This window comes from Euleptes europaea, chromosome 3, assembly GCF_029931775.1.
Source record: "Euleptes europaea isolate rEulEur1 chromosome 3, rEulEur1.hap1, whole genome shotgun sequence".
Lineage (NCBI taxonomy): Eukaryota > Metazoa > Chordata > Lepidosauria > Squamata > Sphaerodactylidae > Euleptes > Euleptes europaea.
In genome coordinates this window covers 59,755,223-59,899,401 of record NC_079314.1, presented here as the reverse complement: position 1 = coordinate 59,899,401, position 144,179 = coordinate 59,755,223, and the positions used below count along the sequence as shown (strand labels likewise).

Here is a 144,179-nt window from a genome sequence, read left to right as displayed (position 1 = left end):
AAAATTGTCGAAGCTCACTGAATAACATGTCCTCACTCCACAGCAGCAGAGAGAGAACTGAGAGAAGAGTGCTCCTCCTCCACTCCATCACATGCCTATTTCAGCAGGAAGAGCCGTTGGGCTTGGGCACGAGCTGGAGGGGAGGGGGAAAGGCGCTTTTTAAGCAACAGACCTCGCTAGAAGCTTGCTAAATCTTTCTCCGTGGCTGGCCTGCGCAAGCACAGTTCCCATGTGAGACTGCACAGAAACCACAAAGATGAACAGCTACTTGCAGGCTCTCCAGCTTCTCAAAACTACTCAAATGGCCCTGAGCAAATTATACAGGTGTTCTTACTTTGTTTATCAATCAACAATATCACTATTGTTTCCCATAATATATTGTAGGATGACTAACTTGTAGTGGAGCAGCTGCATTTTGTTGTCACTCATTTTATCCTGCACAAAAACAAGATGTTGTACATCAGTCAAAACACTTGGACATTAGAATGAATTAGACAGGAAATGGGGATACCGAGCAACTACCAATAAATTGACAGTAGGTGGGAGAAGGCATTAAACATTTTGGCTGTTCCAGCGTTGGAATTTATGAAAAAATACATAAAGAGTAATTCTTGACCAAACATGATAATTAGGATGTCTCCTCAGTCACCAGTCATTAGTGACTACTGTCCAAAGAAAGCAGACTTCCACATGTCCGTCCTAAATTGGAGGACAGAACAGCAATATGTGAAATAATAACTATAATACTAGAAATGAACAAAGGAAGAATTGGTTCTTCATTGCTTTGGAAGGCATTTTCTCTTGGATTGATCAGGACCTTCCTTGACGCAAGACCCCATAATGGCTAGCATGGATTACAAGAAGTTCATACTGTAGGCTGTAGCTTAATGAGCTACTTGTTTTTGTTGCAGCTTACTTATGGTGACCCTGTAGGGTTTTCAAGGCAAGAGAGGTTCAGATGTAGTTTGCCACTGTCTGCCTCTGTGTCATGACCCTGCCTCCAATCCAAATACTGACCAGGGTCGACCCTGTTTAGCTTTCGAGCTCTGACATGATTGGACTAGCCTGGGCTATCCAGTCAGGGCACTTGGTATATACAACTGTCTTTAAAAATGGATGTAAAAAATAGTAGGCATGTTTACTGGCAACTGTTCTGCAAACATAGAACAACCCAAAACTGACTAAATTGCGGCATTTGATTAGACCAGTCTAGGATTGCCACCTATGTAAATAGGACTGAGGTTTTTAATTTTTTTCCAAGAGAACCATCAGGAAGCAATCTTTGAAACAATCTTGGCCTAAATGCATAATTACTATGATACAAATAGTATGAACAATTCCATTGCACAGCTGTTTGTCAAACAATGTGTATTTAGTGAGATCTGTGGGTTTTGAGTGGGTATGAAGTTGCTGTAATATCCTGTGAGCATCCTTCTCCCCCGCCCACATTGAAATTGTCTATACCAGACAGTCAGAAATGTATCACAATCTTCCTTCTAAAAAGCAAATCATTTGGCACCTATACACAACACCCAAACTCACATCTTTCCCATGTACAGATATACCTCGCTTTATTGCGCTTCACAGTTATTACATTTTTGAGTAAGTCTATCAGCACCATTTTTCCAACAGCATGTGCTCACTTTGTGTCTGTCTCTCAGTCACATTTTGGTAATTCTCACAATATTTCAAACTTTCCCATTTTTATTACAGTACATTGTTGTTTTTTAAGACAACACTATTTCACACTTACTAGACTACAGTATAGTGTAAACATAACTTTTATATGCACTGGGAAACCAAAAAAATTGTGTGACTCTCTATTGCGATATTTGCTTTATTGTGAAATTGAAACTGAACCCACGGTATAAGTTGCCTAATACCGGGTCATACCATGGGCCTATATATTTAACTTCAGCTTCCAGACACTCCTTCAGGAAAAATATCCACTTCTGGCTTAGTTAAGAATTACAGAGCTTGGAGTAACTAGCATATCGATCACAGCCAACTTCATAGCTTTGGATAATCTCATTCACAAGCTTCACATAAATATTAAACAACACTGGGCATGTACACCAATCCTTGTGGTATCCTGTAAAGTAAGTCCCAGGGTGCCTTTAGTTACCTGTGTCCTTTCAGAAACAAAGTACCAAAAGTAGATCTACCTCTAAGACACCCATATGTTCTAGAAGGTTAAAAATGACAACCAGCTCTAAAACTACAATTCTAAGCTGCCAAGAAGTCTAGCAAAATTAACACAGAAGAATACCCCTGGCTACCTCCAGATATAGATAGTCAAGCAGGGTTTCTATAGCCATCTCCAGTTTACGCCCAATCTGAATCCACATTGAAATGAGTCAAGGAAAGAAATATCATTCAGGAGAGCTTGGAGTTTCTGCTACATCAAGCTTGATAATTTTTCCCTCAAGAGAGAAAGGGTTTTTTTTAATAGGTCTGGAATTGGCCTCTTTTGACATGTGCTGGAGGAGGGGTACATTAAATGCATTGGTTTGCTTGGGAGAAGTGAATGCTAGTTTTTTTGTGCACAAGCACAAAGGCTTTTTAAAAAGCTAAGTACACAGGCTGGTGCTGTGTTGAGAAACCTGGGTGGTGTTCATTGATGATTAAACCAGGTCAAAGTAGCTTGGTGCTTTGCTAGGGTGGGAGGCAAACTTTGTTTTTCCAGTTTCCTTTGGGGGGCATAAAACTCCCATCTAGGATTCCATTGTGGGCGTATCATCTTTCCTGGAAGCAGCTCTCTTGCAACAGACTGCTGAGCTGCGGCCCTTCAGATTTAGAACAAAAACCTTCTCACTTGGAAAGATTTCCTTTCCAGGTTGCTTGGCAATACTGAAAGTGTGGGCGGGTGCCTCAACCCTCCCTTCTTCTAAAGTAATGTGATTTGAGCTTCTCCCCCCTCCTCTTTTTTCTTCCAGGCTCTTGGCCTAAGAGAGATGTTTAGTTTTTCAGTGCTCCTACTCTGAATTGTTTTTTTTCCGAGCATGTTTCATTTGACCCCGGCCATTATGGACTTCTAGGTATGTATATTCATGTGTAACACCTCTGCTGAAAAGGGGGACTTCTAACTACAATCCTAAACAGAGTTACATCTTTCTATGTCCAATGACACAGAAAGGGTGTGACTCTATTTATGATTGCATTGTAGGAATGTTAGGATTTATCATCTTAATTATAAGGATTAAGTAGTAGGTGATGTGAAAGAGGTCTATGGAGAGCTGCTGCCAATCAGAGTCTGAGTCTAACTCAGTACATAGAATCACAGAATCATAGAGTTGTAAGGGACCACCAGGGTCATCTAGTCCAACCCAATGCACAATGTAGGAAATTCACAACTACCTCCCCCACAACCCCCAGTGACCCCTACTCAATGCCCAGAAGATGGCCAAGGTGCCATTCCTCTCACAATCTGCGAAAGGTCATAGAATCAGCATTGCTGACAGATGGTCATCTAGCCAGATGGTCACCTAGCCTCTGCTTAAAAACCTCCAGGGAAGTAGAGCTTACCACCTCCCAAGAAAGCCTGTTCCACTGAGGAACCACTCTGACTGTTAGAAAATTCTTCCTAATGTCTAGATAGAAACTCTTTTGATTTAATTTCAACCCGTTGGTTCTGGTCCGACCCTCTGGGGCAACAGAAAACAACTTGGCATCATCCTCTATATGACAGCCCTCCAAGTACTTGAAGATGGTTATCATATCAGTCTTCTCCTCTTCAGGCTAAACATACCCAGCTCCTTCAACCTTTCCTCACAGGACTTGGTCTCCAGACCCCTCATCATCTTTGTTGCCCTCCTCTGGACACGCTCCAGCTTGTCTACATCCTTCTTAAATTGTGGTGCCCAAAACTGAACACAATACTATAGGTGAGGTCTAACCAGAGCAGAGTAAAGCAATACCATCACTTCACGTGATCTGGACACTATACTTCTGTTGATACAGCCCAAGATCACATTTGCCTTTTTAGCTACTGCATCACACTGCTGACTCATGTTCAGTGTTTGGTCTACTAAGACCCCAAGATCCTTTTCGCACACACTACTGCTAAGTCTCCCCCATGCTATAATCATGCATTTGATTTTTCCTACCTAAATGCAGAACTTTACATTTATCTATGTTGAAGTGCATTTTATTAGTTTTAGCCCAATTCTCCAGCCTGAAAAGATCATCCTGTATCCTGGCTCTGTTTTCTACCATATTTGCTACACCTCCCAATTTAGTATCATCTGCAAATTTAATAAGCATCCCCTCTATTCCTTCTTCCAAATCTTTTGTAAAGATCTTGAACAACACAGGGCCCAGGACAGATCCCTGAGGCACTCCACTAGTCACTTCTCTCCAAGTGGATGAGGAACCATTAACAAGCACTCTTTGGGTGCGATCTGTCAACTGTTATGGATCCACTTAACAGTAATAGGATCTAAACCATATTTTCCCAATTTGTCAACAAGAATATTATGTGGAGCCTTATCAAACGCCTTACTGAAGTCAAGATAAACTATGCCCACAGCATTCCCCTAATCCAGCAAGGTAGTAACTTTTCAAAAAAAGGAGATAAGATTAGTCTGACATGACTTGTTCTTAAGAAACCTGTGCTGGCTCTTAGTAATCAGATCCATCCTTTCTAAATGCTCAAGGACTGACTGTTTGATGATTTGCTTAAAAAAATTTCCCAATATAGAAGTCAAGCTAATGGGTCGGTAGTTACCCGCATCGTCCTTTTCCCCCTTCTTTAAGATTGGGGCAACATTTGCCCGCCTCCAATCTTCTGGCACCTCACCTGTTCTCCAAGAATTCTCAAAAATAATGGACAGAGGCTCAGAAATTACATCTGCAGGTTCTTTGAGTACCCTTGGATGCAATTCATCTGGCCCTGAGGACTTTGTTTCATTTAAAGAAACTAGGTATTTGTGCACTACCCCAATGCCAATCCTAGGCTGCAAATCCCTTCCCTCATCATAAGGTAGTTTCATGTGTTCAAGGGTGCTTTGGAAGAATTGTCACATGGGCAAAGAGGACAACTGCCATCCTGCTGTCTCTAAATGGCACTCTTGAATGCTGAAGTGGAATACTTATTTCAAATAAGCACTTAATTTGTTGTTTCTCTTCTATTTTAGCAGCTAACTGCTAAAATCTCAGAGTACCCATTATTCAGAAAAAATGGCACTTGTCTTTCATAAATGTTTCCTTTATGCACGACTGCCACATTTCAGGTAAAAGGTGATCCAGAATGTGAATTTCATGACAGATTGTCCAGTGAAATTACAGGCAGGGAAATTCTCGCCTTCCTGAGCAAGTTGCATATGTAACCACCATAGAGCATGATTTTTCCTTTTTAACCATTAATCAAGCTGCTGCTGAACGTACAGAGTAACAGATTGTAAGCAAGTCGAAGACAGCCTCCCATTCAGAGTACATATGCATATAAAACACTGGCTGTACTATCAAAGGATGATATCAAGCACAGGCAGTTGGGTTACAAACCGTAGTCTCCATTGATGCCACAGGAATCTGGGGTTCATCCATCCATTCCAAGGTTTGGCCCCTGAACCTTTGAGTTTCAAACAGCAGTAGCCCTTAAGCTAACAGCCATTAATTATTTAAAATTATCAGGATTGTGGTATATTTATAGTATAAATTACAACTGAACAGTTTGTCTAGTCTCCCTGCTCCTTAGTTCTGTTTGTTAGTTAGAATGTGAGCTCCCTTGTCATGAAAACAGTTGCTCCTATCCCTGTCTCTTCTTCCTAATAAATGGATGTTGTTTTGAACACATCTGTCTCTGCTAAGAGCAGGAACCTGAGTGAGTACCCTATTCTTGCTCTGCAAGCAAAATGGAACAACAGAAGGATGAGGGTGGGAATCTCTTTCTCCTTAGGATTGTGCCTTTAAATGACAAAGAATTTCACTGAGAACTTTTAGCCCAAAGTCAATAGGGCTGTTGACTAACCCCACTGGGAAAAAAAATTAGTTTCCAGATAGTAGAACTAAACAATATAATGATGAATCTCAGCTGATGGCCTAGAGTTAATTTTCTAATGTGAAAATAATGAAAGAGCTTTTATTTAGTCCCGTTTCAGTTGTTACCTCATCCAGTTTCCCTCCCCACCCGTTTTGAATGGATGTTATTAACTTACCCAGGAGTTAGGAGGCACAATCTTTGTGTCACAGAAATAAGACATTTTTATTACAGAAAAAGGAAGTCAACTGAAGTCAGCCTGTCCCTCAGAGTACATATTAACAAAGAATTAATGATAAAATGCATATAATGAAAGACTTATCTGGAATCTATCCCTCATATGGTATGCGGGACCTCCTCCCCGGCCATCCATAATATTGCACCGTAAGAAGCCAACATTCTGTTTGAAATGAAAGGGGTTGTAAAGGAGCACCCACAGTTAAATGCATCTCATTTTACTAAAGATGAATGTGTAAACCAACCTTGTCAGAAAATGGAAACAACAATACCCGGGAAAGAAGAGTATGTATGGAAACACTGAGTTTAGTCAATAGGTAGAGGTAGGGGAACACACATGTGTGTAATCCAATAATGACTTGAATGGATTGGTTGTGGGTCTATGCTGTCAGTTATATTACTGTACAAATGAAGGCGTGGGGAGGGGGTCTGGATTGACCCAACAGCTGTGCCCTTGATTTTCCTACATTCCTGTTTGTTCTGAAGCCTTCATCCAAATGCATAAAGATTCCTGGGCAAGCTTGACCTTGAAGATGTTGAAATTGGGGGAGTGAAGCCAGCAAATATGAGCCTGATTCTCCTTCTGTGCTTTCATTTACATAGTAATATAAATGTCTGACCAGGGCTTCTGTCAGCTAACTAAAGACAACCCATATAAATTCTCTTTCATTTAAGGAAAAATGTTTTTGTGTTGGACCCAGCTGGTCACAATGGAATATCTGAAACAGTCAGTAGGAAGGCAGGGAGGGGGGAGGGGAACAGAGACATCTGTCTCAAAGGCCACAATCCAATGAGCCCTATTAAATATATAACAAAGGCTCACACATTTTTACTGTTATTTAAATAAATTAAGTCAAGTGGATTAGCTCTTCTTTCCATGTGATGTTCTGAATTATGTAACAGCTATGACATTTCTGCATGAACACATTCCATAACAATATTAACAATTGTGATTTCAGAATTGAGGATAAAGAAAGTCTACACTGAGAAATAAAGCTCTCTTTCTATTAATTAATAGCAAACAGGCATACATTGGTTCTCTCTATTAATACCTTCTTTCAGATCAGTCCCAGTAGGAAATGGAATCATTTCCTTAGCAGAATTAACTCTGTTCTATTATTGCTAATGATGGGGTGATATATTGGGTATTATTAAATTATGCACAGTCATTAATAGGAAAGCAATGCCAAATGAGGAAAAATATATCATAATCATACTCCATTGACTTCACGAACACTGATGTTTTGTTTAGGATATGCCATCTGCATTTTTATACTGATAGATGGAGCAGAGGATGCAGGGTGTGTTAAAACTCATTGTGTGACTGGATGAAAAAAGGCACTTGCTGTGAAACTACAACATGATCATTAGTGAATAAGTGCAGTACAAACTCAAAGTTTGAACAAATATAAGTTGACCTTCTGCAGAGCTGATGCCATCTTTATTTTAAACAGCTGCATCTGAAAGTTAGGGATGTGCAATCAAATCCCAAACCAAAACCATCCTCTAATTTACCTATGTAGAATTTTTCAAAAATTAATGACATGCAGAAATGTGGGGATTTGGTTGCCTCAATGACACCATTTCAGTTTAACAAAGGCACAGGTGTAGGACTGGCGGGAAGACAGAGAAGGTGAGTCAGAAGACAATGTAAAAATGGGCACATTGACCAACCAGCAGAATATACTGATGTTGGATAAGAGACAGGAAGCAGAGAGTAGGAATAAATGTACAGTTCTTGCAATGGGCCCTGACCTGGCTGGCTCAGGCTAGCCCAGTCTCATCAGATCTTGGAAGCTAAGCAGGGTTAACCCTGGATAGTATTCAAATGGGAAACCACCAAGGAATACTAGGGTTGCTGTGCAAAGGAAGGCAATGGCAAACCACCTCTGTTATTCCCTTACTTTGAAAACCCCATAAGGGTCACCATAAGTCAACTATGACTTGAGGGCACTTCATTCACTCACTCTTGCAATGGTGGGAAGTAAGCAGTGGGGATCATACAAGCATCAGTATGAAGGCTGGTGCTATTTAATTTGTTCATAGATGATCTGGAACTGGGGGTGAGCCGTGTCGTGGCTAAGTTTGCAGATGACACAAATTATTGTTGATGGTGAAAAGAGAGCCCATGAAGAGATGTAAGAGATACAGGAAGATCTCCACAAATGGGGTGAGTGGATATGAGTAGGCAACAACATGGCAAATGAAGTTCAGTGTAGGTAGGTATAAGGTTATGCATATAGGCATAGAAAAATCCAAACTTCAAGTATGTACTAATAGGGTCGGAACTTGCTGAGAAGGAAAGAGACCTTGCAGTCACAATGGATAGCTCAATGAAAGTGTCAATCCAGCATGCTGCAGCAGTGAAAAAGGCTAACTCTATGTTAGGAAAGGCATTGAAAATAAAGCAGCCAATATTATAACACCTCTGTATAGAGCTGTGGTGCAGCCTCATTTGGAATATTGTGTGCAGTTCTGTTCACTGTATCTCAAAAAGCACATTGCAGATCTGGAAGAAGTATAGAAGAAGGCAACCAAGATGCCTGGGGGGGGGGGTTTGGAGCACATTTCTTATGAGGAAAGGCTGAAGAGTCTGGGACTTTTCCGTTTAGAAAAGAGACAACTAAGGAGGGGTATGATAGAGGTTGATAAAATTAATCAGTAGGAAAACGTTGCTTTGTGCACTGTGGGGGAGGAGCCCCTTTTCAATCTATTGAAGCTAGAAAACTTTCTCTGTGGTTGGCCTGCACACGCACAGTTTCCAATGTGGGACTGCACAGAGGACCAAAGATGAACATCTTCTCCTTCTTCCAACAAGCTAGAACTCGAAGGCATCCAGTGAAGCTGATGGACAGTAGATTCAGGACAGACAAAAGAGATACTTCTTCACACTACAAGTGATTAAAATGTAGAATTTGCTGCCAGAGGATGTAGTGATGGCCACGAACAAAAACAGCTTTAACAGGGGATTACACAGTTTCATGGAAGATAGACCTGGCTACTAGCCATGGTGCTAAAGGGAAACACCACATTCAGAGTCAGCAAACTACTGAATACTAGTGCCAGGAGGACACATCAGGGGAAGGCCTTGGCTTCTATGCTCTGCTGTTGGACCTCCAGAGCAATTGGTTGACCACTGTGCAAGCAGGACACTGGCCTAGATGGACCACTGGTCTGATTGAGAAAGGCTCTTCGTATATTCTTATGTTTTCACCAAAGAGGACCAAGCAGGACACTGGCCTAGATGGACCACTGGTCTGATTGAGAAAGGCTCTTCGTATATTCTTATGTTTTCACCAAAGAGGACCAAGCAGGACACTGGCCTAGATGGACCACTGGTCTGATTGAGCAAGGCTCTTCGTATATTCTTATGTTTTCACCAAAGAGGACCAAACTGATAGTTTTCTGTGCACTGTATTTCTGTCAATTACTGCAAAAGCTTTCTAGAAACTGCAGCAGTGCTATTTCAAAGAAGAAGAAGAAGAGGAGGAGGAGGAGGAGGAGCTGGTTTTTATATGCTATGACTTGAGGGCACTTCACTTAAGGAAGAATCAAACCAGCTTACAATCACCTTCCCTTCCCCTCCCCACAACAGACACCCTGTGAGGTAGGTGGGGCCAAGAGAGCTGTGACTAGTTTAAGGTTACCCAGCTGGCTTCATGTGCAGGCGTGCAGAAACAAATCCAGTTCACCAGATTAGTGTCCACCACTCATGTGAAGGAGTGGGGAATCAAACCCAGTTCTCCAGATCAGAGTCAAATATTTTCTCTGTGCTTTGCCTTTCTGCCTGCTTCTCAGGCTGCCAAATATCACCCTTGTGCAAATGTTAGCGGCCTGTAATGTGGGGGACTCTCTCACATCTGTTTGAAATTTGGCAGGGAGTTTCCTTTGATGATGCCTACACTCCCTAAGAATGTCTTCCCAACTAGGTAGAAATGAGTTTCTACTGAAACCAAAGGAAATGATTAAAGCATACATTTTTGGAAAATGAACACATGCCATTGCAAAAGTAAAGATAAAATTAAGATTATTTCATAAAAAATGAACTGAACACAAATAAAATTTTGGTACACGTCAATCAACTGCACAAAATGATATAATACTCTTTAGATCATACAACATCAATGAGATTAAATTAATGAAAATCACTTACAAAGTTGGTCTGTCTTAATTGTGAATTGTTCAGTTCCCTTTTTTTTCACCTTGAGGCTAGGAGGATAGATTTCAGCTACATCAGATCACACCCTGTCAGGGATAATAGTCAAAGTAATTATTTATTCTATCCCACCATTAGATACATGAAGCAGGAACATGACTAAATCAGCTTCAAATTATCTGCCGGAGGTTATCATGCATAAGCTTCTCTGTCAAGTAAAGATATGTATCTATGTTTTGTCCTGCACACACACAAGGAATGGAATATTATATATACCATGTGGTTGGTTCAGGACTATCATACATGTAAATGTTTCTGTTGAACATACATGTTCTCGTGCAATTTTCTGGATGAGGCTTGACAGTAGGGCCAATGACAAGCAACCCAAGCCAAGAAAAAGCATAGAAGCCAGACGAAAGCACAGGTCAAAGAAGATGCAATAGTCCATCACCTAAGGAACTAACTTCTACTGATGCTTTGGAAAAGACCCAAAATATAATTTGTAACCTAAGCAAAGGGCTTACACCTCTGCCTGAGAATACTGACCAATATTCTTATTCAGCAGAAAGCAGCTTTGTGTCAACTAAGATGCTTTTCAGAGCAAGGAGAAGAGCTGTATTCTGTTTCCTTTACTATCGTTGCGATGGACCTGCCAGCTATGAGTAGGGAGGATTGGTAAATCTCAGGTTTGGGTTCTGGGCCTGATTTGTTTTTGGATTTTTTGGTAAACCCGGAATAAGCTGAATACCCATACCAGTAAATATGAGTGTTCAGTTTATTACCGGGTTTACTAAAAAATGCAGGTCTATTATACTCTATGGGGATTTTTTCAAAGGTCCTGTGGGGGCATTTTTGGAGGTAGAGCCCCCAAATTTGCAGAGTGGCTGCAAGGGACTCTCCTTAGATGGTCACCGAAGTCTGGAGAACTTTGGGACAGGGGGTCCAAGTCTATGGGCCCACAAAGGGGTAACCCTCATCCTCCAGGCATTTGTGAGCCAATGTGCAAAAAATGTGGGAACAACCACAGAGAAGGCAAAACAATACTACTGTGATTAATGTACAAATGGGGCCATTGAGGCACCTGCCAAAAAAACATAACTGACACTATCATCAACCTTGTAAAGAAACTATCATGTCTAAATAACTTGGTAAGAGTTTACACTTGTGACCACTCATGAGAACCTAATGTTCTGTTAATGTACTATATACATGTCCTTTCCACATTATGGGTTAGATTCCAGGGATCTGTTCCAATAATGCTGACTATCGTTAAGAGCCTCTTGTATCAGGGGAAGGTTGCCCTTCACTGGAGGAAGGCACCGTTAGCAAAATAATGACAGGAATGAGATACAACCCATTTATCAACAACCCAGGAACACTTGACCTAAAATTTGGAGCACTGGGAGGCTGCCATTGAAAAGGAATAGAGGGTTCCCTTCACTCTTAATTTCTCTATTATCTATTTTTTAGATAAAGTAGCTGAATGAACCTTTCTTTCATTGCCTTTGGCTTAGTATCTGAAGGAGAGGGAGCCAAAAGATGTTTAACTGTGGGTCACTAACCCCACGACTGTAATCTCTTTCTTCTTCTTCATCTCATGTTGGATGGAGAAACTTTTAAGTTATGTTAACTCTATGGACACTGATGGTACCTTTCTACAATGTACAGTTAAAGCCAGAGCATAAAGTGAGAAAAGAGCCTAGCTGTAACCCTTAATTCACTGAAACCACAGACTCTAAACCTCCCTATTCACTGGAAAAGGTCCCTGGCAAATCACTCTTGAGAAAGCCTTCTTAAAATCTGGTTAGACTGAGTTGCTAAAGTTTTTATTGTTCGCAGTTCAGCTCCCTCTCCACTGTCTACGAAAGTTATTTTTCTCAATGGAGGGTAATAATAGAAGCATCTTGTAAGTCATGAGTATGAATATTAGTGCAAGCATATGAACAAATTGCAGGGCACAGCCTGCCATTTCACATACTGAAACTGCTTAGGTACATTGTGGACTGTTAGCCTGCGGTAATACAATTGTGTTTTTCCAGTGTCTTTTTTTTTTTTAAGAAGAAGAGTTGGTTTTTATATTCTGCTTTCTCTACCACTAAGGAGTCTCAAAGTGGCTTACAATCACCTTCCCCTCCCCACAACAGACACCTTGTGAGGTTGGTGGGGCTGAGAGAGTTCTGAGAGCTGTGACTAGCCCAAGGTCACCCAGCAGGCTTCATGTGTAGGAGTGGGGAAACCAACCCAGTTCACAAGATTAGAGTTTGCCGCTCATGTGGAAGAGAGGGGAATCAAACCTGGTTCTCCAGATTAGAGTCCACCGCTCTTAACCACTATACCTCTGATTATAACATTATGATCAGTTGAATTTAGATTTCAAAATGGCAGTTGGGAGGCTGTTGCAGTGTAAATAAATAGTATATGCCACAGTGTACAATCTTCAGCAATGGGAGATTTGGACAATGAACTATAGTATAAGAGAAGGGGCAAGTGGGTCCCTATTTTCACCAGTGAAATACTGGAGGGTTATGTTGCAACAAACTAGGGGTTTGTTCATCTGAAATCCAGTACTGTGCAAGTTTATTCAGAAGTCAGTGTGCCTAGAATTGCAGCTTTAGAACAAGTGAAGCAGGCTGCTACTCGCTTCACTCGAAGGATGCCATCTATCTTCCATGGAGTTGCTAAGCAACTGCTTGAGGGAGTAGCAGTCAATGATTCTAATGGAAAAGGCTTTAGCTGGTACCAGAGAGCAAGATATTCAGGAACTTCAAGTGAAGTACACATGAACACATGAAGCTGCCTTATACTGAATCAGACCCTCGGTCCATCAAAGTCAGTGTTGTCTACGCAGACCGGCAGCAGCTCTCCAGGTTCTCAGGTAGAGTAGTTTGTCATATGGCAAATAAGAGAGGTGAGGTTTAACAGATGTGTAAGAGCCTATGGGAGAATGGCTGTGGGGGGAGTATTGATAAAGTGTGCACAGGAAAGGTCCAGAAACAGAGCTGCGTGTTCAGGACTAGGGATGTACAAAATATATATCTATATCTATCTATCTCAGTAAATTTCAGGTTTGGGTACATTGGGCCTGATTTTTTCTTTTTGGTAAACCCAAAATAAGCTGAATACCCCTACTGGCAAATACGGGTATTCGGCTTTATTTCCGGGTTTCCCAAAAAAAATCAGGTCCATTATAGTGTATGGGAAATAAATTTGAAGCTCCTGTGGGAACATTTTTGGAGGTAGAGTTCCCAAATTTTCAGGGTAGCTTCAAGGGACTCTCTTTGCATGAACCTTGACGTTTGGTGAAGATTGGGTCAGGGGATCCAATTTTATGGGGTCCCGAAGGGGTTCCCCCTTCCTCCAGAGTAAAGCATTGTAAACTTTACAATGGTTCTCTATTGAGAAGGGGGTCAACCTCTTCATGACCCCATAAAATTGGACCCCCTGTCCCAAACTTTACCAAACTTTGGGGTTTATGCAAGAAGAGTCCCTTGCAGCTACACTGTGAATTTGGTGACTCTACCTTGAACAATGCCACCCCCCCAGGAGAATTTTAAAGGTATTTACTTTTCATGGTCTGCAATTGCCCCTTCTCTCCAAAGAATTGCGGGAAAACTCAGTTTCCCATGAATGCTTGCAATGGTAACATGGTGAGATTTATACCAGTAATGTGTTGGAGAACTTTGGCCTTCAATAGACTTCCAGAAAAAGCTAATCTTGGATCTTGTCAAATGTGTGTGCAGTCAGATGAAATATTTTCAATGCAAAAATAAAGGATAAAAGATAAGTGTTATAGTAACTTTCTCATAAAAAGAATTAACTGGAGCATTGGGCCAGTATGTCATCATTGATACACTGCTCAAAATTAAATACATGTACATTTGGATCCTAGCCTATGGCTGTCTCCAGGTCCTATTGTGTTTGTGCAAGTCATATGAACAATGATTAAAAATGTTATTCTGCATTATAGTTTGCTACTAACAGTATTGAACAGCGAATCTATTTCTTCTTTATGATTGCCCAGGACAGGTTATTCTGTTTATTGCAAAAGTGATGATAGCCTGACAAGGAGAAAATGATTCTATTATTACCTGCATTCATTATCAATGTGTTCTAGGTACAATTGAAAAGTGCTTAGTTTAACTTCATGGTTTCTGGTTTCCTGGGAAACAGCTTCTAATGTCTCTCTTAGGCCCACTTTTCACGGACAATTTTGATGCTCTCTTGCCGCGGAGCAAAGAAAAAGCTATTTACATTTATTTTTCATGGGCGCGATTTAAATTTATTTTTTCATATCCCCGTCAATCCAGTAGCAGTTTTGGTTTTTCATGGGAACAAAGCACACAGTATTCTAAAACGGTTTGGTCTGTCCCCTCCTGAAAAGCTCATGGTTTATGCCCACCCCCAACTCTGCCCAGTGGATTACCTTGTGCGGTTCACCTCTGTGGACACGGCCCCAGTGCAAAAAAAACCACCAGTCCATCTGGTTTCCTTATATAACTTTGCTATTTACCATGCTCCCCGTTCCCCCCCATACTTGGCCATGCCCCCCTTTCTCAGACTTTGACAGACAGTCATCATTGTGCCCCCCCCCCCAATAGAGCTCCAGCCATCCATTGCCAGGAACTTCCATCCAGATAGAGGAGGGAGACCCAGAGCAGACTGGCTGCTCCTCTTCAGAAGGGTGATGGGAGTTTTGCCTTGGATTTGCTGCTCTCAGGATGCCCCCCTAACACACACTCACAGGATCACACTGGCAGGGAAGGCATGTGTAGGATGGGAGAGAAAGCCGGGCACTCCCTGTCCCAACCTTGGCGCTCGGCAGTGGGACCTCCTGGCAGCTGGGCTGTGGCTGTTTCGCCCTGGCAGACCCAAAGCAGACTGGCCGCCCCTCTTCAGAAGGGTGATGGGAGGGAGCTTTGCTTTGGATTTTCTGCTCTCAGGATACACATTTTCCCCATCCGAATTTTCAAAACTCATCAATAAGCCCCCAAAGAAGAGTTTCGAGAATTTGGCTGGGAAAATGTGCATCTAAAGAGTTGCAAACCCAAGGCAAAACCTTCCATGCATAAATGGCCAAACACTCTCCCTTCCCTTCACAACATGCCGATCTGTCCTGCCTTGGAGGGAGGGTGTCCCCCGGGCTTGAAACTCTCCCAGCCAATCGCCATTCACAGGGGAGGAGAAATTAGCTGACATGGGCAGGGACAATTGGTCCGAACCCAGGAACATTTTTCATGGAGCCAAAAACCGCATAGCAACTACAAAGAACGGACCAACAGAGGTTTGAGAAGACGCAGGGTTGACGCGAATTTTCTGCTAAAATTCGAAGCATTCATGAAAAATAAAAAATTAGCAGCGGGGCAAAACAAAAGTGAAAACGCGCCAAACCTCCGTGGAAAAAATGACCTTAGTGATACTAAAGCTAGCTGATATCAAGGTAGCAATTGTCTCCTTGCTTTAAAAAACAAAACAAACAAACCACTAAGAGATTATTGCTTTCCTTTGTCTTCATCCTTTAGTTGTTTTCAGGTCATTTTTAAGTCTCACAAAAGTGCAAAGGAATACACAGCACATTTTTGCTGTTTTTGATTTATGCCATAATTTTGTGACTTATGTTTACTAGGGTTAATTACCCTGGCTTTGTAGTATGGGTGGTAGTGTCTTAATCCATTCCTGGAAACAGACTATTAGCAGATCTTATTTTAGTCTTAATGTTGTATGTTCTACTGCTTATATAAAAGGACTATTATACATTTCCTAGGAGATGAGAGGAACCCTTAGCCAAATCAACAGACTGAGAAAGCTCCTTGAGTTCAGTAAAGCCCTATAAATCCTGGGTGATATATGTATATTTCTCCAAGATGACAGTTCTCCACCTATTCAACAGATATAGCCTTCTGTGGGTAAAAATGATGGTTATTGACAACCATGTTAATGTGTGCTTTGTAATAGTAGTTTCCCCTGATGAGAAGTCCATTAAAATGCACACACAAAAAACAACTCCCAACACAACCTCACCCAACTCAGCTTTTGTGCATGCTAACTGAGACAGTAGAGAGATAGCTCAATACTGCCCTCCGTACTCATTTCTATTGGTAGCTGACAGTCAATTCTGAAGGCTGATAAAAGAAAAATTATTCAGGAAATTCTATGGATGTCAGGTCAGAGGAGCATAGTCAAGTGCACACTGAGTTCAAAGCCAAGGTATCAAGAGAGTCCAGATACAGCTAGCCAAAACATAATACAAAAGCATGGTCCAAATCCAGTCTGAGTTCAAAGGTAAGCCGAGGATCAGAAACAGGTAAATGGAGTGCAAGAGAATCATCAAAGTCCAGTCTAAAGCCAGGTAACTCATAAGTAGCACAGAGTGAAAACACACATTGTTCCCACATCAACCTTGCTGCTACAATTTGTTTAAATAAGCCTAAGAGGACCCAGCTGTTGCTGGTTCCTCTGACTCAGCAGTCCTTGCTGGAGGGGGCTCATCATCCTCATCGCCATCAGCTGGCAGGGCTCTCAGCTGTGCTTGCAATCTAGCACTTTTTCTAAGCTGGAGGAGGAGGGTTCTGCACCTTTATCATTGCTGCTGCTGGGCCCAGGTGAGTCCTCTGTCCTGGGTGGTTGTAGGCATGAGGCACAGTTATCTGCCTGTGCCTGCTCTGCCTGCTGTGGTTCCTCCCTGTCATTGGCAGCAGTTTCCAGATCTTCTACTCCCGAGGAAGCCTCAACAGACTGATCTCTGGCAGATGCTTCAGCAGGCTGACTCATGACAACAGCTTGTTTGTTGGCCCTCCAGGGCAACTGGTTAGCCATCATGTGAATCAGGATGTTAGACAAGAAGGAGCTCTGGTCTTATCTAGTAGGACACCTCCTATGTTCTCAAACCTCCTCACTCTCTTCTCTTCCTGTCAACCAAAGCCACCTGTCTCCATTTAGGCATCTGATTCTTGTCTACGTGGGACTTGACTATAACAGGAATCCTCTGATTTAAATGGAAATAGTCTTTCTTGCAGACTGCAGTAATTGGTTCTGAACCAAATGGGCCATTCCCCATATTTCAATGCATTAAAAGGGGGAGAAAGTTCATTATAATGGGAGGGGAGATGTTCAGCAAATATATTGGTTTTGATTTCCCTTGCCACATCTGTAGTACACATTTACTATATTACCCAGCGTTACTTAAGTAATTACAGTAAACATTGTGCCAGCCTTAAGATAATAACAAACTGTGTAGGATAAGAAAATGGGTGATTGGGGTCGAAACAGACTATATAAAAACAGAGAACTGATGAATGCAATGCCAATCCTGATCTGGCAAGTCTGGTACATATCCTGTGAGAGATGTGGCCTTGGCAGAGGTATCATCAGCATTTGAGTTGGAAGCTTGTTGTGTTTGCTTGGGAACTACATGTAAAATTCAGAACCCCATAATGTTTTGGATCAGGAAATGAGAATCTGAAACACTCTCTTTTTGGTCCTGCTCTCTCTTTTCCTTGAAGATCAACAGACTGCACATTTTGGGAGGACAATAATACAACCACAATGGGGAAACTTATGCATGAAGATAAACCTAATTAGGAATATACAGATGTCATTGATACATACTTCACAATATTTGCCAGAGATATGGGAAACATAAAAATTTTGCTTGAAGAATGCTGAAACTACTTAGAACAACTCTGGTAAATTAGTGAATACCAAGAACAATTCCCATGGCCACCGTACATGTACAGTGTACTGGAAGATATATTTGTCTAACATCTTTCCTAAAGACCTTTGCTGCGAGAGACACACAGCCCCTTCAGGGGCTTTCTGTTTCTTCACAGATATCCATTTTGTTGCCCATTATTTATACAATTGTTTAAAATTAATGCCCTCCCTCCAGAAGTTAACTGCACAATCCAGATGATTATCACATTTCAGAAATCTGTTAGAAATTAAAGAGACTTCTCACATAGCATAAACTGTGTGGACTCTACTGAAATTAAAACAGGGCTATACTGTTGAAATATAAAATGAAAAAGCTGTCCTCTTAATGTTACCCAAATGCTGTTTTCCAAGATAGTATTTTCAGGAGTCTCTCACAGAGAGAAAGATGTTCTTCATAATATGTCTGACTATTTTATGTATGTCTGAGTACTGCGATGCTTTGAAAAGGAAACTTGAACATCAAACAGGCAAAAGACGCATACCATGCTTTGTGAGTTCGCTGTGAAGTGTTGCCAAAATTACAAGAAAGCAAGGTTTTCGATGACAGGAAACTGTCAGAATATTATAGCCAACTTCATAGCATTTTAGTAGCATGAAGTCCAAAAAGACTCCCCAAACATAAAAAAAAGATTAGCAGAATATATGAATTATATGAAGCCTGTTCCTTTTCCTATTAAAACCTTGCCAATGACATGCAAGGGAACGTTAATTAAATATCTGAACAAAAAAAATACTCTTATTGCTTTCTTCCACAGTGCTTCAATAACGCTTATTAACTTCAACAGAAGAAGCTCGTAGGCTGGAAAGGCAGAGGGAGGGAGTGCTTGATTTAAAAAATACATTGTGCCATAGCAACTGCTGCATCACACACTGTAAGAAATTATGTCTCCCAGGAAGCAACGAACTCCAGTGACTAGGCAGCTTCTTTTCATATGTCACATTATCAAAATTTATGTAACCGAATGTTTCCACAGCATGCGATCCACATTTTCTGACCAACCCATTAAAGGACGATGATCGCGAACATCTCTAGTGACATTGTGATCACAAGTTCCATACATATTTTACTCAGTGCTTATGAGGTAGAAGAGATGGGACAGGAATCAGAAGGAGCCAAACTGAAGTATCACTCTACTTAATACTAGCTGCCTTCTGTACTGATGAAGAAAATAGCAAAAACAGCCCCTTATGGACAGAGTAGTGATCTTTACATAGCCAGGAAACTCCCATATAGGCAGTAAAATATGATTCTGTAAATTAACTAAAAGGGGGGGGCTCCAAGGAGGACTGAACATGCTTCAGGAGTACTGAATGTTGACAGCAGCTGAGAATCAGTTGAAGCAGGGGGGAATCGACCTAATTAATCCACTGGGAGCTTAGAAGAAAGGGTATCAAATTATTATCCCCATCCCTGATTCTTAGCAGGTTCAGCTTGGTTATTCTAAAAGGAATTACTGTAAGGGGTTGTGTGTATTCCATGAAGTCCTTAGCATCTTAAAAATCTTCCCTCTCACTTTCAAAAGAAGGTACATTTCTAAACTGGAAGGATGCAAGGACAGACTTATAAGTATGTGGCCAATACCTACTGACATCTCAGGATGGCTGAACAGGTTTTCAGTTTTTTAGGGCATGTTTGACAAAGCTGAGGAAAACCTGAGATCCCGCCAGCAGAGAGTCAGTAATGGTGCTGGATTCAGGACTGGAGAGGGGGCTCTTGGACAAGTAAAGGCCCTTGAAACTGGAAGGGACAGGGTATCCAAACACAGAGTTCTCTCATGCGACCTCTGTCTTTCTTGTGTGTTCAATAAAAAATGAGAATGGAAGTCCTAAACTGTTGGGCTCTTTATCTGGCTTGGACTAGGCCTCAGGAGCTGGCCCTGATTATTCATGAGTCATTGTGCTCAGATTTAGAAAAAACAGCTGGCTCCACCTTGCCTCTTGTGGCTTTTAAATCTGTCCTTCCCTCTCCTTAAGGTCTCATCACAAAGCCCTTTTTTTTCTTAACAGTTCTGGATTCACACTTCCACCTTTCAAACAGTTGCTAGACCTCATGATTGTGAAGACAGCAATATGTGATACTACCTTTTGAAAAAGTTAAAATTGGTTGTTTGATTTCTTAACATGCCGATATTTGAGATGCTATTGATACCACGCTAAGCAAAGTTACAACCATTGAATTCTAGGAACCAAGAAGGGTGTAACTCTGCTTAGGATGCTGCCATGTATTATATTCGGACTAGAGTTTTTTTATCACTAGCTGCGACAATTCATGCAGCATATCTATTTAAACACACACTCTTATCCTCTTTTGGCCGTTGTATGTATTATATGTATTATAATATTATATGTATTATAATATTATACTCCTTATAGCAAACCATGTATTATAATATTATACTCCTTATAGCAGACCAGTTGCAATTCCCCACATGTACAAAACAAACTTGCTATCTCTATGGATTCAAAATTAAATACCAGACTATAACATAGTAGACTCTTGCTCATTAGGTTATCTTTCTGGTTTTCTATTCCTTTGTTCATCACTTTAATTAGTTGCAAAATATCCCCCTATGACTTTGGTGGAACAATCCTAAGAAGGTCTACTCAAACAGAAGCCTTCATTACTTCATTCAGGCTTACTCATGGGAAAGTTTTTTTTAGGATCGCCACCTGTTAGTCCCTAAAGATACAGAAGTTGCAAGACAAGGCCTTTCATACAGTTTACTGTATTTCCAATTTATATAGATAGATCACTTGAGAAGCATACAGTTTACTGTATACAGTTTACTGTACTTCATATATATATAAACTCTTGACAGAGTTGTTATTTAAGCTGCCTGCTGATGTATCCTGACAAAATTAGAGGCTTTTATTAATCTGATAGCTTGTGAGTCATTACAATATATGCCAAGACCCCATAAATACTTTGCTAGTTAATCATCCTCACTAGGTGACCTTTGAAAGGAAATGCTTCCCCTTGCTCAAGCCCTATGTCATATACAATGGTATATGCAAACCAGAATCCACTTGAAATAGCTCTGCATGAGGAAAATGCCTATAAAAGCAGAGGGAGGAGGCAAATACCACAGAATACTGCTTTGTCTCCCTTATAATAATCCGAACGTGCCCATTTCTGAGCAATGCACAAGAATACCTTTAAAAAATTACATAGGGCTGTCTTCATTGCATTACGGCAGAATGTTCACAGCACCACATTATTATGCAGGAGGGCAGAAATCAAGGGAACGTATGATGCCCCCGCCTTTACGGGGGCATAGGTTGTCATGTAAGAAATGGATATGACATTTATAAGAGCCTGTGAATATATTCTTATTTAATGGCAGCTGTTGCAGCAGAGGTTGGTTTCATAGTTACTGAATATTCCACAGGAGTTTAAATTAAAATATGCTTGATAGGATGTGTCACTAACAGATAAGCACTCTCAAATGTCTGTATCCCCGCACAAGGCATCTTGAAATCATTTGCATTTGAAAAGCTTTCAGCTTTGAAAGGGTTTAGCCCACAGATGTGCAAATAACTTCATGTGGCACATAATTTCCCCCCTTTTAGGCTCCAGGTTTCCCCATTTCTTTTGAGTTGTCCTATCAGCAATAGTTCTATTGGTTGTTCTATACCCCCCCCCTCAGAAGAATAGGTTAAAAAGTCCAAAGAGGAGGAGATAAAAAAAGGCCAGCTTCTGTTCTACATTCCCTCAACCCATTTCAGCTTCTGGGGATTACTCATGAAAAATAGTTTAAGAATCAATTTAGCACATAAATCTCATTTGGCCTTGTGTGTTACTTTTAAGCCAATTAGCGTTTGAGCTTGCAAAACAAAGGCACTTTAGTACAGAGTAAGACAACAGACTTCACTGTAGGGCACACAGGACAAATGATTTGCAGAGCAATCTTAAACAGTTACACCCTTCTAAAGTCCACTGGCTCTGTCTGGGATTGCACTGTAGGATTGCATAGTGGTCCAATTTTCCCATTCTATTGGATAGCTTCATCAGAAAACTCCACTGGAAGAATTTAGGGCACTTCTGTCTCTCTGCCTCTTCAATCGCTTTCATTTTCCTCCATGCTTTCCTAATATAAGGTTGCCAACATCCTGCGGGAGCCTGGAGCTCTCCTGGAATTAGAACCGATCTTCATACTACTGTGATCATCCCTTCTGGAGGAAATGACAACTTTGGAGGGCAGACTCTATGGCATCACATCCCTGCTGAGCTCCCTTCCCATCCCCTCCCCAAGCTGCACCTCACATCTTTCCCAAGCTGGAGTTGGCAACTAGTAGCATGGCTTTCCTGATTCTTTGTGAGATGTCCCAAGTGCATGTTTGCCAAAAAATAATCGCAGGTTTTGTTTCCAAGATGTTTTTGGTTAGCTTTACACATATTGTTTTGCAAACAGTCCTACCAGGTCGTAGTTACTGTCCCTGGTAAATAACTCTGTTTTTTTCCCTTTGAGCCAATTGGAAGGATGTCTTCTGAAATTTTCTTAGGTGTGCCCTAGGCTCTGAAGACTCTTGGCTTCTTGGGCAGGGCCTAGTGGCAGTGGGAGGAGAGAGTGTACATGCAGAGAAACACATGTACACAAGTGCACTGACTAGTAGGCATCCTGTAAATTCAAATACTGCAGCTAACGAGAGTCATTTGGCATAGTAAATAATGTTAATGAAAAGCATTTTTGGGGGGTATATCTTTAACCTAGAAAATACACTTAAAAAAAAAAATCCTAGACTTGGGGTGTGCCTTTGAATCTACTTGAGCCAAAATTACAACTGAAATTAGTTAGTTTGAGTCAGCCTCAGGAACAACTGAAATGACACAGATCATTCCCAAAATTCTGAGAGTAATGTGAAAGTATCTCCTGGAATTTCTGGGGTGTGTCAGGTTTCAGGGAGGTTCAGGAGTGGGGAGAGAAAGAGAGGGCTGGTGTCCAGGAAACAGCACTTATTCGGAAAGATAGATGCCAAGTAATAGCTGGTCAGGTAGAAGAAGACGACTTGGTTTTTATATGCTGACTTTTTCTACCACTTAAGGAAGACTCAAATCAGCTTACAATCACCTTCCCTTCCCCTCCCCACAACAGACACCTTGTGAGGTAGGTGGGGCTGAGAGAGCTCTAAGAGAGCTGGGCCTAGCCCAAGGTCACTCAGATGGCTTCATGTGTAGGGGTGGGGAAAACAACCGTTCACCAGATTAGCATCTGCCACTCATATGGAGGAGTGGGGAATCAAACCCGGTTCTCCAGATAAGAGTCCATTGTTCCAAACCACCACTCTTAACCACTATAGCACGCTGTACACCTGGTCTTCACCCAGAGCCCTTTAAATTTTAAAAGGCAAAAGGAACAAACTGACCCCAGACTTAGCATATTCTCCTCTGGATGCACATTAGTCCTGCTGAGCTTGCACTGCCAGGCTGGCACTGGGGTTCTCGGCATTCTGTACACTGTCAAGGGTTCTGCTGGGCTTGCAAACGCCCCCCCCCCCAAACTAGGATGTGGGCTGTTGTCAGTGATTCTCTGGTTTGACCTTACTTTTATTGAGCTTGCACTGTCAGAGTGGCACTGGGTTCTGCTGGGCATTCTGTACATTCCCATTCATTCTTCTGGGCTTGCAAGCCCCCCACCTTGAGTATTCCACTGCAGAGATTCTCTAGTTTTATTTTGGTTCTGTTTGGCTTGCCACATTGTCTTGTGGCTCCACTGGGATTACTGGGTTCTGCAGTGTTTCTGTTGGGTTTGTTGCATTGGTTCTTCCATGGGAAGCATGGTTTGATCAGTGGTGCTGCTTACAGTCATGGCTTTTGCCTGGAAGCAGCTTGGATGTTTTTTTATGTCTTTTTATTTTATTTTAAAAACCTCCATAGGAAATAATGGAGGATGGCTGGGGGCACCCTTTTCAGGGGCCCATATAATTGGACTCCTTTTGGGGTGATTGAAAGGACAGACACCAGCAGCTCTGCTGCAATTTTGGTGCCTGTACCTTCTAAAACAACACGCCCCCCAGCCACTCAGAAAATTTCCCCATAGGGAATAATAGACCTGAAAAATTTGGACCCCCCCCCAAAGAAAAACCTCAAATCTAAATACCATATTGGTATTGGAATTCAGAAACAGTTTTTTACACACCCTTAATCAATAATGCTACTAAAACTCACTAGTAAAGCAGAAAAGTTGACAGTAAACACTCTCTACTTCAGCCTAGTTGGTCCATGAAGAACACTTTTGCAGAAACCACAATAAATACAAAAAATGAAGAGCACTAGAGAATGGCCAGGAAGGTAGTGGTTTGGTGTGGAGAGAGAGTTCCACTCCTTTTCTCTCAATCCTCTCCTGATAGGGTTGCCAACAACCAGATGGAGTCTAATGATCTCCCAGAATTACAACTGATCTCAAGACTACACAGATCGGTTTCCCCAGAGAAAACAGCACCTTTGGAGGGTGAACTCTATGGCATTATAACCCCACTGAGGTCCCTCCCCTCCTCAAATCCCACCCACCAGGATCCATACCTAAATCTTCAGGCATTTACCAACCTGGAGTTGGCAATCCTATTCCATGCCTGCTCCAAAATTTGGCCTTCAGACATCACTTGTGTTATACCCCACTCTTCATTGTTTGCCTCCACTTCTGTTTGCTTCATACCTCACTCTACTTCCAGAGGTAGACTGACCATTTAATTGACCTAGAATCATAGAGCTGGAAGGGACCACCAGGGTCATCTAGTCCAACCCCCGGCACAATGCAGGAAATTCACAATTACCTACCCACACACACACACAGTGACCCCCTACTCCATGCCCAGAAAATGGCCAAGATGCCCTCCCTCTCACGATCTGTCTAAGGCCGCGTTGGCGAACCTATGGCACGCGTGCAACAAGCGGCACGCCGAGCCCTTTCTATGGGCACGCGTGGAGCCACCGCCCCCCCGCCCGTCCCCCGCCCCCTCTTTGCGGCCTCGACGTCATCTGCCTCCCGCCGCCCCACTCCGCCTTAGCAGCAGCAGCAGCGCCGCCGCCCCACCCAGGCGCCGCTCCAGATCCGCCACCGGCCGCTCATGCTCGGCCCCGAGGGCTGCCCTGCCAGCCGCCCTGCTACGCCCACCGAGTCGCCCCCGCCCCCTTGGCTGCCCGTCCCCCTCCTCCGCCCCTCCTCGCGGCCTCGGCGCACGTTTCCGCCTCGCCGCAGCCAACTTTGTCGAGGGGCGGGGGCGACTCGGCGGGCGTGGCGGGGCAGCCGGCAGGGCAGCCCTCGGGGCCGAGCATGAGCGGCCGGTGGCGGCGGCGGGTCCAGAGCGGCGCCTGGGTGGGGCGGCGGCGCTGCTGCTGAGGCAGAGCGGGGCGGCGGGAGGCTTGCGGCGGGCGGCTCTTTTGCTTGCCACTGAGAGATGCACATTTACCCCATCCAGAGTCTCAAAACTGCATGGGGGGGGGGTTGTTGTCTATTTGAGAAAGAGAGGTTTTGCCTTGGACTTGCCACTGAGAGATGCACATTTACCCCATCCAGAGTCTCAAAACTGCATGGGGAGGGGGTTGTTGTCTATTTGAGAAAGAGAGGTTTTGCCTTGGACTTGCCACTGAGAGTTGCACATTTACCCCATCCAGAGTCTCAAAACTGCATGGGGGGGGGGTTGTTGTCTATTTGAGAAAGAGAGGTTTTGCCTTGGACTTGCCACTGAGAGTTGCACATTTACCCCATCCAGAGTCTCAAAACTGCATGGGGGGGGGGGTTGTTGTCTATTTGAGAAAGAGAGGTTTTGCCTTGGACTTGCCACTGAGAGTTGCACATTTACCCCATCCAGAGTCTCAAAACTGCATGGGGGGGGGGTTGTTGTCTATTTGAGAAAGAGAGGTTTTGCCTTGGACTTGCCACTGAGAGTTGCACATTTACCCCATCCAGAGTCTCAAAACTGCATGGGGGGGGGTTGTTGTCTATTTGTGAAAGAGAGGTTTTGCCTTGGACTTGCCACTGAGATGCACATTTACCCCATCCAGAGTCTAAAACTGCATGGGGGAGTGGGTTTTTTGTTGTCTATTTGTGAAAGAGAGGTTTTGCCTTGGACTTGCCACTGAGATGCACATTTACCCCATCCAGAGTCTCAAATTGCATGGGGGGGGGGTTTGTTGTCTATTTGTGAAAGAGAGGTTTTGCCTTGGACTTGCCACTGAGATGCACATTTACCCCATCCAGAGTCTCAAAACTGCATGGGGGGGTTGTTGTCTATTTGTGAAAGAGAGGTTTTGCCTTGGACTTGCCACTGAGATGCACATTTACCCCATCCAGAGTCTCAAAACTGCATGGGGGGGTGGGTTTTTTGTTGTCTATTTGTGAAAGAGAGGTTTTTCCTTGGACTTGCCACTGAGATGCACATTTACCCCATCCAGAGTCTCAAAACTGCATGGGGGGGGGGGTTTGTTGTCTATTTGTGAAAGAGAGGTTTTGCCTTGGACTTGCCACTGAGAGATGCACATTTACCCCATCCAGAGTCTCAAAACTGCATGGGGGGGGTTTGTTGTCTATTTGTGAAAGAGAGGTTTTGCCTTGAACTTCCACTGAGATGCACATTTACCCCATCCAGGGTCTCAAAACTGCATATGGGGGGGGGGGTTTGTTGTCTATTTGTGAAAGAGAGGTTTTGCCTTGGACTTGCCACTGAGATGCACATTTACCCCATCCAGAGTCTCAAAACTGAATGGGTTTTTTTTTTTGTTGTCTATTTGTGAAAGAGAGGTTTTGCCTTGGACTTGCCACTGAGATGCACATTTACCCCATCCAGATTCTCAAAACTGCATGGGGGGGGGGGTTTGTTGTCTATTTGTGAAAGAGAGGTTTTGCCTTGGACTTGCCACTGAGATGCACATTTACCCCATCCAGATTCTCAAAACTGCATGGGGCGGGGGTTGTTGTCTATTTGTGAAAGAGAGGTTTTGCCTTGGACTTGCCACTCAGATGCACATTTACCCCATCCAGAGTCTCAAAACTGCATTGGGGGGGTTGTTGTCCATTTGTGAATGGGAGGTTTTGCCTTGGACTTGCCACTCAGATGCACAACTCAACAATAACCCCCCCTGCAGAGTTTTGAGAATGCAGATGGGGAAAATGATGTTTGTCAGTCATTGCCATGATTTAATTTTATGGATGACAAAGGATAGTACAGTTTGTTCTGAAAATGAAATCCTTAAAGTGTGGAATTCTCTGCCAAATAATTTTAAATCAATGAAAGCACTTGGGATTGCTTTCCTTACTTTGTTTGGATCATTTTATGCTTGTGAGCATAAGATGTTAACGTATGAGTTGTTTTTTCTAAACTAAAACCTCAGTATTCAGGTTAAATTGCCGTGCTGGCACTTTACGATGAATAAGTGGGTTTTGGTTTGCAGTTTGGGCACTCGGTCTCTAAAAGGTTCGCCATCACTGGTCTAAGGTTATAGAATCATCATTTCAGACAGAGGTTGCTGACCCGGGAAGTTTCAGATATGACATTTCCCTGGAGGGCCCACAGCACCCACGTGTCTCTGCTTCTGCTGCTCCAACAATATATTCAGTTATGTGAAAATAGAAATACAAAGGACAGCAGTGAAATCCTCGTCTCCCCCCATTCACAAACTTGAACTATTGGTAGCTGTATATTAAAAACAAAACACTCTCTTTCCACTGCATAATTTAATCTGAATTAGGTCAAGGAATGGCCCCATAGACTTCTGGTAATGAGCTAGCTCCAAGCAGACGTCCCTTGAGAGGGCTCTCTCAAGGGAATCCAATTTACGCTGAACTGGTGTGGTTTTTACTACACCAACCCGGTTCTAAATGGTGGACCGGGATGCAGGAATTCCTCTGCAGCCAGAAGATAGTGGTGTGACTCCCACACTCTTCGAGGGAGTTTTTTTTAAGCCCCCCGGAGGTGTGGACGACTGTCCGCTAGGCATAGAGGGGAGAAGGCATTGCCGCCAGTGTTACTTTGGCATTAGGCTTGAGCTTCCACTACCTACTACCAACTAAAATAATTATTTAATGATAGAAGACCTCACTCTCGGATATCTATGTGAGTAACAAGAATACTTTTGATCGTACCGGGAATAAATAGAAGACCTGGTTGGCAGCAAATAACTGGGAACTCTGCATGCCCCCCCTCATCTAAGACTACTTTTGTGAAGATAAAACGTTAGATAAAGTGGCAAGGATTCTATCAATTTGATCTATGGGTAGACTAAACAACTTCATTTTTGATGGACAGAATAAGTACCAATGAGACTCTGTGACGTTTGAGGGGAAGGGAGAAATAAAGCCCTCCCTCCCCTTGGTCACCTTACCGTTCCGGTCCTCCTGCTACATCTTTGGAATTTTGGAGCCGGAAAACCTCTAGGACTACCATCGTTTGCAGCGAGCTGCTAGCTATCGGGGAGAAGGGAAGTATTGAGACGCCCAGAACAGGATCTGACATCCCCTGGTGCACCATTTACAAGGTCTGCTACTAAAAACTACAGAACGGGGAAAACGGACGGTCCGTGGATACATGATTTCCGGCTAACTTCCTACTTCCTGTTTCATGTCAACCTAGAGCAGTGGTTCCCAACCTTTTTTTGACCAGGGACCACTAGGACTTTTTTGTTCGGTGCAGGGACCCCAAGGTTCAAAATAAAAATTCCAGGAATTTGAAAATAAACTTTAATCATAACTGTTAGTTAAACATTAAACTTAGAATTATATTTGAATATATATATTTTATAATAGAGAACTTTTAATTGAGAATATTAATTTATTATGGGTTTATAACTTTGTTTCGCGGACCTTAATTTAGTTCTCGCGGACCCCTGGGGGTCCATGGACCCCTGGTTGGGAACCAGTGACCTAGAGCGTCTGTGAAAACTCGTTGGTACCTAAAATTTTAAAAGTTGATTTTTACTTGATTTTTGAAGTTTTTTGGAAAAAATATTTCGGCGATTTGATTCAGCATGAACTGCTAATCTACCCATATCCAGGAAAATCTGTTTTTTAAGACTTGCCAAAATCGTTAAACCCACACCCTGGAAAATTGAACTCTTTTGATTATAACACATCAAAACATCTTCAACTGGATGAAACTTTGCAAGTAATCATGGTACAACTAATTCAAGATTTGTTTGCTCAGCAAAATGAGATATCTGCAAGACAACATAAATTGCTGTTAAATCAACAGGAACAGATATTAAAACAGATGGAATGGACGATGAACAGGATGATGAATACCTTTACCCAGTCAAGTACTCAAACAATGAATGAGGAAGACCTCAAAGACCTGGAGCCTCTAGATGACAAGATACAAGAAGAACAGAAGAAATCTGTAGAGGAACTGGGAAGTCTCAATAAGCAATGTGCAACAATCCAGCTGTTAACAGGAGATTTTAATATGGGTGGCTTTGATCTTTGCTTCTTTAACCTGCAGGATGAACTTTTCAATGTTTGCTTGGAGGGTTTAAGGAGCAGGAAAAATGGAGTTGATAGGATTCTCTGTTTTGAATTTGGAAAGGATCTGACCACAAAGTGGATTTACTATGGAAATTATCTACTTGCAGAAGGGACTTTGCTAATAATCCCCAAGGATGATCTCCAATGTTTACTGCTACTGGAGAAAAGAAGGAGATCCTGGAAATTCCGGGCAAAGGGACTAATTTAAAAGAGTTTAGTCTTCCTTGCTGATATGATTAAAAGGAACTGGTTAAGGACTGGCTTTGCTGATATGATTAAATGGAACTGGTCAAAAGGACTGGCTTAAATGGAAACATCACGCATTTGATATAGATTTATTAACTAAAATGAACTGGTTAAAAGAATTGATCATAATGCAAATAGTATTATGTATGATTATGATTTACTGAAATTAATATGTTTGAAATGGAATTTTGGGTGAAATGGAAAATGAATATAGTAACTAATTTTTAATGGAAGGAGGGAGGTGTAGGGCAAGTTAATACTTTTTTGACAATGTACAATTTTGGGGGCTGGGAGGCGTGGAGACTTTATTGTGAGAAGAAATTTTCAATGGGACCATTTAAAGGATATTCTTTGATTTAATCTCTATGATAACTTCGAATTATGATTATATTAAGATCAAGATATTGAATTAACAATTAGATAAGATAAGTTGAGATAAGTATATATTAATTAACAGGATAGGGATTAGAGCTGTTAGCAAAAGTATATAACATTTAACTTAGGATGGAAGAGAATGAGGGGGGAGTTGTTTTATATGTTACTTGTTACAATCATTTACTTTTAAATTTTTATTTGATTTTAAACAATTGATGTTTTTATACACATGTTAATGAAAACAAGAAAATAATAAAAAAATTATATATATAAAAAAAGGAATGGCCCCATAAACAGCATAAAATAGATTTAGGCGACAGTCTTATGCACATCTTCTTTGCACTGATTTCAGTGGTATTTCAAAACAATCACAAGCCTTGATATCCATTTTTTAAATGAGCCAAATTCCTCTCTTCTAAGACCTGGATCAATGTACAACCACTTCCTATTTTGCTTTAAATACATTGCATCAGAGCTGAGGAAAACAGGTGCAGTTCACCTAAGCAACTGCCAGGCTATCAATTCTGATTACTTACTTTAAGGCTGCTTCCACACAGAGGATTCTCTGTTAAGCTCTTGTTGTTGTTATGAATGCAGCAGCATTATCAGTGGCACTGGGGCATCCATATAACAGTTTTCCCTACACTTTCCTTGTCTCAGCCACTCCATGGCCATTGTTCCCCCCTCCACGGGGATTTTTAAAAAAATTGGGATTAGCCAGCTCACTATAGCATTACAATATTATAATTATTGATTGTCAAGATCCACTAGTTCCTAGCCTCAATTTTTAAAAGTCTCTAGTGTATTTTCAGATAAAGGCTGTACATTTCCCCTTATAACTCTGCAACAAAAAAGGCTAGTTGCAAAGCCCTTGCAAGGTATTGTCACAAATTCAAAGGGGGGGGGGAACTTCAGCTGATGAATCAAACACTAAGGGAAAATTGTGTATCCATGAGTCATTTCCCCTTCTTGTAAGACACCATCAACTGTATGGACCCCAACTATGTTAGTGAATTGCATTACCCCTAGCATGCAGTGAAATGTTGCTCTAGTGTTGCTTTGACACATAGGGCGAAAACGCATGGTCGCTTTAGCCTCCTTTATTCCCTGTTTCGGCCAGGATTTAGCCAGGATCGAACGCATGTTCGGTGAAACGCATGCGTTCGATCCTGGTTGAATCCTGGCTGAAACAGGGAATACAGGAGGCTAAAGCGACCATGCATTTTCACCCACAGTCTTACGTGGGTGCAGTGTTTTTTTCACTGGTCATCTGAACTCTAAACTACATATACTAGGAAGAAATATTGATGTGGCTCACACAATGGACGCAGCTAGGACAAAAAAATTGGGGAACACTGACTGTGAAGAAGAGAGTTTAGGGAACATGGGACACTGAAGTCAAGTGGATGCCTTCGCTACCACAAATGGTGTCAAAATTATCCTCAAACTCTCAGGTTGAAGTCCTTTTCTGCCCTCTGTCTCTTTTTGTCCAGTATTCAACCTTTTCCAACTTATCTCACACACCCCAGCCCGTGCCCTGATAAAACTGAACTCCCTCTTCTTTACATTAGCCTATCAGGTATTTGTAAGGCACTCTTCTCAGCCATGAAATCACCATAGCAAAACTGTGCTTCCAGCTCCATTCATCTCCCTGGAACAAGGTCTCGGACTGGCTGCAGCACCCTGCTGCTTGAGAGCACATTACTGCTGCCACCTGGAAGCCATTTTTAATTACTCCACATGGCAAGCTATTTTGCATGCAGCTGCTCACCATGTTGACTGTACATTTCTCTGTACCACTGCAAAAAGTTTTCTACCAACAAAACAAAATGCTGCCGTTATTTTTTTTGAAGCAGCTGTATCAATCTGGAAGTGCCAAGATCTCAGCAGATTTTCGGGTATTACATAACCAATGAAACATTCGGGGAGTGCAGACCTGTACATTTTCATTTCTTCAATGTCCAAGGAGCCCCGTTTTATCATTTAAAACATTATAGCCTGTCTCTGTATAAAACTATACTCAAGATGTTAAACTTCAAGGGATTCACTTCCATGCAGAGGCTGGGGCTTGTGGTGTGGAAGCACCAGCCGAAAACACTGAGAACAGTTCAAAGACTGACCTTTATGTTGGTAACTGCAATTTACACAAAAGGTACAATTTGACATTGAAGTCATTGGGCATCCGTACAGTATTCGCTTCCTAACCAGATGTTATCCATTCCTAAATCCTAAAAAAAATATACAGAAATGAAACAGCATTCATGTTAATGTAAGAATTACAGTACAGTGCTTAGCTATTTCAGGAATGAATATTTTTAAGAGCTCCCTAAGGTTAAATACAGCATCTTGTATGCATGCAATGTTACTGTGGAAACGACACTTAACACTTGCATCACTGAAATCTATATTATAGTCCTGTAGCCTTTTTCCTTACTCCTGTTGCACTTTATGAAACTGTTGCAGGCAAACAGCAAGGAGACCCAGAGGTGCTGAATAGCACCCTGAAATATTCCCCAGTGATGAATAGTGAAAGATTTAAAATGATTGTGCTATTCTCAGATACAATTGTAGTAATGAAGGCGGTTATCTTAACAGTGCTGGATCTGCTGAATCAATACTGTTTGGCATGTCGTACCCTGTTTAATGCATACTTTACCTTATTTCTCTGCATTCCTGTAAGCTTGGCATTGGAGGTTGGCAACCCTACTAGCAGGCCTGTTTGGCCTGCTCGGGCTCGGAACAACTGGACCCGGCCTGGAGCTGTGGCATGGCTGGTGATGGCTGATTTTGGCCTCGGTAGGGAGCGCGGAGGTTGTGGCACAGCCTTGACCCCAAAGGTCCTGGCAAGCTGCTGTAAGTAAGGGGGTGAGGCTGGAGTTATATTATCCAGACATAATATAACTCCACCCCCCAATATAGTATTGTTTAAACTCTGTTGCGAGCCACAAAACTCATTTTGGCTGCTTTTATAAGTAATCACCCTGTGATGTGCTAGCCACCATTATCTGTTACTGTCACATAAAGCCCTGACAAGCTTATTTCCCAGGAGATAGCCATCTTGACTAGGTCATTTGCACTTCCAGAAAGAACTAAAGCATTGGGAAATGAAAGAACTGTACTGTATTTACCTGAAATGAAGGCAATCCAAAATGTAAGACAAACATTACTTATATGTAAATTTAAGATGACCCCCCCCCATCTCCTGATGGGAAAAAACTAGTTTTCCTTTTAGGGTTGTTGTTTTTTTGCTGTCAAGTCACAACCAACTTATGGCGACCCCATAGGGCTTTCAAGGCAAGAGATGTTCACAGGCAGCCTCTGTGTAGCAACCATAGCATTGCTTGGTGGTCACCCATCCAAATACTAATGAAAGTTGAGCCTGCTTATCCTACAAGAGCTGACTAAACTGGGCCATACAGGTCAGGGCTTGGGTAAATTGACTAATTCAAAGATCTGCAAAGTTTGTGATCATGTGTTACATTTCCTGGGTCCAGGTGAGAGGATTCAGGGATCCTAACCATACAGCCTAAGATCAGGTTTCATAGGGCCTAGATGGGCCTAGAGACAGTATCTCTCACCAGCTGGGGGAGCTACATTTCCACAGAAAAAAATAATGAAAAAAATTAGTAATTCTTTCATAAGAGATCACTATATATAATGTCTGCTGCCAAGCCCAAATTATGCATATTTTACTATGGGCAGAAGTATATAACCTGAGTATGAGCAGTAGTTTTAAAAAACAGGGTGCATTTAACTCCTTATGTTATGTATCTTCCTTGTGTGCCCTTAAAGTATTTCATAATTTTCAGCTCCATATTGTAAGGGTGGCAGTGATCTTGAAAAATCTGCCCTAAGCCGGAAGATTCATGGTTGGGCAGAACTTGGTCAGGTGGGTGACATCTGGAATGCTACTACTTCAACATGCATGCACTTATCACCAGCTGTTTTTCTAGCAAAAGGGGGAGAAGCTACCTTTTTTGACCACCAAAAAGACAATGCTGGGGATTGTAGGATCAACATGGACAACAGCTACTCGGGACTGGCCCTGTGGTGATGAAAAGAATTGGGCAAGACTGTGAAGAAAAGATGCTGGGATACAGCACTTTGTGTGTGTGTAGGGGGTGGGGGTGAGGCAAAGTTTTAATAGGTATTGAAGTATGATAAATGTACTTTCTGACAGCCTCTTTTTAACTAACAAGACATGTACACATTTAGATATGAAATGACAAGGATCTAGTTTCCAAAGCAACAGTAACTAAGTAGCCCGGAATCCCAATCATTTTTACACAGGTTTCACAGCTGGGAAAGCAAGGTTATAGACCCTGCAACCGCAAAGGCAGGTAATTGGTTATTCTTTTGCTCAGAGAACGGCTACTGGCTTTACTGAGACTATATCAAAATGATGGGTCAGAGCCTAGCAATTTTATTGCCTCTAGCACTGTTGCCAAAACAACCAAGCTAAATTTACATAAGGAAATCTCATTTATAGATATAGTACAGGATTTCCTCATGGAACTGCTTGGACTTGAAAATGCGCTTGACATTCTGAGTGCACTCTGACATCACAAGAAGCTCCAGTTAGGCCGAGAAGTGTACAAAGATTGGGGAAAACGCCTGGTGAAGAGACCAAAGGCTGTTACCACACTTGTATTCCCAGCGATGTATTAAGAGTTTGAAAACGATATAAAAAAATACTGTTCGCACTTTGTTTGGCCTCTTTAGCTGTGAAGACGTCTTCCAACCATTTATAAGCCATGGTATCCAAAAAACCCTTTAAAGCGATGCTTTTTACAACATTTTCAAACTCTTAATACATCGCTGGGAATACAAAGTGCGGGTTCCCCCAAAGTTTGGGTGCTGAACTACAGCAGCTTTCTCAACTCCCTATTTTTTTTTTTTTTTTTTTTTACAAAAATTGTTGTCTTTGCATCTTTTCCTCATATTTCTTTGTGGTTTCTCATACCAGTTCATTGCTGTGCCTCAAGATGAGATTCCAAACCTGAGCTGTTGTTCATGATCCTGGCTTGTGGGGAGTAAACAAAACCAGGTTTTCCTGGGAGGACTGCATTCACCCACCATAGGCAACCTGAGTCTGTTTCAAAATAGGAATCGCTCTGCACATAAAGGGAAGATATAAGGGCTCATGCATGAACATGACAAGAAGCCACATTCATGCATGGCTCAGTTTTATTTAAAAAAAGCTGAGACATCTAAATGCAGTCCTTATGCTCCAGCACATGTGATCACGAGTTTTAAGATGTGTTCCTGTTTTGTTTTTACAATAAAATCTCCAATTTGGATTTTAGTTGTTGTTGCTGTCAAGTCACAGCTCACTTATGGCGACCCCATAGGGTTTTCAAGGCAAGAGATGTTTGGAGGTGGTTTGCCATTGCCTGCCTCTGCATAGCGACCCTGGACTTTTTTAGTGGTCTCCCATCCAAATACTAGCCAGGGTCAGGGCTGAGTGTGTGTGATTGGCCCAAGGTCACCCAACAAGCTTGCATGGTGCGAGTGGGGATTTGACCCTGGGTTTCCTAGGTCCTAATCCGACACTTTAACCTGATATCTTATTATTAGTCTTGCGCCATCCAATACTAGTGGAGGAAAAAACCTCCTAAACGTGGGGAGGAACATAGTCACATCATACTTGTTTAAAGGGACATTTTCAAATAAATATGGTTTGGACTGAGGTCCAGACCTCAAAGGACTATTTACCGTAGTTAATAGTGCAGTGGAGATCTGAGACACTTTACCTGGTCCCAGGTGGCAAAAAAATAATTATTTGAGAGTGTTCCTGTAAGCAAAATCCTTAGGAAAGTAAATATCGCTCCAGGGGGGTAGAAAGCAAGTGTGGAGAGATGTGGGGTGGGGGGAGAGTTTTTGATGTCTAAGAGGTCTTGTGAACTGGGCTCATAATCTGCCAACTTTCAGAGTCCCTAATTGAACCTGTAATTTGCAGGGTGGGGGGGGAGAATCTGATTACAATCCTGTTGGTGGTATGTAACTGATGCTGCCAGAATGTGTTTTCGATCCTAATAGTTGGGGGAAAAAAAGATGATTTCTTCCATATTTTTAAGCTACTTTTTTTCTTTTGTCAATTTAGTTGCCAGGATTGAATACATGAAGTGGCCTTATACTGATTCAGACAATTGGTGTATCAGGGTCTACTCAGACTGGCAGTAGTTCTCCAGTATCTCATACAGAGATTAAAAACAAACAAACATAATCTACTACCCAGTCCTTTAACTGGAGATGCCAGGGATTGAACCAGGGACTTTCTGTAGCAAAGCAGATAGATTTGCAAAAATAATATTTTAAAAGAACCACAAAATAAATCATATTCTATAACTGAACCCATATATATCTAGTCAAAAAGGGCAAGAGTCCCGTAGCACCTTAAAGACTAACAAAAATATTTTCTGGTAGGGTATGAGCTTTCATGAGCCACTGTGGCTCACGAAAGCTCATACCCTACCAGAAAATATTTTTGTTAGTCTTTAAGGTGCTACTGGACTCTTGCCCTTTTTGACTACTACAAACAGACTAACACGGCAACCCACTGTGAACCATATATATCTGTATGTTCTATTATGGGATCGGAAAGAGTTCAGAGATTTAGACAGGCTAAACTATTATTTAAAATTAACCAAGACCCCAAAAGCACATTTGGTTTTTTATGGACACATGTATTATTCAAAGGAGAATTTCTGGCCTTAAGCTCTTTCCCCAATCTTAAGGCTTTACAAGTTGCTCTCGTTGACGATCCTAAAATCCTGGGATTCAAAAGAAATAAGGAAATGGGTACGTAACAGGGAAGCAGAGTAAGATATATTGCAGATACAAAAAGCACAGTTTTCAAAGTGGAATCCCCTATTTAAACAGAACAAAGCCCCCTCTAATTATCTGAAGGAGTCGGTAGAACCTGAAAAGAGGAGAGACTTTACATTGGCCGGGTTACAAGTGTTTCCATCAGAAGTTATTCAAGGTAGATATGGTAGGTATTCCATATGGTCAACAGTTTTGCCCCTGTTCTGCTGACCAGGTAGAAGACCTGTCACATATTCTTTTCCACTGTGCCCAGTACACCACAGTATGACCTAGATTGATCCAGTGCATACCACAGGTGTTGGTCTCAGAAGAAGTGCGAGTAAGATTCTTGCTGGTTGATGTACATTTACCTATTACACAAAGAATGGCCTCTTTTTTCATTATAGCATTTAAGCTAAGGAAAAGTTTTAATTGGCTTGATACAGGTAATATAATAGCTTGATATGGTTCACAATATCCTGGTAAATGATATTAATGGGGGAGAGTCTTTATTGTTTTATTTCAATGTGTAATAGTAGATGTTATTGTGATATTGGATCAATACAGCTGTGGGTTGAATTTGTATTTATTTATTTATTTTGGGTGTAGTTGGATTGTTAAGGTCTGTGACCACAACATGAATAAAGTTGATGAATAAATCTGTTAACCCTGCAAAAGTGACCCACCCCTTTTTTTCGGCTTACCCAGTGAAAGATTCTCCCACCCCCCACCCCCAACAGCACACATACACAATCACTCTCACTGGCTGAAGTCTTACATGTAATATTTTCTTTAACAAAAGCTCAAGAAGATGCACGTTCAAGAGTAGCCTTTGCGTTAACAGAAAAATTACTGACCAATCGGGCGATTTGCCTCATTTTTGGCACTTGTCTCTGAATATGTCACTGGCATATAGGAGTTAAAAGCCTTCCTGCAGATAGCTACTCTGCAGGCTGCTGAAACTACAACTTGATTCTGCTCCAGACGTGCTTCACGCAAGCCATTTGAAAACCTGAGGCCTCCTACTGAAACACTGGCCAGAACGAACCAAGCTTTGCTTATTAATACTTGACATATTTGTGGCCCACGACTACAAAATCTGTCTCTTGGACAGTGTTCCTCTACAAACTCCAAGAAATAAAGTAAGAAAATCAGAAATTTCCTACATGCACTGAACATCATTCAGCTATGGCACAAGGAAAGACATTATGTAAAAGATTTTATGTAACCATAGCGAGTTTTTTTTTAAAAACAAGATGACCCATTTCAAATGTAAGGCACAAGAACATGCGAGTTCCTAGTTGTACTAAGGCTACTATAGTCAGAAGTACCACTATCAGACATGGGGCTATGCACGGTCAGTGTGCATGGGATAAGGACAATTTTTTTACCACTGGTTTAAAATTACTTTCCCATTAACACCGACACAAGCAAGGTTAATATGGCCTGATTGCACACCAGTAAAGTCAGTGGAAATTTCTCCCTTGCATTCCATGGAACACAAGTAGGAGCTTTGAAGTTTGACACAGTTGCTTTAGCGCTCTCTAGTGGCAAATTGCGCCTGCTTAAAACCATGTGGAAGAAAGTGGCACTGGATATTTCAGTTCCTAATGAATGTTGCAAAAGGGGAAACCTCAACCATTGATATCTAGCCATTTCATCATTCCTGTTCACTACATAAGCCAACCTGCATAGGACAAAGTAGCACCGATTTTATAATAGCTGGCACAGGTATGCAAGAAAAGAAAACTTGAGAAGGTAGATCAAGCACACATTTAAGACCTAAAGAAGCATGGTAAATAACATTAGTAAACATGCAGGAGGACAGGTTTATCCTGGTGGTCTGGGATGAGATGGTGAAAGTGGACAATAAGTTAAAAAAAAAAGAAAGCTTCAAAAGCTGAGGCCAAGGTAACCATCCTATGAATTCAACACTGCAGATTGTGGATGCTTCGCATCTATATTAACTGGCTGATGATCATACAAAGAGCCGTGCTGGCTCAGATCAGTTGGTCCATCTAACACAGAATCTTGTTTTACATACAGTGATCAATTGTTGCCCTGGAGGGCCAACAAACAGGGTATAGACGCCAAAGCCTTCCCCCTTCCTTGCTCTAGTTTATAGAGGTTTAGTTTGTTAACTGTATCTGAATGTGGAAGTTCCCTCTAGTCATTACGGCTACTAGTAGCCTTTCATATACCTATCCTCCATGAAACTGTACAATATTATCTATTCATATATAATTAGGGTTGCCAACACTCGGTTAGGAAATTCCTGGGGATTTGTGGGGAGAACCTGGTGAGGTGGAGTATGGGGAGGGACCTTAGTGGGTTATAATACCATAAAGTCCACCTTCCAAAGCAGCCATTTTCTCCAGGGGGGGCGGATCTGTGCCATCTGGAGATCAGTTGTAATTCTGGAACATCTCCAGGCCCCACCTGGAGGTTGGCATCAACCCGATATGCGGTCTCTTAAACTTGACATAATGTCAGGCCTCACCTAGGGTTGCCAACTACCAGGTAGTGGCAGGAGATCTCCTACGAATTCAACTGATCTCCAGCCGATAGAGATCAGATCACCTGGAGAAAAATGGCCGCTTTGGCTATTGAACTCTATGGCATTGACGTTCCTCCCCTCCCCAAACCCCGTCCTCCTCAGGCTCCACCCCAAAAATCTCCTGCTGGTGGCGAAGAGGGACCTGGCAACCCTAGGCCTCCCCATGTCTTAGTCCAGTCCTACTATCCCCATCCTATTGGCAAACTGCTGTTTCCCTTCGGAAGTTTCTCCTGATGTTCAACTGCAATCTACTGTCCTGTGACTTAAGTACAAGAAGGCCATGTGTGACAGAAGTCAGAGCACTGGATAGAAAACCTGGCTTCAGATCGAATCTCCACTCTGCCATGATGCTCATACACAGACCTTCAAACAAACAAAGTGAACCATTTTTGTAGTCTGTTGTGCACCAGCTTCACAAAACCTTTGTAATCATCATCGCGAGGGTGGAGAAGAAGCAACAAAATCCATGCATGTTATTTTTAACTGTAATATTTTGTCCTTGGGAGGGGGATATAACATGCTGTGCACTCAGTAAAAAGAGAAGATCTGAATACAGACCTCTTTTTTACTTGCTATTTTCATTTCTGAGTCTTAGCTGCAGTCACTCCACAATGTATAATACTTTCACACCCCTTAATGTAATTACCACCTCAAGTTTTCTTTACACAATAATATTTTCTTTGTTCATTTTTCTTCTATATTTTTTATTTGAATCAATAAGCTATATGAACCCAGGCCTTATCTGATGAATTTCCTACCTTTGTTCCCATCTCGCTGCAGATGTGCTGCGTACCAAACATCACAGCAATCTTAAGAAATTGTTTTGAATTACCTGGAACACATTCAGGTCACTAAGATCTCATACCATAAATAATTTGTGCTATAACCTTTGCAACAAAGATGGAGGTCACTAAATTACTTCCCTTTCCATGCCTGATAGTCAGAATTGCCTGTAGTCTTTTGGTGATTTGTAGTCCTGCTATTAAATATCTATTTCAGGAGCTTCTTTCATTAAATTGTAGTCTTAGATATTTAAAGATTTTTTTAAAAAAGAAAAATGTTTTATATTACAGACATCTGTAATCCATTTGTGACATCTAGAGCACTCCTCAAATTTTATTATCGTTTGCCATCAGCGCATGTTCTTGCTGTGCTCCAAAGCAGCTGAGTCATCTTCTCAGCCCTAACCAAGCTGGGGAAAGAAAAGCTATAGCTTTGGTCCCTACTAAGGCAGATAGTTTACAGTTCAGAACATTCACCAGTAAGTACTGAATGATCTTTACTTCATTCACAACAGAAGTTACAGATTATAATTTATTTTATTTATTCATTTATTTTGTGATTTCTAGCCTGCCTTCCCTGGCCAAAGCCGGCTCAGGGCGGGTTACTTCATTTAAAATTATACCAACAATATTAAAACTTATATTAAAACTTATAACAATAAAACCCAATTAAAACAAACAAAACCAAAGATGGCACAACTATCAAGACAAAACATATGTATGTATGTATATGTATATATCCTGATTCAGAATACAAAATTCTTCATCTCATAATACCCAGTTGTATTATCAATCAAGTGGCATTTTCTTCAACTCAGTATGCACACTCAGATTCTGCACATGCACATTCAGGCTGATCAGAGCGATTTGTAGGCACATGCTCTAAAGTTCTTTTACTTTAAGCCTTTGTTCCCAATCAAACTTTTATGGATGAAATTTATGGTTTTTATATGCTGATTTTTCTCTACTTTTTAAGGATAATCAAACCAGCTCACAATCTCCTTCCCTTCCTTTCCCCACAACAGACACCTTGTGAGGTAGGTGAGGCTGAGAGAGCTCTAAGAGAACTGTGACTAGTCCAAGGTCACCCAGCTGGCTTCATATGTAGGAGTGAGGAAACCAACCTGGTTCACCAGATTAGAGTCCGCTGCTCATGTGGAGGAGTGGGGAATCAAACCTCTACTAGGCACATTACTCACATTGATTTATAATCTATATCTTTTTGCAGTACTTAATGGAGCTAATGCACAGATGCAGCCTTGACCTCTAAGGGAGATAGAATTCAGAATACAGCTTCATCAAATTCTTCAGTGAGCTATGTATATGTTCATATCATATTATGTTCAATAATATAAAGGAAGTAGACTGTTGATGAACCATTTATGAAATTGCAAGAATATGAGGAAAAGAACTGCCAAAACAGTCTGAAAGGGAACACCAAAAAGTTAATTTGACCTATGAATTTCAATGCCCTTGTGATCCAACTTCTCTATTTTATTTCAAAGACAGAAAACTTTATTCTGCTCAAGTTTCTAAAGAACACACTGCCCATTCAGTTTAAAAATCAAGCACAGATCCAACTTTCTGAAACAACCTTACTTCTTTCCCTCCTATGCATTATGATTTTATGGTCTAAGGAACATTTCCATACTGTCCTTTGCCATGTGCTTTCAAATGTCATAGGAAAAGGATTTGTCATTAGTGTTGACTCATCCACACAAAAATATCTTTTTGAGTAGGAGGACTGGGCACCTAAATCACTCTAGCACACATTGTGCTGTTACTACATGTTCTTTGAAGCCTTCCACATACTGGAAAATAAGTTTACCATATGCCATGACTGTCGTTTTTTTTTTTTTTAATTCTGTCTAGAGGACATTGGCATTGATTATGAGGCATAGTTCACTAGTCCAACCCCAATGGAGCAGTTTTAACTAACACAAGTGTGAACTTTCCCAAGCAGTCAGTATGGAAGAGACTCTGCTGATAGTGGCAAGCTTACATGGTGGGATTTGTTAGGGGGGAAAAGCTCATTCTTTGCCCAAATTACAAACTTCATGTAGTCTGAACTTGAACAGAATCCAGAAGTGATGAAGTTACAATTGAACAGAAGCCCAAGTGCTACATGAAGTTATTAGATGCTTCTGTGAATCGTTCCATCAATGTGTCTGCCCTTTCAAGAGTTTGAAAGAACAAGGAACGTAGGCTGGGAGAAGATGACCTACTTGTACAACACGTAACTCCCAAGCCACAGGAACAGAAGAACATCCTAAAAAAAGGTTGCTGCCATAAAGTTAAAGTATCACAGCCTAGACTTGCCTATATGTGTTGCCACCTTGTTCAAAATTAGCCCCAAATTATGGGGGACAAAAATACCCCACCTTTTTGGTGAAAGAAACAGACTCAGGGAAAGTGAGAATGGTCCAAATTTTTACATAAGCCAAAGGAACACAGGACCTAAGTTTCCATGATGACAGATATTGTTCAGTTCTCATTCCAAAAGTGTGGCTTAACAGCGTAGCCATCTAGAAGGGAGATCTCCTATAGTTATTGCCATTAAAGGAAACTAAGCAAGTGGCAGAAAAGTAAACTGGGTGTATTAAGAGCCAGCATGGTGTAGTGGTTAACAGCAGTGGTTTGGAGCAGTGGACTCTGATCTGGAGAACCGGGTTTGAATCCCCACTCCTCCACATGAGCGGTAGAGGCTACTCTGGTGAACTGGATTTGTTTCCCTGCTCCTACAAATGAAGTCAGCTGGGTGAACTTGGGCTAGTCCATGGGTCGCAAAAGTGCGGCTCCCGAGCCGCATGCGGCTCTTTGAGCCCTTGAGTGCGGCTCTTTCCACGTGCGGGCACGCAGGCACACGCGGGGTGGGTCAGTCAGTCGACGGGAGAAGTGGCGCAGGCGGGCCGCAGTTGCCAGGGCGACCCAAGGGAGGCATCTCCTCTTTCCACCGTCCCCAAAACACTCAACCCCCCCTCCCCGCCCCATAGCTTGTCCTTAGTTGAAGGTTACTCGGCGATGAGCATGCTTGCCCTGGAGCCGCTGCCGCCCTCCTGAACTGGCCCGTCCAGCACGCTGACACAGGCCGGCAGGGGGACGAAGGCCTGGCCTCCCTCCTGTTGCGCATTGTTCCGCGTTGCCGGTTGCTGGGCGAGACGCCGAGGTTACAACCACCAGCCCGGCGGCGGCCTCCTCCGCCTGCTCTCTTCACGTGCCCTTCGGTGGCTTTTGCAGGTAGGCTGGCCGGGGAGAGGCGAGGGAGGTCCGGCGCGCCTTGCAAGCTCCCTCCCGGAGCGGCGACGAGGGCGATGCGCCCCTCTCCCCCTCCGAAGGCAGCCCTTGGCCTGCTCGCCCTCTCGCCCGTGAGGAGGGAAGCCCTGGCAGGCTCCGACTTGGTCCCGCATGAGGCTGCTGGCAAGCCACGGAGGGGAACGGGGGGAAGGCCCAGGGCCCAGCGGGAAAGCGTTTCGTCCCCGACCGGCCGCCTCTTTCAGCTTGCAGACCCGGGTTTGAATGCGCCCCACCAAACCCCACCGGAGCCTTCTGCCTGGCATGCAGAGTGCTCGTGGAGGGCCAGGCAGCCCCTCAACAGTCGCGCATCCGCCAGAGAAAGGCCTGCCATCCCCTGCCGTCCTCCCCCTTCTTCCCCCTCTTCTTTCTTCCTTCCTTCCATCCTTTCTTCCCCAGTTCCTTCCTTCCTTCCTTTCTTCCTTCCTTCCTTCCATCCTTCCTCCCTTTCATCCTTTCTTCCCCAGTTGCTTCCTTCTTTCCTTCCCAGTTCCTTCCTTCCTCTTTCTCTGTCCCTCCCCCACTCTTCCTTCCTTCCTTCTTCCCTTTCATCCTTTCTTCCCCAGTTCCTTCCTTCACTTTCCTTTCCCAGTTCTTTCTTTCTTTCTCTCTTTCTTTCTCTTTCTCTCTTTTTTCTCCGCCCTTCCCCCTTCCTTCCCCAGTTCCTTCATTCTCTTTCCTTTCCCAGTTCCTTACTTTCTCCATCCCTCCCACCTCCCTTCCTCTACTAGGGTTGCCAACCTCCAGGTGGTGGAATTCAAAATATAGCGCTTAGACAAGAAATATCCAAGTCAGGAAAATTACAATGCAAAACTTGCAGTTAGAATAATGTATTAGAACATTGGAAACAAAGCCACTTCTAACGCAACAATTATACCATTAGAACAAAATTCCAAAACAAATACAAATTGTAAGACTATGCCGGCAGTGCTCAGCTAGATTCAATTCGTAGTCTGTGGTGTGCTTCACAGTTACATCATAAAGCAACAGGAACCAAGAGTAGAGTAGCAATGGCAATCCGGTAAAGTTCCATTTCGTATAGACTTTCTCAAGCCTTCTGATTGTTCCGTGCAATATTCATTCAAAGTTTGAAGGAGTGTGCCTTTCCTTTTTCTTTGGACGACCGAGGTAAGAGGCGTCTTACCTCGGTCGTCCAAAGAAAAAGGAAAGGCACACTCCTTCAAACTTTGAATGAATATTGCACGGAACAATCAGAAGGCTTGAGAAAGTCTATACGAAATGGAACTTTACCGGATTTCCATTGCTACTCTACTCTTGGTTCCTGTTGCTTTATGATGTAACTGTGAAGCACACCACAGACTACGAACTGAATCTAGCTGAGCACTGCCGGCATAGTCTTACAATTTGTATTTGTTTTGGAATTTTGTTCTAATGGTATAATTGTTGCGTTAGAAGTGGCTTTGTTTCCAATGTTCTAATACATTATTCTAACTGCAAGTTTGGCATTGTAATTTTCCTGACTTGGATATTTCTTGTCTAAGTGCTATATTTTGAATTCCACACTCCTGCAAGCACTTATTAGCTGTTATTTTGAATACAACCTCCAGGTGGTGGCTGGAGACCTGGCAACCCTAGCATCTCCCCCCAGTGTACCTACAGTTTAATTAAGACTTAAAACTTTAATTAAAGTTTATTAAGTTAATAAACAGTGTACCTACCTATATAGTTTAAGTTTAAGAAATTTGGCTCTCAAAAGAAATCTCAATCGTTGTACTGTTGATATTTGGCTCTTTGGACTAATGAGTTTGCCGACCCCTGGGCTAGTCACAGCTCTTAGAGCTCTCTCAGCTCCACCTACCTCACAGGGTGTCTGTTGTGGGGAGGGAAGGTGACTGTAAGCCGGTTTGATTCTCCCTTTAGTGGTAGAGAATCTTCCTCCTCCTCTTCTTCTATACAAGTGGACAGGTCCTTGCCATTTGGTCCAGTCAGCCAAGAGGCTGCAAAATTTTAATCACAGCCTAACCCTTAAAAAGATGGCAGGACTGCTTTACAGTCTTATTTGTCTTCATGTTACATACATAGATTGTTTAGTAGTGTTCGCAAAGAGTCCTGCCACCAAACTTCACAGATCACTGTAGTTGAAATACTAGACTTAGCACTCCACAGAAAAATTACCACTTTAAAAAGCGAATGCATATTAGTCTCCCACAGAAATGTGTTGAGGCATTATTAAAACAGCTTGCTGTTGTGGATGAGCTCCACTTCTTAATATTGAGCCAATTATTCAGAGGAAAAGAAAGAAGAATTCTTGTTAGCGGCATTTTTGCGAATACCTCCAAGGGCACTTAGTCATTGTAACTTCTAGCTGTTACTGGCTCTGAATGGAATTGGAGAGATCCATTATTTCAGAGGCTTGCTATGCTCCAAGGACTCTGCCTGATATTCAAATGTAGTTATTAGGTGCTGGAGTTTCATTTGTCTGTTAGGCCAGAAGCTACTTCAGTCTAGCACCATATATCTGTATCCTTCCTTTGCACCCTTGGTGCCAACTGGTCTCAGCTTTATTCTTATGCTGCACACTGTGATCTATAGCATTACTTAGACAGGAAAACACTCCCTATCATCACATATTATATGGTGAACCAGCATGGTGTAATAGCTAGTATTTTGGACTAGGATCTGGGAGACCTGGGTTCAAGTGTCTACTGTGCCATAAAACTTTGACTGGTGACTTTGAACTAGTCACTCTCTCTTAGCCCGCCCTAACGCACAGGACTGCTGTGAGTAGAAAATGGAAGGAGAAACATGTATGCTGTTCTGAGCTCCCTGGAGGGAGGACAGGATGAGCATGTAGTGGACAGAAGGATTTGTGACACCTCCTTTTCAGCCAAACAAAATATGTTCCTAGCCTATGCTTGAGAAAGAAAGAAGCCACTGAAACAGGGAAGGGTGACATTTCTGAAAGCTAGTTTTGATCAGGAGCATTGGGAGCTACCAGTCATAAATTGGTGACTTGTGGGGTGGGGGAGACAGTCATAAAATGAAAGCTTGTATAAAAATTACAGTTGCAATTAATGACCAACTCCAAAAGATACTTAAGTGTTTTTATTTGAAAGATGTTTTCTCATTTTGTAGTAGCCAGTACAATTGTGAACAGTTTCATCTAGAAATATAAACGATGTTAAACATTAGGGGGTACCTTTTAAGATGCCTCATTTGTTTGAGAGCTGAAGAACAGGCATAATGTGATTCTTCCTCTTTTTAAGGAACACCCCCCCAACACAACACAACATGGTGGGTGTGCCTTCCACTACTAGTGAATCAAACATTGTAAAATCAAAAGGATCGTAACATTGAAGGGAACAGCTGGTACACGTATATATGCGCGAAACATTACCGACATAGGCTACTACTAAAAAAGCTGAATGATACAACAAGAGATCTCTCAGAGTGCAATCCCCTTCAGTGTTTCTCTATCCATTGATTAGATTGGAGTCTCTGTATAGGACTGAAATAAATTCTAGCAGCACTATCAACCAACATTTTTTTCTCATGGAAAACCTACATCTGAAACATGTACGTGCACTTTAAAAAGAGCATTGCTTCAAATGTACTTGGAATACTCCCATGACTCAGTTACTGCCTTCCTTCACATCCCTAAAACATTGCACTCACTTTGGCAAATGCGTGTCACTTCAACTGAAGAGTTATTTGGAGGCCTCCTAATGGACAAAGCTCAATGCATATCTAACGCATCACAAAATTATGGCTTTATTTATCTGAAGTGTTCTCAATGTCACCAAATGGAGCTGTCAGTCACAGGTTTCCTAGCTAATGGACACTGCTGCTACGAAGCTGACATTCTAAGAATGAATTTAACACATTCTCAAACTGCTTTATGTATAAACCAATCTTTGTTTCTGAAATAACAAGATTTGAAATGCGACAAGCGGTCGTTTTGTGTTTACCTCAGAATCTTTTAACACGATTAAATCTCAATAACATCTCTTCCAAAAGTCACATATGAATCATACGGACTAGACTGAATATTTCTTACAGTTAACAAGGTGAATTTTAGTAATTGTACTGTTATAATTTTAGCAATGTATTGTAACCGATGTGATACTGTTTTCAAAAGAAATGCAATGGATTTCAAATACCAGCTTGGGGTTTCTCTCTAAAGAAAATAGCCTCATTTAAGAATGTTTTATTTTTTCACCTACAATGTCATAGCTGTTCAATTTTTTTTCTCCTGTAATTTGAGAGAGGTATAATGACCAGACACAAGGGATGGTGTGTGGCTTGAGTCTTTTTTCCTTTGGACTGCTTAAAGATGGGCTACGTCCACAATAAATATGAATTTTATTGCCGCTTCAGTGAAGAGGAATTTTCTTTGGAAAATCAACACAATGCTTCAGAAAATTTAGAAAAGTAATTAGTGATAAAGTTCATCCCCGTTGCTAAATTATTTTTTTAGCTCGGATAATTTCAGAGTACTCCAAATCAAACTGGAGTAGAAACGGGCACAAACACCTATGTGCAGGGGCCTTCACTCTGTTGTGTCTACATAAAAGATTTGACCTTAGAAAGGGTGCTTTAGGCAATGTTAAACCAGAGAGGAGAATGCCAGAACAAAGTAGTTTAAAGAGGGTTCAACATGTGCATCCAAATCTTGTAAGTCGCATGAGTCTGACTTTATTCTTGTCCATTCAAATTGCAGGCAACACTGTCTGTATACATATGAGAAGTTGAACCCATCATCTGGGTAGTACAAAAAGGTATTCCTTACCCGTGCAATTTTGTGCTCAAAGGAGGAGGAGAACTGCCTGGAAGTATTTTCTTTATTATGTCACATCCTTGATTTATGCACCTTCAAAACAAAACAAAATGACTTTCCTTCTCTTGTGCGGTACTGTTATCATAACAGCCAATGTAATTAGAGTATTCCACTGAGTTATTCCAGCTCAATGACATCATAAGGAATACTTGTAGCTTATGTAACTTATGATTCTATAAACAAAGGGTTAATTTCATTTGAATAAGAACTGTAATTACTCCCAGATGTCTCGGTGTTTAGCCGATCACTGGCAGATCAAGTCAACCATTTCGAAGCACTTCATTCCTTCCCCAGAGATTCAATTAGAAGAGGCCAATACATTAGGTGGTCCTGAAAGAGCCACTTATGACTCAAGTAGTAATAGCATCTAAAGCAGTAATCAATAGTCTAACAGCATAGTGGTCAATAATAAACAGCCAATGGTTTCCAGCACTTTTCGAGATACTGCACTTTTCCCATCTAGTTCTAGCTTTTACGAAATAGCCACATTCATTACTGCCCAGTAATAGTGCCAACTAGTACAGAAGTTTGCTAATATTCTTTTTAGGGACAGTGGGTGCTGTGCATCCAACTCTGATCCTGCCAATCCATTAGTACTAAAAAGCAATCACCAATGCACAACCCTCTTTTGGATTGTGGCATCAGACATGCTGTTGAGTGCTTGTCACTATCAGAAATGTTTTTGCTACTGCCATCCTTTTGTAAGCCACTATTTTGGAAATTGTCTGCTTTATTAGAGTTTACTGCTTTCTGTTACAAAGTCTGCCCTGACCTTGATGGCCCAGGCTAGCCCGACCTCATCAGGTCTCAGAAGCTAAGTCGGGTGAGCCCTGGCTAGTACTTGGGTGGGAGACCACCAAGGAAGTCCAGGGTTGCTACACAGAGGCAACCACCTCTGAACGTATGTTGCCTTGAAAGCACTTGGGGTTGCCATAAGTCAGCTGTGACTTGACAGCATTTTCTACCAACACCACTACATAGCCTACTTCCAGTGCACCACAGAGCTTTGTTGCATCTTAGTAGGCTAAAAAGTTGAAAAACTGCTTATACTGTTTTATACCCATTCAAACCTTTGCCCACAGAATAAACAATGTTTATTGGGTCAACAAATACAGTTGTATCTGAAAATACAAACACTTCTAAAAACTAACCAGTCATTAACTTAAGAGCTGGCTAAACAAAAATCCTGGGCACACAGAGTGATAAATCCACTACTGCCAAATTCACACAAATTTCAAGCTACACAGGAAGTTGCTTCTGACCAAACCATACAGGAATATGTCTATAAAAACAGCTTCCCAGTATGTTCAGAATGCGGTAATTAACCATACCAAAACAGCTGTATACTGCTAGACTAGTAAAGCTAATTTATGAAGATGGTTTACAATATTCAACCCAGTGTAGTTGGTGTAGAAAAGTGTAGAGAACTCTGCTGGCCCAGAGAAGGAACCCTCTAAATGCATTTGTTGACTGTTGTGGCATCATCAAAAATTACTAATTTATCACATGGTTCCTTTCCCACCACAATGCCTGAGGCTTGGTGCAGCTACCACAAACAGGCAGATAATGGGGTAGCACATTATAACCATCAGAGCAAAAAAAACCAAAAAAAAACAGAACTAAAAAGTAAACAGTTATAGATTAAGATTAAAATGCTACTGAAGAGGGCTGAATATCTTGGTTAACACTAACTTGCAAAGCGAAAAAGTATTATGAGCTAGAAACATGCAGCTTATTTCCATATGTCACTTGCATTTTCATCAAGAACCTGCAATACAATAGTCAAGTTTGGCAGATACCAAACTAAAGTATATCAGTGTATTGCGTTAATTCCACATTAAAGTTATTTAAAAATTATTACCCAGTTCCCAAATTTATCTGAGATGTGAGGAAGAATTTTTACAAGATATTGTTTCTGTGGTACTTCATACATAGTCTTCAATGTAGGGATACACCAGACATTTGATGGAGGTGTGGCTCCTCATGAGTTAACATATTTCATATCTTCTGGTTATGCTCTAAGATATAAATCTTCTGGCAAAATGTAATTGGCTTAGTTAATGAAATGCAAGTTTGTAATATACCTGCAGACTCAAAAATAACTTCTTTTGGTTATCTGAAATAACCTGTTGATATATCAGATATATGAAGCTGATTGTGTATTGAAATAAAGACTGAGAATGATTAGCTTAATTGAATGTAGAAGACTGCCTTATTAACAAAACATATGTGTTATCAAAGGGCTCAAAGATGAAAAACGTATTCTACAGAAATGTTTGTGCAATATTGGGCTGTTTTTGTTAGGTTTTGAAATGATGAAATAAGAAATTGATTTTATCCATATACTTTATTTGATTTATTGTAGTCACGTGTAAATACATGGAATTATTAACCATCACCACCACCACCACCATTAAAACGGCTAAGAGGCGCAAGTAGGTGGATAAGACAGAGGTTGTCAGATCTGCCCTTGGCCAGTCTTGACTTGAGGGGAAGACTCCTCAGAGGGCAGGTCCTGTCAGGGGTTGAGGGGAGGAAAAGGAGTAGAGGTAAAATGCTGCAAACGGATAAATCCAAATTGTAACAGAGAAGCTGATAATACAAGCCCAAATGATTTGGGAAAGGCTCTGCTGAGGAAAACTAGAAATATATATGTGTATGTACATACACCCTTAATAGTCCTTCTGAAAAATGGCTAGCGTGTCTTATTTATTTTTCTTTTTGTAGCAGGCTAGAGGCAGCTGCTATTATGGGAAACAAATTCCAGTCAGGTGTTTGCTAACTAAAGCACTGTGAGGATAAACACAATACTCATGGGGACTGCTTGTCAGGCAGCTTCTGTTTCTGGGGGATGCAAATTGTGTTCAAAGGCTGCCACATCCCTCAGATTTTTCAAGAGGTTTTCAGCTGCATAAATTACAGCTTGGCTATTGGTATTTTATTGCATGGATACTCTCACATTGTGCAGGTGCACAAGAATGAATGCTGGGAAGTTTCATGCCAGAAATGCATCTTAGCTTGTGTAACATTCCAGTCACAGCTCATAGCCTTTGATATTACCACCATCACCGAAACACTTAGAAAGCCTTAAAATGGCTGCAAGGACACACAGGCAGCGCAATCTTGAACAGGGGGTGGTTATGCAGCACCTGGGAATGGCGCCAATGTGCCACCTTCCGAGCGGCTTGCAGCGGCGCAAAGGGGAATTAAAAGAATTCCCCCCAGGCCCCGTGAAACTCTCATATTGCAGTTGTACAAATAACAATAGCACATTAAAAACATAATCATAATTAATGAAGAAGTTGGTTTTCATATGCTTTCTCTACCTTTTAAGGAGAATCAGACCAGCTTATAATCTCCTTCCCTTCCCCTCCCCACAACAGACACCCTGTGAGTAGGTGAGGCTGAGAGAGTTCAGAGAGAACTGTGAGTAGCCCACAGTCACCCAGCAGGCTTCATGTGTAGGAGTAGGGAAACCAACCCGGTCCACCATATTAGAGTCCACCTTTCAAATGGAGTGGTGAACCAAATCCGATTCTCCAGATTAGAGCCCAATGCGCTTAACTACTACTATATCACGCTAGCGGGATCACTGTGGTTAGATCAGTCTGAGCCAGAAATAGGCACCGCTGGCGTACAAGCCGAAGCTGGGCAAAAGCACTCCAAGCCATAGCAGCCATCTGATTTTCTAAGGTGACTGCTGTGTTGAGCAGCATTCATAAGCTGCAAACTGGCTTTTCAAAGGAAGTGTAACCTCATACAGTACAGGAGAGATCTCAAGTCCCTGGTCTGCCTTTCTACTAACCCTGAGCACCTCATCCAGCCTCCAAGCATCTGTTTAGAACATCAATAGCTTCCTTAGAATTAGGTAGAAAAGAAAGGTAGAGCTGGTATCATCCACATATTGGTGACACTGCAGCCTATACCTACGGCTGACCTCTCCCAATGGTTTCATGTAGATATTAAATAGCATGGGGGATAACGTTGAACCCTGAGAAACCCCAAAGGCCAACAGTCATAGGGCAGAGCAGGAAACCCCCAGCACGACCTTCTGGGAGTAGCCTCCTTTCTTGTCATTCACTGGATGTGTCATTCCAAAGAAGAGCTGAAACTGACTGGTCAAAGTCCATGAATATTTTCCAGGCCAACTCAGATAACATACATATTTAAAATGAAACTGCTGCATAGTAGAGATTAGTTCAAAACCAAAACATGCCGTAGGGGTCTTGAGACATTGTCTGACTGCTGTGGTCAAATGGCTGAAAGCAAATAAATTGAAACTTGAGTCTCAGTGAGAAAGGTGGACTATAAATAATGTAAATAAATACCTCTAAAGTTTACCAGGGTTAGTAATTACTGATATAGTTGGGTTTTAACACATCACATCACACCTCTTGCCAAATATAAATGTTAACTCAAAGGAAGAACTTTACAATACTTCATGAATCAACCTAAGTAAATGGGACCAAAACAGCCTTAATTCAAGAACTGGCTTGTGCCACTCTATGGCATTATATCCCACAATCCGTCGGCAGGTTCCAGCTCCCCCAAATCTCTAGGGATTTCCCACCTGGTGGCAATCATACATGCCAGGGTCCAATTTCTGCACTAAAATTTAGCAGCCAGTTTTACCACTGTCTTAGTTTAGGACTAATTTATAACCAAGGTCCCCCCCACCTCCAAGCGGGAAATCAGCATAACATCCAAAGATAGCAAAAATGTGTTGTAACCTGCTACTGCTGTTGCAAACTCTCACTGCCGATACCTTATGTACATTAGTATAAAAATTAATATAAAGCGTCATATAGAAATGTACCACCGACACTGCATGGCCTTTTGCCCCCAGTGCAGTTTTGTAGATCCAACATCTATTTCTGTGTATCACGTGCCAGCTGAGAACACTACATATTGTGGTCACTTACGCTACAGTAAGTGTTAGCGTTTAAAGCATCTGAAGCTTCTTTATAGTTTGTATTAACATATAGCAGTGATGGCGTGTAAAAAAATACTCACAATACCGATAACAAGAAGCTGGAGAAAAAATCAGTACAACTCAACTATATTCAAAAATTCATTAACAACGTGCTAACAATAAGACCACCACAAAAAGGTGCAAGGATTACAAAAAATTACACACAAAATATATACAAATGTAGTTATTTACAGGATAGTTATCACAAGCATAATAGCAAACTCCAAATAACCAGGCAACAGTCAATAGTGTTTTGGACTTTGTGCCATTTGATTTGACATTGTCGTCCACAGTTGGATCTGAAGAAACCTTTTGCCTTGGATATAGACTATATATATATATATATATATAGGCTTCATTCTGCACGGGGTGGGTGGAAAGAAGGCGGCCGCCACCCTCAGGGGTCAAAACGAACAGCAGAACCTCAACCCACCACCCCTCCCCCAGCAACGTTCATTGCAAGTCGTGGGAAGGGGGATCGTAGCAGCTACACCCCATACGCATGCGCACTGAATAACTGCGTCTCCTACCGACTTTCCCGCTCTGTTACACCGAGCAAACACCGATGACGTCCAGAACCTCCGACAAGCGTCGAAAAAGGAAGCCACGCCTCCTACGTTTTAAATCGCCCAGGGAAATTCTTAACGCATGCGCTAAGGAGCTCTGGCGTCGCGGAAGCATGCGCAGTAACAACGATTTGGTCCGGATCTCTTTTTTTTTTTTTGAAAAAATGGTAGCGTGCGCTTTGCGCTTGAACGTCTGAGTTCTGTTGGGAGTTTTTTTTTTCCTCCTGCGTTTGCACACTACGACTTGCAGGAACCGTCGCTATGACATCCGCGCTGGAAAACTACATTAATCGTATCCTTCTGCTGGCAGGATTGGGATTTTAAAAGCCACGAGAGGACAGGGAGGTGGTAAGGTTGTAGGGACGTTCATTGAATATTACCAGCTGCTTCAGCTGTGCCGTTAGTTTTCACGGTTATGCGCAGGTGCCTCGGGAGACACTCCAGCGGGAAGGGATGATATTTTACGGATTTTTTTAACGGGGTGGGATCCGGTTTCCTTCTGCGCAAGCGCGAAGCGCCTTCCCTCCCTTCGAAAGTAGGTGGGCGGACCCTGCAAGAAGGTTGTGACATGCGGGCACAGCCAATCGAGTCAAAAGGAAGGTTTGTTGCGGTAGTTTTTCTTTGTAAGGACCCTTTTCGAAAGGATGGTCTGCTGTTCGTGCCGTACTTTTGCTCATCAGGGAACTTTTCCACGGCCCTGTCTTTTCCGAAAGGAAATCTTTTATTCTTATGGTCCTATGATAGTAATCCGTTTGGTAGGTTTCAGTGCTCCCATAAAAGGACCGTAAGAGCAAAATATTTCCGTTTCGTGTTGGTGGGAGTGTAGAAAGGAAAATGTTCCCTCGGAAACATTAAAAAGCTTTGTGCCACCCTACAGGCTAATGCAGCAGCAGACCTATTGTGACTTAAGCTTTCCTGCTTCCTCAGATGCATGAGGTGCAGCTACAGTTAGCAGACATATATAGGAAAATTGGAAACACTTTAATTAAAAGGCCATGAAATGAAAGAGGCGCATTTGTACTTTCTTTCCTCATTATCACACACATGGTTTGCAAACTGATCCATTCTGCCTTCAAGGCAAGCCAGTTGATTGTTTAACTCTCCCCCCCCCCCATTAAATCTTGGTTCATAGGCAAGAGAAACCGTTGGTAGTTAGGGTGTAACAACAAACTTGTGTTTGAGTCATGGGAGGGGATGGGAGGAGGATGTGAGCATTTCCAAATGCTGGAGGCCCTGTGGCTCAGTGGTAGAGCATCTGTCCAGCATGCAGAAGGTCCTAGATTCAATCCTCGGCATCTCCAGTTAAAAGGACTAGGCAAGAAATTCATGTGAAAGGCCTCTGTTTGAGACCCTGAAGAGAGACTGCTTGTCTGAGTAGGCAATACTGATTTTGATGGACCAGTGGTCTGATTCAGTATAAGGCACATGTGTTCATCTATGAATATTGCCCTTATCTTTGCTCCTGATTTATTTTACAGAGTTACTTAACATGGCTGTTGTGAGAATAAAGCACTGCTGTAAGCTTGCAGGAAAAAGGAGATACACAAATAATGAATACAAAAACCAAAGATCAGTATGTGCATATTCCAGTATTATTTTATCGTTTATGAGGAAGACTCAAAAGCGATGCCAACTGCCCTTACCCTTGAGCTTCCTCTGGCTTTGGAAAACAGTAATGTAAATTAACTTCAGAACCACAAAGACCAAAATAGTTTTTTTCTGGAAGCAAAAGCTGGAAAAGATGCTTAATTCCTTTGTGTGTTCATATTTTATTCTGAGTTGTCTGTCAAATGAATCCAGCCCTGCTTAAAATGAACAGGTACTTCACTGGGTCAGGAATTAACCAATACAATAACCTTGGGCCAAACACGTCATCTTATTATTTCTAGTGACTCTTTTAAGAAGACTTTCTTTAACGAATATCAGGTACTGTTGCGGTAATTACTTCAGATGGTCGAATGATTGTGGTAAGAATTCCTTTTAATATAAACTTTCCCCTCTCCAGTTGTTTTGTGTTGGAGCAGACTTGTTAAAGACTTATTTGCTAGCCCTAGTAATCTTGGCATAAGTACTTTCAAATTGGATACTTGAGAGTAAGTGCCATCCTAAACAGAGAATCTCGAGCCACTGAAATGAATAGGACTTCTGAGCAGCACACAGGTTTAGGCTGCATGTGTTCTTTAGATCATGGTCTTGGACATATATTTAGCATTAGTCTTGTGCAGTGATATAATTAGGGTTACCTTCTGTACAGATTATAATGTATTTAAGAAGTTTATGATGAAGAATGTCTTTAAAAACCTCATTTAGACTAAATTTTTTAAAAAGCTTCATTGGAGATACTGTGTGACAAGGGGTTCCTGATCACAGTAGGCTGCATGTCAAAGCCACTGTGGAGTAGTGGTTAAGAGTGATGGTTTGTGGTGGACTCTAATCTGGTGAATTGGGTTGGTTTCCTCACTCCTACACATGACACCAGCTGAGTAACCTTGGGCTAGTCATAGTTCTCTTAGAGCTCTCTCAGCCCCACCTACCTCACAAGGCATCTGTTGTGGGGAAGGGAAGGTGATTGTAAGCCGGTTTGATTCTTCCTTAAGTGGTAGAGAAAGTCGGCATATAAAAACCAACTCTTGTTTTTCTTCATACATTCATGCAATCCCTTCTCTAAAACTTGCATTTCCTAGCTGTCATACCACTTTCAGATTCTCTTGAATTCTGATCAGATGCTTCTAATCTGCAGAATTAATCATTGTTCTTTTTGCCCATAGCTTTAAATGTTCCACACCTAGAGAAAAGATTTATCTTTACATATAATTGTATGAATTTGTATTTTCAGGAAGAAGGCATGCCAAATTTATGTCATGACACAATGGGACATTTAACCACATGTGCCTAGACTCCAAAATAATCATTTCCCAGAAGCGCAAATCTTAGTAAAAATGATTAATGAAACATTTCAAGTAATTGTGTTTTGGATGTGGTGCAACTGGAATTAGTGTCAATTAATCTGTACACAGACTGAGAAGAAATCACAAATTCTTCCACAAAGTTTTTCTTAATACCTGGGGATTTTGTTCAAAAATAATGAAATAATTTGACACATAACAATTTATGGTTTGCCAGTTGAAAACCTAAAGATACTCCATGGTGTAGACTTCCCCCCCTTCTCTGTAACGTTTCTCCCTTTTTGTTTGAAAATATGCACATAAAGGAGGATCTTGTTTGAGAAAGCTACAGCTTCTCAGTAGAAAATGAACTACACAAATAATTCAGTTTAAGAAGTTCAACTTAAGGTACTTTGCAATAATTCGCTTAAGTAAACTAAACATATTGACGTCATTGTTAGAAATGCTAGGATGTTTCTAAATAAGACATGCCTGAGAGTCATATTTAAAATTTTTGAATGCTTCATTTTTTAATGCTTTTTAGGGAACTCTCAAAGGTTTTGATCAGACCATCAACTTGATTTTGGATGAAAGCCATGAAAGAGTGTTCAGTTCTTCACAAGGAGTGGAACAAGTGGTCTTAGGATTGTACATCGTAAGAGGAGACAATGTGTAAGTTTCTAGTAATATAACTGAAGCTGTAGTAGAAAAATCAAGCATCTAGCTCTCAGGAATTGGTGCCCTATTTGAAAATTAGATAAAATGTTCTTAATATGTTACTTTTGATGCATTCTCTCAGGCTGAGTTGCATTATAGGAATGACATGGCTGCTTTCTGTTAATATAGAAATGTTGAAACTGTAGAAAAAAACTTTCCCCCACATCAATGCCTCTGATGTTGGTGGACCTCTTCCTGTCCCAGGTGTTTTCAACATTTCTGTATTATTGACATGGCAGTTACACCTTTTATGTAACAACAGATGTCAAAGCATCAGTCTCTTGACTATGGGGATATATCTTCCTGGACAGTCACCTCGCTCTGTCTTCCACCCAGACTGTCTGATGTTCTCCTTCAAAAGACTTAATCCAACGTGGTTTGTTTCTTCCCAGTTAGTAGAAAGATCAGTAGATAGCAGAGGCAGTGTTTTTTAACGTATATTTTTCTTTGATAGGTAGAATAGCTTGTTCTAACAATAATAATTTTGTGTAAAATGGGAAAAGGTCATCCAGACAGCATTAATAGAATCTCACAATTTTTTCTCATGTGTGATGAAAATGCAGTCTGTGCTTCTGAACTGTACTCGTTTCCTCAGAAGGTAACCAGTCTATGCAGTTTGTGGAATAAAACGCATGTGCAGTATTTTAATTTTTGTGTGTCCTTTCATACTAATTTATACAAAAGCAAAAGAAATCACGTTTAAATAGAAAACATTTTGTGTGTGTGTGTGTGAAGTGCTGTCAAGTCGCTTCTGACTCATGGCGACCCTATGAATGAAAGTCCTCCAAAATGCCGTCTTTGACAGCCTTGCTCAGATCTTGCAAATTGAGAGCTGTGGCTTCCTTTATTGAGTCAGTCCATCTCTTGTTGGGTCTTTGTATCAAGCTTATTTCTATATGTTTTTCACCAATAGTACTTTAATTCCTTTTATAGTGCTGTAATTGGAGAAATTGATGAAGAGACAGACTCTGCTCTTGACTTGGGGAACATTCGAGCAGAACCTCTGAACTCAGTTGTACACTGAAGAAAATAAAGATGAGGATATACAGCAGAACGTCGTAAATCTCCAGTTGTACAGAGCTATTTATAGGCTGGTGTGGCTACTTTTTACAAGTTGTATGTAATAAGCTGGATAGTTTATACTTTTTTATTTTGACAGTTATGGTTTGATATGTAAATTAAATTCTGCATCTTACTAAAAACAATACTTGATGTTTTTAAGTACCCAGTGTACATATTAAAGAACACATGGCTTTAAGTCATTTGTATGCTCTTTAATTCATAAAGCAAGAACCAACAACTCTTTAAAAAAAAAGGAAAAGTACCCTGCTCAGATACATATTGCCATATTTACAGAGTTGCATATTTATATCATATAATTTTTCTTTAGCACATCTAGGTACTCCTGTGCTGCCTTTGACACTTGATCATCTTCATTTGGTCTTCCGGGGGCGAATTTAACAGATGCAGTATCAAGTTCAGCATTGGCTGAAAAACACAAGAAAAGCTAATGCTTTCAAGGGGTTTCACAGAAAATGTGTGTGTTAAGTGCTGTCAAGTCGCTTCCACTTGTCCAACCATCTTACTCAAGTTACAATTTTCAATGTATGGTGGTCACATACTATACATTGGACATTCAAAAGGATTGCTTTATAACCATATGTAGAAGAGGGTAACACAATTACTGAACATAGGGAACATAATGCACTATGTATCTGTCACTGGATATAGCAATATTGATGGAATATAGAGAAATGTGCTGTTTTTCATGCCTCTTTTTCTGGGGAAATACCTTGGGACAAAAGATGTTCGGTGCTAACTATCTGACTAATAAGAATTTTGCTTTAAATCAGTTTTCTAAAATAATTTAGACAGCTCAGTGAAGAAATATATTTTCTGGGAATTTAGTACAGTGTGCTGACACTTATATTTGTACAACAGCACTGAATACTATTAGCACCTTCACAGCAGGAAGAGTTATAATATTTTTAGTATGCAGTTTGCTAACATACCTTGATCTAGTTCCCTAGTGATACTTTTTTCCAGTTCCTTCCGCATCTGAAATTACATTTAGGTCACAGTTAACATTTTATATCTATAAAAGGTGGTAACACACATGAATGACAAAATGTGAACATATCAAGTAACTGTTGGGTCAAGTATTCTACCTCAGTTTTCGATACCAACTTTCACCTACCTTTGAATGAATCGTTACTTAACTGCAACTTGATGAAAAAACTGGCTTGCATGACAGTATTTGAGACCCACCTCCCCTTTGTACATGTTCAACATAAAAAAATTAAAGTCAGTTTTGAAGGCTGGAATGTAAGTATTATGTATTCAAGCTGAAGATACTGAGGAGAAGGTAAGCTTTAAATTGCTAGGGACACTGTTTTGTTACTTGCAAGTTGTTCAGGACGGTGTTTTGAGAAGCCAGTCATTTTAATTGCTTTGAAAACCAATTGCTTTGGGAAGGAGTGGCGTAGAAAATGGAATTATTGGTTTCTTAAATGAATCTACAAAAATATGAGGGACCCACTGAAACCATAATGAACTTTTACGAAGGAAAACAATCATAATTTTTGGTTCTTTGATTTGTTTGTGATCCCTTACGGGCTGTAAGGGATCAGAAACAAATCAAAGCCATATGCATGCTTACTCAAAGTTCTACTGTGCTCAATGGAACTTACTCTCAAGTAAGTGTACACAAGACTAACTTTAGTATGAAAGACAGCTCTACAAGCCACCCTCCTTGGTTACTCCAAAACATCCATTATATTAGTTTGATTCTCAGTGGCTCAGATGACTGCGATGCAGTGCTTGCAAAACTTACTAAAGACTTCTAAAGGTGAGGTCAGATCAGATGACCGAGGTATAAAAATTCTAGCTACAATTTCTGTAGCTCCGGCCAAGCCTTTAGCCTGCAATATAATGCAGAATTATAATCTGAAATGTTACAGTAGTCATATTTGCCAAGCACAAAGAGTAACATGCCATTAAGCACTGCCAGAGGCTACACACCTTGTTACGTATCTGGTTGCAGAGAAGAGAAAGAAGAAACAGACTTTTGATCAAGGAGCTGAAGAAGTAAAGAACAAGTGATAAATGTATAGATCTTGAAGATAGAAATGAAAATGACCAGTTTAAGAATGAATTTACCGATAATATGAAAATATTCAGACCTACTCTAGGGATGCAATTATCTGTATTCACTTAGGAAAAAATCCCACTGAGTAAAAAAGCACAGCATTTGGCTGTAAGACTAGAAAAATGGAAGAAACTGGCAGAGCTGGAGATAATAAAGAGAACCAACTTCTGACAAAAGCAAAACTTGGCAGCTCTAAATGGAAAACAGCAGTAGTTCCCACAATTATGGAATAGATAGCTAAAATCTGGACGATTGTCTATGAAATAAATGGTTTTGGAAATGGAGGGTAGGAGGAAGAATAGAACAGAAAATTTATTTGTATTCTGCCTTTCCCCACCAGAGCGGGCTCAGGGCGGGTAACATAATAAACAGAGCAGCACAGCCTTGAGAGAACTTAGTTATATCAACCACTGAAAACAGCGAGACAACACTGATTTAAACAAATATAGGTATAGTGTAGTAATTTTCATATAATTCTGGTTAACTGACTTGACTTATACTTACTACACTGGAAAGAACTGGGTATATTGTTGAAATTATTAACATTAATAAATGGAGGATTAAAACCAAGAAATAAGAAGACAGACTACATGACCTGCTGTATACATATTAAGTAACAGATATTGTACATTGTCACTGATTCCACCATGGTTTACAGTACACACCTGTATAGTCTTCAGCATAAAGTTGTATCAGTGATCTTAATTAACTGATTAATACATTTCCAGTTGTGTCTAGATTGCCTTGTTTACAATAGCAGGTAACTACTGAGACCAAGTATATTTATTCAAAAAAGTCTAATGACATTTTTAAAATGGACTGGAAGGTGTAACGGATTCTAGATGCACCTGGCCTTTGGGTGACAGTCCTCCCCTCCCAGGCACCCTCTTCCTTCCCAGGAGCTTGGTGTCACGGCAGCTGATGGACTGGGCAAAGTTGAGGATGCTGTCCCCCTTGCCAGGACTGAGGGCACAGGGACCATGCCCGGCTTAGCCCACCCCCCACTCTCTCATCCATGTTGGCAGAGATCAAGCCCAAGCGGCTGGACAGCCAACAAGAGTGGTGGGATTCCTTTCCCAGGAATCAGTGCTGGATGGCAGGGCTATTAGCCTCAGTAACAGTGGTTGCTGGTTACCTTACAAGTAACCATCATAAGGGACATGGGAGAGGGACCACTGCACATCGAGAGGCTGTTGGGGGACCTGTTGGAGGCACTCTATGTCCCCGCCCCACCAGCTGCACTGGTGGCCCCTCCTCTGGCTCTGCTGCAAGCAGTGGTGGCACGGGTACCCTTGGCAAAGCGAGCAACAGGCTGCACAGTGAAATCGCTGGTGAGCTGTGGCCAAACACTGGGAACCACTTCCACCTCCCTGCCCCTTCCGATCTTTGATCACCCTCTGAACCGTGTGGGCAATGTGGCACCTTGTGGTGGGGGATTGGATGATGGAGGCTGCTGGCCATGGCACAACTGTCTTTTGCCCTGGCGTTTTGGGCTGACCTTGGTCCCTTTCAGCAGGTGGGTGGTTTGCCCAACAGAAGGGGGGCAGAGATGATACCCAGTTAAGTGACAGATTGTATTGTGGGAATGGAGCCTGGGAAGGGAAGGGGACCTTGGTGGGGATGTGTTGCCATAGTGTTCCCTCCCCAAAAAAGCAGCCATGGTTACCAGGGTCACTGATCTCATAGCTCAGGGGACGGACTGCAATTCCAGGGGATCTCCAGGCCCCACGGGAGACTCCCATACCTCCCATAGTCCCTTTAAGGGGGGGCTGTAAGTTGCTGGACCCCTCCTCCCACTAAGGGTGCCATGAATGGCATGGGGACCAAAGGCTGATAGCAAGAGCTCCACACAAAATGGATGCCTCTCAGAGAATTTTGGGATCCATCTTGTGTATATAACTAGGGCAGAAAAGCGGTTTACAGCTGTGCATTTTTCCACATCCCAAAAGTGTGCCAGCTATACAATGGGACTGGGTAGTCTCCACTGCATGATCCTCAGATGATTTAATCAGTGCTCCAAGCCGACCATTAATTATTCTAGCTGCACCCATTCTGGGCAACCAATCAGTATTCAGGAAAATGGGCCAGACATTCTCTTGGATCTTAACTCATCAAGCCTGTCCTTTTTGATCAGACCCCAGAAAAGAAATCAATTTTTTGTCTCTGGCTTTCCTGCCAACTAACCTCATACCACCTCAGGACCCATTTTGGGGTATAAATATTGATCGTTTGGCCAATTAGAGTATGTGTGTGTGTCTTGGATCTGTGCATACACCCCCCACTTGTGTGTGGACTCCTTTTCTTCGCTCCTGGAAACACTGGCCATTTCCCTCTTCAACACAGCTTTCTCTGGATGCCTCTTCTGGACTGGTAAATCTTGCCCATGCCTAAACTATTCCGATTTTCTACCCTTTCTCTTTCTTAGCTCTAGTATGATTCATGTGTGTATGTCCATTGCTTGAAAGGTATATTCTTTTATGTTTTAGTCTTTAATAAAACCCTTTTCATTTGTACAACTGCCTGCTTATTTGAGAATTCTCCCCAGGATTAATCCTGGTATACACAGGTTATAGATCCGTTAACCCCTTACTAGCTCTGTCTCCTTAGCTAATTCCTGAATCAAAAGTGGAGTCTGCCTAATTTGGGTAACAGGGCAGGACACTGACTGGCAGCTCATCTGCCTGTTCCTGCCCCTCTCCTACACTGGGCTGGTTCTGCCCGCTCGCTCTTCCCCAGTTCCTCCAACCCTGATTGGCAGTGGTTGCCCTGTTTGCCTCCTTGCCAGCACCCCCTACGCCACAGCAGGACACTGCAGTGCCCATGCTCCCGGTTGGCGCAGCAGCGCTGGTGTTCAAATAATTAAAAAAGGAAATAATCCTTCTTTTAACTGCTGGCAACAGCATAACTATCCCCTTAGGGAGCAGCTCAGTTATGCCGTGGCTGGCAATGGTGCAAATCCCCAGGCCTCAGGATTGCACTGTAAATCTGTCCACAATTAACATGAGATAATCCACTATGGAAGACAATGTTTTCAATGTTGTTCAAAGTAACTCAATATCCTAATTTATTGATAATCCTATGACTATGATGATTCCTTGTAAGTGCAAATAAAAGCCTACTTTAATAACGGATAAAGTGTGCCTTTAAAATGCACATTGGGCTGTACAATAAGCAAGATGTGTTACACGCTTGTGGATCTTAACACAGATTTACGATTGTTACACCTTTCATGAAAATTTTGTTCTCCTTCCTCAGTTTAACTTCTCTCTTAGTGTTAAGAAAGTTTAAAAAATGTGAAGGATGTAAAGCATTTCTGTTGAAATGAAGCAGCTATTCCTGTGAACATGACCTATGATGACAGCATCAAGGAAAAAACAGATTAGAATGAAATTAGCTACTACTAACCTTTGTCAAGTAAGCCTCCACTCTGTTTCTTGAGGATAATGTATTTCCAGATGGATTCATGAATCCTCCTCCAAGGCTAAGAGTTCTATTTAATGCAAGATTACTGCTAAGATTTCCAAACTGAACTGTTTCCAATATTGGATTTGCCGAAAGGCTTCCATTTAGAAAGCTGCTGGCAAGTAAAGACTGGTGTTTCTGACGTTCATGAAGGACCTTGGCACTGGCTTCTGATAATTTCTCATTAGCTCTGTAAGAAGTTCAGCACAGGGTGAGTTAATGGGCCATCTTTAATGAATGCACATTTACCATTCAGATTATTGTGTGTGTGTGTAATTCTGATTATCTGAAGACCAGAAGCTGTAACTTCACAGCTGCCACACCATGCCCCTTCAGTTGAAACTTCCAACACATCCCTCACCTTTCTCTTCATTTTGCTTTCCAGTCCACCAACATCTTCACTGACACTGTATTTAATTCAGCACTTAGGCTAAAAAGGTTGCCAGCCCATAATATAATGATAAAAAGCATTTCTATACCATTAGACAGCAGATACTCAGTGCCCCATAGGAACAGGCTTGGTATTTGGGAGAAACGTCTAATGACTGCAATTACTGTTATACTATTCGCCACTGTATACTTTGAACCGAACAAGATTCCCTGTTCTGATTCACATCACAATGTTCAGAGTTTTCTTTTTAAATATAGGTAACAATCAACTTTAATGTGAAAGCACAGAAGAATGTCTCAAGACAGCAACTGTAATGTTTTCACACTCTGACTTACCGATCTAGTTTGCTTCTCAAAGCTTTTCTCATTTTCAGCTCTTCTAAATACAAATCTTTGTATCTTTCCAGTTCTGTATGTGTAGACTCTCTATGAAAGATATAGTCTTGCTGAATGTTCTTTAGTTTGCCCAACTCAGATTCTACATCATGAATTCTTTGTTCCAGTTGATTTTTCAAGGAAGCATTATTAGTAGCTCTTATTTGTTCCAAAGTTTCTTGTGAGGCTGCCTGTGTCTAGGACATATAATTACTATATTATTAGAAGAAAACCAGTATTCACCTCTTTCCACCAAATGTCAAGAAATACAAAATAAGACCACAAAGGTTAGTCAGAGGCATCCATCCCACATTAAATTCCCACTCCCATTCCATACTCCTGGAATTAGATCTAATTCCCCCCTTCTCCCACTCTAAATCCATAATTCACCACTCATACTCTTCCTGTAGTTCCCCAACATTTCTGTAGTTCCCCAGCATTTTGTGTTGCAGCAGAAGGGGGGAGAAGTTCTGCTGATGGAAATGCCTACCATTAGTAGAGATTCACAGTGGGATCCAAGCCAGAGTGTTAACTGGGTCAGTCATCTCCTGGCATCTGTAAAATATAAAAATGATCTTATCTATAGAGTTAAAAGAAATTACCTGCAAAAACAAATTGACTTCTTCCAGTTTTTGCTTGAGTTCTTGTCTTGCCCGCTCTTCAACTTCTCTCTTGAATTGTTCTCTTTGGTTACAGTCCAACATATTACTCTGTATATCACGTTTGAGATGAGCTACTTCATCTTCTAGTTGCAGTTTGCTTCTCTTCAGTTCCTCATTATTCTTCTGGAGCATCTTTACAGAAGACAACTGTTCTCGTAGATCATGGTTTGCAGATTCTAATTGAGTACACCTACTCAACTCAACCTCCAGTTGGTGAGAAAGTTCTCCTATCTGAATGAAACAAATACTCGTGATCTCAAAACCAGAAACTTGTTAGAATCAACAAAATCAGATAAAGGTTAAATATTTGTTCACTGATATTGCGGACTATGCCACTCATCCCATGTAACTATTTATTGCAGAGCAGATTACACTTTTAGGGACATTAAGGGTTGAGATAACAGAAAACACATTTTAAACAGACTTTTTCACTGTATAATTGTTTTCTATTTGACAAGCATTTTAACAGAAAAGTATATTTCCTGCATGGCTGTACTAAACATGCGTAAGTAGATATACAGGAGGGGGACCCATGAAAACTTATAGGTGAGAAAAAATCCTATTAATTCTTCCACTGGCCCCTGCTTTCACCCTCTTGCTCCAGCTTGCTTACCCACCTTCTCTCTGCTCCATTTCTACTCTCCCCCATGTCTTTCAACCCCTTGGTGACTTACCCTCCCTGACCTTTTAATAATATTTATTGATTAAACAACTTAATGTTTATTTAATCAACTTTACAGTTACTGTCCCGTTTCCTCCTCTTTTCCCGTCAACTCAACTGCCCACCTGATCTTTTCTCATCCCCACCACTTATCACCACCTGTTCTCCAGCCCCTTGCCAACTCTCCTTCCGCCCCATAGACCCCAAGGTTTCTCCTCTCCCCCTTCCAGTCCTCTCACAAACTCCTTTTTGGCATCCTTTTTGATTTCCCCCACACTGGTCACTCTTCATTCTCCTCTCCACCCCCACTTCCAACCATTTTTCATTGGTATCACCCGATTCCCCCCCCCTCAACAACAGGTCTGCATGCACAGATCTTGCTGTTACTGTTAAAGGAGGGATAGCCCACCAACTTTAAAAAACCCATCCATGTTTGCCTGCAAAGCTCAAAGGTTTACAGAAACATAAGCCTTAAGCCTGGGCTGATTTTAAAAATCTCCATGGGGTGGGGGTGGGGGAGAGATACGTGGTTATTAGCTATACCATGTTCAGTTAATAAAAGGAAATAATTGTATAGAAGCAAACACTAGAATGTACCTTTGTTTTTAGCTTTCCAACTTCAGTGTCTATGTCTGAATATCTGCTCTTCATTTCTCCTTGAAGGACAGCTCGAGGTGAGTTCGCCCCACTCTCATATTCTTTCAGTTTCTTTTGAGTTGTTTTTAAAAGCTTCTTAATTCTGCAGGATAAATTATTATTGAAATCCAATGATAGAAACAACGATGAGAAAAAAATTAGAGTAAGTTTTGCTTTAGTTTCTAAGTGTTCTATGAAGAAATTTAAGTTCACCCATAAGAACATTCTTTGTTGGATACTGTAAAAGAACTCTGCTGTATGAGAATTATAAAATAGGGTGGCTTCAAAGTGTTCCATTCAGGGTTCTTTGCTTAATAACCAATTTCAAAAGTATCACAGACTCAAATGGAGTAAATTCTGGCACAACACTGGAAATGCTAATTTCATTAGCTGATTTGCTTAAGGGAACATCACCAGTGACAGCAGCAGCAGTGTCACAGATGACAAGAAATAATGTGTGTGTTTCTGTGCTGTCAATTCACAGCTGACTTATGGCAACCCCATAGGGTTTTCAAGGCAAGAGATGTTCGGAGGTGGTTTTCCATTGGCTGCCTCTTTGTGGGCTGAGAGAGTTCTGAGAGAACTGTAACTGGCCCAAGGTCCCCAGCAGGCTTCATGTGGAGAAGTGGGGAATCGAACGCGGTTCTCCAGATTAGAGTCTGCCGCTCTTCACCACTACACCATGCTGGTTCCTGACAAGAAACAATAGCTGCTCCTGTTTCCCCCATCACTGAGGGGCTGCCTTCATCTTCTTTCACTCATGCTTACAGCCACCTTGGAGTATCTTTGGGCACTGCCACCCAGACACACTCTGCCTATTCCACTCCTCGATTACACAGATTCTGAGTTTATTTTTTTATTATGATAGGGGGCTCTATCAATGCTATCCTACGCAGGTCTACTCAGATTACTACTAAGATCTATTCAATAGGGTTTACTCCCAGGAAAGTATTCTTAGGATTGTACTGTGAAGGATGGAAATTTGATTCCCTCACTGCCTGCTACCTATTCTGCTGGGTCTGGCTTTGCTACTCACCCCTGCAATGGCTCTCTTCCCACCTCAACATATAAACACTGGCTCCCACTCCACTTCCTTCCCCCCTCATCTCCTCCTGGTATTTGCGGCCACTGCTGCAATGTCATACACCATTTGGGGATGCTGTGGCAATCCAGAATGCCAACCAACTTCCAGTGTTGGGTTTTTTTGTGTGTGTGATATTTAGTCTGTTGTGAGTGTTTTGTGTGTGTGTGGGGGGGGCGTTAGTCCCTTTTTTTTTTTTTTTAGCACATGTAAAGTTTCTGTAAAGCTGAGCCCTAAACTGTAGCTGGAACTAACTCCATTATGTATATTTTTTATCCCTATGGGGCCAGCTCTTGGACATTAAATATGATGTTTACAACCTGTTTTCAAAAGAAAAAGTCAAGGCAAATGAGAAAAGAGGGTTGCACATATTCTCTAGAGATCAAGAGCATGCAATGCACTGAAAGCAAAGCACGATAAATATACAAGAGCCTGGTTTCTATCTATGAATGGTATTTTGCAACATGGTAGCCATGATACATTTCAGGTATCTATAAACCAAAGCATCCACTTCTTTATTCCTTTCTGAACAACTGAAGTCTTCTTACTCATTGCATTCTTTTTGTAATTCACTGTTTCTCTTCATTTCTTGACGTAACTGAATTTCCATTGATCGTTTTAACTCTGCCAGTTTCTTCACTTTCTTCTTCTCATTGTCAAACTGCTCAAAAAACCAGAATAAGTACGTAATATTTATGCAAGCCAACAAAAATTTACATATCGCATCATTGTTATATAAAAAATAAAAAACCCTACGTGTTGGATCCTAGAATTTCTCTAATGGTCAGGATTTTCTCCAGTGCTGGCATAACATACTCCTCTGCTAGTGTTAGTGGGATAAAACTGTATGATCCAATCTATTGGATTGCATGCATCCCCTTCCACATGCCGAAAGTGTATCCCAGGAAGTCTATGAATATTATGCAAGAGAACTAAAATAAAGAACCTCTTCTACAAGCAAAAATTCCCACTTGTGTCCATGTTTTCTAAATTACCATCTCTGAAAAGCATCAAAGTAACCCAAGAATATTGACAGGGCTATGGAGGCTTTCACGGAAGGGAAAGGAGAAATAGTGGGGGAGGGAGAAATGAGCTCCCCCCCCAAGTTCTTGTGCACCCCCACTTGTTAAGTTAAAATAGAGGTATGATAAAAGCAAAGTGTTGTAAAAATATCAGGACTGAACTTCTTGTTTCCTATGATTGTTTAAGTACATTATGTGCAGTTTATATAAGCATAACTTGTTTTGTACTTGCATAGTGTCCATCCAGATGAACTTTTCAAATGCCACTCATTTTGTCAAAGTGCCTTATGTGAAAGGAAAAACTACCCTCACTGCTAGACAAACCAAACCAAGTGAAAGAATTCTGGGATATCACCAAGAAGAGAATCAAAGCCTCTCTGCTGTGGGTCTTCAAAAAACAATAAATTAAACTTGGTTCTCAGCACATGCAACAAAAATGCAGTCATGCAAGGGTCTCCCCAGTGTTGAACAAGAATAACTAAAGCCTAAGAGAGATGCCCACAATACAGTTCCAAGGAAAAATATAGAAAAGCATCTCCCGTGTATGGTCTTAGGGATGCCCTCTCCACATCTACTATGCAAGAGTAGACAATCATAAATTATTAGCACACTAAGAATCTATTATACCTGATGGTTCAGTTGTTCCTCTGAATTGACTTTTGTTGTTTGCATGACAGTTATTAGTTCCTCAAGACGGTTGTGAACCTATGTCCAAAAATTAAAATACTCATTTAAAAAAACTGCAAAAATATCCAGAATGAATTAAGGGAAATCCCTAAAAGGAATTAAATGTCTTTGTTTGTCATGCAGATACATTCATTATTTTTGTTCAGAACTATGTTACAGCCATCAAAAAGTATTCCTTCACTTTATAATGTCAAGGAATCCTTAAAAGACAGAGATTACATTAAGAGTTATTCAAATGTTCATAAGACAGTTCACTGCTCCCAATCTCCTCTTCAGTAGGCAACATAATTTTGTAAAATTTTACAGCATAAGAAGAGATCCAGTCCTAAGTGTGAATTGTCCTTCTTCCCCATCACACCCCCTTTACCCACCATGGTATGACTTACAGAGGCACTATCCTGCAGATCTTTCAGAAGTCCCTCAATTCTGCTAGTTTGTTCTTTGTTTGTAGCTTGCAATCTGGAATTTTCTATTTCAAGTCTTAAAAGAAAAAGAAAAAAACAACTTTAACCTGTAAATACTTACCAAAGCCTAACACAGCACACAATGTCACAAAATATATAAACAGCTGTGGTTGTGTATGGATGCAGGTGTTACAAGTTTGCAACTTTCTATAATGAACTACTATAACTGTGTGTGTGTGTAAAGTGCCTTCAAGTCGCAGCTGACTTATGGCGACCACTTTTGGGGTTTTCATGGCAAGAGACTAATAGAGGTGGTTTGCCAGTACCTTCCTCTGCACAGCAACCCTGGTATTCCTTGGTGGTCTCCCATCTAAATACTAGCCAGGGCTGACCCTGCTTAGCTTCTGAGATCTGACGAGATCAGGCTAGCCTGGGCCATCCAGGTCAGGGCATAACTGCATATACACAATTGATATATATTAAGCCCCCATTCTTCTGTCTAAAAATACAAGTCACATATACTGCATTAATTTTTACCTTTCTATATATTTTTCCAAATGTTTTACAGCAGTATTTGCTCCTGATGATGCTACCAGCAGGTCTTCTAAGTTCTGAGGTACCACACTTGCCTCACTTTCCTTAGCATGTAAAGCATTCCTTAGATCCTCCATACACCTCTGAGAATGGATATATTGTTCTTCTGTCTCTTGCAGCTGCATGAACAAAGAACCAGAAAGGGGGGGGGGAAAGAGTTGCACTTACCTGTAACTGCTGTTCATTGATGTCTTTGGTGCAGACACACATGTGGGACTGCGCCTGCGCGCAGGCCTGCCACCGGAAAAACTTTATTAGCCTTAAGCCTCAGACTGGGGTGCCCCTCCCACCACAGGCGGGGCCGGTCTTCGCGCCGGAATCGCCCGCATGCTACTGGGCGGGGCATCCCCCTCCCTCCTCAGTTCCTTGCCCGCTGCCAACCAAATCTGAAGCAGGTAAGTAAAGGTGAACATATACTAAACATTTTCCCTCTCATTGTATGATTCTCTCTCTTTTTTTTTTTAGGTCAACAGCAGGGTCGGAAGGGAGAGATGTGTGTCTGCACCAAAGACGTCAATGAACAGCAGTTACAGGTAAGTGCAACTCTGTTTTCATCTTCTGTCTTCGGTGCAGCCCCACATGTGGGATTTTAACTAGCTTACCCATTAGGCGGTGGGGTCGACTATGAGAACAACGACTGAAGAACTGCTCTGCCCACTGCTGCATCCTTTCTGGCTTGCAGGTCGAGTGCATAGTGTTTCACGAATGTATCCTCGCTCGCCCACGTGGCTGCTTTACAGATCTCACCAACCGGGATCCTTCTGTGGAGAGCGGCAGACGAACCCTGTGCCCTAGTGGAATGAGCCCTGATCTCTAGGGGACAAGGGAGTTGTGCTTGACGGTAGGCAATTTTGATTGCAGAGACTACCCATCGTGCTATAGACTGGGCAGATGCTGGGGAGCCCTTCTTGGGACCCTGATAACAGACAAACAGTGCCTTGGACCTTCTAAAGTGTTTGGTTCTGTCAATATAATAAAGAATTGCTCTTTTCAAATCTAATGTGTGAAGTGTCTTTTCCGCCCGGGAAGTAGGGGTAGGGAAAAAGACCGGTAAGACCAAATCCTGAGCCAAATGAAAAGCAGAAATAACTTTAGGCTTAAACTTAATGCTGGGGTTAAGGATGATCTTGTCCGCGTGAACTCTGAGGAAAGGCTCATCAACACGTAAGGCCGCTAACTCCCCAACTCTCCTAGTTGAAGTGACCGCAACTAGGAAGGCTACCTTGGCTGACAGGAACGATAAGTGAACTTGGCTCATGGGTTCAAAGGGGCTTAACATAAGCTTCGCTAATACCATAGACAAAGACCACTGAGGGGTTAACTTGGGAGTTGGAGAGAACAAGTTAGTAAGGCCCTTTAAGAACCGTTTGGACAAGGGGTGAGAAAAGGTAGTATAGCCCTCTACCCTGTCGTGGAAGGCTGAAATGGCTGTGAGATGAACCCACACAGAGGAGACCGAGAGGCCTCTCGTGGTCAACTCTAAAAGGTAGTCAAGGACCTTGGGGAGTGGGCACAGAAAAGGTGAATAACCTTTGGCTTCTGACCCGGTCCGAAATCTCTCCCACTTTATGTCATAAGAGTAGCGAGTCGAGGGCCTCCGGGCCTGTAAGATAACTTCTTGTACTGATGGGGAAAGGCCTACATGCGAGTGGGAAAGTTTCTCCATGCAGTAAGATGGAGCCTCTCTATATCGTGGTGTGCTAACTCGCCCCAGCGAAGGAGGTTCGGGTGGCAAGGTAGAGTCCTGTAATTCCCCTTGGCTAGGTGTGTCAGCTGGGTGAACCAGATTTGTCGCGGCCACCGAGGGGCTATTGAGATGCAGTCAGTGTTGTCCGCTATCAATTTCCCTAAAACTCTCGCTAGTAGAGGGAATGGAGGGAAGGCATAGAACAGGGAGTTGGTCCAGGTGATCTGGAAAGCATCCCCCAAGGAGTCCGGATCTCTCCCTGCCAGAGAGCAAAACCTTTCCGCCTTCTTGTTGTCTCTGGTGGCAAAGAGGTCGATCTGAGGAAAACCCCAAGTGTGGAAGATGGGCCGGAGGAAAATGTCCTGTAGTTCCCACTCGTGGTTTGTAAGAAATTCCCTGCTGAGGGAGTCTGCCCAGGTGTTGTGTACTCCGGCTATGTGAATGGCTCTTAAATGTAAGTCGTTCACTAGGGCTATCTCCCAGACCTTCTGGGCTTCTCTGCAAAGGGGGATGGAGCCTGTACCCCCCTGTTTGTTGATATAAAACACCGTACAGGAATTGTCTGACTGCAGAAGTGTTCTGGAGCAATGGAGGATATCTGTAAAGGAGGTAAGTACATAACGTACAGCTCTTAGTTCCAGCATGTTAATATGTAGAGATGCTTCCCTATCACTCCATCTTTTCTGGATGGAATGGCACCCACAGTGACCACCCCAACCTTCCAAGGAGGCATCAGTTGTGAGGGTAAACTCTGGAGTCCAGTAGCCCAGGGGTACACCCCTCAAAAGGTTAGATTCAGAGAGCCACCACTCTAGCGACCTCAGGATCGTTCTCGGGACAGAAAGTCTGTGCCACTTAGAGTGACGGGAGTAGTCGTACGCCCTTATAAACCAATTTTGTAAATTTCTCAAGTGTAGTCGAGCGAATGGGGTGACTGCTGTGGTTGACGCCATGAGTCCTAGCAATTTCTGGATAGAGACTATTGGTTGATGTCTGCACCGCATAAAATGGTGGGCTAGGTTCTTAATGGCCATCACCCTTTCCTGGGGGAGGAATGCTCTACCCGCAGGGGAGTCTAAAACCGCCCCAATGAACTGGGCTTTGGGGGGGGTCTAACCTTGACTTTTTTAGGTTGACCTTGAGGCCCAGTTTGTCACAAGTGGTCAGGACCAGCTGTAAATTGGTGGAGAGGGTATCTGGGTCAGCGGCTGTGAGGAGCCAGTCATCGAGGTAAGGGTAGATAGTACAACCTTGGTTCCTGAAATAAGACATAACTACTGCTATGCATTTTGTAAAGACCCTGGGGGCTGTTGCAAGACCGAAGGGGAGGACCGTATATTGAAAGAATTCTGAACCATAACGGAACATGAGGAATTTTCTATGGTCAGGGTGAATGGACACATGAAAGTATGCGTCCTTGAGGTCTAAAACCGCAAACCAAGTGTTGGGTGTGATAAACTCCATAACAGAGGGTAAGGAGACCATCCTGAACTTTGAAATCCTTAAACATTTATTTAGCAACCTGAGGTCAATGATGGGTCTGGACCCCCATCCTTTTTCTCGACCATGAAGATTCTTGAGAAGAAACCGGAACAGGGTGGAACAACTCTTTGGACTGCACCTTTCTGGAGGAGTTCCTCTAGTTGGGGTGCAAACACAGAAAACGGGTTATCGCCTGCTAGCGAGGGGAACAAACCGGGGTAAACTTGAACTCCAGGCGATAGCCTTCAGATATAACTTTCAGAACCCAGGAGTCTGAGCATATGGAACTCCAGGCCTCCTGAAACCTAGCCAACCTGTCCAGGAAAGGCAGCTCTTCCAGGCAGGCCTGGGGAGATAGTCAGAATTTTTGACCAGATTGTCTCTGATCCTTGTGTTGGACATTGGGGCTGGGCTGAGGTTTGAAGGACTGCTTGCGTTGACCTTGCTGACTGGTCTGTTGAAATTTTCCCTGTGGAGGATACGGCTGGAACCTCTGGTATCGTTGGTATCTAGGGAAAGAGGATGAGCCGAAGGTCTGCTGACGAAACTGAGCCCTGTCCCGTTGTTGGAATTGGAAGGGTTGAGCTACTCCCAAGGATCTAGCAGTCTGGTGATCTTTTTTCAGGTGAGAAACTCGTTGGTCATAGACGCAAAGAGTGGGTCGCCTTCAAAGGGGAGATCCTCGATGAGAGATCTTGTGTCCATTGGAAGAGCTGTGGAGCGAAGCCATGCGTGTCTTTTCAGAGTAATAACTGAAGCCATGGTTCTGGCTGCTACGTCTGCAGCATGTTTACCAGCATTTATCTCTTGCCTTAAGAGGCGAGTCGCCTCTGATTGGATTCGGCGTAAGGCATTTCTGGACTCTTCTGGGAGAAGCTCGATGTGAGGAGCTGCCTTTTCCAATAGGAAGAGTTGGTACCCCCCCATAATTGTTTGATAGTTAGCAATGCGGAAACTTAGGGCTGAAGAGGTGTAGGTTCTCCTACCCAGCTGATCTAAACGCTTGCTTTCCTTGTCTGCAGGTGTGGAGTGCAGGCCCTGTCTTTGTTTGGACTGCATTTCACTTGCTACTATGGAGGAAGGAGGGGGTGTACCAAAAGGAATTTAGCTGCTTCAGATTTTATCCTGTAAAGGTTTTCTATCTTCTTCGAAGACGCGGGTGATGATGCAGGCTTCTTCCATATTGAGCTAGCAATCTCAGAGAGGCCCTCCAGGACTGGGAAGGCAGCGATCCCGGGAGAGTCGGGGTAAAGGCGGCTGAGGATTTTATCCTTCGGCTTGTTGTCTGCAGTAGAGATGTTAATATCAAGGGCCTCGGCCATCCTGATCATCTGCTCCGTTCTGAGTTTTAAGTCCTCTGATGGAGAGATGGCCTCTGTGTCGCCTACTAGTTCATCAGGGGATGGTTCGTAGACCTCCTCAGAGCTCCCGGGGGAGCCTCTGGTCTCTGAGTCGCCGCGTTCTGATTCTGGTCTGGGGGATCTCTGAGACAGTGGAGTAAAAGGAGGGGGAAGTTGAGGTGTTCTCAGGACAACCGGCTCTCCCTGTGCAGTCATCTGTCTGAACCTGCAGAATTCTATCCAGTCCTTGACTAGCTCCGGAAAGATGGAGGGAGCGGAGGCCAAAGGTGCAGGTTGGAGGATTTGTTGTGGTACCGAAGGGCTCGGTACCAGGAGCGTTGGATCCGGCAGTGTCGGATCCGAAATCAGGAGGGAGTCCTCCGTGGTATCCAGTTCCAGGTCGGAAAAACACTGGAGAGGGGAGCCGGAGTGGAAGGATGGTGTCCTCGGTACCGGTGGTTGGAGGCTCGGATCTGGGGTCTTTTTGGTGGACGCGGACTTCTTAGGCGCCGAGCGGCTGGATCCAGAGGGCTTGTCGTGGTGCTTAGTCTTATGTTTGTGCTTTTTTGACACGTGGGTCGGATCCGAGAGGGTCGGATCCTGAGACTTCGGTGTCGAGCTGGGACCGGGTGTCGGTGCCGAGCGTACGGAGTGCGCGCCTCCCGGGGTTCTGGAGCCCGCAGATGGGGAGGGGGCGGATAGAGCCTTCTTCCAAAGTTTGGCGGTCAGCCGGTCCCCGCAAGCATTGAGGGACCGGGTGGAGAAGCCTTGACAAATTGCACATTTTGAGACGTTGTGTCCCTCACCCAAACAGCTTAGGCAAAGCTCATGCTGGTCGGAATGTGGCATCTTTGCAGAGCATTTCGTGCAAAGTTTAAACGGGGATAGAGAAGGGCTCTTCGTTTGTTTAATACTCTTCTTTTTACATCCTTTAGTTTCAATTATTTATTTTTAATTTTTAATTTTTTTTTTGAGGATCGACGAGTAACGGGGAAGGAGGAAGCCAGCCAGGCGGGCCTAGGTGGCAACCAAAGACTTACGAACTTGTAGAACTGGCAAAGCTGAGGTAAGGCGAAAAGCTCCTAACTTGGTGGCGGCATAAAAGGAACTGAGGAGGGAGGGGGATGCCCCGCCCAGTAGCATGCGGGCGATTCCGGCGCAAAGACCGGCCCCACCTGTGGTGGGAGGGGCATCCCCAGTCTGAGGCTTAAGGCTAATAAAGTTTTTCCGGTGGCAGGCCTGCGCGCAGGTGCAGAAGATGAACTACTGGTAAACTGGTTTTGGTAGTGAGAATGCCTCTGTCCTCCCCACCCCCCACAGACCATACTAATAAGAATGAAGTAGATGTGAGGTAAGAAGGTTACTTCAAGAAAGTACTCTATTACATCACTTAAGTAGTGGCAACATACATGAAGTCTGAAACACCTTCAACTATGGAACATGGACTGGCATAATTCGTTTCATTTCTCTCTCATTTTTATAGAGGTGTCTTGAATTCCCTCCATTTCAACCTGCACAAAATTCTATTGGGGTCAAATACTTTGCCATTTACATTAACCCCAACTCTTCATACATTGCATTATTTTGTTCCCAAATAAACAGTGCTTTAAATATATAAAACTAGATAAAGGACTGGAAATGCATTTAGTAATTTATATGAACTTACCTTAGATTTTATTGTGTCTATTTCCTTTTGAAGCTCCCGTTTATCCTCCTCTAGGTGATTACGATAAGCAGTTGTAACTTCCAGTGCAGCTTCTGCCATGGCCTGTTTTTTAAGAGAATCTGCCAGCTCTTGCTGCAGTTGTCTTAATGCACCCTAACAGAAGCATTTTAATGAAAAAAGTCAGAAGCAATTAAAAGTATCTCTCTAGATTACAGTTATTTAAGAGAGAAATATGTTTGTCTAGCTATTTTATAAAAGGTGCTAACTCAATAGTACTGCTATTGACCACTAGGTAGTAGATTCTTTTCCTGTACATATCAACCAAAAACAAGTGGACAGTTCATAGCACTTGCTACCAATAGGAAGATAAGCAGAAGAGGCTACAAGTGCTCAACAGGAAGGTGGAACTCAAGCAAAATTAGCACAAGCACAAAGGCCAAAATATCTGGCACATAAACTCCACACTTTGAATATGCTGATGATCTGTATTGTCAAAAGACAACCATGCAACCGCAGTTGACATCAAACAAGACATACATATAAGCTCATACACTTAACATGGAAAGCGAAGCGTTTAACATGTCATAAAAGCAATGGAGCATTTAAAACGCAATGGGCTTCCGGTACATTTCCCATTTCATGAACGGCTTTGTCAAGCTTCAAATTCTTCCGTATGCTTGAGAATTCATTTAGACAAAGATGTACTTTCCTGGTAACAGTGGACGGCTGGCTGAGACATTCCATGTTAATTGTATGAGCTTATACGTATATCTTGTTTGATATCAACTGCGGTTGCATGGTTGTCTTTTGACAATACAGATCATCAGCATATTCCAAGTGTGGAGTTTATGTGCCAGATATTTTGGCCTGAGTGCTTGTGCTAATTTTGCTTGAGTTCCACCAATGGGAAGATGGCAAGCTTCCCATGCCATTTATCTATAACTTAGGTTACAGTTCTTAAAAGAAAGTGTACAATTAATCTGATTTTATATCACTTTCCCTCTGCAGTACAAACTGTAGTATCAAATGGTACACCGCACACTATTTCCTTCAACCTCTAATGGCAAGATGTGTGAATGCTCATTTGGAAGAGGTTACCACATGGACTAATGTCCAACCACTGCTCCCAAGCTGCATTCATTCTACTAGATGTTGTTACTGGAGGATTACATCAGTATCTTAACATTTATAGTAGTGATGATGGATTACACTTACCTCTCTCTCTGCTTTTTCTGTTTTATATTTAAAGACTTGATCCTTCAAATTATCACATTTTGTGGTTAACTCCTTATTTCTGTCTTCTATCATTTGTACTTGCTTTTCAGCATCAGCTCTGAGTTTATTAAAACTCTCATGAAAGCTGTCTTGAACATTGCTCGCTACTCTTTCTTTAATAATACCCTGGTTTTGAAAATCTTCCAGTTGCTGTCTGAGTAAAAGATTTTCACTCTGTAGCTGCGCCAATCGTTCCTGCACAGATTCCTGTTTTACGACATGTTTGTTCAATTGATTCTTTTCCATTTGCCATGCATTTTCCAATTCCTTCCCTCGACACTGGGCTTGACTTAGGTCCCTTTGAATACTTTCAATCAGTAAGTTCTTTTCTCTGAGTGTGTGTGTTACATGGTGAAGTTCATTTTCTAGACTACTAGCTTTGCTTTCAGTTTTACTTAACAGCTGAGACATGCTATTGTTGGTCTCTTGTAGATTAAACAGATCGTGATTCAATTTGTCTTTTAAACGAGCCCACTCATCACACTCTTGTTGCAGTGTTCTTTCAAGATCATTCTTTGATGCAATGGTCCGTTCTAGTTCCTGAGTGCTGAAACTCAAACGGGAACGAACTGTATCAAGCTCCACCTCCAGGCGTTCTTTATCTTCTTTCATGTGGTTTAACTTACAGGTTAGAATGGCAGATTCTGTTTTTGCTATATTTATTTGTCCATTATACTGAAGAACTGTTTCAGTCAAAGCCTCTTCATTTAGTTTCAACTCCTTTTTCAGTTCTTCAGTTTTTTCTTTCAAAGCTTCATTTTCTTCTAAATAACTGGCTACTTCTTCTTGATGCTGAGTTTTTATCTGGTCAAGCTGTAATTTTAATACAGCAAGTTCATCTTGGAGAATTTGATTTTTGTATAACAGATCCTTTTCTTGGTCATGATGATCAGTCATCTTGAATGATTCAGAGTACAGAAAGACAAAGTAAATGAAATTGCATTTACTCCCCCCCCCCCAAAAAAAAACCTTTAGCTTGATTTGTCTTTTCCCCCTCATACTCAAACATGGAACCAAGTTACATTCTGGTAGAACAAACTTTGGTCCTACCTGCATCATAATATGTACCAATGAATATTTATTTTTCAAGACAGCACTTGTTATAGGCTACATTTTCACCAGGTATACATACTATACATTCTTCACATTGTGCTCAAACCATGGATTTCAGCTGGTGAAAAAAGGAGAATGTTGCCCCCTTTGATCACCAAACCAGCCATGCTGGAGTGAAGGGAATTCTGACATTAAGGGCCAAATCATACCCAGAATCTCTGCAGTTAGCCAACGTAGCATCACTATACTCATGAACCTTATAACATATATTCACTCTGTAATAACATCCTTGTTGAAATAGAAACAACAACTGGGTACATTTGTGGGAAGTGAACTTTCCCTTTACAGTAGTGGTTTACCGAGAAGTCAACTTGACATTCATGCCTCCACCAGCTATACCTCTGACCATCTCTAATTATGCCACTAGGGAAATTCAGAATAGTTCTGGTCTGGCTTTAAGGGGGGTTTGCAACAATGGAATGTTGTTTACATACATCTATAAAATGCTAAGCTGTCTTCTAATGAGCTGAGTCTCCAGTGAGGACCTAAGGGTCGTTACTGCCTCTCTCCCATCTGTGTAGATGCTTATCTATGAATATTGTTTTCCTGTTATATGCACTGTTTCCCCAATTAAAGCCATATCTCTAGATTTCAAGGTTTCTCTGGGCCCATTCTTACATGCAGCTTGATTCAGACCTGGAGTTCTCCCACAGGAGATCATAGGACCTTGACGGTCAAAAGCCACACGGGACAGGGGCTGAAGTAAGATGGGGAATTTGGTAAGATTAAGTGAATACACTGACTGGCTCCAACCACATGTACTTTAAAACACACATACAATACAGAAAGCTCATTACAGAGAAGCAATGGCCCTGGGGTTACGCTTGCGGCCGTGAGGCCAAGAAAAAGTCAAGGGAGGCTTTTCACTGGTTCCATGCCTAAGGGGCAGGCCCCTGCAACAGGATGAAACTGGCCAATCAGGTCCTCTGGGGGCTGGCCGGAGATCCAGGTGGACATGGAGTTGGGAGGTTTCTATTTGGTCTGCCCCTTCTTTATTTAACAGGCCTGCTGTGGAGGCCTCTACCTCTACTGTATTTGGCTTGGAAGATTGTTGGTTGCAATGTCATGTTTTTCACCTGTAATCGTTTTGCCAGGATGGGCCTTCTGCACCCACCTTGCTCAGGCCACTTCTGTGGTTTCATCTCTGTACCATCATACTAGAAATTCTTGGGGTATGAAAGCGGACCTTGAGATCTGGCTTAACAAATGTTAACAGGTTTTCCATCTGACAGTTACTACTGACTCTGGGTTGTGCAAATCCAAAGCAAATCAGGAAGGACAGGGATCCTGGATTTCCTTCTGGGCTTCCAAGTATTTCTAGTATGGTGGTACAGAGATGAAACCACAGAAGTGGCCCGAGCAAGGTGGGTGCAGAAGGCCCATCCTGGCAAAACATTTCCTCATCCACATGGACAGGGCCTTCCTGATGAGATACCAATTGACCAGCATCATGTTGGCAGGCAAAGTAGCTCTGGGTATTCATCCTGGGAATTACCAAGTGCACCCTTTTCGCATTGGTGCTGCCACAGTGGTGGTGGGCATGGGGCTTCCCTCAGCCAAAATACAGGCCATCAGGTGCTAGAGCTCCTCTCCTTACAAAACCTACATCCATCTCCAGATTAGGCAGGTCTCTAAATGCATAATCCTTTCAGCCCTTGTAGGGCATCACATGACAGTGTGGATCGGTCACTGCATTGTTTCCTGGCCTGGGACCTATGCAGCTTCCTCCATGTGGGAGTCCCACTGGGACTCGAAAATCACATACAGGTCACATGGCTGGGCCACAGAGTGATGCACTTGGACTCTATCAATGATCTACGGCCAGGTCTTCCACCTTGGTTCCCCAGATGAAATCAACAGTTAGCTTAGAGAAAATGATCTTCCAGGCCAAAAAGGGATCATTCCTGCCATTGCCATGGTGGCGGACTTGTGGACTCTCAACTCCAGGCTCCCAAACACACAACTCCTCTGGTCAGAACTCCTGGAGCAGCGCAAATGGCATGGGGCTATTTCACCAAACAGGGTGGACTTCGCTAGGAGAAAAGTTAGCAATGCAGCAGGGTGGCTCATTGAGGAAGCTGGTGGCTTTATTATTTGTCACCTGGACATTAGCTTCTGCCTCCATGGCATTCAAGATGGGTTACTTTATTGGCTCGAGTTGTAGGAGCTTTGGAAGGAGCAGGGTGACTTGCCCGGTTTTTGTGGCGGTTTGGACATTGGGCTGGTTCCATAGGGGGGAGGCTGTGCCTATGTGTCCGCCTCCATTTTGGGGACCCCTTAAGAGGACTTGGGGGTGCAGACATACAGTGGCCCATGAGGGATCCTGGGGTTTGCTACTCCATGAGTGCTCTGCCAGCAGGCGAGCTGGGGGAATGGGGTGACATAGGGTGGCAGCAGGGTAACCTGATGTTGGACCTATTCCTATGCTGCACCAATGCTTACGCGGTTATACTCAGTAAAAGCTGCAGCCTATTTTCCTCCAGTCAAATCTATGGTGCTGTTCTTCATTAATATGAGGAACTACTCATTAAATTTGCAGATTACACCAAATTGGGAGGAGTAGTGAATGGAAGATAGCAACAATCCAATGAGATCTGAACACACTGGAAAAGCAGGTGGATCTGAACAAGATGCAATTCAACAAGGATAAGTGCATAGTCCTACATCTGGGTAACCAAAATGAGGAGCATGCACACTGGATAGGGGATACACTTCTGTGTAGCAATGTTTGTTAACAAGAACTTGGGGTATGGGTGGACTGTAAACTAAACATTAGTTTACAAATTAAAGTGGGGCCTAACATTCCATTCAACTGCAAAAAAGGCCACGTGTTGGACCAATCTTCCTGACCTTCAAAATACAGTAACTATACATTCTTAAAACCCATTACATGAGTTGAGTCCAAATTGGGTCATACTTCCTTGATTCATGTTCATGAGTGTTTAAGGTTGAACATCTGTCATACACACCTTATACACTTGCTGAGGGAAGCTACAGGGCAACACCAATGTAGCCACGACAAGTACAATTACCACACAGATCATGCAACCACTCTGTTTCAAAGCACTTTGGAGAGGAACGTTTCTATTCAATAAACAATTCTGTACTTTTTAGTTATTTACATGACTGGTACCTCTGAGCTTTTAGCCACTGCTCTTTTTGATTCTTCTTCCAATTCCTTTTGCCTTCTCAGATGGGCATTCAAAATACCCTCTTGCAGAGCTCTAGCATTCTTTTCTTGAGCGAGCTGTTGCTGTGTTTTATTATGATGTTCTTCAACCTGCAACATGTATTTTGCATATCAAACAGAATATTCTTCCATTATTTTTCAGTTCAAGGGCCCCAAATGTACCTGAGAGGCTGCAGTGTAGACCAGAGATTTCCCAGAGCTTCAATATCTGGGACAGTTTTGTATGCATAATGGGAATGGGCAGTACTCAGCAGTGAAATGAATGTGAAGTTTCTTTTTGAGCTGAAGTAAAATTTAAAGCCACTGCATTCAGTTTAAGGCATTGTATTAAAAAAAAACCACGGTTTAGTGATTTCTAGCACCTACTTTTATTAGGCAAGAGAGAATTTCCGATGTTGCTACTACTGTAATTGGAAAATGCAGATTCTCATTTCTTCTGGAAAGTATAATAAGGCAGCCCCCTCCTCAGCTCTGCATTGTCCTTTGCTCAGAGGGGGAGAGAGGAGCAACCCAATCAGGGATTCCCCAACGTAATGAAGATGAGGGGGTGAAAGTGTCTGATCAAGTGCAAAATGCTTCATGAGGAACTGATACAAATTATTGCTACAGAAATGCAAAGGGTATGTTCAACTATCAGTTCAACTAACATCCAACTTATATAGAAATAAAACAAGGAATGAGCCTTGAAGCTTGGGCCTCACATACTCCTCCTCCTCACTCCCTTCTTAATTATTGCCATATGATGATGCTAAAACAATCCCCTTTCATTCGGTGCTATCATGCTTCCTAGCCACTTTCTCTGGCAAATCTCCAACATAGTAGGCAACAGCATCTTGCACAAATTTCACCCACACATCACTCACTGCTGCCACACACACTACTGTTCCTCATTCCTGCTACTCTGTTGGCCAGCAAGGGACTTTGAACAAAAGACAGTATGGTTGCTGGAAGAGTGGCACCACACTGTCAAAGAAGCTCTGCACAGAATGTATAGCCAATGTAAATGTCTTAGTATACCATCTGAATATACATTAAAAATTCTTTTTCAGAACTCACTGTACTGAATGCTGTATTGTGCAATGCTGTGTACTCTAACCTGTTTCAAATGGTTTTTCAGAGTTCTCAACTCCATTTCTAGACTTCTCCGCATTAACTCTAGCTGCTGTTTTTCCTCCATCTCTTTACGGTACTGCTCTTCTTTCTTCCTTAACTGTTCTTGACTTTGCTCATATTGCGTTTCAGCACTCATCTTCTTTTCTTCTGCTTGTTTCAAAGATAATCTGTGATTTAAATTTTTTTAAAGGTGCTTATGGCTACGTATTCAGTCACACTACATATTCAGGTAAACAAACAACTGCTGTTTAGAAGAGCTCTACATTTGAGGAGCTAGCATTTCTAATCTCTGGTATTTCATATTTTCATATATGTTGGTCCCAGCCATTTTATCTGTACACTAAAATCAGAGTGCTCGAGTAGCATGGTTTGGCTTATACAAGTTGTAATGCTCTGAATCAGGGGTCCCCAACCTTTTTTAGTCCATGGGCACTTTTGGGACTGTGGCACAGGGTGCTGGGCACAAGCACAAAATGGCTTCCAGAAGAGGCGGAGTCAACCACAAATGGCTGCTAGAAGAGGTGGAGCCAACCAAAAAACCCACACTTACTTTCGTTTAACTCCTTGCCTCCCAGAAAAGAAGCCATGGGGGAGTGGGGAGAAGGGCTTTTCCTTCCATACTGTCCAAGTGACCAGTTAAGATCCTCCACACCAGCCTAGCTCCCTGTGTCCCCATCTATAGAGGCGAGGCAGGTGGTGACTACAAACAGAGCTTTTCATGTGGTGACATCTCGCCTGTGGTATACCTTTCCAGGTTCACCTGGTGCCTATACTACTCTTAAGGCACCAAGTCAAAACAGCTCTTTTTAACCAAACTTTTAATTAAAAGATGGATCTTCTTAAATTGCTTTAAAAGTCTACTTCAAGCTTGAGAACTGTTTTATGAGACTTGTTTTAAGCTGTTCAATGCTCTGTGCTGTTTTCAGTGCTGAGTTTAATAGTTTACTGGGTTTTTTAAACCATGTGTTACTTTGTATGCTGCCTTGAGCGCGTTATTTGAAGAGTTGGCATACAAATAAATAAGATATAAATAAATAAAATATATTCACTTTCTGCACCCATACAGTATGTTATAAACATTTATCATGCCCCCACTTAGGGAGCAATCCTAAGCAGATCTACTCAGAAGTAAGCTTCATGTTATTCATAAGGGCATATACCCAGAAAAGTGACCACACAACTGCGGACTTGGTCATGTTAAAAAAAAAAACAACAACCACAGAACCACAAATTCTTTTTCTTGCAGATAAGGTATTCAAACCCTTTAATAATTTTGGCTGGTCCCCTTTTTGCTCCTTTGTAGAGCTAGAAAAATAATTTTTTGAGGATGAACAACCAAAACTGTGTAGTTTATACAATATTACAAGTGTGGCCACATCACAGATCTATGTAGGGGCATAATTCCTCGCCCAGCCTTTTTGTTTTTATTGAGTATATAAATCTAATACAGAGTTCTGGCAGCCCTTGGAAGTTTTATAACTCCCAACTCTCCCTTTTGGCAGGCACGGGGGCCCTTCCCCGATGCCGTGTGGAAATTAGGAAACTCTCTTTCTTGAAAAATGTGCTGGGCTTCCTTCCATTTTTTTTTTTGCAAGGCAATGTTCTTTTCAACATGTTCTTGGTAATTCATAGGGTTTTATTTTGCTGTGCTGTTTCATTCCGTTATTTGTTTCTTTTAAAAGTGCTTTATCTGCTGAGTTTTAATTTTTGTAACTATTTTATGGAAAAGTGGTATAAACCACTTCAAACTAAGCACTGTGGATGCTGCCTACTATCATACACTTATAAGCAGTTAATCAAATACCTTATGTAAAGGAAGTAGGCTATTCTAAATCAATTTCTCAGCTTATGCCTTTTTTACTTAGTTCTACAAAGCATCTAGCTTACTGCAAAAGGATTAATAGTATTCTGGATTCAATTTGTTCTCAACATTCCTTTCACAATTTTTATATTTATATTATCACACAGAAGTTTTACCTGAAGAGTTATTTAACAGTTCTTACTTGAGACTGCTGATATGGCTCTCCCATTGTGCTTTTTGATGATCCAGCGGAGCATTAACTTCTCTCATTTCTTCCAGTGTTCTCTGCAGCTCCTTCTTCTCATTCTCAATTTTTTTTGCTTTTCCTTGCAGATGAGCATAACGTTCCTTTTCATGTTCAATAAAGTGCTCATATCCATGAACAATATTTTGAATTTTCAGAAGGCTTACAGAATCTGTTTAGGGGGGGAAATCTAGTATTTGTGTTTATGCACATTTATTTTTTAAAAAAATTAAAACATTTTTATCTCACCTTTCTCTACTAGGTATATGTATATATGCCCAAAATACCACCTTCGTCAAAAGCAATCAAAATTCAAGTCTGTGTGCCTTTTTATTAAATAAAAAGACTCCACTAGTTAATTTTTTAATGTTTAGCAACAAATACCAATTCTGTTCCGGAGTTCCACAGATACTCTGCTGTTCAGATGGCATTCCTGGTAAGCTTAAGTCTCCACACTAACCACAATGTTAAAGGCAGTTCTGAGCATGTGGTGTTGATGTACACTTTCCCAAAAGAGCAGCAAATGGAAACTCTCTGTGAATGAGTACTTCTGTGTAGTACATCAGGGCCAGTTCAATAATGAAATGCCACCACTCAGCAGAAACAGGTATCACTTGAAGGTTTGTGCAAGGCAGCTAAATGTATTTCCCATTGCACGTAGAATATTAGATTACTTCATTTAAACTTCCTTTGGAGGACAGTAACCTGACCACAATCCAAGAACTGCAGAAAAATGGCAGGTATGAAAAGCTCACACATTTTGTTAGTTATGATTTTTGTTAACCAGAGTTGTGACTGTTTCCATCATTCCCTCCTTGCTTGCCATGTCTATTTTGTTTTCTCCCTCTATATTTGGCTTTTCATGTTACCCAAACTGGTACCTGATAATACTCAATTTGACATGCATTAGAATAGGAAGTAATGTCTATATGTAACAATTATATTTCAATCCCATTAATTATTTTAGGTCATTTATTGTTTCAACTTGTTATCGGCTGTTATTGGGTCCCGTGTAGGACTATACAAAGACCACAACAAAGAACAATTTGAAAATCTCAGAATTCTATAAACTCTTGGGAACTTGGGCAGACTAAGTTTCCTCCTTCCCCCCCTTAACAACTTCAGCTGTCCTCAACCTGTACTTCCTGGAACATATTCAGCCCTCATCTGGCAGTTCTTAAATATGTTGCTTAATTTATAAAATTGTATTTTTCTGTGTACCTGGGATATCCCCCAAGTATGTAGAAGCCCCTATCTTTTCTCTAGGTGACCTGGTTTTGCTGCTTTTTTGATCGACACAAGCCAACCAGGTTATTATTTGATACAGTGGTTAATTTATCTCAGTTACTTCTCTATTATTTACTTTAAGTTTCCTGAGGCACTGGCACTCTATTATTTACTTTAAGTTTCCTGAAGCACTGGCAGTGCCACTGGGGCCTGGGATGTGGGAGAAGACAAATGGGTTGGTTTACACTCACCATCCGCTCCTAGACCTGTGCAGCCTTGAGCCCAAGGCAAGCCCCTGAAGCACTAGCAGCAGTGTTCCCATGTTGTCTATATAGCCATTAGCCCAAGGCAAGGCCCTGAAGCACTAGCAGCAGTGTTCCTGTGTGGCCTCTACTGACTGGATTGCTCTTTCATAATTTAAAGAACTTTGCTGACCAACTGGCAAAATATTACATTTTTCTCTCCTCTCAGTTTTGTGATTCCATAACAGTTATTTGGAAACTTACTGTAACTTCTGGGATGTTTTTGCTTCAGAAAGTGAAAATAATACTGGTTTCACAGTTCTTTGGATCCTGAGTAGACACATCAGTTGCTACTGTCATATTTACTATTTGGTCCCAAATTAGAAATATTAGCAGGGTTCCCACTTAGTGAAAAAATTAGGCTTCTCATTATTACCAGATCTTCATATATTCTAATTATTTATATTAGCATATACAGAATAAAATAATTACTGCTTCATAATCATAAACAGAGTGCTTACTTTCGTTTTCCAAACTAAGTTGTTCTAGCAACATTTGGGCCTCATTATAGACTGACGGAGGCATATCACTATCCTTTGTAGCTGTAGAAGACTGAGTTAAGTCATCAGGAGTATTGGTAATGCCCACTGTTCTGGGAATCTGAATAATAAATGCACAATTTATTAGAATTACACACCATTGTGTATTATAACAAGTCAGACTTCATTTTTTCTCTACTTTAACCTAAAATTCTGATGCCAAGAATGTGACATTACCTCAATTCAGTCACCATGAAACTCATAGTTCGTGTTGGCCATATTTTAGAACCATCACCTTAGGTTTCAAAAGTACATGCAATTATGATTTAGACTGCCCTCATGGCATAGCTCACTTCTTCCCCAGAGTCCCTGAATAATATTCCAAAGCATCCTGTCTTGACCACTTGCTCACAAATCAACACCAAAAATGTTGCTCAATTGTCATGGGCTGGATACTACTAAGGGGCAGACTAGCTGGGCATCTGACATACCAGAAGCTACTGTAGTGGCATCTGACAGCACAAAAAGGGCAAATTTCTGTCACAACACTGTCCTGAATTTCAAGGCTAACCATAATTTACACAAACCATGAACTGCAAACCAACTTCAGATTGCCTACTGAATCTGCGGTGATATCTCAATTGAGCCATGGCATCTTCTTGCTATATAGTTTCATAAAAATAATACTGCTACTTACAGTTTTATGCAAATATTGGAACAATAAGGTGATACTTTGGTATTTTACCTTATTCTTCCCATTCACAGTTCTGGCTGATGTTCTAGAAAAAAAGAACAAAAATATTTAGTATTATGGTATTTATTTGGTTTGCTTATAGACCCCCCCTCCAACCCAATGGTCCTCAAGACAAGCTAGGCAAGATTTCTGTTTGTAACAGAATCAGCCCCACTGATTCTTTCATAGGAGGACTTTTTGTTCTACATTTGTTTATTACTTCTAGCATTAATAATGCTTTCTACCAAGTGGGAGAAAAATTAGGTTAGAAATAGTAAAGGCTGCTAGATTCACTAGATTCTTAACAAAAAAAGTGCTAAATACTAGTTATCTTGCAGCCTACCAACAAATATTCTGATATTAGAATAAGTGACACAATTTAGTCTTAAAAAAAATAAGTTTCACAACTGACTTATCTTGAGAACTCTCAAATAAATGCCATACAACCCTACTGCCTTTTCAATTAGTTATGGAACTTCCTTTGACATAGCAAACCAATATGGTGTAATGGCAAGGAGTGCCAGGTTCAAATCCCAACTCTGCCATGAAGCTCACTGGTGACCTTGAGCCAATAGTTCTTTCAGCCTAACCAATGTCATGGTTTCACTGTCAGAGTAAAATTGGATGTGACAAACAACTGTGCACACTGCCCTGAGTTCATGGGCGGAAGAGCAAGATAAAAACATGGCAAGCAGTTTCCCAGTTACATTCGAAAGTAATTCAGGTACGGGTTTGCCTTCAACATCTTTTGGAGTCAACACTGATAAAGAATGTTTAGTTTATCTGAATTTCATCATTGTCCTTAACTATTTTTTGTTTTTATTTGTCATCTAATGCCCCTGTTACTTGGTCCAGACCTTCTATATGTGGGAAATTTCCACTACATGAATACAACCTACATGTATATTTCTTCACAGACTTCAATGTCAATTCTTCTTATTAATGGGGACCTGATCTCAACACTGATGTTCATGGGGAAGACTGTTCATTTCTAACTTTAGTGTACACACTGGAATACATACAGATTTTTTTTTGGGGGGGACCCTGAAAATCTGTGCTACAGATACTTTTTAGTCATTTATATTTCAGTCAATAAATTACCTGGGTATTATTGTATAACCACAAGCTTCTTGCAGTGATGTGCATTCTGGCAAGGAGATAGCCTTGACTGTCTTGGGGGGTAATTTCCTACCCTAGGTGCACTTTTCTTGCAAAAACTCAAATGTAAGTGGCTACGCTTACACTTCAACTGGTCCAGAATGCAGCGGTGAGGGTCCTTACGGGGACCCCTTGGAGAGCACATATCCAACCAGTGCTTTGCCAGCTGCAATGGTTCCAAATTGAGCACCGGATCAGGTTTAAGGTTTTGGTATTGACCTTTAAAGCCTTAAACGGTCTGGGACCATCGCACCTGTGGGACTGCCTCTCCTGGTATACCCCCCAAACAGTGCTTTGCTTGGCTAGAGAACATATACTGGTGATCCCTGGCCCAAAAAACCATCCGGCTGTCCTCAACCAAGGCCAGGGCCTTTTCGGCCCTGGCCTAGAGGAACGCTAGACCCAGTGAGATTTGGTTGGAAGGGGTTTATAAGCAAACTGAATAAATACCATAACACTGAAAATTTTTGTTCTTGTTTTCTAAGATTAAACTTAGATTTAAAACAGTTCTGTAGAGCCTGTAAAACTGAGCTGTTTCGCCAGGCATGTGGTTGAGGACGGTGACAGTATTCCACCAGTATTCCATCTAGCTGGCCTATCCCTCCCCCCACCCAGGCTTCTCCACCTGGACATAGCTTGTCTGTGCTGTTGTGTCAGTGTACTGTTATACTGTCTCTTTTAAGGATGAAATTGTTTTCTGCTAGAGCATTAATGTTTGTGATATGTTAAGGTGCTGGGTTTTTATGGTTTATGATTATTTATTTAGTATATGAAAGATTTTAATTGTTTTAGAGTGATGTTAGTTGCTCTGAGCTTGGCTTCGGCCGGGAAAGAGCAGCCTCTAAAGGAAATCAATCAAATACATACATCCCTTTGTCCTTTTAGGACATTAACACTAGCAGTCTGGTACATATCCCCGAAGGAAACTCAATCATAATTTGTTTCCTATGAGCAAAAATACCCAGGGTACACATTTACCTCAGAAACAAATATATTTTCTTGTTGGGATGAATTCTAGTTTTCCCACTGGGGTAGGCCTCACCAGTCTTCTCATTTAATCCACAACAAGGAATGGCCTATATTGTCAAAAAATCTAAATTCCAGTGGGGCTCTTTTTCTAAAAATCACAAAGTCAGCCTGGGGTAACTAGTTACCTCCCGCAAGCCACTACCGCCCCATTCAATCTCAAGAATAAATTCAATGGTTAAAATTCACAGTAAAAGTTTACAATGGTTACAGACAGAGCATAAAGTATGATCAATCTATTTATTACAATTTTATCCTGACCTTCCGCTAAGGAGCTCAAAGTTGCATATATCATGACCACTTCTTTTATTCTCACAACAATCTTGTCAAGTAGTTGAGGCGACTGAGTGATAGCCCAAGATCACCCAATGAGCTTCACAGATGATTGGGAATTTGAACTCAGGTCTGCCAAGTCCTACCACAATATTATAATCACTATGTGATATATTTAGCCTAACTCCCAAATAAAGAACTTCCTTAAGTAATAGTTGAAAAGAAACAATAACATTGTGATTCTCAGTAGTAGAAAAGAGCAAGAGTCCAGTAGCACCTTAAAGACTAACAAAAATATTTTCTGGCAGGGTATGAGAATTGTGATTCTCAGTACCTCACTTTCCCCACAGATGTTTCACTCAAACTGCTATCATCTTGGTGTTCACTGAATTGCTGAGTGGCCTGTTGCTTTGAGATCCGTTGTTTACGTTCCCTTTTTCTCACATCCTTTGTGCTGAGAACAGGAGTTTTATGAAAACAAAACACAGCATTTGAGAAACTACCATTGAAATGTTCTGACACAGCATAAAACTACATCCAAGAATGTTAAACTGGAAAAAAAAAAACAGATGTGCTTACAACAAGAAAAGAACATCTCTCAGATAAAAGAAGCTACACTGAAGTTGAGGGTGGCCATATTCTGTGCCAAGGAATATTCCTGATAACCTGCTAGATTTAGAAGTTTGTGAAAAAGTCCAGATCTTTGCAATGCAAACTTTAGTATTACAACTTCATCAATGAGATATGCCCCTTTTCCTCTAGGAAATAGAGAGAAAGCACCTCAGAATTCAAGTTAGAATAAGGAGGAAAAAAGAGGAGGCATCTCTGGAAATTTTTTTTAACAAGAACCACAGGGAAAGATGGGCTGGTGCATCTACAGAGATTTAACAAAGCAATGGCTTTTAGGCCATATTATATTATTTACTAGACTGTGTTTAAGTCCACAAAGGAAAGAGACTGGAGTAATTCCCTTGGGCAGTGTTACTTTCATGCAATGTAGCTAGTTAACTTGAATTGGCACTTGCAAGGAAGCTCCTCTGCTTAGTTGGGAGGAAGGGTAGGGAGGGACGGCAGCTGTAGAAAGACTCCCCAGCTAACATACAGTCTTGAGAGCAATAAAGCGCAAACACACTCAGTAGTTGTCTTAAACCCACATGAGACTGTGAAATCCTTTTCCTTTTACCTTTTATCCCTTAGAAGCTCCTTGATCAATTGATCTTGAGCAGCATATATCTAGTGTTGGAGGGATATAAGGACTGAAACAAATCTTGCCACTGACAATGTAGCCTTGGGGTCCCTATCGCTTAGTAAAAAAGGCATTATGTCAGTCACAGAGGCATTGGATTTGTATATTAAAAGGGGGGAAATATAGTGCAATCGAAGTTCCTCGTAAAAGCAGCATTCCAAAAGGGCATGGGCTAATGAGTCAATAGAGCCAGAAGAGCAAGGGCAGATCCTGTCTGAGTATGGTATATTCAGAATTCTGCCCTGCATTACCATAGAAGGGTTAGCATTCAATCTAGCCAAGCAAAAAGCTCTACAGAGACGAAGAGTTGTCAGATAATATGTATAGGCAGGCAGACCACGTGGAGGGGGTATTCTGAAGAACTGGGATGAACAGACGCGACGAGCACGAAAAGTAGTGCTGTTATAATCGAGCTCTTTAATGCGCTTTTTAATTTTGGTAAAAGCTTCAGTTTTCCCAAGATCTAATAACATATCCTGCGAGAAGCCCAACAACGCCAGTTTCTCATCTAAGATTTTTTGCCATGAGGATTTAAAAGGGTCATGCTTCAGAGAAGCTAGGAATCCCTCAGTTCTAAAGCACAGTTTAAGGTGTAGTTTAAAGGCGGCCAACCACGCCCTAGCTTCAAGTGACATTTGGCCAAACTCGGAACGAGGGGCATTTAGGAGTTTTCGTAAGAACTGAAGTAGTGGACAATCTATAGATTCATTGATGACTGTAATCCAGATGGCAACACCAAAGAGGATAATTGGGGTAATTTTCAGGTTAAAAACCTGAATAGCCCCTGGAATATATTTGCCATCTTTGGTGCGAAAAAAATTGACAATAGCACCAACCCCAGGTTTAATTTTGTTGGACACTGCTTTTTTGATGGGCATTCCAATTTAGGTTATGGGAAAACAGAATGCCAAGGTAAACAAACTCCTTGACTTGGTCAACCTCAAAGCCATCTAATACCCAGCGAAAATGAGGCATTTTTCTCCTCTTAGTGAAGATCATAATCTTAGATTTATGATGGTTTATTTTAAGACCTTCCCTAGAGCAGTACTCAGAAAAAGTTTGCAAAGATCTTTTCAAACCAATTCTTGTGTGGGACAGGAGACGGCATCATCTGCATAGAACAAATTTGAAATAGATGCCTGGGTCAAGTGAGGAGGGAGAAAGTGTTTACCCAAGAGGTGGCGGTCGATGTCATTTGTATATAAATTGAAAAGGGGCTAGAAGGCAGCCTTGACGAACAACTCTGTTCACTTTGATCTCTTTGGTTAATTGACCACTATTTCCACATCTCACCTGCGCTACTGTTACCCTGATACAGTTTATGAATTAACCAAAGGAGCCAGCAGTCAATAGAGGTCCTTGCTAATTTTTCCCCAGTCTAGCCTGGGGTATACAATCAAAAGCTCTTTTTAGATCAGTGAAGGCCACATAAAGTCTACCTCCAGGTAGTTTAGATTTTTTTCAGCCAGATGTGCAAGAACAGCCCAATAGTTCAAAACAGAGGATTGATATAAAGTCTGTTTCTCCATTCAGAAACTACTTGCTGATTTATTGTCTGGTGGCTGGGGCCACAGGGCTTTCCTGCACTTACACTTGGGCACCAGTGTTGCAGACCATGAGCAAAGGAAACTCCAGCCCTGCCCAAGATTTCTTCCAAACATTTGTTTGCAACCATCTGGGCAAGCAGCACTCCCCCTCTATCTTGTGCCAGAGCAAATGGCTCTTCCCACCCAAATGGGCAGGTGACGGAGGGGTGGGGGAGCACTCTTCCCTCAGTCCTCCTTCTGAAAATTGGTCCCTGTCTTTTGAACCTGATGTGAGGAAAAGCCATGTATCAACAACACTTTCCCCATCAAATGGGAAACTGCTGTTCTGAACAAAACACTGACTTATGCTTTGAGACAGCTACATGAAAGCAAGAGGTAAAGGAACAAGGAAGCGTTACTAATTGGTGACTAAACCTTGCTAGATTTCCATGTGCACTATATCACTGAGCCGTCTAATCCAAAGGTAAGGAGATGTTCCCAGCAAGGTTCTTGTAAATGCTGGTATAAATTTCTGAAAGATACAACATGTAGAGGTGACCATCTGGGAACAGTTAATAGATGTTGACTGGTTTCGGACATGGGGAAACTTAACCCGTTAGATGTGGGTATTTACCATGGTTTTTTTGTTATTCGCATATTCATACTACAGTGGTGTCAATAGTGTGTTCCAAGTAAGCTGACACTGAAGGTTAAAGCACACAGTAGTCTAAGGAATTACCATGCAAAATATACTGCCTGCCGGGAAAATGGTTGAGGATTAATATTAATATTAATTTCACATGTACCCCTTGGCAGCTACTGGAATTAATTCCCTCCTTTCCGCAGAGGAAATTATGTTTTGTACTTGACTTTGCCCTCACATTTCTGCTTCTGATTTAATATACTGCTTTTTCCTTTACAGTAAGCTTTTCTTCTACTTTCTCTTCAATAGTATTAACAAGCTAACCTTTTTTCAATAGCTGCACCTTTTCCTGCAGCCTCTAATTCCTCCTGTTTCTTCCTTTGTTTTTCATCTTCAACCTAAAACAATGACATAGCTTAATATATTTTTGTAGGTATGCAAGTAAAAATATCAGTAATCATAAGAAGTTACATGTTCTGTTATTTATTTCAGCTTACTACACTAAGCAAATGCATCCACCCTTTGAACAAAAACATTAATTATGAAAGTTGTACGTTAACAGGAATTAGTAGTGTAAAACATGAGATAATAGAAAAAACATCTCCATTAGTGACAGGAAAAAAATGAATTTGGAACACACACCATGTAGTTAGAAACACAACAGCTATTTTCATCAATAAAGTGTCCAACAACACTGTAATGAAGAAAGAGAAGTAATTCACACAACAAAGTGAAGGGTGCAAAGCAAGAATGAAAGTAATGGAAAGATCAACACCCTGTTCAGAAGCCACTTTCACATTTTGGAACAGGCCATTTATGCCTGGTAATTAGCAGCGCATTCCAGGCTGAAATGCCCCGCAGCTGTTTTTTTGTTTTTCATGCTGAACCGTCATTCAGCAAGTGACTGTGAAGCCGGCGCATACCTGCTTCGCATTTCTTAAGAGCCCCTTTAAAGCGACCTTTTGTGTTTGTTCCGCTCCCGCCGCGAAGAATCCCCTCAAGGAAGCATGCAATATTCACAGCCGCGCATTAGCTATGCAAACAGAGGTTGCTAATGGAAGGAACAAAGGAGCAGGAATTTCTCCTTTTGCGTTGGGACCGTGAATAAGCATTTTAAAGGTAGTATTTAAAAAACCAGCTTTGAGTGAGCATCAAAACTGACCCTGCATAAATGGCCACAGACTCAAGATATTATGGGTACACCCTGGGATGGCCCATGCTAGCCTGATCTCATGAAATCTCAGAAGCTAAATAGGGTCAGCCCTGGTTAGCACTTGGATGGGATACCCAGGGTCATGACACAGACGTAAACAATAGCAAACCACCTCTACGTCTCTTCTCTTGAAAACCCTTCAGGGTCGCCATAAATCAGCTGCAACTAGACAGCCCTCTTCACCACCATAAAATGGAAGCCGTTCATCTGTCATAAAGCTGCATTGAATCATCTGGGGTCTTTTAAAATTAAAATTATATTTTGTTATTATTTTGAATTACACTTTCTTAAATCACCTTCTAAACATAGAAGAATTTATAATCTCTCTTAATTTCTGACCCAGTTTAGAAGCACTGCACAAAGCTCACAAGAAAGAAGGCTTTCCAATAATGTTGAAGAGGTGAAATGAACAGGATGGCAGAGGTGTGAGAAAGACCAAAGAATGAAAAGCAACAGGTATTCCTCTACCTCTTTCTGTAGTTGGGCCTTTTCTTTCTCCAAAGCCAGGAACGCTGTCTGCAGCATTCCTACCTCATTCTTAAATCTCACAACATCACGTTCAAGTTCTTCATCCAGTTCTTCTGATATTAGGCAGCAGGACTGTTCAGAGCTTTTAACATTCTTTCCAATTTTGGTCTCAGCATCTTTATAGTTGCTGACTGCAATGTCTCTGGAAGCACCATTGTTAAATTTGTGTCGGCTTTTTTGAACTGCACTTTTTGTTACATTAGAAAGCATTTTTGCACTGTCTGTGTAGGCAGGCATTTTGATATATGATGTAGGATTTCCCACATTTGTTTCCAGCTGCACATGTTCATCATCTCCTCCTTCTCCACTTACACTTGCTATTTCAGACAATACCTCATTCTCTGCTCTCTGGTTTTGATGAGCGTTTTGTTGACCATTTTCACACTGCTTAGGAAGAAGCTTCTGAGAACTACAATTTATAGGATATAAAGTTAAGTTTTCAATGCTGAAGTTATTTTCTGCAATGACAGCGTTTAAATTTTCAGAATTACCCTTTTCTTGTATGTCAATGGTAGCTTTAGACAAAGGTAGTGATGGTGATTCATTTATGTCCTCCAACATACCACTGAAGCCATCTTGCAATGTTTCTTCCACAGAAGTATTATTTTTTTGTTCATTTATGTCAATCTCACCAAACTTCTGCTTTAGTTCTGCTGTAATGCTCTTAAAGCAGGTTTTGACCTCTCTTTTTTCATTTGCAACCCACATTTTTTCATATCTTTCTTCCCAGAGAGCTGCATCAAACTGATTGCAATCACTGTTGGATTCCTCAATATGTATTGCAGCTTCAGTTTCCTTTTTCTCACAAGCGAATGGAACCTCTGCCTTGACGGTCTGATTTCCAAGTGATGTCTTTTCTATACAGCTGAATGCATCTACTACACTTTTATCCTTATGCAAGCCAAGTATGGATAGGAAAAAAAATAAGAACTACATGTACAAAATTATGCTATGGACATGATACAGACATCTTGGTGACAGGATTTTTACATGACTTATTTCACAACCTTAGGTTGAATTTAAAAAACAAACTGTAAGAGCTTTGCTCACAGAACTGATCTTTCCTACTTCTGCTTCCTTGCTGCAGCCTGAGCCTCACAAGACACTCCTGAGAGTGCTGAAGCTTTTGTAACAGGAGACGGAAGCACAAGTGGAAAACCCATAGAACCTGTGGACCCCCCGCCATGCATACACCATACAGCTGGAATGGATACTACCACGCATATTTTGTTAAAATATGTAATGTAAACATTTAGGTGTACTGCTGTATCATTAAAATTAAGAAATCAATGTTCTCCTCACATAATGTACACACACTTATAATCTGCTGCATCTCTAACTTCAAAGATGTGTGAAGCACTCTGTCTCAAAAACCATCTTTTAGAAATGTACAATTTTGTTCCAAAATCTTTTAAAGTTGGTATACACTGCTACTTACTTATTTAAAACAATGAGTTTTATTAATTTAGTATTAGTAAATCAAAATCACTACATAATTTTTCATCTTCAGATGAAATTTTGATGATGGAACATTTAATGATAGCATCGTTAAATGATAGCAGCAACACTGAGAATGAATCCTTCGGAGGGTTTGTGGGTATCACCAACACAGGAAAGAATATGATTGGGAGAGTTCATCCTAAGAGTGTGCTAGACAGTTGTCAGCAACTTGGAGGGCAAAAGAACATCATGCCGCTTAGCCTCCTCCATTGCAAGGGCAAAACGTAGAACCACAGGAACATTTCAACATGCATGGTTTATTGGCAGGGTCATCTAAGCACAACAGATGTATACAGCTAGACTCTCCAGCTACTTGGTCTCTCCCTTAGCCTTCAGGGATTGGTACCATTACAGGCTCTTAAGGATGAAATCCTGCAGGGCCTGCCCAAGCAGGTGATGTTCCTGGCTCAGTCTTCTCTGGCCCTTGTCTCACACAACTTGGTTTGTACTCTCCATCTACCTTGGCATCACATACCCTGTCCTCTTATGCCAGTGGTCTTGGGTGGGACCCTGCTCCCACACCCTAACCTCTCTACATGCTTCCAGGCAGCCATCCTTATATGTGCCACTTGCACCTTGCTCCCCTCCCCACCAACTGTCAGGTGAGTGCCGTTCCAGTGTCCCAATTCTGACTGCAGCAGACTGAGGCCTCTCATCCAAGAGGAGGCACCCTCTACTCTCCAGTGAGGTGGACCATTACAACCATGTTCTCAATTATTTCTGTAGTAAACTACCAGGTTATGATCCTTTTGATGACACTTTTATATCTGTGGCAAGGCTTTTTACTCCTTCCTCTACAAGTCAGTAGAAGAATGCATGAAGAATAACTTATAATATTAGTTGATGGGGAGATAAGATTTAGAACGCAATGGTGAGGAATGATGACTGTTGTTCTAAGCCTTAGGACTTCCCTAGATTAACTTGTCTTTTTTCACTCTATTTTTCTGTAGACATAGTTCAGATGTAACAGCCAAACCACAATTTTGCCATTCAGATTTATCTTCAGGGTTGTTTGCTTCACTCACTCTCTCACACACCCCATGCTCCAGTTGCCTCCTTTTTACACCATTTTTGAGCAACGCTTTGTGAGTGTTTGTGTATTACAAACTGTGATCAAAGTTTTAGTTTTGCATAAACCATAGATGCCACTAAACCATAACTAGGTTTGAAGACAAATCACATTTCTATCAAACTACAGTTTACTTTATTCAGATGTAACAGCAAGCTACCTTTTCCCTAAATTGGAGAAGAAAACAGAAAGGGAATACATGAGCCTGTGGAATGACTCTAAGAAATGAACCCTGGTTTTGCAGTTACAGCCAAAGCAGGGCACTAAACTATAAATGCTTTTATAAATTCCCTGATTTCTAATGAATTATGATTATTTTAACACAAAACAGCAATGTATAATAGGAACAATGATAGATGACGAATGGTAACAAGTTTTTACATCAGGCTCAGTAATTGCAATTTGTGATAAAGAGAAAATTATTATAAAGTGATGAATGACTGGCATCTTATCCCTAATACACTAAATAATATTTACAAGTTTAATTATAATTGTTGGAAACATGGTGGTGAAGTAGCTCACTATAAGTACATGCTGTTAAAACCTTTTAGTTTAAAGTGCTTGATAAAATTTATAGAATGACAGGTTTTAAACGGCCTAGAAATCCAAAGGTTTATTTATTTGACTTGATAAGTAAATATGTTCCAACAAAACATCGATTAACAATGTATTATATGATTACATTTGTAGTATGATTATAGCTAGTAATTGGAAATTTTTGAATTCATTAAAAATGGATAATAAAAATATGGCAAAAAGTGAAATTGGCAAAGTTAACAGAAATAGTGCAATTGCATGATAGTAGACTAAAGAAACTAAACGGATGTTTAATCAGGGAGCTAGGAGTCAGGTTGTGAAAAAGGGCTTGAAATGGCATATTTATCAAACAGAAAAGCATAGGATTGTAGGTGAGGTACGGTAGGTGTAAGTTTGATAAGTGGATAGTTTTGGATTATGTATTATATGAATTTGATTAAGTGGCTGTTAAGATGGTAATGTGATGAAGAATAGATAGAAAAGTACTTTATAGATTATTTGATGTAAGTTTATAGGGTTTTTTCTTAGGTTGTTGTGGTTGATGGTTTGTTTTTTGTGGGAGTATTTGACATTTGCTGCTTTTGTCAGATCAATTATATTAGCAACATTTGCATTTATATTTATGTTTAATGTTTTGTATTCTGTTTGAAATAAAAAATAATTTGTTAAAAATGTGTGAAAAGCACAAAGAAGCAATCAAGGAAGTTCGCATTCAAGTGAAACAATGCAACTCTTTCTGCCTTGCAGTTGTATATGAAGTATCGAGCAACTCATAGCTATCATGCATTTCATGTCTGTGCATACACAATATCAGTGCTTTCACATGGAGCAATATAAAATAAATGGCCTAAGATTATGGCAATATTGTTCTCACCAAGTCCAGGTATCCCCCCCACCCCAAAAAGATCTTCTGGCTGCTAGAATACTATCAGAAATTTAAGAGGGAATGGGTGGGGGTGAGAAACTTGGATTAAAGTAAGGGGATAGAACAGAAAACAGCTATATAGGGGTGGGAAATAGATTTAAAATCATCCCATTGAATGAAGCCTTTAAACTGCAAAATAAATCACTGCCTAGCTTAATGTTGATTTTAGACACAAGTATAAACACAACAATCAATATTTACATTACCTCTTCATCTACTGACCTTGTTCTCATCATTTTCAATTTCTTTAATGTCTTTTTGTTCATTACACTGCCCCCCTGCAAATGCAACAGATGATGATATTCGTAACTGTGATAATCAATATTATTAGTGAAACAAGGTTCAATGTATTATTTAGGGCATGCTAGTGGGTGGCGACTGTTTCGGACAAGGACTAAGATGTGATGTTTATTTTCATATTTCTTTTTTTCTTTCTGTATCCTGACAAAAATTCAATTAAAAAATATTCCACAGTGATTCCATTAAAAACAACTGGACTAATTTAGAGCAAGGGGTCTGGGAAGAAGAGTCAAATAGTGAAAAATATTCTGTTTGCTTTTTAGTGTACAAGCTGATCTTGTTATGAAAATGTGACCAACTACCTTTTAAAGGAATTACTGTTTGAGCATCAGACAATTCAACTCCAACAGGAATAACTTCTGATTTTTTGGTTGCAGCATCAATTTTGCCATCATCTCCCAGCACATCGGGATACACAGGATCACCTTGGGATACACTGGTTGAATCCCAGTCAGACTCATCTGAAAGAGTTGGGTCATTTGTTTGAAATCAAAACAGTAAACACCATTTCCTGTTCTTAACACAACACTGCATAATTTAGACTACAAAAAATCTACTGCATTTTGCATAAATGAAACGTTGGAGTTACCACGCAGATTACGTCTCTTCAGTGGGGGCATAACCCAAAGGAGGAATAACCCAAAGGAGGCATAACCCAGACGAGGATGACTTCTCCCCGCTAAAGAATGAACAGCAAGATCCACAGTAGTAATAAAAGAAGCCTTACTATACAAAGAAGGTAGACATTGACCAAATTCATATTTTTAAATAAAAAATTATGAAATTGGGTAGCTTGGTAACACTCTCCTTTAATAGAAAGCTAACAATCACGGCTCCAAATTCTTCTGTGCTTCACAGATTGTATATTTGACTCAGAGAAGACAGTCCTCACGTTTGCTTTCTCAGTCTCATCCCCACTTAACTGTCGCCAGTGGTACCAGCAACAAAATTTCCCCTCTCAGTTTCCCAGCGCTATCTGCTAGGTGGGATTACAGGTGTATTGTATTCTCCAATGAGCCCTGGGAGGACGTCTGATGCTACTGGTAAAGGGGAAGGATGGAAGGAGGGTGTCTGCTGAACACCAGCAGCAAGTAAGTGAGGGTGAGGAAGACGAAAGGAAGGGAATAAATGACTCCTTGGACGAAATTTGTGCGTTTATCCCTAAGTGATGGAGGTGAGCTCACCTCTAACTGAAATTTTTGTCTCTGTACAAGAGTCCCCTAAAAAAAAGTCTATGTAGATTGTTCCCAAATCAAGTGAAAACAAAGTTTCTATTGCTTAGAAAAAGAATGTATGTAAAGGCCCTGCAGTCTTCTTTTGAAAGGAGACACTATGCTTGGCTTCCTAAGGGAACATTTTTTCTATTCTTGTAAGTTATGGTAAAATATGTCTGGTCCTATACACTTCCTTTAAAAGTGCTGTATAGAATATTTGTTTTTACATTTTTTTTATTTTCTACGCATGACACAAAAATATAAAAATATCAATGAACCTTTATTAATATCTGCCTCACCTAAACCAAGTTCTTCCATTAACTCTGGGGGGAAAAAAGTAAACAGAAAACATATGTCAGCTGGAAACATTATATTAGACCCCCTCCCCCCCACCAAATAAATATAGCGAACATTACTTTTATCCTTGTCTAGCTCATCTGTTCCCTCTGCTCCCTGAAAAAAATGAAAGAGGGAAACATCATCTTCCCAATTTGCTTTAGTGATCTTCGACTTTAGAGAGAAACAAGTGGGGACCCGCAACAAACTTGTGGGAGCAGCTACCCCATTCCCCCCACCAGTGCTTCCTCCCCTCTTCCCCTACGTCTTTCTTTATAAAATAAATGGCCTAAGTTTATGACAATATTTTTCTCACCAAGTCCAGGTCTCCCATACAACCCCCCGCCCCCGAAAAAGATGTTCTCACTATTAGAATTGTATCAGAAATTTAAGAAGGAATGGGTGAGGGTGAGAAACTTGGCTAAAAGTAAGGGAATAGAACAGAGAACGGCTATATAGAGGTGGGAAACAGACTTAAAGTCATCCCATTGAATGAAGCCTTTAAACTGCAAAATAAATCACTGCCTAGCCTAATGTGGTTGAATCTGTGTCTAAAACCAACCACAATCAACATGTACATTAACCTCTTCATCTACTGACCTTGTTCTCATCATTTTCAATTTCTTCGATGCCTTTTTGTTCATTACACTGCCCCCCTGTAAATGCAACAGATGACGATATTCGTAACTGGGATAATTTATACACTTTCCCTTACTCTGCAAACAGCATTATACCATGTTAGTCCATTTCAGATGTCAGCCTGTATTAAAATTAATTAAACAAAAAGACATCAGAGCAAAAATATATTGTACAGCACTAGGAGATAGTTAGCAAGTAAAAAAGAAATACATGAGTTCCAGTTCTTGGACTATGGATCATAAATACAGACAGCTTTGAGCATATGTGATTATCATATTGCAGTATTTTATAACATTCAATTAGTCACAGACGAGCAACTTTGATATATACATACTATGGCAAGGAGACTGACAATTAACATTATAAAAATAAAAGCAGTATCTAATTAATTGTTTTTGTATTTTCCATTGTTTTACATCTTTTCTCCTGGATAATCGTGCTAGTATTCTTCTCGACACTAGCCAGTATCTAAAGCAAAGAGACTGAAGCTGGCCTTAAACTAGCATAGGATCTTTCTCTGCATGACATCATCTACACATACAATTGGAGTGAAAGGTACCATTTCAGGCTGCAGGCAGAGAATGTCAGTTTTGAATATTTTGAAAGCTATTTGTAGGTAACTAAAACAGTTTGCACAAAAGAGAGATTCGTTTTAAAACAAACTGCTTCCTATGTGTTAATTCCTTATGGGGGGATATTTGTTGGCTTACGCAGGAAGCATTCAAAAATGTGAATCCTACTTGCAGTTTGATGTGCTATAGCATGTTCTACCACTTCAGGACTCTATTCAGCTACATGTTACATCCAGGCCAAAGTTTCTTAAAGTTTACTGCATTTTGTACTAGAATGGGAGTAGAAAACTCTGGAATTTCAAGTAATTACAGACAATTCAAGCTTGAGTTGGAACTCTGGACTTCTTCCTATTGGAATAGGGTTATCTGGACTAATTTCTGAGCTCAGAATTACATTGCAGCTCAAAATACACAGCATCATAGGCCTTGCTGCCTATTTTTTTCTATAAAGTGAAAAAGAATTAAAGATGAGATATGGGATTCTGGTACAGTACCCTAAAATATATCAGGCTGGAAACTAACTAAAGGCCAGGTCTAGTCGATTCCTTCTTCCCAGCACCACAGAACTGAACCAGCAAGTAGAGTGCCTTCTGCTCCCTGCTGTTCTTGGTGATGGTAAGATTACCAAGCCGATTACAGAATCAGCTGTCAAAATATATCTCACATAAAACAAAAGAATAGGAACAAATTTGGGCTTCTAATAAAACTTAAGAATTCAGAATATGCCCAACGGTGTTCAGATGAAGGGGAGAGGAAAGAGAGGTAAAGAGGAGCATACTCCCCCCCCCCTGTTCCCACTTCAATAAATAAACAAAATATTTTAATTAACGCAGTTATCTGGATCATTCCTTTAACACCACCGTTTATAATTCCACAGTGATTCCATTAAAAACAACTGGACTAATTTAGAGCAAGGGGGCTGGGAATAGGAGTCAAATATTGTAAGGTATTTTGTTTGCTTTTTAGTGTACAAGCTGATCTTGTTATGAAAATGTGACCAACTACCTTTTAAAGGAATTACTGTTTGAGCATCAGACAATTCAACTCCCACGGGAATAACTTCTGATTTTTTGGTTGCAGCATCAATTTTGCCATCATCTCCCAGCACATCGGGATACACAGGATCACCTTGGGATACACTGGTTGAATCCCAGTCAGACTCATCTGAAAGAGTTGGGACATTTGTTTGAAATCAAAACAGTAAACACAATTTCCTGTCCTTAACACAACACTGCATAATTTAGACTATAAAAAAATCTACTGCATTTTGCATAAATGAAACGTTGAGTTACCACGCAGATTACTTCTCTTCAGTGGGGGTGAAGTCATCCTTCTCTGGGTTACTCGCTCCCTGGCAAGGTTTATGCAAATTAAACGGAGGTGGTTTGGAATAGTAAATGGCTGGAAGAAACTAGCTCAAAAGGTTCCAATAAACTAGGTTCTCTCTTTTTCACTTTTTTGGGGCCTATATATGATGGTGTTGGCTAAGCAAGGCTTGCTTGGAGAGGGCAGGGCTTTCTGACTAGGCAATGTAAACTTCCTACACGACCACTTAAGGATCAGTTTAATTTGTATAAACCCTGCCTTGGAGGCATAACCCAAAGGAGGCATAACCCAGAGGAGGATGACTTCTCCCCGCTGAAGGAGAATGAACAGCAATATCCACAGTAGTAATAAAAGAAGCCTTACTATACAAAGAAGGTAGACATTGACCAAATTCATATTTTTAAATAAAAAATTATGAAATTGGGTAGCTTGGTAACACTCTCCTTTAATAGAAAGCTAACAATTACAGCTCCAAATTCTTCTGTGCTTCACAGATTGTATATTTGACTCAGAGAAGACCTTCCTCATGTTTGCTTTCTCAGTCTCATCCCCACTTAACTGTCGCCAGTAACACCAGCAACAAAATTTCCCCTCTCAGTTCCCCAGAACTTTCTGCTGGGTGGGATTACAGGTGTATTGTATTCTCCAATGAGCCCTGGGAGGACGTCTGATGCTACTGGTAAAGGGGAAGGATGGAAGGAGGGTGTCTGCTGAACACCAGCAGCAAGTAAGTGAGGGTGAGGAAGACGAAAGGAAGGGAATGAATGACTCCTTGGACGAAATCCAAGCTATAGGTCTTGGAAAAGACTAATTGGTCATTTGCGCTTTTATTTTGGAAAACGGTTTCACTTTCCTAAACAGTTTGCCAACCCCTAAGTGATTGAGGTAAGCTCACCTCTAACTGAAATTTTTGTCTCTGTACAAGAGTCCCCTAAAAAAAAGTCTATGTAGATAGTTCCCAAATTAAGTGAAACCAAAGTTTCTATTGTTTAAAAACAGAATGTATGTAAAGGCCCTGCGGTCTTCTTTTGAAAGGAGACACTATGCTTGGCTTCATAAGGGAACATTTTTTCTGTTCTTGTAAGTTATGGTAAAATATGTCTAGTCTTATACACTTCCTTTAAAACTGCTGTATAGAATATTTGTTTTTACATTTTTTTATTTTCTACGCATGACTCAAAAATATATAAATATCCATGAACCTTTATTAATATCTGCCTCATCTAAACCAAGTTCTTCCATTAACTCTGAAAAAGAAGAAAAAGAAGAAATGTGTCAGCTGGAAACATTATATTAGACCTCTCCCCCCAAAATAATTATAGCAAACATTACTTTTATCCTTGTCTAGGACCTCTGTTCCCTCTGCTCCCTGGAAAAAAATGAAAGATGGAAATATCATGTTCCCAATTTGCTTTAGTGATCTTTGACTTTAGAGAGAAACAAGTGGGGACCCGCAAGAAACTTGTGAAAGCAGCTACCCCATTCCCCCCACCAATGCTTTCTCCCCCTCCTCTCTCCCCCTTCTCTCCAGCCACCCCTTTCCTTACTTTCTCTCTCCCCTCCATGCCAGTCACTTTCACTCTCTTTCTGACCCCCACTCCATCACCCTCCCAGCCAACAACCTGCTTCAGTTTTTTCACACTGAGAAACATAAAATAAATGGCCTAAGATTATGGCAATTTTTTCTCACCAAGTCCAGGTCTCCCCCCCCTGCCCCAAAAAGGATCTTCTAGCTACTAGAATTGTATCAGAAATATAAGAAGGAATGGGTGGGGGTGAGAAACTTGGCTAAAGGTAAGGGAATAGAACAGCTATATAGGGGTGGGAAATAGACTTAAAGTCAGCCCATTGAATGAAGCCTTTAAACCGCAAAATAAATTACCGCCTAGCTTAATGTGGTTGAATCTGTGTCTAAAACCAACCACAATCAACATGTACATTAACCTCTTCATCTACTGACCTTGTTCTCATCATTTTCAATTTCTTTGATGTCTTTTTGTTCATTACACTGCCCCCCTGTAAATGCAACAGATGACGATATTCGTAACTGGGATAATTTACACACTGATTGAGGTAAGCTCACCTCTAACTGAAATTTTTGTCTCTGTACAAGAGTCCCCTAAAAAAAAGTCTATGTAGATAGTTCCCAAATCAAGTGAAAACAAAGTTTATATTGCTTAGAAAAAGAATGTATGTAAAGGCCCTGCAGTCTTTTTTTGAAAGGAGACACTATGCTTGGCTTCCTAAGGGAACATTTTTTCTATTTTTGTAAGTTATGGTAAAATATGTCTAGTCTTATACACTTCCTTTAAAAGTGCTGTATAGAATATTTGTTTTTACATTTTTTATTTTCTACGCATGAAACAAAAATATAAATAAAAATATCCATGAACCTTTATTAATATCTGCCTCATCTAAACCAAGTTCTTCCATTAACTCTGAAAAAAAAGAAGAAATGTGTTAGCTGGAAACATTACATTAGACCCCCTCCCCCAAAAATAATTATAGCGAACATTACTTTTTTCCTTGTCTAGCTCCTCTGTTCCCTCTGCTCCCTGAAAAAAAAAGGAAACGGAAATATCATGTTCCCAATTTGCTTTAAGAAAAGGACACTTTCCTAGTCAATTTCCTAGGACTGACAATGATTCCTTTTCGTGGACATTGTCCGTTGTTGCACTATATGTATAACGTTGTCCGTTGTTGCACTATATGATTTGGACATTGTCCGTTGTTGCACTATATGTATAACGTATTCCATTCTCTTTATTGTGGATAAATTACGTTAACTGCAGTATACTGCTGGTTTGTTGTTTACTAGCTTGACTTACAGAACGCTAATTTTTGTTTGCTAAACCTCCTGCTGAGGGCTGGAAATCACCTAGAATTACAACTGATCTCCAGATCAAAGAGATCAGTTTTCCTGGAGAAAATGGTTGCTTTGAAGAGTGACATCTATGGCATTATACCATGCTGAGTTGCTTCCCTCCCCAAACCTGACTCTCTCAAGGCTGTACCCCCAAATCTTCAGGAATTTCCCGACCTGGAACCGGCAACCCTAAGGGGAACTGATCTCTTGTGGGATGTGCCGTCATTCTGGGAGAGCTGCTGTCACCAGTTCTGCTGTGGGAGTTGGGAGGAAGCAGGTTGGTGGCTGGGGAGGGTGATGGAATGCGGGGCAGAAAGAAAGGGTGATGGGGTGGGGGTCAGAAAGAGAAAGGGACAGGCATGGAGCAGACGGAAAGTAAGGAAAGGGGGGCTGGAAGAAGAAAGACGGGGAGAGGGGAGGAAGCATTGGTGGGGGAAAATGGCGTAGCTGCTCCCACAAGTTTGTTGTGGGTCCTCACTTGTTTCTCTCTAAAGTCAAATTTCAACTTGTCACTAGACATTCTGCATTATTGTGAAAAAAATCCATGACACTAAATTTACTTACTGTATTAGACTGAAAGTCTTCTTTTGGATTTTCTTCCCTACTCTGTTCCCATTTATCTACCAATGGTTCATAGACTACTTGTTGTACTTCTTGAAAATGACCGCATAGTTTTTCTGTGATATTTTGACAATCCACAAAGCTAGTATTTTTTGAGTTCTGTTTTCTAGCTTTGTGTTTTTCAAGTTTTGCCTCTGACTCAGGATCATCATCACTTTCAAAGTTATCAACCAGATTTGAATTTTGTCCTTTGTTTAAAAGAGATGGAAGTGCATATTTTGCAAAAGTTGGTACTTCAAAAGACTCTGATGAACAAATGTCATCTTTGTGAAAGCTTTGGTGGCTCACATCCAGTGTTTCCTCATTTTCTTCAGTGCCTTGAAATTCATTAGGATTCTGAAATTCGGTGTTTTCTTCTTCATACTCATGGTTATTCATATTTTTTCCTTCAAGTTTACAACTGTTTTCTTTTTCAAGTGAATGACTTCGAAGTCCATTATTCACCTTCTTAACAGGCATATTTTCATCTGAACATTCATAACACCCAGCTATAGAAGACACAGGAACATCAGCCAACTCCTGCATTTCTCCACTGGGCACTTTGCACATTTCACTGCTACTACAAGGAACATTTGTATTACCACAATTTTGTTCCCCAACATGTTCATTATCAGCAGAGGTTTCTGACAGTTCTTTCTCTCTTGATTTTTCAAAGCAACTTTCTTCATTTTCTAGTTTACCCTGACTTTCTTCTATGTTTTCATCCTCCTTTTCTTGACAGCAGTCATCCTCAATTTCGTCTTCCCCCTCACTTGCCTCATCTTCATCTTCCTCTTCAAATCCTTCTTCCTCAAATTCTTCTTCCTCATCCTCCTCATCAACATATTCTCCATCTTCTTCCTCACTGCTTGCATGAGAATCATGTGGATCTTTCAGCTCTTGTTTGTTGGGATTTGGAACTCCTGCTATATCTTTTGCCAACTCATTATTTTCAGTTTCAATTTCATTATCTTCATAAAGCCATATGTGGACATAAACATACAGATGATTAAAAACAGACAGAATTGTCAATTAAAAATATTACCTGCTTAGTGCACAAGCGACTAGCTGACATCTGGACAGGTTTGGAAAAGGAGCCAGGTGAGGAATGGACAGGCTGAGGGTAGGACAAAGGCTTAGGAAAGGACTTATTCGGATCTGATTTATTTTGCTGTGAACTGGCAATTTGGTCTGATCTGATCATGCTCTGATCACTCTCACCTATTACATTGAAATACAAACACACAAAGAGAAGCGTACACAAACAGAATTACTAAAATACACATTTTCACATGGACAAAAGTTTGATAAAGCTGATTTTGGGGTAACGTACGATTTTTCTTAAAGTGCTCCATAGCTTCTGCTAGCCCAGGCAGCCAATATTTCTGTGGAAGCTGGAAAATAAAAGTTTAAATGCAGTAAGGTATACAACTAGTAACAATTCTTCAACTTACAATGAAAGCTGAAAAATATATCAAATTTTATTTCTAGGCTTACTAAATTAAGATATGTTAACTGTAAAACATCAGTGCAAACTCAGAGCAAAGCCTTTAATCAACTGCATACTACAAGCAGTAAACAATTTTATGAGAAAGGGCAGTTCAGTCACTAAAAATGCCTCAGCAGCACAATTCATACACAACAAAAGAATATTCTAAGGGTATTTAATTCCTAAATATTAAGAGAATAATAAAATCCAGCAATCTTTCTTCAAAGTAAAATAAAAAGGTAACATATAAGGTATTTGTTGCATAAATCTTTGTACAGTTTTTGAAAACACCTGGTGGGATCTAACATCCATCATCCAGTGATGTGCTGAAATTTGTTCCAGTATGGGATTTTTGGCATCTGTACACTCCCCAGGCCTATTTCTGATCTGACCTGCATGCCACCTAGAGGTCAGCCTAGTTTAAACCGTGATTTGCCCCAGCCTTTAATACATCTATTCCCAAACCACCTACCCCACACACCCAACTTCACAAAACAAGAAGGATGTAAGGAAGGAGCCAGGAATCCCATCACAAAGAGATGTTTTGCCTGTATCAGAGCTTGTATGGAAGAAAGTGGTGAAAAATGATAGGTTCTTGTGGTTAGAGGCTGTGTTTGGGACAAGAAGGAACCAAGATGCTGAGTGGTTTGGTGTGCTATTTTTTGTCAAGAAATCCTACAACTATAAAATGATGGGTTGGTTCTCTTTGTTTTTTGTCGTAAAACACAAACTAACCTGAGAGAGCCAGTGCGGTGTAGCAGTTAGAGTGTCAGACGAGGATCTGGGAGACTGTTACGATATGGGTTGCTTATTTCCCGGACTGGTCATGGCAACCCCAGTCAATGCGTGCCCCCCTTATCCAGAGCAAGCGGCAAGCCTAAAGCCGCCTGGAGAGGAGCACTCTGTCATCCCGCGAGCCGGCAGTCAAGGAGTGAAGGCCAGGTAGACCCTCCAGTGAACCAGAGGGAGTCCACCGTTCGCAGTGCCCCCGTTCCAGTGGAAGCCATATTGCAAGGAGCTGACAGCACGCAACCACCGGCAGCGCTTCCCCCCCCACACACACTCCCCTGAGCTGATCGGACTTAATTAGCTAAGCATTGAGAGACTTTAAGACAAACAAATAAACACCATTCCTCCGGCTATGCAAAGGAATGCCTTCCCGGAAATCCCGATGTGCAGCTTGTGTATGAGGAGCAAAGCCCATCAACGAAAGATTCCTGATTTCCCCAGGGTTGCGCAAACCAATGGAGACAGTATAGTCTACCAAATTATCATACCCGGCAGCTGGTCGTTAATCCTTTTGTCACCTTTTGTTTTAGCTTGGGAACAACGAGGGTAATCCCATCACCCTCCCCCTCGGAAAATAGTATAACTGGGGTCCCCGAGATCCATAGGGTACCTTTAGGTCTTCCCCTATTATACTGACTGTCACTCTGCCGGTCTGGGCAGCAATGCCAGACCACCCAGCTTTCCAGCCCTGCTGGTTAAGCCACGGAAATCCATACCCCTTCCCCTCCTTTAGTTTATGTAACTCAGGACATCTCCTCTACAAGAAAGGTGCAGTATATCCCTTAATCTGCCTGCCATATGGCAAAAGTCTCTATATTCCTCTCTTTGATTCCTAGACTCTGTATGTTGTGTGATGCGTATGTGTAGTTTTGTATGTGCGTGTGAACATATAATTTGAGAAAAATCCTTTTAACCTAATTCCATTGCTTCTGCCTTTTTTTACTGGTCATGGTATGGACTCTGGTATACAAAGGTTGCACCCCTGCTTAAATTATGCCCATTGCCGGTTATTGATTCGCTAATTCCCCCATATAACAATTCATAACCAGGCATTTTGGCTAACAAGACCAAGGTTCAAATCCTGTGGAAGCCTGTTGGGTGACCTTGGGCCTGTCATACACTCTCAACCTAACCTACCTTCCAGAATTGCTGGGAGGATAAAATGGAAGGAAGGAGAATTATGTAAGCTGTTTCAGTCCCCACTGGGAAGAAAAGCAGGGTATGAATGAAGTACACATAAATAATAAAGGACAAACATCATGTTACTTTGAATTCATAATTAGCATTATTATAATCTTTACCTTGGGGCTTGAAAAAGGTTCATCGTCAGAACGCCAGGATTTGCTACTTGATGTGCTAGAATTAAACAACATAAAAACATAAGAATAAACCTCTTGTAAATGTAACAGAAGGAGCCCCGTGGTGCAGAGTGGTAAGCTGCAGTACTGCAGTCCAAGGTCTGCTTACAACCTGAGTTCGATCCCAACGGAAGTTGGCTTCAGGAAGCCAGTTGAAGGTTGACTCAGCCTTCCATCCTTCTGAGATCGGTAAAATGAGTACCCAGCTTGCTGGGGGTAAAGGGAAGATGACTGGGGAAGGCACTGGCAAACCACCCCATAAACAAAGTCTGCCTACTAAACGTCGGGATGTGATATCACCCGGTGCATGCACAGTGGACTACCTTTACCTTTTTAAAAATGTAATAGAATTTACAGCATCAAAAAAAACTTGAAAGCTCACCTTAATGAATCTCCAGCTAAATCTTCTACAACTGTTAAAAAAAGCATGAAAAACAAAGCAATATTTAAAAGGAAACTTGTAGAAGCATGAAATATTTAAAATGATGTAAGATGTTAGGATGCAGCACTATTCTCTCTACAGATACTTCAGAAAAACTTAATAACCTTCTCAATTACTTCTGTACAAAATTCTGTAAACACACTAGAAATATCCACATGAACAAGCACTGGGATGCCACCAGAGTAAAATATTCATCAGATTTACTCCCCTTCAGAGTTTATGGTTTTCAAGCAATTTTTTTCTAGTCTTTTCTATGCCCATATGAAAGGCTTATCACACAGCAGAATGATGGAAATGACTGGAATGGTAGCACTGGGGTTGCTACTACATGGGGATTTTTCTGCTGCATGGAAAGGAAGCCCTTGCATTAAAGAGGAACAGCTACATGACATCATGCTAATGTCAACTATGACTCACGGCATTCCCAGCGCTTTCTCTGCTGATCCAGAGGAAAATAATGCAGCTGAAAGGGGAATTTGTGGAGTAGCTGTGGGGGAGTACTCATTTGGATACTCCATCTATTGCTACTAAGGAGAACAGATGAAGCTAAGCTCCAGTTTCAAAATGGTGTGAGTATTGTACCTTCTCCATAGCCATTTAAACGGCTTTTCTCTTTTATCTGCAAAACCACAACACAGTGCAGCTCACTGGGGAAGTAAAGGGAACATGGTGGTTCAGGGCGAGGGAGGGCTGGTACAGGCACAAAACAGAAAAACAGGACAGGGGAGCAGCTGCAGCAAGTGGCACAGGAACAAAGATGTGCCGACATTGATCCCACGTTGCTTGCTGCCATCACCACTGGGATGCATTTTCACACTGTCATATAGAAACGGCCTGGCATACAGTATTCATAATCAAAAACTGTTAACCATTTAATACAACAGACTGTAAGCATGAATTCCTATTTTGGAACTTGCATTCAAGCACTCACATGCAATCTTTCCCATTTACTTCAATGGTCTGACATATCCACAGAGGTGTGGCAATGTTCCTAAGACTGAATTTTATCCAGTTGGTAATAGTGTTTACTTTCCCACATCCTTATTGCCTGCTGCCCAATGATTATGCTAGCTAATTATTTAAAACATTCATTAGCTACCTTCTTAACTTACAGAGCTCAAAGTCGCTTACAATAAATATAAAGCGTATAAAACAGAATACACAAAATACATAACAAAATAAAATTTATAATCACAATTAAGGACTGCCACTAAATTAATCAAATGTCCAAAATAAAAGGGGCCACGTGAACCTCCCTGGAGAGGTTGTTCTATAATTGTGTGGCTGTCACTGAAAAGGCCCTCTCTCGTGTACCCACCAAACAAGCTTCTTTTGTTGATGGGACAGTCAGGAGGGCAATGGGATACCCAAGCCATCTACAGTGCTAGCTTTAGAAGTTAGAACCAGCACTGAACAGTATCAGGGAGGGGGGAGGGCAAGGAGATATAATTCATGAAAAAAAAGGCTGAATTGCCCCTTCCTTTTTCAGGGATCATTTGCGGAAGGCCTTAACAGGGAGTGAAAATGCACTGCATATACCCCATGTCATTCAGGCAATCAGACTCCCTACAATCAGGTTCCCCTTCCCAAAATCTCCAGTATCTTGTGGGAAGTGTTGGTGATAACCCATCCAGACAATGAAAATACCACTTTGCAGTCCCATGCAACTACTATACTCAGGGCTCCAACAAACTGTGGCTGGGGTTGCAAGTCAAGTGCTGTTTTCTGCCAGCCAACTGCAGAGGCCACAAAAAGCTATAATTCATAGAGTAATTGAATCTGATATTGCATTAACACATTTTTAATTCTCCTGGAAAGGCACATACAAATATAATATAAAACAGAGTTAAGTCTCCTTCCAGAATCTCAGTAGTTATAAAAAACATCTCCAGATTGAGAAAACTCAGAGTGGTACAATGGGATTAAAAAAAAGAAAAAAAGAAAGAAAAAGAGGTGGTTCCGATTAAAGGGGGAGAATTCCCTTCATTTCAGAAACATGCTTTTGGACAGAGTAGATCTTGGACTGCATTATCATGGGTAGAGAATGCTGGAGCATCAACCCCATGATATAAGTGAAGATCCAGTGTGGTCTAATGTTTAGGGTGTCAGACTAAGGCTGGGGACACAAGTTCAAATCTCAATTAAGACATGACGTTTCTGGGTAATCTTGGCCAGACATTCTGTCTCAGCCTGACCTACATTCACAGGATTGTTGTGAGTATAAAATGGAACGGGAAATCCATGTAAGCTACTCATTGGACGAAGGGTAAGATGAAAATGTGATAGGCAGATAGAGCCAAAGTTTCCATATATTAGAGGAAGATCTCTCCACGAGGCACAAAGACTAAGAGAAAGCAGGACCCTCCTGAATGATAAAACAGGGAGAAAAGTGGTAATGTGAAGATGCAAAAATGAGAGCCAGAAGTTGTCTTCAGGGTGTGGGGAGACAAGAAATCAAAATTCAGATGAATTACCTTTCAAGGCAACTATGAATGAATGAATAAATTTATTTACAGCCAAAGCCAGAATAACACAACCAGATACAACCTGTGAGAGATTAAGGTCTATTCAAGGCAACTAAAAACATTTGAAAAATGAGAAGATAAGAAGTAATCCTGGGGGAGGGGGTGGCAAGAAAGGGTACAAATAGGGAGGAGAGAAAAGACAAATAAGTCAAGAGTTACTTTCAGATGACGAGGCAAGAGAATGAGGATCCAGAAGAAAAGGAACTTGAAACAAAAGTGGAGAATGATGAAGCAAACTGGAAGGGGATGCAAATGGGTTGGGGAGAATGAAAATCTCAGATCTTAGCCAATGATTCCTTCCTTCGTATAAAAAGGCCAGAAAGGCTAGGGATTAAGGCTCCTATGTATGAAACTGCCAGACAGCCAACTGAATCAAGGACAAAGATAATACAAAGTGAGGGATTCCCTTACTTGCATTAGTTTTGCACCACCCCTTCCAAGTGATATCAACTCATAGCCAACCTTTCTGGTTATGCAACAGCTTCACAGACTGCAGCAACAGAAAAGAACAGCTAAAAAGAAAAAAAATTGTTCCAGAGCAGCAGCTGATCAGGACTACCGTAGTTTGATCAAGTGTATGAGGGGAGGGGTTTGGAGAAAGTTTAGCGTTGGGAAGGGATGTTGTTCATCCTCCACCCCCCCCACCTGAAAACCCCATTCCACATTGAAAATATTTGTTGCCAAATATTCAGATCAGACCTAGACACAACACACTGCTTCCCTTCTAAGCTGTGCATTGCCTATTGCCCAAAGTAGCTTAGTATTCACTGGAAGGAGAAAGCTGCACTTATTTATGGCCTAGACTACAAATGGCATTTCAAGGTTCTGTTTTTGGGAAACCCTTGATCTTCCTACTGTCATATATACAGAGCAGGGAAAACTAACTTAAACACAACTATGAAGAGATAAATTCTTCTCACCAAAGTATTCTGCTCATTTTCATCATGTGCATAGGAAACTCTTCACTGCTTGAGGCCTTTTTACTGAAAGGCATATTGTAAGGTTTTGGATCTTTTTGAGATGCAGTATATGTAACACCTGTAAAGGCACCTTTCTGTAGCGTTCTGAGGTGTTGTGTTATGCTGCCTCCTTGCCTTCCTTATTTTCACTGCCTCCAAAGGCTCTTGCCTTAGAATTCTTAGTTGTACCCAAAGAACAGAATGGCTTAGTTGTATTTGGTAGAATGACAGAACGGTCAGTGTGGAGGCATAGTTCTGAGGTAAAAGGGGATCCTTTACTCTAAAATAAACAGCTGTTTTTAATTAAACATAGAGTTTATTTAGAAGTAAAACAGCATAACAGTTTCAGTATGGTTCAGATGTGTAATGATTACAGAGAGGTACAGTTCTTCTTTCACTAAAATTCCTTACGTGGACCTAGCCACACAGGCTTATTTTCCTCACTTGCCACTTAGGCTAATGACTTCCAAACAGAACACATATTTCTTTCACACTCCACAGCACACTACTCAATTCTTTTCCTACACACCCTGAGCTCACTCCTTCTACAAACCAGTCAATTTTGCCCTCTAGGGTATAGCTATCATCCAATCATAACACAATCGTAACATATAGCATAATCACCAAACCAGCCCCCCTCTTTCTTACTGTAGAAGCCTGCCTTTTTAAACCACAGCAATATGTCTGTCTATCTATCTGTCTCTAACCCCACATTACAACACACACAATATTTACACATCAAAACATGGCACATTTCTTGTGAATAAACCTCTCATGAACACAGCAGGGATTTCTTGTCCCCATGGATACAGGGTAATGCAACAATCACCTCCAAATAACCCAAGCTCATAAAAAAAAATCTCTAACATCCTACAAATTGTCTTTCACAGTTATGGCTAAACTAATTACTATGAACATTCTAAAAGCAGCAAACACAAACCAAAGCAAATTCGAACAGAAACATCTATACAAATAATACAGGTTTAACACTCGGAGACTTTGCTATACCTTTCCCTGAATTTCCTGCTGTCTGGTACAGCGACTGCCGCATTGCTACATCCATTTAAGAGAAGGCATGAAGGGGTAGATGAAATAGTGAATTCATAAATAATTACAAACATAAGAACACAAAGAACTATGACAAGTCAACTAATGATCCCCGTAAGAGAACACATGACAAAATTCAAATCAAGTCAGCACACTTTCCCCACCAAGATATAGGAATTTGTCTCAAGGGATGTCACAACTACAGGGGGGGAAAGGCACTTCAATGGGATTTAATAGACTTTGGTTTATATTTGAAGAAATGACAAAATTTTCTCCTTCTCAGACTGGCTATTAATTTGGAAAGCAAGAGATTGCCATACTAAATAGCTTGAGACTTGGCTAATTTGCTTGTTATGAGTGGTGTACTTTTCTACTTTTGCCCATTTGCAAACTATCCTTGTTAATCTGCTAAACTGGATGTGCTGATATTTCTATCTTAAGTTGGCACCAAGATGAGACTAGAGGATACCCTGACTCTTCCACCATCATAGAACTAGAAGAATAGTTATTTCTGTTGTGAGAACATGATCCCAAAGAACAGCTACTGGTTTTTGTTATGTGCTACCAAGTGGCTTCCGACTTATAACGATCCTGTTAATTAATGACCTCCAGGAAGACATTTGTATGCACTTAGGGGAAGCATCCTACTCACTGGAAAGAATGCTTATACAGGAGGGTGAATAAAGGGTATATATTTCATCTGAACATTGTAAGAAAGGATCCACATTTTTCTGCACTCAGAGTGACCATACTAACTGGAAAACAGTCAGAAAACAGAAATGGATAGTCTATGGTATACATCAAAGTGAAAAGAAGAAGAAGCCAACCTAGACTACCTGCTTTCAACTACTTTCTATTCCTCTAAGCCAGTGGTCGGAAAACTCATTAGTCAACAGAGCCAAATATCAACAGTACAACGATTGAGATTTCTTTTGAGAGCCAAATTTCTTAAACTATATAGGTAGGTACACTGTTTATTAACTTAATAAACTTGATATCATACTTAATAATGTGTATGTGTGAGTGTGTGTGCGGGGGGTCTTTCTCTCCCCCTCCCCAAAGACAGATGCATCTCCTTCTCCCCCCACCCCACTACTCACCACTTCCCACCCGGCCCAATGCCCGAGGAACGGCCATCGTCTCTGTCGGAGACTAAGTTAGACGGACTCTATGGAGTGATATTCCCACTTCGTTCTCTCCACTCCCCAAGCTCTACTCTCTCCAGGGATTTCCCAAGCCAGAGTTGGCAACTGCAGCACGTGCGTTGCAGGCTGATTTCCAAGCATTTCTAATGGACAGTGTCAGGCGGGGGGGGGGGGGCTAGAAGATCTGCCGCTCCCTGCTCGCCTCCTACGGGCTCAGAAGCGCCACAATTCCTCTGTCTCGGGAAAGACCCACCCCAGCTGGCGAGCGTAGAAAACACCCCTCGGACAAGCCGGGGCGGCGGGGGGATCCCACGCACTGTGCCCTAGGGAACTCACGGCTCTTGCTGGGAACCAGCGGCCAGTAACGGGAAGGGCTGGGTTTGTGCGGCCCCCGGCTTTCGCTTCCTGGCTGCAAAAGGGCCAGGGGGGCTGGCAAGCAGGCAGGCGGCAGAGCCAGGGGCTGGAGAGACACCGGGAAAGGCACCGCACGGAGAAGGTAAGGAGTGGGGCTGGTGGCGGACCCACGCTCACCCGGGCTCTTCTTCAGTGCTGGGCAGGGGAAACCACCGAGAGGATGCCCCCGGCCCCCTTCCCTGGACAGGCACGGGAGCTGCTCTGAAGCCGCTGGGAAGAAATCCAGCTGCAAAGGCAGCGTGCATCCTCCAGCGTATGCATGGGAGTGCGCTTGAAACACGCGCTGGCCTCGCGGATGCCCCCCTGCCTCCCCTCCCCTTCAGTAACAGGGGCGCAGCTGCCCGAGCAGGATGGGGACCTGGGCGCCAGCAAGGAGCTGGAGCGTCGCTACTCTAAACAAGAGTCCCCCACCCCCCAGGTTGCCTCCCACCCCCCGGGTCGCCTCCCACCCCCCGGGTCGCCTCCCCTCCCGCCCCGGCCGCTGCCCCCTCTCCCCCCTCACGACCCCTCCGGCGCCGCCCGCCGCCACACACCCTACCCCGCTGCGACGCGCAAGGCCGAGCCGGCCTCCCCGCAGCAGCCAATGGCAGCTGGCGGTGCACCACACTTGCCTCTCCGATTGGCCAAAGCGAGCGCTCTCCCCCCGCCCCCACTCGGGAGCCGGGAACGGAGGGAATTTCCAGCCCCCCTAGCAAGTTTTGTGGGAGGACAGAAGCAGAGCCAAGCGGGCGCCGGATTGGCAGAGCCGCACTCAAGGAGCCAAAGAGCCGCATGCGACTCGCGAGCCGTGGTTTGCTGACCACTGCTCTAAGCTGTTTTCCTGCTTCTGACAATTTTGTTACCCTAAGAAGGCAATATCCACTTAAGTTTGGGGGAATTAGCTGGGAGGGGGCTAACTGGGATTGATAACCTATGTATAGCAGGATCACCCAGGTGAGAACTCTTAAATGAGCAGGCTGTTGTACAATTAAAAGAGGGTTTATTAAATAATAAAAATAGTAAAACAAGAAATTATTTTAAGTAATGAACATACGAGTACAAAGCATAAAGAGCTGACTAAGAGAAAAGGGAGGAAGTTGGAGAAGGTTTCAGGGATGTGTGACAGTTACCAGTCTTGAAGGGACATCCAGGGAAAGCAGAGCTGAAAACGACCAGCGTTTCCAGGACCAAAGGAATGAACCCACAAGCATATGTGTGTGTGTGTGTGTGTATACAGATCTAGAACACACACACACACACACACTATGAATGGCCAAAGGACCAATATTTATACCCCAAAATGGGTCCTGAGGTGGTATCAGGTAAGCTGGCAGGAAAGCCAAAGAATTTATTCTTTTTTGGGGTTCCAGCAAAAAAAAAAGAAAAAAAAAAGGAGAGGCTTGATGAGTCATCAGGACCCAACAGAATGCCTAGGACCCAATCAGAACACTGATTGATTGCTGGGATAGGTGTAAGTAATGGTCTGCTCAGAGTGCTGATTAAATTACCTTAGGGTGACACAACGGGGATTAACTAGCCCCATTGTCCAAGCAGGTACACCTTAGGGCCAGGGAAAAGTTCAGCGGTCAACAGCCTTCCTGCCCAGGCATGACTCACAAGATGGATCCAAAAAATTCTCTGAGAGGCATCCATTTTGAGGGAAGCAGTGTGTTGTTCTTATGCCAGTCTTTGGCTCCCATGCTATCATGGTACACCACAGCGGGAGGACAGATCTGACTGCTTACAGTTATGGTTCCCAGTTATAATCACAAGGCAGAAAGCAAAGCTGTTGCTTGTCTCTCAAGCTCTCAGTGAGATACTGATGCTACCAGACATCTGAGTTTAGCTGTTTTTTCATATCTCTGGAATCAAGAACCAATCAGCAGCAGCACAAACCTCAGGCAAAATGATGGTTAATGAAAAATTTCTCTGACTTGTGTTTGAATAAGTAAGGTGAGAAACACATAGCCCAGTATATGTGCACAGTACATATAAATTCCTTCTCATCTATCCAGGCTTGAGAAGATATCTATTTAAAAAGATAAAACAAGAAAAATATGCAGCAATTATACATTCAAAAAGTAAAATTAACAAAAACACTAAACAACAGAGAGTGTCTCATTATGGTGGCCAACACCAGTTCCGGGGATTCAAAAAGCAACCAAGAGATGATGCTCTTAGAACAGTAGCCAATGCAAAATGTGAATGCTAGGATCCAAATGACACTATCTAGAATTAAATGGGAGTCTGTATTAATGAAGTTAACAGAAAACAGAACCTTTATTGGCATTTACAGTAACAAAACAAACAGGTAAAGCAGCTAGATATGGATCTAAAAAAAGAATGAATACACAGTTCATCAGTAAATTTTATAATAAACAATTAAATGAGGGTTCCCCTCCTTCTTTCTCCCTCCTTTAGGACCTTGGCCAGGAACTCGGCTACTTGAGTGGTAACTTCGAAGCTTTTGTCATTCAATAAATGGCCTATGTTTCCAGTAGTCATTGCAGTAGTAAATTGAGGGAGAGCTAATTAAGCTGCATCGAAGTTGTGTGAAAAGTGGACAGTACAAGAGAATATGTTGTATTGTGTCAGGTTCTTTGCATTGACACCTACATCATCTTGCTTCACGTGGTATTCCCTTGTATCTACCACTAACAACAGCTGAAGGGAATATATTAAATCTGGCCAACAAAAATGCTCTACGGTGAGAGGGTATAGTTAAGTTAGAAAAATACTGGGCCATAGAGTTTATTTGATAAGAAGGGCCTAAAAAACTAGGGGAACAGATACCTTCAGCACTGGCTTTTATTATTTGGGAATCACTGTCCCATATCCTTTTTTGGGAATCACTGTCCCATATCCTTTTTTGGATTGTCCTAAAAATATATAATTCACTGGAATTGGACAAGGAATCAAGATCAATCCCGAGTGATCTGATCCTATTTAAGATAAGCCGAGACCATCTAGAAACAGTTGAGTCAGTATGTAAAGCTGCCAATAAACTACTTGGGGGGATCGAAAATGAGAGCGTAACCAGTATTTGATAGTAGTGATCCAAGCACATTATATCGTGTGCAGTCCCAGCTCAGCGCACAGAGAAAAATAGCAAACAGAGTTTGTGACGCCAAGGATGCGTCTCAAAAAAAACTGCCCTGAGACGCTTCACTTCTTTATTAAAACCCTGGATCCAAACTGGGATTCCGTACAAACGTTGAGGGATCACAGTGGCTTGGAAAATCTGTAAGGCGGCCGGAACAAAATGGTTACCCTTCTTACAGTAAAAACGAGTTATTGCAGCCATCTTATTTTTTGCCAAGGTAAGGAACTGATTACGGTGTGCAATCCATTTTAAATTATAATGAAAAGAGACCCCCAAATATTTAAACGTTTTCACTTGTTCGATTTCTCTTCCCTCAATTTTGCAAACTGATTGCTTCCAAGTCTTAGAAAAGATCAGAATCTTGGTCTTATCAAAATTAATAGATAGGGAATTCCGTTTACAGAATAGGATAAAAGAAGCTAACAAACGTTTAAGACCCATCTTTGAAAGGGATAGGACTGCTGCATCATCCGCATATAACAGAATAGGGACTTTCTCAGAGCTTAGCTTAGGTGCATGACCATCAGTATTAGCCAAAAAAGCAGGGAGATCTGAAATAAATAAATTAAATAAGGATGGTGCCAGTACACAGCCCCTTTGTCACCGGGATTTTTTGGGTTAAGAGGCTCCCCTCATCAAATCTAACTTGACAGGTATTGGATGTATGGAGGTTACGTAATAAAAACAAAAGGCGTTGGTCAAGGCCCATATGGCATAGTTTCTCCCATAAAATCTGTCTCGACTGTGTCAAACGCTCTTTATTAATGAAGTTATAATGCTTAACAATTCACCCATTTTAGTCAGCTATTCCATATATAGTAGCATCTATGCAATTTGGTCACGTCATGAGACGACAAGAGTCACTGGAAAAGACAGTCATGCTAGGAAAAATTTAGGGCAGCAGGAAAAGAGGAAGACCCAACAAGAGATGGATTGACTCAATAAAGGAAGCCACAGCCTTCAATTTGCAAGCTCTGAGCAGGGCTGTCAAAGATAGGACATTTTGGAGGACTTTCATTCATAGGGTAGCCATGAGTCGGAAGCGACTTGATGACACTTAACACACACACACATGCAATTTATAGATGTCTTTGTTACACAGCAAGTAGGAACCCAGTACTAATCTCAAAACTAAAATATTTGTTGCTCAGTCTCAGCATGATGGTATTCTTTGGTGATCTGTAGGGATGTGCAAAAAAAAAATTATTTCCTGATTAGGGTATATTGGACCAAAAAAATGGTATTGCAGATATTCCCAAATTCCATTACGGTATTCAGATTCAGGTTTTTTGGGGGAATCCAATTTTTTTCAGGTCCATTACTCCCTATGGGGAAAGTTTCCAGGTGGCTGGGGGGAGGTGTTTTTGAAGATACAGGCACCAAAATTGCTGCAGAACTGCTGGTGCCTGCTCTTTAAATAACTCCCAAATTTCAATTAGATTGGAACGAGGGGTCCAATTCTATGGGCCCCTGAACACGGTGCCCCCAGCTGACCTCCATTATTACCTATGGAGGGGGAAAAAGGGAAAAAAATCCTCCAACCTGCTTCCAGGCAAAAGCAATGCCTGTAAGCAGCATCACTGGTCAAACAATGCCTCTCATGGAAGAAACAACACAACGAGCCCAACAGAACCACTGGAGAGCCCATTAATCCCAGTATAACCACAAGCCAATTTGCCAAACAGAACCAAAATCAAACCAGAGAATCTACACAGTGGAAACTCAAGGGGTGTGTGGGTGTGTGTGGGGGTACTTCTGCAATACCAGAAGAACCAATGACAATCTACAGATGCCCAGCAGTGCCACTGTGGCAGTGCAAGCCCAACAGAACTGATGTCAAACCAGAGAATCTCTGGAGAGGAAACTGAAGTGTGTGTGTGTGTGTGGGGGAGTTTTTGTAATGTACCGAATGCTAAGAGAACCCCAGTGCCAGTCTGGCAGTGCAAACCCAACAGGACTAATGTGCATCCAGAGAACAAATCCAAGCACTGAGTGAGCAACAGTGTAAATACAGCAAAGAGGTCACAAAGCAACACTTCCAAAGGGGGGGGACTCCTGAAATTCACAAAGAAACCTAAAACTGACAGAAGCAGCCCTTTGAATTCCCCCAAGACACAAAAACAAAAGCAAGAACCCCCACCCCCCCAAAAAAATTTTACCAGGAGCCTGTAAACGCTGGTTCTAAATCTTCCCAAAAAATGCTGAATATTTCTGGGATTTTTCAGGACCATTTTTTCTTGTTACCTAAAAAATCCCAGAAGTATTTGGAAGAACCAAATATACCGGAAAAATACCAATAAGGTGTCTTTGGGGTATATTTTCAGCTCGGTTTCACCCAAATGCACACCCCTAGTGATCTCACATTTAATCTGAATCAATGGAGAGTTGAAAGTAAAAGCTGTAACATGTATGTGCTAAACTTTTAAAGTTTTCTAGACCTTTCCATTGACGGTAGCAACCGAACCTTACCAAAGAACTTTTGAAAAGAGTCAGGGTGGAGATCAACAGCTCCCCTTGTTCCTTAGTGACTGAAGGCAAGGAGGATTTAGATCTCCTTGAAGGAGGAACTTCAGTGTATGGAGGTGTTGCCTCTCCCACTCCCATGGGTAGATGCTACTTCACTAAGCTGAATGCTAAAGGTGGCAACTCTTAGCTTTTTACTAGACTTGGAGAAGGAGATAGAGACTTTTGCCTCTTAGCAGAGACAACAGGACCATGGCAGTATCTGAAGCCAAGCCAAGGGCTCCATTGTTGCCCTCACAGAGGACCTACTAGAAAGGGCCATATGGAAAGAGCAACAGGAGAAAGAATTAACCAGTTTTACCTGGTTACATCTCTTTCTATTTGAGCAAGAGCAATCATGCTCTCTAGCATGAGAGACATAGGCCTGCTCATGACAGCACTGCAGTCTGGTGGGAGAGAAATCCCTGTGGGATCAATAGTGACTAGATGGCTGAGGACTGTACCTACTTTGACATGTTAGCTAAGTGCTCTAGAATCTAAGGACTCTGAATAGCCGTAAGATCATCTCAACACATCTTCCATCACCTTTCTGAGCAGGAACCAAACAGGTTGGTGGCTATTTCCCTGAGTGGGAGAAGGTGAAACCACACTACAGGATCAAGAACTTTTGCTATGTGGAATTGCTCCCTGGCTACAAGCGGAGAACACTATTTCTTTTCTTTTAACCTCAGGTGGCTGAACTTTAAAAATGGCAAGGAGAGACTGACAAGAGGGCAAATACCATTGTTCTCATCAGCCAGCCTCTCTCCCTGAGCTGGCACTGGTCTCTCCCCCCATACCGGCTCATACTTTTTCCATGCCCACCCCCTTGTTATCACTCGCCCCTGCTGGCTCTAGTTTTCCCACCCCCTCAGGCTCAGTTTACATTTTCCCTTCCCTGCTGCAGACTCCAGATCCACTTCCTCTCCTTTCCCTTCTGCTATTTCAAGCTGCAGCTTCTGCACTCCCCTTTGTCAGTTCAACCCCCCCACACACACACACACACAGTCTCCCCCCACTTCGGTCCTCCATTCATCTCCTTCTGGTAGCAACCAAGGTTGCCACTGCAACAGGTAGCACCACTAGGGGTTGCCATGACAAGGAAAGATGCCACCTGAAGGTTTCATTGACTATTTCACTTTATACAAGCAACATTTTTTCTGAATAGCTGGAAGGTTTCCCAGGTAGCCCCACTGGATGGGAGGCACACTTGGCTATTAAATATAGAGATGTTAAAAAGTATGCTGGGAATTTACTCCCAAGTAGGAATGACACTGGAAATTAATTCACTCTTGTACTGTTAGCTTCTGAAATTCAGCATCTGACACCTGGAAGAATCCCTCCATACTGCAAGCCTAATACACCTTCAGCTGAGACATATGACATGTGTCACCTGCTTCACACCCAAGCTAAGAAGAGAAGTCTTGTATTATATACATATTAACCAGCCATCTTCAGCATATGAAACAACTGTTTTTGGCTGAATAGTCTAAATATAGATATTGTTTCTTCCTATGTGTTCAGGACTCTTTACTAACCAATCTTACCACATAAAAGTGTACCTTCTTTATTTGTTGCAGGTGCGCCCAATGTCAAACCAGCATCTCCATCTGGACTGCTAAATATAGACTGGCTTCTACTCTCAGAAGAGGATTTCTTTGCACCTTTCTCACTGCCAATTCTAATGAGTTTTTTAGTTAATCTAAGAAGAAGAAAAAGTTATGAAACAATATAATATAATTTTAATAAAGAAAATCAGTGGCCTTTTAAGGAGCAGTTTTAGCTCCATTCTATTTCTGTAGGGATCTTTGTTATAAAAGGGTCCATTCTCATATGGGAAATCTTAAAACATATAATATTTCTAGGTTGCTTTTTGTCACAGAATGAGGCCCTCAGTAAGCCAGATGCCAAGCTTCAGACTAGAAGAATCTCTGCCAGCTGATGCACTGTAGAATTACTAAGATGCAATTCCAAAGCACAGCTGCAGTCTAAGTCCACTGATTTCAAGGGGTCTAACTCATCTCTGCTCCACTTGCAGAAACTCAGACAACTGTTTCTTCACCTGGAATCACTCACTAATGTCAAAGTTTGTGAGACTCCTGTTTACATAAATAACAATTCAAAGTTCTCTTTTTTTGTTGATGGATAAGCTTAGAAATACACTTTGTAGTAAATAAAAGCTTACTCAGGATAACCACCCATTTGAGCATAATCTTCTGCTTTCAATCCATGTATATTTTTATCAGAAACATCAGCGCCATACTGAATGAGCAGACTTAATAAAGCATCATCTCCATTAGCAGCAGCAGTCATCAGCGGTGTTCTAATACAGGAATGAAACATAAAACAGAAATGAAACATTTATTCTACTTAGCCCATTTGTTTCACTAGCTGGATTCAGATGCCATGACACTCCATTTAAATAGCAATTAGGCACATGCAGATGTTGTAGCCATGCTCATGCACTCTCCTCTCACATCAAGTGATTACCAGGAGAAGCAGGTGAAGAGTAAAAGCAACTGGGGATAAAGACCCCAAATGTGAAAAGGCGGCTCATCAGTTGCCACCAGGAACAGGAAAAAAAAGGTATTGAATCAGGTGTCTGTATTGCCCCCCACCCCAATAACTTCTTCCAGAACTTTGACCTGCTCTACCCACAAAATAGGGGTACTTCTAAGGCCGAAATCTTAAGGGCACTTTCCTACAAGTAAATCTGACTGAATAACATGACTCATTTCTGAAAAGACCCACTCCCAACCATACTTTATTTCCAGTGAAATGATAGGTTTTCTGCCCTCCATTCTCCATCTCAGTGGTCAGGAAAGTACCAAAGAATCAACAGCTTTGGATTTCTTTATACGGAAAATGGAAACCTGAGTTAATGTTCCATCCCTGGTTTATTTTTCAGTGAAAGGTTGGGGCTCATTGCCTTCCACCTGGTCATGTGTGATGAGACCTGTTCATACTGTAAACTGCTAAACTGTTGAGTGATCAGAGCTGTCAGACAATTGCTCTGGCCTGTGATATCTGCTTCCCCCACTGTGAATAGCCTTCCTGCTAACTGGGCACCCTAAGGTTAGATACATGGATGAACTGTTAGTTACAATGAAAAAGGGGGATTTAAGGAAGGACTGGCACCATAGCTCCCTTTGTGGACTGAGCTCGTTAGAAAACATTCTAGTTTGCTGAACGTCCACATCCTAATGAACAGGAGCTTAATCAAACTGGAGCTCCATCATACCAGGGAGTTTTGAATCAAGCAACAAAAACATGAAGAACAAGGGAAGGACACAAACGCAACAACAAGCTACATAGCAGTTTAACTGCAGCATGTCAAGGCATCTGAATACAGCCACTTAGATGTTTCGCTACTGCTATGTTCAATAGCTATACTTTCCACCTATGTAAAATGGAACAAAGCAACCTTTTACAACATATTATCAAATTTTACAGATGTATGAGAATTGCAGTAGTGTGAGAAAGCCTTCAAGAACTGGCTAAAAAACTTTGTATTCAACACAATATGTCTTAGATTACTTCATATTAAATGCAATGATCAATGAGAGCAGCAATTAAAAAACCAAACAGAACACTAATGCAAATCATTTTGGATTCAGGGGAAAGTATGCTTTTGTTTTATATGCAAAGCTGAAGACAACATTTTGAACTGAAACAGATCGATCCCACTTTACAAGGCTTTAAAGAATCCATGGGATAAATCTCTCTAGTGGTTTTATTTGAGGAATCTTACTCTTGCAAAAGTTTACAGTAGGAACCTTTACCAGTGTTTCGTAGATGAAGCTCAAATTATGGATGGAAACAACAAAAAGGGAGAAAGCTTACACAGTTGTTTTTCATAAACAGCTAAATCTAACTACCAGTTCTATAATGAATATTAATCACACACACTTTTCACACTGAATTAAAACAACGGTTTGTGCTTTAATTAGATAGAACTACCCTTGCCCAACTCTGAAAAGCAAACTGTTTGTCAGCCAACATCTACCTGTGTTCTAAAAAACAGTCTTATGACTGAAAAGAAAGATGAGGCTTGAGATCAATGAACTAATGCAGCAGCGTCCCCCCCAAGTTATCACTAGTCACTGCCACACTATCTGCCATCACTATCACTAGCCACCGCCACAGACTACAGAAAAGCCATCATGTGGCTAAAAATAGGCAGGGTTTTTTTTGCTTATTAGAACAGGATTGACAAAAAGAATGGATAGGCCCTGTTTCCTCACTTTGCTTAGTACATTTTTATCCAGCCCTTCCTTCAAAGAGCTCAGGGCAGTATACTTTATTTTCACTTCATACCCATTTAATCCTCACAACAACCCAGTCAGGTAGGTTAGGCTGAAAGAAAGTGATTGACACCCCCCCCCCCAGTGAGCTTCATGTCATGTGGGGACTTGAACGTGGGTCTCTCAGGTGCCAGTCCAACACCCTGGTCACCAAGCAGAGCCTATTGCATTAAGTGATCCTAAGATGACTGTAATTGATTAGGCAAGACAGAAAACAAGTTTCCTTATCTCTGAATAGGATGCCGCCATATGTATTTCATTCCAAACCACTGGCCACCATAACACCAATATGTGCATAGCTATATGATTGGATTGAAACAATATTTCACAAACTGCAGGCTCTGTCCTGTTGATGTTGAAAATAAAATCTGCTGTTTTAAATTTTTACTTCACAAAGCTTCTCATGTACCATCAATTTATTTTCACATTTCTGACAGTCTTATTATTTTTGGGAAATGAATCTCTCCCTCGATCCATGACAGCAGGTTATAAATTTTATAAAAATAAGTAAAAAATATATACTGGCAGTTTCAGAATAATAAACAAGAGGTCAATTCCAATGTTACAATCTGAATGTACATTCAAGGATCACTGTGGCTACGAATAGAAGCACTCCACCTGATCGCCTTACCACAGTTACGTCAGTCTCCACGTCATTTCTTCAGAGCACGGATTCAAAATTGGTGCTAAATCCTGATGACACAGCCCCAGAAAAATGGATATTGATCTAATAACCACAACAGCATTGCTAAGGAGCAGGGGAGGAGGTCATTACTTGGCTCACCAGCACCAACCAGGAAGCAGGTAAGAGGGGGTGGCTGCCCTAGAACAGCCCTGTGGAGAAGATGTCCAGCAGTTCCCTGGTCAGAGCAGCAGCTGCAACCACCTGGTCATCAGGGGCTAGAATCTGCCTCTGCCTCTGGCTGAGGATGGGGCCTGTCTCCCCAGCTTCCAGTTATTGTTGTGCATCAGCACCCAACCACAGAGCAAGGCAAGGAGGGCAGCAAGAAAGAAGACAGGCAGACAGAGAAGGAGAGGACAGACTTAGAGAAGTGTGAAGGGGAAGGATTATGAGAGACACAGAAGCCAGGAGGAGAGGGTGATAGAAGATAGCACGGAGGAAGAAGAGAACTAGAAAGAAAAGAAGGAAAAGGGCAGAAAGTCCAGCTGACCTAAGCGGTGTCATCCTGTATGTGTGCTTCATCAGAAAAGCCAGTTTCAATGTCACATGCTCTGGACATCACCTTGCAGCATTAATGAGTCCATTATTTCTGATAGCACTACACACACCATATATCTGAGCATGTATATATCTAGGAAACAGCAATTCTCAATTTTTGGAAATAGTTCTATGGACTTGAGAGATACAGTACCTTCCTGAGTTGTCCTTAATGTGTACCGATGCTCCTTTTTTAAGGAGAAATTCTGCCATTTCTTGTTTACTTACTGCTACCGCAAGCATAAGAGGAGTATTCCCATCCTACAAGCATAAAAATTAGAAGTCATGAAATTTTCTCACATACATGCACTTTTCCCATTTTGATTAGAATAAGTAACATAAATGTTAGTAACATTTCAAACTTTGCTTTTCAGCCACTGTTCACAGAAAAATGCCTAGAAAAAACAGAATAACTGATCTAATAAAATATGTGACAAAATGCTGTTAAGAACCTATTTAATAGATTCCCATCATGTATTTTTTAAAAGATTCTAGTGTAGCTTTATACAAGTTAAGACTACCATGTCAGTTGCATTTCAAGTAGTTTATCTGTATGAATTAGATGTCCTTGTAATACCCATTCATAAGTGCTATAACGGATACCAAGATCACTTGTCACAAATTATTTGTTCACAGCAAGAAGAAAATGCATTTAATTTTCAGACAATACACAAGTGTTTAAAAACAGCAATCAGTAGACCAGGAAAGGGCCTCCCCACCCCCCACACCAGCAGCCTCGGGGCCCGGCGCGACCAGGAAAGGGCGTCCCACCCACCCCCGGCCGTATGAGCGGCCTGGCATGACCGAGCAAAGTCTTCCCCACTCCCTCCCCGGCCACGTACGGGCCTTGGGAAGCCCAGAAAAGGCCGGGGGAGGGGGGAATGGGGGACTTGGTGCCTTGGCTCCACAGGCCGGATAAAAGCCCTCCGGGGGCCAGATCTGGCCCAAGGGCCGCATGTTTGACACCCCTGAGCTAGATGTTTTTGAAAAACCAACAAACAATGTACAAAGGATGTGGCTGGCCCAGACAGGTGGCATTCTAAAGTACACAGCCTTTGCATATGGAGGTTACATTCCTTTCCTTTCATCTCTTAGAAGCTCCTTGATCAATTGATCTTGAGCAGCATATATCTAGTGTTGGAGGGATATAAGGATTGAAACAAATCTTGCCACTGACCATGTAGCCTTGGGGTCCCTATCGCTTAGTAAAAAAGGCATTATGTCAGTCACAGAGGCATTGGATTTGTATATTAAAAGGGGGGAAATATAGTGCGATCGAAGTTCCTCGTAAAAGCGGCATTCCAAAAGGGCATGGGCTAATGATTCAATAGAGCCAGAAGAGCAAGGGCAGATCCTGTCTGAGTATGGTATATTCAGAATTCTGCCCTGGAGGTTACATTCCAGCCTTTGACCAAGAGGTTGGGCTGCTGAAGGAGTAGCACCAAGACCAATCTCATGCATTCATTTGCCTCTTTTCCCCCTCTGTATGTCTCAGTATGCTGAACAGCTACTGTTCACTCTCCAGCATTTCCCCACTTCTTTTGGTCACTAAGGTAAAGGTAAAGGTCCCCTGTGCAAGCACCAGGTCATTCCTGACCCATGGGGTGACATCACATCCCAATGTTTTCTAGGCAAACTTTGTTTACGGGGTGGTTTGCCAGCACCTTCCCCAGTCATCTTCCCTTTACCCCCAGCAAGCTGGGTACTCAATTTCGCGACCTCGGAAGGATGGAAGGCTGAGTCAACCTTGAGCCGGCTACCTGAAACCAACTTCCGTTGGGATTGAACTCAGGTTGTGAGAAGAGCTTGGACTGCAGTACTGCAGCTTACCACTCTGCACCACGGGGCTCTTTACTCTTTCGGTCACTACTGTAAAGTTATTAATTGCTGGACAGATTGCCCACCCCACCCCAACTGTTGTTGCAAAGGGAGTGGAAGATGAGAATGTGAGAAATTGGCAGAAAGGATAAGGGGGGAATTAAAAAGACAGGAGTGACCATTAGGTAAGGATGACCTGCAACACGCTTTCAAAAGCTTCATTACTCACTTTCAGATCCCGACCCACAGGTTGGGAAACACTGATCCAGAAGGTGTCATACTTAGATTTCTCTGTATCCTGCTGTCACAACTACCCCTTTTTACATTAGGGAGGGACTAGAACACAAGCTTCTGGATGCACACCTTAACGTGGTGAGGGGGTTTGTGTGTGTCAGGGAAGCTGAGAGCAATACCGTAAGGGGTCTAGACTATCAAGAGACTAAATTCCTAGCAGAGTCACTCAAGACGGAATGGTCACAGCTGAGACACCAGACGAAGATGCATCCACCCCCTTAAGGGATCAATGGCCACATCCGCAGAAGAGAACAAGCAGTTCCAATGGGGATGGGGGCAGAGGAATCCCTAAAGGCTAGCTACTGGGCAACAGCAGTAGTGGAAGGTGACACCGGCGGAGGATCTTTTGTAGACAACGGCAGTGCCACTATGGCTAACCCTGGTTAGTACTGCGCAGAAGAAGGCATTGGTAAACCACTTCTGACCAACCTTTACCTTGAAAACCCTATGATTAGACAATCCAAAATGAAAAAATATATAGTGCTGGAAGATGGGACCCCCAGGTCGGATGGCACTCAATCTGCTACTGGGGTAGAGCAGAGGACAAGTATGAGTAGCGCTGTTCTTAATGATGCGATTGGACTAAAGCCGAAAGGACGTTCAGAGGTTGACATGAATAGATGCAAAAGGAAAGTCCGAAGCTGTTCGTCGCATATAATAGGAACATGGAATGTGAGAAGCATGAATCAGGGTAAGCTTGAAATTGTTGAACAAGAAATGGAGCGTATGGACATTTCAGTCCTGGGAATAAGTGAATTAAAGTGGACTGGATTAGGACATTTTCAATCAGAAAATTACAAAGTGTTTTATTCAGGGAATGACAAAAAGAGAAGAAACGGAGTTGCTTTAAAAGTGAGACAAGATGTAGCAAAGGCAGTCAGGAGCTATAATGCAAAGTCTGACCGAATAATATCAGACTTCAGGGAAAGCCTATCAACATAAGCATCATTCAAGTTTATGCCCCAACTACAGATGCTGATAAGAAATTGAAAGTTTTTATGCCAGTGTTCAGGAAGAAATTGATCACACACCTAAACAAGATATGCTGATAATCATAGGTGATTGGAACGCAAAAGTAGGAAACAAAGCAGACACAAATGTTGTTGGCAGATTTGGGCTAGGAGCACGGAATGAAGCAGGAGAACACCTCATAGAATTCTGTGAAGACAACAATCACATGTTTCTGGCAACCAAATAGACGATTGTATACATGGACATCACCAGACAGCCAGTATAGAAATCAAATAGATTATATAATTGGAAGCAGAAGATGGAGAAGCTCTATTCTCTCAGCCAAAACAAGACCAGGAGCCGACTGCGGTATAGATCATGAATTGTTAATATCGAAAATCAAGATAAAGCTTAAGAAAAACGCCAAAACATTCATAGCACCAAAATACAATGTAAGCAATATTCCGGAAGAGTTTAAAGACCATGTAAGGAACAGATTTGCTGAATTACTGAGTTCATGTGAATGTAAACCTGAAGAACTATGGGTGGAAACTAGAGATATTATCAAGGAAGAATGTGCAGACTATTTCTGTAGCCAAAAGAAAAGAAAAAGCTCGATGGATGTCTGAGGAAACTCTTAAAATTGCCAGAGATAGACGAGAAGCAAAAGTAGAAGATGACAGAAATAGAATCAAAAGTCTAAGTGCAACGTTCCAGCGACTCGCACGTAGAGACAAAGAGACCTATTATAATAACTAGTGTAAAGAAATAGAAGAGAACAACAAAAAAGGAAGAACAAGAGATCTGTTCCACAAGATCCAAGAAATCAAAGGGAAATTTAAAGCACGGTTAGGCATGCTGAAAGATCAGCATGGAAATACATTAACTGAACAGGACAAAATAAAGAAAAGGTGGGAACAATACACTGAAGAACTATACAGAAGAGATGAAAGGATAAAAGATTCTTTCCAAGAAGAATCTTTTGAAGAAGAACCTACAGTTTTAGAAAGTGAAGTGAAAGCTGCATTGAGAGCAATCGGGAGAAACAAATCACCAGGAGCAGATGGGATATCAATAGAGCTATTCCAAGCCACAGAAACGGAGTCCATCAAAATCTTGACAAGAATATGCCAACAGATATGGAAAACAAAACAACAGCCCACAGACTGGAAACGATCCATTTACATTCCAATTCCCAAGAAAGGAGACATCAAAGATTGCAGCAACTATCGGACCATCACATTAATTTCTCATGCAAGTAAAGTGATGCTCAAAATCTTACAGCAAAGGCTGTTACCATACATGGAACGAGAAATGCCTGATGTTCAAGCTGGTTTCAGAAAAGGAAGAGGCACTAGAGATCATATTGCAAATATACGCTGGTTACTGGAGCATACGAGAGAATTTCAGAAGAAAATCAGTTTGTGTTTCATAGATTACAGCAAAACGTTTGACTGTGTGGATCATGAAAAGCTCTGGCTGGTTTTAAAGGAAATGGGTGTGCCACTACATCTGATCGTTTTGATGCGCAACCTGTACTCTGGACAAGAGGCCACAGTTAGAACAGAATATGGAGAAACGGAATGATTTCCAATTGGCAAAGGTGTCAGACAAGGATGTATTTTATCTCCCTATCTCTTCAATCTATATGCAGAACATATAATTAGGAAAGCTGGATTAGATTTAGATGAAGGTGGAGTGAAAATTGGAGGGAGGAACATTAATAATTTGAGATATGCTGATGACACTACATTATTGGCAGAAAATAGTGAAGATTTGAAACGACTACTGCTGAAAGTAAAAAGAGAAAGTGCCAAAGCAGGACTACAGCTGAACATCAAGAAAACAAAAGTAATGACTACAGGAGAATTACACAACTTTAAGGTTGACAATGAGGAAATAATTGTTCAAGACTTTCTATTCCTTGGCTCCACCATCAACCAAAAAGGAGACTGCAGCCAAGAAATAAGAAGGAGACTGAGACTGGGAAGGGCAGCCATGAAGGAGCTAGAAAAGATTTTGAAGTGTAAGGATGTGTCACTGGCCACCAAGACTAGATTAATTCATGCCATTGTATTCCCTATTACTATGTATGGGTGTGAAAGCTGGACAGTGAAGAAAGCTGATAGGAAGAAAATAGATTCCTTTGAAACATGGTGTTGGAGGAGAGTGTTACAGATTCCGTGGACTTCCAAAAAAACAAATCAGTCGGTTATAGATCAAATCAAGCCTGAACTGACCCTAGAAACTAAAATGACTAAACTGAGGCTATCGTATTTTGGTCACGTCATGAGACGACAAGAGTCACTGGAAAAGACAGTCATGCTAGGAAAGGTTGAGGGCAGCAGGAAAAGAGGAAGACCCAACAAGAGATGGATTGACTCAATAAAGGAAGACACAGCCTTCAATTTGCAAGATCTGAGCAAGGCTGTCAAAGATAGGACATTTTGGAGGACTTTCATTCATAGGGTCGCCATGAGTCGGAAGCGACTTGACGGCACTTAACACACACACACAGAACACAAGCAAGGTAGGCAGAACGAGACACTTGCGGACCTCAAAAGTCTCAGGATCTCTGGGAATCCAGGCTGGTCCCATGACTCTAGATGGGCTAAAAGTTGCATCCACCAGAGTTTGCCCACTGATAGTAGCAGCTGCCACATATTTGTTCCTGCCTTTCATTCTTCACAGTTTGGTGTGCATCAATTCAACTTGGCATCACACAGACATGCCACAGAACTCTGTTTGTTCTGAAATGCTTTTCTCTATCCTGCTCCTACTGAAGGCAAAATCCTTTTAAAGAACATTAGGCTCAACACAGAACCAGCCGCTTTCATACTGATGCTGAGAAGCTGACGTAGATTGCTCAAACTGGGAGAGAGAACAGGGAGGTAGAGACACAGGTTGGTTAATCATCCCACTCTTTCTCTTCAAAGAATAATTGCTTGCAACTGTACACACTGTTATCTATATTTTCTCTTCAATAAATTATTCTAATATTAAGAGTATATAAAAACAAAAGCTGATTTATGACTTAATGAGCTAACCAAAGTTTACCTTGTTCAGTGCATCAATGTTTGCGTTATATTCAAGCAGCTTTTCTGCTATAGCTATGCTATAATTAGAGGCAGCAAAATGAAGGGCAGTGTTACTGTCTAAATCCACTACATTGGGGTCTGCATCATGCTGCAGCAAATAACCGACACAAAACACCTCCTGACATTGTACAGCCTGTAACAATAAAAAAGAGGATGTTAGGTTCACAAGATGTTAACATACCATAATATCTAAAACTGACACAATTCAGTGCAGTGTAAGTCAATAACTTTCTCTTAAACTGGCTGAGTTATAACGAGTAACAATAATTTATTAAACCAAGTGCAGATGAATAGCAAAACACTGTGGACCATTTTCAGTTTGCTCCTTACCTACTCCCCAACTCCAGCCTGGAGGGCAATACAAAATTTCAAGGATTGAATAAGCAGACTGCTGTTTCTCAAACCAGGAAACAGCAAGCTGCCCCTTTAAACCCCAAATCTGAGAAATTGATCTACTGCAAAACTCCAACAGTCTTCTTAAGGAGAACCTGAGGCATTAAAATTTAACAGAGTTCTTTAGATTTTACTTCATACAATTTTGGGAGGTTTACCCTTTCTGTTTCTCCCCTTCCAACTGTCTTAATCGCTGTTACTTACTTTCCATCACACTCAGTCCTGACTGAACAGCTCTATCTTATCCAGTCAACACCAAAGCCTTTTTTACCACTTGCTCTTCGCTTACTCTGCCTCCCTCCCTGCAATAGCTATACAGAATACTTCTTGACTGCTAAACTGAGCATTGTGGAAGACACATTCCCAGCCAGATCCTGATATTGAAAAAGAAGTCTCCTATAGCACTGTTGGGGGGGGGGGAGAGGTTAAAAGCAACCTATATCTACCAACTTCACTCCCAAGCACCATTGCATGACTCACCATTCCCCTGAAAAGCTGTTGCTGGAGGGGTGGACAGTAGGTATGCATCTTGCTTGTCTCCCCTCAAAAAAAAAAAACAGCAGTCTAAAGGAAAGTTTCCTCCTTCCCTATTACCTTGTAGGCGAAAAAGAATCAAGTGGCAAATCAACAAGCAGAGTGAAGATTTGAACCTGAACTCTCCATCACGTATGCTTACTTCTCATTCCGTCTCCTTTTTTTGGTTTTCTACCCCTCCCCCCAGAATAAAATAGAAAGTTTCATTTTTCCATATCTCTCTTCAGTGCCACATCATGCTGTCATAACAAACACCAGTTTATTTATAACCTGCTGTTTTTTGTGTACTTTAATGACTTAAATATATTCAGAATACATCTCAACCAATGAAGAGGCAAGGTATAATTATGTAAAACAATTTATGTAAATACATAAATGACAACAATTGCTATTAATGCCAGAATCTCCAGCCAATTAGAATTGTAACTTAGAATACCTTGGGCTTTTTATACAACTGTGCTTTCGGATATCACACATACCTTTATCAGTGGAGATCTGCGATCATTATCACAGAGATTTAATTTACATTTCCTGTCTACCAAGAAAATAACAGCATTTGTATTTCCATAGGCGCAGGCGAGATGCAAAGGTGTTCTGAAAGATACATAACTGCATTCAGTCAAATAATTTTGAATAATACCAGGTTTTGCTAAAGGGTATTTGGCTACCACTTGCCAATTTAAACTTTCATTTTCCTTATGTTGTCATCGCAACAATCCTATGATATAGGTTAAGATGAGAGATTAGTAACTGGCCAAGGTCAGCTGGTGTGTCTCATAGCTGAGTGGAGATTTGCCCAAGTCCAACCATTTCTCCGCTTCATTCTATTAGCTAGCCAGACTCACTAATTCTATCAGTCAGTCATTACTTCCAGTTATTTTTCAACTCCAGTCAAGTTCAATCTAAAAAGAAATCAAGAGCAACTCCAGTGTTACAGCTTGGAGTCTGACACTCACTCAGAAGTATGTCCCACTGAGTTTTATGGGACTTACTTGAATACCAGCCTTTATGCTAATGTAGAGACATTTTTCTTTTTCTCCCTTGGAAAGTAATTACTATTTGTGTTTCAATAAGGACTAAAACAAAGCAGTTCAAATATAAAACAGTATGAAAATATACTTTCATACACAATCTGTAGCATTTATGATCTGGTGAACTGGGCTCCAGCTCAGCAAAGCTTCTACTACAATACATTATCCCAATATAATATTGCCCTGACCTGGATAACCACAGACTTAGCCTAATCTCTTCAGATCTCGGAAGCTTAGCAGGGTCAGCCCTGATTAGTATTCAGATGGGGAACCTCCAATGAACACCAAAGACATGATGTAGAGGCAGACAACGGCAAACTACCTCCAAACATTTCTTGCCCTACGGGGTCGGCATAAGTCAGTAGTGACTTGATGGCACAAAAAAATATGTTACAAAATGTAAAAGATGCCGAATATGACAGAACAGCAGTTTGCGGACCAGTGTTTTTTTTACCACTTCTCTATGCCTAACACATATTCATCCAATGGCTGAAAGTGTCATTAGACTATTTTTCCTGAATTAAACACATCACTTTTTATTATTAAGACAGTAATGTATAAACACAGACCAGTTTCCAGATTTCAAGTTGCCAAAGAATAGTTCACATCAATTAGCACACCAAATGATAGGAAAGTGCAGTGTAGTGCTGAAGCTGTGAGGATAAATGTCGTTGCATATTAAGATGTAGGATAGGAAAAAGTGAATGCTATAAAAAGTGAATGCAATTCACTGTCATATTGTAAACCACTTTGCATGCTAACACTGTTTCAATTATTTTCAGTAATTGTAAAAACAGTAAATAATAGATATTGTCGAAGGCTTTCACGGTCAGAGTTCATTGGTTCTTGTAGGTTATCCGGGCTGTGTAACCGTGGTCTTGGAAGACCACGGTTACACAGCCCGGATAACCTACAAGAACCAGTAAATAATAGCTTTACTGAGGTTTATAAAACCACAAAAGAATCTGTTTTACATGTATGGTTCCCAGACAAAGTGAACATTTAATCCAGAGTTTCTTTCCACACTGTAGTATTCCTACATGGAAGTTGCATCCCTGTAGGGAATAGCATGCAGCTACATGTAGACAGTTTACAGGCTATATGAAAGCTTCCTATGCAGGAGCATCCTCAGTGTGCGAATACAGAAAGGCCGTCAGGCATGACAGCAGACGCCTTCCGTAATCCACAGGCATGACTTGGACGAGACCTACATTCAAAATCCCTTGGTGACCTTAGGACAGCCTTAGTCTCCCACCTTATCCCACCTTGCAAGGTTATTGTGCAGAAAATCTAGGATAATCCCTGAGCTGTTTGAAAGGAGTGGGCGTGCCAATGAGCCAGAAAGATGGAGAAACCCCTTGGAAAACGAGGGGGATTTTCTTCCACGACACCCCTCCAGTGGTTTTACAAGCTGAAATCCCCTTGCCCTGACACTATGAAGAGGGCGGGGAGCTGCTCGTCGGAAGCCCCCCCCCCGCCTCTCACACACCTGTTGGCTTTGTCCAGCTGATTCAGGTCGTGCTTCTTCGCTTGCGCACTCAGCGTCCTCATGTCCCCGCAGGCCGCCGCCCGGTGCAGCTTGCTGAGGCCCTTGCGCCGCAGGTCGTACCCGCAGCCCACGCCGCCATCGAGCGAGGAGGCCTCCGAGCGGGACCGCGAGGGCTGCTCCTTCCTCCTCACGAACCCAACTAATTTCTTCATTTTCTTCGCAAGGGGAAGGGAAAGAAGGAGGGCGACTCACAGCGCCGGCCGTCCCGGAGCCCCTCCGGTGCCCGGCATCGCCTCGTCCGGAGAAGGAAAGAGGTGCTCGTCGGGAGAGAGACAAGCGCTTCCTCTGCTGAGACGAGCGGGCGGTCAAACGTCCACCTCTTTAGCCGCGGGAACGACAAGATTAGAACGGTCGGGTAACGGCCTAACTGAAGAAGCACTGCGCACGCGCGTTCGCTGCCTGCCAACGATGGGGCCGGAGGAAGGAGCCGTTGCTTTAAGGCGCACGCGCGCGCGCTCACCGCCTTCCTCTCCCTCCCTCCTTCCCTCCTCCCGCCGCGGTTTTCTATTCCAGGCTGAGCCCGGGAGACACTGGGCACAGGCACGTTCGCAATGGAAGGAAACCGTGGCCATTTATGCCCGGGAGGTTTTGCCGCTCTCTAGATGCACATTTTCCCCATCCGAATTCTCAGAGCTCTGCACGTTATTGTTGAGTTTTTTTTTAATAAATATTTTTTATTGATTTTAAGTTATAGGTGGAATACAAAAGGAAAGAAGGGTGGGGGAGTAAACATAGGGAAAATGCAGAAATAAATAAATACATAAATATTGTGCAGTTTTAGTATATCTAGCACTACCACCTTGTTGTTGAGTTTTGAGAATTTGGATTGGGGACATGTGCATCTAAAGAGTGGCAAGTCCAAGGCAAAACCTCCCGTGCTTAAATGCCAGTGGTACTAACAAACATCAAGATTTTTCTTTCTTCCTGAAGGCTTTTCTCCGGTTCCTTTGCCACATGGATCCATGTTGGCGCTGCCGCTGTCTACAAGGTCAGGGTTGACTGTAACAGCAAACAGCTCTATACTTCCTTCAGAGATCAAGTACTTTCTAAGTTTAGCTGCCTCTTCAAAACGTATAACATTTATTTCAGTAGGAGCTTTCGTGAGTTACAGCACACTTCTTCAGACAGATACCTGAAGGAGAAATTATACTGGGCAATCTTATTGGCTCTGTGTGAATGACACCATATATATCTGAAGGAGTAGGCTATGAATCCTTAAAGTTTACGGGAAAACAAATGTTAATGTTTAAGGTGCCTGGGATAGACAGCTGCATTATAAGACGTTGTCCCTGGTCGTAGGGAGTTCGATTGGCATTCCAAGGATGACAGCTGAGGGCTGACTAACAAAGGAGACAGTTACCAGACAGGGTTTGGATACAGTTGAGTGAGCTGTAAAATGTCTAAAGGGTTCTTCTTGGGAGTGAGAAGAACACACATTGGTTTTAGGATCAAGCAGGATCCATAACCAGTTATAACGGGAAATAACTCTATTGTAGAGAGGATGGTCCCAAAGTGTTTTATGGGAAGTAACTCTAAGAAAAAGAGTGATCCCAGACCAGTTTAAAGAATTAAACTGAGGATGGGTATGCGTTCCTAACTCCTCCTATTTAAGAACTATTGTTTGCAGAAGCTTATGGGTATAACACAAAGCAGTGACTGCCAAGAGAAATCAACATCCATACATAATAAACGTATTGTATGAGAACCACCTGAGTTACAGCTTGAAATACAAAATATCTCTTGTATACGTATATCTATAAAAAGTTCCTCATCCTTGTTTTTTTTGTTATAAGCCAATCTCATTTAATGTCACTTTGTTAACCTGACCTATACCATCCTGTAAGAGGAGACAAAACCTTTTAAAGTTTTATTTCAAATAGCCTCTTGTGTGCCAAATATTTCTGACTGTTATATACAAACAAAATTTAAAAGCATCCTCCTAGTGACTTTTTTTTAAGGTATCTTTGACAGATTCCCCAAACATTTTTGCCATCCAAGTTTGCCTCTTGGTGCAAGAGATGGATTGACTCAATAAAGGAAGCCACAGCCTTCAATTTGCAAGATCTGAGCAAGGCTGTCAAAGATAGGACATTTTGGAGGACTTTCATTCATAGGGTCGCCATGAGTCGGAAGCGACTTGACGGCACTTAACACACACAAGTTTGCCTGGAAACATGAACTTCAGAGTGTGGAGTAGTGTTTAGAGTACTGGACTAGAAGACTTGGGTGCAATAGAAGACTTGGGTGCAAATCCCTGTTCTCCTATGACACTTGCTGAGTGACCTTGAGCCAATCACTCACAGTCCTACTACCTCACAGGGTTATTGTGAAGATAAAATGAGGAAGGGGAAAACATGCACACAATCCTGAGCTCCTTGGATAAAAGGGAGAATAAAAATGCACCAGATAAGTAAGATTCATGAAATGTTCTGTGCTGCTCAAAACCTCACTTAATTCAGAAGTTGATCCATGCTGTCTCTCACAGCTTTGGACCGTCAAGTTTCTTACTGTTCTCCTTTCTGTTGCTAAGGTGCAGGCTTGCAGAGCCTGAACAAGGGCAAGGCAAATGAGGCACTTGCCTCAGGCACATGAAGCTGAGGGGTGCAGAAAAAGTATATAATGACAAAAATAAATGTTATTATTACTCTTATTATTTATGCATTTACCTTTTTACCAAAATAACTAATGTGAAAGTATAGGGGGTGCAATTGTATAATCTTGCCTTGGGCGCAAAACTAGTTAGTTATAGCTCTGCAGGCTTGAGGGTTTTTGATGGAGCTCTTTGCTCTCAGTCCCACAATCGACTGCTGTTTTGATCACCAGACATGGAAACACAGGGAAATAACTTTTATGAAGAAAAAATGTATTAGAGGCCTTTAAAGATGAGGAATAGGCAACTTTTTAGTCCAAAGCCCATGACATTGACTTGTAGAAATGTTGGTGTGCTGATAAACAAAAGGAGAAGGGGGGGCATGACTTGGCCAGACACATCACATTTGTTGCATAGAGACACTGCTGGTGGTCTGGAGAGATCCAGTCCCTTGAGGCCACAGAGACCCAACTGAGAGGGACAGTGAAGGCCTTTGGTCCTTAGATAGTGACACCACACATGAGGCCAGCAGCCTCCCACATCCACCTCAGGGTCTGAGCACATGAGGCAGCAGTGTACTGCACCTGTGCGGTACAGCACCAATTACTGTCACTGGAGGCAACGTCCAGGAGGAGGTGTGGATGGTGATGCCACTACTTGAGGTCCAAAGACCCAGAGCTGCTCTATGTCATATCCCAGCTCAACTACATCCCTACTTTGGGAATAGAGCAAAGGAGCAAAGCAAAATGTTGCCATACCAGAGAGAGCCAGCGTGGTGTAGTGGTTAGGAGCAGTGGACATTCCCCACTCCTCCACAGGAGCAGCAGACTCTAATCTGGTGAACTGGATTTTGTTTCCACACTCCTATGCATGAAGCCTGCCAGGTGAGTCACAGCCCCACTTACCTCACAAGGTGTCTGTTGTGGGGCGAGGAAGGGAAGGCGATTGTAAGCCAGTTTGAGACTCCTTAAAGTAGAGAAAATTGGGGAATAAAAACCAACTCTTCTTCTTCATTTGGTATGCATGCCAGAGGTTGCTGAACCCTGCTCTGTATCATCATAGAATCATAGAAGGGGCCATACAGGCCATCTAGTCCAGCCCCCTGCTCAATGCAGGATCAGCCTAGAGCAGGGGTGGGGAAACTTTTTTCCACCAAGGGCCATTTGGATATTTATAACATTATTCGCTGGCCATACAAAATTATCAACTTAAAAATTAGCTGACCAAGCCCCAAGCAGGCAGCTGCCCCAGATGACCCCCCATGGACAAGCAGGCAGGCATCCAACCGGTGGCCACTCGCCAACCTGGTGGCACAGGATGTTCTGTTGCACCAGCCAGGCGTAGCCGTCCAGCCACACGCCGGAGTTGCTCCTGCTCCACTTGGTCGGGGCCGGATTCTACAGCCGGCTCCTGCTACCTCTGCCTGCAGGGGTGAAATGAGGACCCACTGGCTAAGAACCTCCCCCCCCCCCCCGCACATTCTGGCCCTGCTCCTTTTAACCCCTCCATTGTAACCACTTAGCACCCAGCCCTCTTGTAGTACAGAGGGAATACGTTTCTCCATGGCCCAGGTGGGAAAGGGTTAACAAAATTTCTTGGGGCAGTCCTAGCAGCTCCATAGCTAACGACTCTTCTGCAAGGGGGGAAAAGGTTCCTTTTCTCAGCAAAACAAACTCACATCCGCCTTGAATAGAGGCTATTCCTGTCTGTGGGAGGAGGCGGATCGCCAGTCTTAAATACTTCTGAGCTAGAGATCTGCCAGAGCCCTCGAAGGGCCAAACCAAATGTCTTGAAAACCCTTTGACTTGAAAACCCTTTGAGTTTGCCATAAGTCAGCTGTGACTTAACAGCACTTTCCACCACCACCATGGGCTTAGACTGGAGTAATTCTGCACAGGAGTAACTCTGCAGTCGTCTTCTTTGTGGACTTCCTAGAGGCCACTGTGTGAACAGACTGATGGACTTAATGGGCCTTGGTCTGATCCAGCATGTCTTTTCTTATGTTCTTATGATTGCACTGTGAATAATGTAAAAATGAGAGACAAACTAGATATTTCCCTAAATACATAAATTCTCTTGTACCTTTCTGTCTGGTAAAATTGACTTCTGATGTCATGCCAATGGGATGTTCTACTGGGGTGGAGGGAGCTAAATGCACATTTGCTGTTTTCTCAAGTCTTGTTAAGCATACATTTATTTTAGACCTGAGGTGTGACAAATGAACTGTAACGGTTTCTGACTTCATATGGGCTATATTCACACATCGCTGGATATTACAGCAATAATTTGACGCTGGATCATCCTGAGCGGAGATGACTATCCAGTTGCAAACACAATGATACTGCAATATCCAATGGTGTGTGGAAGTTTATTTATTTAGAATATCTCCATGCCACTCTTTAGAGTCCTGCTCAATGCAGCTTACAATTAAAACACTGTGGCAATATAAAAACAAGCCATTTTTTTAAAAAAATCCATTGGACATAAAAATCCATTGGACTATCCATGAACAGAAACAGGCCATCCAAAAAGCTGGTAAGATGAAACCTCTTATTAAAAGCCTGGGTAAAAAGATGTTTTTTGGTGTGGCACCTAGCAGAAAGTAAAATAGGTGACAGGCAAACATCAAGGAGGATGAGGTCAATGTCAGCTCTGGGCCCACAAGGTATGTCCCACAAACAGGTAGGTCCAGACAGGTAATCCTTGGAAAGCTAGTTTAATGAGACTACAAAGCAGGTTACAGAATCTGACTTTGGGAATGGCAATGAGAGTACTGAAGGGAAATCTACAAGCATAGGGTATATACAGAGTGTCGAGCAAAAGCGCGCTGAGTAATTCAAAGCAAT

The 144,179-nt window shown here is 41.8% G+C and overlaps 2 protein-coding genes across 2 annotated transcripts; one reads left to right on the top strand and one right to left on the bottom strand.

Annotated features, from left to right (window-relative positions):
• Positions 1-54,149: 54,149 nt before the first annotated feature.
• On the top strand, positions 54,150-58,596 carry LSM8 (LSM8 homolog, U6 small nuclear RNA associated). The gene is made up of 4 exons (XM_056847357.1): positions 54,150-54,219; positions 55,854-55,894; positions 57,357-57,484; positions 58,463-58,596. The coding sequence occupies exons 1-4, from the start codon at positions 54,189-54,191 to the stop codon at positions 58,551-58,553; spliced, it is 291 nt and encodes a 96-aa protein (XP_056703335.1). The 5' UTR covers positions 54,150-54,188; the 3' UTR covers positions 58,554-58,596.
• Positions 58,597-58,895: 299 nt separating this feature from the next.
• LOC130474795 (centromere-associated protein E-like) lies at positions 58,896-138,895 on the bottom strand. The gene is given in 40 exon segments (XM_056846494.1): positions 58,896-59,017; positions 59,542-59,587; positions 64,083-64,329; positions 64,866-65,101; positions 65,507-65,797; positions 66,825-66,966; positions 68,493-68,746; positions 69,594-69,671; positions 70,040-70,133; positions 70,595-70,770; positions 76,827-76,979; positions 78,042-78,998; positions 82,348-82,494; positions 83,501-83,684; positions 85,521-85,734; positions 87,553-87,678; positions 88,303-88,349; positions 91,095-91,214; positions 94,500-94,573; positions 95,857-96,807; positions 100,170-100,256; positions 100,566-100,708; positions 101,878-101,914; positions 102,398-102,453; positions 103,403-103,451; positions 104,030-104,172; positions 105,537-105,581; positions 105,667-105,703; positions 106,295-106,350; positions 106,853-106,889; positions 107,765-108,771; positions 109,134-109,194; positions 111,380-111,434; positions 111,819-111,849; positions 125,100-125,254; positions 125,738-125,875; positions 129,230-129,336; positions 135,196-135,369; positions 136,643-136,757; positions 138,684-138,895. Coding segments are annotated over 40 exon segments (7,404 nt in total).
• Positions 138,896-144,179: the final 5,284 nt, after the last annotated feature.

Excerpts from the sequence above, each read along its gene's own strand:
- LSM8 (XM_056847357.1), top strand. The coding sequence starts at position 54,189 with ATGACATCCGCGCTGGAAAACTACATTAATC. Across the intron at positions 54,220-55,853 it reads GCTGGAAAACTACATTAATC|GTACTGTTGCGGTAATTACT; the intron begins GTATCCTTCTGC and ends AACGAATATCAG. Across the intron at positions 57,485-58,462 it reads ATCGTAAGAGGAGACAATGT|TGCTGTAATTGGAGAAATTG; the intron begins GTAAGTTTCTAG and ends TTCCTTTTATAG.